Source organism: Lynx rufus, unplaced genomic scaffold, assembly GCF_022079265.1.
Source record: "Lynx rufus isolate CCGP_SWC_20201006 ecotype Redwood Valley unplaced genomic scaffold, mLynRuf1.p SCAF_16, whole genome shotgun sequence".
Taxonomy (NCBI): Eukaryota; Metazoa; Chordata; class Mammalia; order Carnivora; family Felidae; genus Lynx; species Lynx rufus.
Genome location: NW_025814830.1, coordinates 29,876,145 through 29,996,803, shown reverse-complemented (window position 1 = coordinate 29,996,803; position 120,659 = coordinate 29,876,145). Strand labels below are relative to the sequence as shown.

General features: G+C 44.0%; 1 protein-coding gene across 2 annotated transcripts; it reads right to left on the bottom strand.

Moving 5' to 3' along the window:
* Positions 1–12,266: 12,266 nt before the first annotated feature.
* NUP93 (nucleoporin 93) lies at positions 12,267–116,270 on the bottom strand. Of its 2 annotated transcripts, XM_047078431.1 has the most exons (22): positions 116,194–116,270; positions 96,826–97,018; positions 86,996–87,113; positions 47,983–48,045; positions 42,844–42,972; positions 34,257–34,331; positions 32,140–32,229; positions 30,224–30,363; positions 26,211–26,343; positions 24,613–24,770; positions 23,287–23,452; positions 22,924–23,017; positions 21,962–22,153; positions 21,239–21,365; positions 21,053–21,125; positions 20,699–20,743; positions 18,907–19,023; positions 18,017–18,135; positions 17,020–17,137; positions 16,495–16,578; positions 14,931–15,059; positions 12,267–12,478 (listed from the first exon to the last, which is right to left on the bottom strand). In XM_047078431.1, the coding sequence occupies exons 2-22, from the start codon at positions 97,002–97,004 to the stop codon at positions 12,368–12,370; spliced, it is 2,460 nt and encodes an 819-aa protein (XP_046934387.1). In that variant the 5' UTR covers positions 97,005–97,018; positions 116,194–116,270; the 3' UTR covers positions 12,267–12,367. The 2 variants fall into 2 exon arrangements, with proteins under 2 accessions (XP_046934387.1, XP_046934388.1); XM_047078432.1 differs by lacking the exons at positions 86,996–87,113; positions 96,826–97,018; positions 116,194–116,270 and adding an exon at positions 58,019–58,064.
* Between the last annotated feature and the right edge of the window lie 4,389 nt (positions 116,271–120,659).

The following is a 120,659-nucleotide window of genomic DNA, read 5'->3' as shown; positions in this document are numbered from 1 at the left end:
AACAATCATTATGATACATTTAGTGGTAGGTGCTATTAAGAAAACAAAGCTTTAAAAAAAATTTTTTTAGGAGGGGCATTTAGGCCTGAGAATGAGAAATTCAAGGTAGGCTCCAGCAATGAGAAGAAGCCGCCCATATGCCAGCAGGAATGAGTTCAGGGCTTCCAGAAGGAGGAGAGAGCATGTGCAAAGGCCCTAGGATAGGAGTGTAGACAGCAAGAAGGCTGGTGTGGTTGAGCAGAGGGACTGAGGAGCTGGGGTCTGAGACACGCAGGGATCACTGGGCCTCGTAAGCCAGGGTCAGAAGGTTTATATTCCATCATGTGACGGTCAGATTTCCATTTACCAGAAATCACTCTGGCTGTTGGATGGACGATGGACTGAGGGAGGCAAGGTGCGGCAAGGCTAGTCAGGGACTACCGCAGGTGCGCCGTGGTGGCGGCCAGGCCAGGGCAGCGGCTGTGGGTGGCAGGGGGGGAGGACTGTTGGGACCTGAGGTGTGTTGTGAAGGCAGAGCTGACAGGCCCAGCGCATGGATTCACGTAGAGCAGCGGTTGGAGGGAAGGGCCCAGGAAGGACCCTATGGGGCCAACGGCAGCATCGCTGCTGAGCAGGGAAGCCTGCCAGCGCCAGGGTAAGGGGCCTGGACTGCGAGATGCCACCTGTCTCTGGGAAGCCGCTGGCGAGCAGGGGAAGGCAGAAAGAACAGGGCCGGGGAGGGTCGGGAGGGGTTACCGCAACAGCCAGGCAGGAACAGACGGCAGCCTGGCTTAGGAGCCCCCGGGCCGTCCCCTGACTGCACGCGGTCTCGGGCATCACACCGGAACCCCTAACAGACGCTGACTCTGTGACCCCAGCCTGGAGAGTCTATGGGCTTGGGGGCCGGCATCTCCCCGGGGGATCCCGAGGAGTGTGCTGAGATCCGGGGAGCTAAAGACCATAATCTTCCACACACAGACTCCCCGCTCCCACCTCACCCCATCCCCACGTCCGTGGCCGCCCGGTCCCACGAGGCTCGCCTGGAGAGGATGGGTATGATGCAACCCTGGTGTCGTGAAATAGCCGGGTAAGAGGATGCGCTGCTCGTCGGCCTGATTCACAACACCAGCTGCAGCAACGATACCAGAACTCCGCCGGCTTCCTCCTCTGCACGTGGTTCCGCGGCTCTGGGATGGCAACGAGCCCCATGCGAGCATCCTCCCCGACCGACGGCCGCCCGGGGCCAGTGCGGTGCCGGGGCGGTGACGGATGGACGCAGGGTCCCTGCCCGCGGGGGGCTCACAGACTGGATGGCAGCAGGGAAGAGGAGGGCACGCTCAAAGCCCCGTACAGTGCAGCGGACAGAACAGCTACGGGGGAACCAGGCACTGGCAACCTGCAACCTCTCCAGCAACCAGGCCCAAGAAACTGAGATTTCTCACGGGCCTTACGGACCACGTAAGCGTGTCTGTTGCAGTCCTGGTCCTTTTACCAGTGTTATAGCAGCTGGACACTGAAGTGTCACGAAGCTGCTGGCAGCTAAAGCAGAAAGGGAAACATGCTTGGTAAGATATTTTCGTTGTTAAAGGAAGGGCTCCTGTTCGTTTTCTTCATGGTCAGGCTTGCTTTTTTTTTTTTTAGTTATTGAGCCCACATTCATTCTACAAGTAATTGTAGATATTAATAATGTATTAGACACAGTCTGATGAGTTTGGGGGATGCACAGGACAAGGCATGATCACTGTCTTTAAGAGACATATAGTTCATCAGAAGAGGCAAAGCCAACAGTAACCATAACCTAAGGCATAACGGCATAAATCCCTGGATAAAATGCTACCTGGGTTCAGAGAAGGGATGGCTGCCTCTGGCTGGGGCCATGGGATACACAAAATAGCACAATTAGAACAAAGGTAAAAAGAAATAAGCAGTTGTTTAAGGAGGGAGAGTGTCATATGTTAGCTTGGAGCTTCCTGGCAGGCAAGGCAAAAAGCACAATTATGATCACTAGTCACTATCTGATGAAAGAGTGAGATTTCGGTTTTCCCCCATCTTCCTTTTCTCATAAGGAAAAGGAATCTCCATCAACTCTTTACCACTCCATCCAGGCTTAGCCGAGAGGATCGCCAATGCAAGGGTGGCCCAAGCTCAGTCCAGCCACACCAACACAAACTGAAGCTAGAATTCTAACACAAATTCAGTCCTGTAGTAACAGATATGACCACATGTCCTTCTGTTTTGCAGGTTCTGTCAACGTGCTCTCCAAGAGACCAAGAAACCCATCATCTCTCCTGCCTCCAGCCTCTCACGTTATAAGATCAGCGTTCTAACCCCTGAACTATAGAGACCAGCCTTTCATTTTAAATACACCTTTAGCTTTTCCAACTTGACTGTAACCCTTTTTGCCTTTCCTGAAAGCAATAGGAAACATGGGTATTCTGCTCGATTTTGAATTCCACGTGTATTTCTAATCAGAATACTCTTTAATGGAGCCCGGGAGCTCCCAGAGCGGGGATCAAGGGGTCTAGAATCACAGAGCTGCCTTCAGAAGCTCAGATCCTCCACCCGGTCCCCCAAGCCCACACAGGGAGGTAGTGGGAAGGATGTGAGCCAAGACAGGCCTGGGCCTGGCTCTGTAGCCCCTACCTCAGGACCTCAGGCCTGTCCCTGCGTGCCTTAGCTTCATCATCAAATGGAGAATACCTCTCAGTCAGTGGGGTTTTTTGATGATCAAGAGAGGGAGTAAAAGAAGCATTTCAGAGGGTATTAATACCACTCTGCAATGTAAATGATATGTATATAATTTTATCTCAGCTCCTTAGCTACCAGGAAAGAAAGGGAGGAGAAAACCAACCCATCTCGACTGTTTAAGGCAGTATTTTCCGGTAAGGGCAGCTGCTAAAGTTTATGAAACAACAAAAAAAAGTTGGGGCATGGGAGAAGTGATGGGAGGAGTCACTCAGCATTAGGAAGCAGAAACCCAGAGAGTTGGTTTTGGTCTTTTGCAGTCATCAGAGCTCAGGATTTGTTTGACAGAAGTTGCGTGTAAAAAGGCAGGACATGTTCAGAGGATCCTAGAAGCTCAGAGTGAGGCAGGCTTCTCCCTCAATGGTTGCCTCTTCCCCGGATACTTGAAATAAGCTGCTGGCCACCTTAATACCCCAAGGCAGAATCCCAAAGGATCTTCTGCCAAAGTCACCCAGCACCCCGGGGGTCAGGTTGCAAGATGGCACTTGCCACTCAGGCTGCATTTGTGCTAAAGTGGGGCAGGGGTTGGATCCTAGGGGAATCTCCCCTCCAGATTGGGTCACTATGGCAGAGTGGGGGTCCCACAGGGTATGGAGCCCCCCAGCAGGAAGTTTGAGGGGCTGCATGTGGAAGGGAAGTTGAGTCTCTACCCCTAGAGAGCTCAGTTAGCAGCACCACTGAGCACATGCACTAGAGAGGCTCGGGCAAGCCCCAGTCAAGGCAAGTGCCTGCTGATGGTGAGCACAGGAAGGCGGGGGCAGGTGGGCACTAGCAGAGATTCAATCAGAGTCGTCAGATGGTCATTCACTTGTGATTTCCTGCGAAATGTGCACCACCCCCACCGCACACACCCAGTGATGCTCTTTAATGGAGGCCATTTTTCTTGGTTAACCACCTGGCATCGAAGACCAGGCTGGACAACTGCCGTTGACCTTGGTGGGTACACAATGGGCAAGCTAACCTAGTGAGCTTAGGTACGATGCATAGTTTCCCTAACCAGTTATAATTTTTATCTTCCTATTTAGTGCATCTCAGACATTCTAGGATTTATCGAAAACCTGTGTTGAAAAGTGGGGGAGGGGCTTCCACACTTAGACCTGGAGGCCTACTTCTCTACTCCCTGCGTTCAGTCAGAACAAGGGTTCTTGACCCAGGGAAAATAATCTGGGGAGCTTTTTAAAAAAAAACCTGAATTACTGCCCAGGCCCCTCCCCAGTCCAATTAAGGCAGAAGCTCAGGGGGCAGGAGTGTGGACAGCAGTTTTAAGAGCTCCCAGGGTGATCTGCATATGTAGCCAGGGCTGAGGCCGGCACAGCCCGAGCTGTGAGCTACAGAAAAGATGTGTTGACTGAGTCTGTGTGCAGCCCAGAGTCTGGGTCTTCTTCAGTAAAGGTAATGCTGATTTAGAGTTTCTTAAAAACTATCTTCCATGTTGTAAAATGTCTCTAGAAAGCTTTTTCTCCTGGATAGACTTGTGGATACATAAGCAGGCCACCAGCCCTTTATGTTGAATTCATTGCCCAAGGTCAGCAAGTAGCCTTTAAATTATTGATTTGTAAGACAAGTGTGTGCTCCCAAATCAGACCACCCCCCCATCTCTCTGCCTTAGGGACCATACCTCCCCCACAGCCCCCTTCTCCCCACCTACCCCACCCCGGTCCCACATACTCACCTCTTGAACAAGGTGCTTGGCCAGGATGGGCTGAACATGAGGCCTACGGCCCCTGACAGGTCTCCACCTGGCTCCAGGGCCCCTCAACTCACCTGAGTCCTGCGTTGCTCCTGCTTCAAGGTCGTAGGAGAGATTAACAGTTGCGTGACACCACTGGTATGCGGCTAAGAGACGAGCTGCTGTTCTCTGTGTCCTGGGCAAGCACGTCAGCCACACCCACACCACACCCCCCATGTCTGCGGGTCTGAATCCTGGTCACTTGCAGATGGCTCCCACATCCCCCAGCCACAGGAAATCCTGCCTTGGATCTTCTTGATCTGGCTTTTTCTTGAGGCATTTCTTAGGGCTTCCTATTTTATTATGGTGGGTCTGTGGGCACAAGTACACACACCTGCTTATCTCTTTTCCCCAACCACACTGTGGGCTTAAGAAAGCAGGGACCATGCCTCGGTCCAGAAATTGCCCCACAGCTCTGTTGGGTGCTGAGTGGTTGCGAGAGGTTGTAGGAAGAGGACATTTGCTGTGGGTCTCACTCCAGTAAAACGTAAATTCCTTGAGGGAAGGGACCTGGGTTCATTTCATCACTGTGTGCCCAGGGCACGGGATAGATGCTCCCACATTCTCCATTTAGCAGCCACTGAATCAACAGGAATCACAAGTTGAACTTGATATGACAATGTCTGTCACCTAAGAGCAAAGTTTTAGCCTACCAATTTGGACCTAATGTTGTTTCTTGGGGAAAAAAAAAAAAGCCATCCCTGGCGTGGGGGTAGTTGATCTACCCCGCACCCATATGAAAAACCTGTTGTGAAGGACAGAAGCCAAATGGTAGAGGACATGCCTAGAACCCTAGAGACCCGTCTAAACGAGACTGGGAGCAGGGTGGCCAACATTAACTTTTATTGAGGGCCCACGCTGTGATAAGCAATAGGTAGGTGACTTCTATAAACTGCCTAAATCTTCCTAATAGGTCTGGCAGAATAGGAACTGATGTCCCTGCCTTCTACCTGAGCAAACTGGCTCAGAGCGGTCAGATGACTTTCCCTCCGTCATTCGATCACCGAAAGATGAAGAAGGGGCTTTAGCCCAACTTTCAGTCTTGCTCCAAAGTTTGTGGTTGTCTCTGGAACATTCCGGGACCTGAGGCCTGGTGGAGCTGCTGCCGGCTCGTTCCGTTCAGGTCTCTGTGCACTGAAAGCCTTCAGTTTTGGGGCTGTTTTCCCGATCTTCCTCACCCTGCCCTCTCCCCACCCCCACTGTTGCTGAGCTCTTTCCTTGCAGGACTGAGTTGTCAGGGAAGTCTGGAAATCTTTGGCAGTTTGTGCTAATGACAGCCGCTGGCCACCAGAGGGCCACGGGCAAACATCTGTATTTGAGGAACCCAGGTGCCCTTTATGGTTTGGTTTAACTTTCCTGAAAATACATGCCAGTTTACCTGTCAGGCTGATTGGCATGAAAGCTCACTCACAGACCCACAATGGGTCTTCATGTGGGGTGACCAGTGGCCCTGTCATCTTTCCTTGCCACTCGGGTGGCATTTCACAAGGTTTAAACAGAGGGCTCTGCTGTAGAACCTCTAACTCCGAGACCTAGAAAACGGGGCCACACTCTGCTACAGGGGCCACCTCTCCATCTGCCTCCAACCCCCTCCACAGTTTCCCTCGCCAACCACAGGCTCACGTGAGCCATTCCAGGAGGTGCTACAGGGTCCTGGGACAGACCATTAAACCCAACAATGGGGTGTGGGGCACCTGTATGAGGCCCAAATTCCCAGGTGATTCATCAGGAAATGATTTCCCATAAGCCCCGGGGGCCAGAACAAGCTGAGGGACCCCATGCAAAGTGAATGGGCTGAAACTCTCCCATGAAGCCCCTCTGGGACAGGACCCCTAAGCCTCCATGCAGCTGGAGCAGAATCCCTTCAGAGCCTCTCTCCAGGACAAGGTCCCCGTGGTGGACAGAGATGGACACCTCCTACCTCCTCAGCCATTTGCATATTCCCAAGCCAAATCCCACACCCAGACCCTGAAAGCGCCCCTCCTGGTCAGAAATACAGGCCGATACTGTCCAAGAGAGCAAGAGACATCTGTCCTGTGACCAGGCCCAAGTCTCTCCCACCATCTGATCAAAACATAGCGCCCCACCCCCCAAGTCCTTCCCCAAGGCCCTTCCCCAAGGTCCCCTTCCCCAAGGCCAATAACTGGCTCTCAACTCCCATTTAAAATGCTTTCCACTGAGAGTGCGAAAAAAAAAGTCACAGACTTTTAGTAGTTCCAAGTTCCAGAACGCATGCCACATGCTGGGTTGATCACCAGATGCTCTTATCATCACCCCACCACACCTCCAGCCAGACTCTGACCCCTGGCCAGGGGTCTGAGCTCTGAGGCCAGTAGGGGAGAGCAAGACTTCAGAGCTGGTATGGGAGTCCTGTACTTACACAGACCTGCGGGGACTTCGCAGACCCAGGGACCGGGTAGGCCGTAGCCTTCCTTGCAAGGAGTGGAGAAGGGGCCCGGCTCAGTCATCCCCAAAGGCTGGGAAGAGGCACTTCTGCTGCCTTGTGAGGAGCCCCAGGCTGTGCCTCAGCTAAGAACATTCCCAGGAAAGAAGGCCCAAGAGCGGTTTCAGCTCCACTGAAGGACGGAACAAAGGGAGCACATGGCATTTGGGGAGAACATTCCAGAAATTTACTGGCTATAGACAGGGGCAGTGGTGAAAGAACCATCCTAAACAAAGTAAATGCAGAAGTTACTGTACGAGAAAGGAACATGCAGAACACATACACTGACTCTCCCACCTGCCCTTCTCCCCACAAACACCACACAGCGACAATATCAGAAAAGCAAAGACAAAAGGAAATAACTGAATAAAGCAAAGAATTCTCCCTACTGTGATTCTAATAAAAGTTACCGACCAAGTGAGAAAAGGCTGTACTTTGCCTCCCTCTTTTCTTTATAAAATACACACTTGAAATTCCCGATGGAAATTTACCCAGTAGATGATAGCAGCTGGGGTCAACCGGTGCCCACAATCTCCCACGCAGCCAGCCTGCCTGGCTCATTGAAACTGAATTCCAGTCACTGCCCTCTCTCAAGTGACTTCATATCTCACTGTCATTTCCGCTGCCCACAGAAGCACAAACAGTGCAACAAATCAGGGTAATCCAATTTAGCTGGAGAGCTCCTGGAGCCCCGGCCAAACCTGGAAGCCTGTAGGCAGCAAAAGCCAGCAGAGGCAAGTGCCTGGATAGGGCAGCCAAAGAAAATTGGAACATACTTATAACCAAGAACTTATTGTTTATCGGAAATTTAAATTTAACTCTATGTCCTGTATTTTTATTTGCTACATCTGGCCCAGATGAAGGGACCTCAGCTGTAGGTCATGCAGCCTTGGATGCCACCTGAGAGCCTGTGTAGTAGGCCAGCTAGGCTGAGGCCATCAAAGGGGCTATGGGTGTGCCTATTTCCCTGCTAGAAGTCCTCTCTGGGATCACTGGCTCCCCACTTTCTGCTCAAATAGAAGTCACGGTCTGAGACACTCTTTTACCCTCTCATGCCCCCAAAACAGATTCTCAAAAATCCCAAGGGTAAAGGCAACAAGGAGGAGAATATGCCAATGCAATGCTGTGTTTCGGCCGGCCCTCCCTATCCCCTTTTCTCTATCTGGCCTTTACTGTTAACAGGAAATCACATTTCCACCTCCTTCCTCTCAAACTTTCCCTGCATACCGCGCAGCTCTGTACCCTTCCGTCTTGCAAAGATCAGCTGTGTTTCATCTGACCCCAAGAGACACTCCTCTCCACCTTCTTTCAGATTGAATGCCTTTAGTAGGAAACAGGGAGTCTGAATCCAGGCATATGGAGCTGGTGAGAGGATGTGGGGAGGGGGCTGGCACAGGAAGCCAAAGCAAAGAATCTGTTCAAACATTTGCTGAGCAATCCATCGTGGGCTGTACACCCAGAAGGCACACAGAAGCTATTTCAACAATCAAGGTTAGGACAAAAATTTTCCTCCTTTCCCTGGGTTAGCAACTTCAAATCACCGATATTTCCACTTAGGTGATCGTGGCAAAAAGAGGACTAGAAAGAAAAAAGCCCACATTCTTAGACTTGTTGCACACTCTGGGAGGGCGACTTGAGCACTCTGGCTTATCCCCAGTGACCGAGCCCGGCCCAGTAAATGCAGGGGCTTTGTAACTGCTGAGCTGAACTTGGGCTGGCAGATACCTTGGGCTTGTTCAACCAGGCCCTGGATTCTAGCCAGCCACATCAGTTACCTAACAAGGTGAGGAAAGGCACAAATAAATCATTTGTGTTTAATTTTCAAAACATTTTAGTTAGTGGCTTTAAGTTTTTTTCCACCAACCTTTGCAGTTAGAAACAACTGGCAGGAGGACAGATTTACTTCCCTCCTCTCCCTGCCCTGTGAGGGGTACTAATTTACTATGAAACTGTCCGAAGATGGGCTGGATGCAGGTGACTTCTGAATTCAGCCTGGAAGAATGAAGAAATGGGGGACCACCCCTCCCAAAAGCTTCATTTTTCTTGAGGGCCACACAATTCCTGTTTTAATAAGTTGCTGACTTCTTCCTGACATATCCAAAACACAGGTGCAAGAACCTAATTTTACGGATATAAAGTGAGCACTTTGGGGGCGCCTGGGTGGCGCAGTCGGTTAAGCGTCCGACTTCAGCCAGGTCACGATCTCGCGGTCCGTGAGTTCGAGCCCCGCGTCAGGCTCTGGGCTGATGGCTCAGAGCCTGGAGCCTGTTTCCGATTCTGTGTCTCCCTCTCTCTCTGCCCCTCCCCCGTTCATGCTCTGTCTCTCTCTGTCCCAAAAATAAATAAACGTTGAAAAAAAAAATTAAAAAAAAAATAAATAAAGTGAGCACTTTGAATAATGCCATAAAACGCATATTTTCTCCCAATTTGCTGGACGCAGGGCCCGATCTCTGTGGCTGACTGATGCTAAGTGAGAGTCTAGTCAGTGTGGGGCTCGCCAGCACCTTGGCAGGCCTGGAGCAACCCACCAGCCTAGGGTTTTATTCAGGGGTCTGGCACGCTGGAGTCGCCCCCTGAGTGGTGCAAGCTTGTCAGTGATACGAGTTCCCTAATGAGCTGGACAAAATTCTGATGCCTAACGGAGAAACGAGGATTGCGGAGACCCAATCTATGGTGGTAGGACACGGGCACATCCGCATGTAACTGCTAAATTTAGTATTAAGAGTTTGGCCCGGGGAGGTTACTCAGAGCAGGCAGGGGTGATAATCCAGAGTGAATAGTCCTCCATTTTTTTTTTGTTTGTTTGTTTGTTTGTTTTTTTGTAAATCATCAGTGCTGGATACTGTGGGGGGAAAGTCTATAATACTATGTGTAGGTGCATCAAAAGAATAACAACAATGGCTGCTCTACTGCCATTAAAAGTCTCTCATTAAACCATAAGTTCTAGAGAGGCAGGAGCAGGGCTTGCATCCTGGCCCCAGTGTGAACGGGCACTGCCTGCTCTTTGAGGAGCCCGTCCAGCACACCAGCGCCAAAACCGAAGGATCCGTTCTCAGCTCACCAGCTCCTCTCGTTTCCCCCTTTGAAGTTAGGCAGCCGGGGCTGTTTTACTTTAAAACAAATAAATGAATAAAAGGAACAGAATCCTTGAAATCAAATCTCAAGGTCTCTGAAAAGGACCCTGATTAAGTCTGTACTTCCCTCTGAGTGTCTGAGTAAGACGGTGAGCCACTCTAAGGCAAGCACTAACTCTGTCAGTCTCCAAGTGCCCTTGATTTTGTTAGAAAGATTGGAATCGCATCCCTAGAAGATGCAAGGTTCCCAGTTCCACTTTCTTTGCTTCTCTGCACAAGTGGTAAAATCACAGACCACCACCGAGGGAGAGGATTTAGTTCCCTGAATGGGTGATCTGAGGATGACTTTTACTAACAACCTGTTACAGGATAGGATTTTTGGGCACAAGCTGTAACCATGGGTACACGGGAACCTGTTCTATGCCTCGCAGACTCAGGCTCCCATCTCTCACGTCTCTACACGGAGCAGGCCGTGCATCACCACAGAACCGGCCGACAGGACAGGCCCTGGGATTTGCTCCGGGAGTCTGATACTTCTGGCGTGATTCCAGTTATCTTATCTCTCCTACAGAAGGCTCTCTGGGCAAGTCCTCAGTGCCAAACAGGGACTGCTTTCCTCTGAAGGGTGGAGCCCCCCCCCCCCCCCCATGCAGGGCTCACAGGCAGTTCTGTTTGGAGCTAGCAGGGCTGCACGATGCAAGGAACAGCAAATTCACAGGTAATTCCCGTGGTGGGAAGGACGAACAAGCGGTGAACCAGGGAACAAACACGCATTTAACCTTAGGCTCCTCACATCTGTGGCCCTGCCACATGTCTGCGAGGAAGATCCAATATTTACAAGCAGAACACTAAGTCACACTTGATGCAAAGTCCACTGAGTACTCTTTTTGTAAAAAGCAGTTAAAGCACTGGGCGACTTGTTTTAAAAAATATAAATCAGCACCTATCAACAGGGTACAACTTACTAAAGCAAGTCCCCTGCAGGCTCATCTTTTAACACTTTCCTAGTGACGCTCAACTGAAGACGAGTGCTCCAGGGTGAACAGGTGGGACAGGAGGAAGGCAGCCGCAGCCCCTGCCAACCCTCGCGCTATGTCCTTGATGGATAGTGGAATCCAACTGACGAACAGCAGATGGCCCCATTATTATTCTGGGAAAGATTAGTGCTTTCCCAAAGGAAAGTTAACAACTATTTTAACCACCACAGGATAGCAGGGATAACCATGCCGTGTGATGAGAGAGACTTCTGTTCAGGAGGAAAAGCACCTGTGGAGACTCTGGGATCCGCTAATCTCCCTCTGGGAGAGCTGGCCCTAGGAGCCGTTGGTAAAACCAGCAGGCCTGACTGCTGCCTGGCGTCCTGCAGCCCGCCTGGACTTCTCATGTCCTCTCTGGTTTTGTACAGAGCTTTGGGACTGGCGGTGGGAGAAACAGAGTCAACGATGGGGGTCAACCTCTGCTCAGGGACCGCACACCCTCAGTGCTGATGCCCAATGGTGTCTGCATTCCATACCTCAGCAGTCAGAACGCAACCCGTGAGCTTGCCCGGCCAGTGGGCTCCGTGAGTGGGGGAGAGGGAAAGGTGGGCTGTCCAAGTAGAGGAACCGACCACCAGAGAAGGGAAAAGAGAGCCTAGAAGTCCTCTGGAAGAGGGGAGTGCACAGGCCCACACGGGCGCCTCGGCGGGGCAGCTACAGAGGGAGAAGCTGTTGAGGTCTGCCCTTCCTCAAGCTCCAGCCGAGAAACCTACAACGTTCCCTTTTAAAGCTATGTTTTTCTAGGGCTGTTTTCATTTCCAGTGGGATTCCAACTGAACAGCAAACTAATTAATCTTGGAATCAGAGCAGATGATTTGGGGGATGGTCTTGGATCACCCGGACCCCAGGGCACATCTGGGAGAAGAGGGGCCACGGAGCACTCGCTAGTTCACACACAGATCCTAAGTCGCCCACGGCTGATGGTGGCTTTCACAAATGAAAATGTAAAACACGGACAGTGACCCTGCCATAGGGATACTGTATCTAACAAAAGCAACTCCCAAAGGCTTCATTTCCTTGCTCATTTTGGGTGTTTTTTTAATCATTTAAGTCAACTTTAACCAAATCAGAGATGCCTATATAAGCCTAGCATTCTCTGGCCCAAGCACTAGTGAAGACATTTCCTCCCACACAAATAAAAATTGAAACAAAATTTCAAAGGAAAAAAAAATGAAAATAAAAGAATGTGAAAAGAAATACAAATCAAAGAAATTTATTGGGTGCTGACAAAAATACATAATACAAAAAACAAAACAAAACACAACACAACAGAAACAAAACCAGAAACCCCACCCCAGCGGGCCCACGCGCCTGAGGTACTGACAGCGCGCAGTCCCAGAAGCCCCGCAAAGCATTGCACTTAATTCATGAGGACCTCCATCTGCACCAGCCTTGCATTGGTGTCCCCAGACGTCCGGTAGGGGATCATCCCAGCAAAGGTAATCAGGGCTCGGGCTTGGCTTCGGAGTTGCTGAGAAAAAGGGAAAGAAGAGAAGAAAACCAGTGAGCTTTTGCGTCTGGGTACAATACTGGGAACCACCACCGTGTTCTTCCATTTTCTACCCCCTGGTGTCAGGGGGCAGCTTTCTGGTGAGTGGATGAGAGTCTCACCCTCAACTGTCATGTTACCCGTAAGGTGCAGACTTAAGCAAAGCTGGTCCACTGAGGCCCCACTTCCAAAACCCTTCTACTAAGCAAAAGACAGACGGGGTTGCCAGACAAGCTGCCTCGTCTGACACACGGGACCAGCTTCTGACACAGCCCCATTCTGCAGGGGCTTTGCAGCTGAAGCCCAGCTTCAGACGGCCTGCTCTCCTTCTCCGAGCCTCCCGCTCTCTCCTGGCTGGTTTCTGCCCACCTGCCTCTGTGGGGGTCTGAGCTTCTCAGACCTCCCCACAAAGTGGGTCCAGTCACATTCTGGCTCTTTTCCTCTCCTGCTTCTTCCCTTTTCTTTCCTCCCATGCCTCCCATTTCTTCTTTCCTGACATAAGCGCTGGGCCCTCCATTCCTCGGTAATAATATTTATGAGATTCCTAGATTGTTCCAGGAGGGAAGAAGATTTAAATTCAGGTAATTCCAGTAACAGGAAAAAAAAAAAAAAAAAAAAGACAATCTTCACCCTGATTTCCAGGGTATAAATTACTAAATACAGAATAAAGAAACTTAGAAGAACAGCTTCGGGTTGCCCCGTGTTGAGATGTGTTGGATGCTTATAGCAGCAAGAAAGGAAACTAGATCTGGAGTAGAAAGGGAGAGTCTACAAACTTCTTTTAGATCAGTAACAAGACTTTTAAGGATAACTCAGGGGTCACTTACTAGGCTTCCTAAGGACCATTCAAGAAGAAATCTGAAAGCCATGGGCTTTTTACCTGATAGATGAAATAAACTGGCAAGCATATATCCTAATTAATGTCCAAACCGAAAGAAATTTTTACTTTATGATGAGAGTACCCATTAGATTTTCTTCAAAAGTGCACGGGCTCTCATGCGTCATCTGAAGCTACTGTAAGTAAACTTCAGGAGTGTTCAGGCAGAGGGACTCACCCCCTTAACGGGCAGCTCTGCACTTTATAGCACGAAGCCACTTCTCGGGCAGGGAGCTTTTACACAGAAGTCTCTCTGTGACCCTGCTCATCCCTAGCTTTCAGAGAAAAGGTGTAGTGGGTGACAGGCAGACAGGAGAATGGCTTTATTCATGGTAATGTGAAAACCAAGGGTCTAAAAAAGAAAGCTTGAGACACACAGAACGTGAGTTCAGCTGGTCTTGAAACTATTCCCTTCACATGTGGGAAAAGGCCTGCAAGGCCACAGCGGCACTCTCTGTGGGGGCAGCCACCCGCCCCCCCGCCCTGCCGCCCTATGAGGAGCCCACAGAGCACCGGAAATGTCCACCACCTCAACACTTGTCTGCCAAGGCCCAGGCACAATGAGCCACTGCTGGCACGTCTCCTGACGTGTATCTTTTATGCGGTCCAGGTTCTAGCCTGCCCAAAGGGTGGATGGCAGACCAGCAGCTGCCTCTGGGGCACCCGGGGATGGGCCTACCACTCAGTGGACCATTCCCAGCACTGCCACCTACGCTGCTGACGGTGAAAACTTCCACCATCACTCACTAGACAGCAATTCTGCCACGACAGTGCCTGTAGGGTCACAGCTGAGAGAGCCCCCCCACACGCCCTTGGAGGCAGAAGACAGGATTTCAAACATTAAGTGGGGAAGTTAAGGGAAAGGTAGTTTTCATGGGGTCAAGCACCTACACCCTTCTGTCAAATCAACCGGACAACATATGCCGTGCAAGCCCCAGGCTCCCATCCACCTGGACCTGGCTTGAGCCACACGATGCTGGAGGCCCCAAAGGCAGCGGAAGGAGCCCTGGCCGCATGTCAGACGGCTCAGCTTCCAGACACGGCTCCTTCACCATCACCTGAGGGGCCTGCAAAAGCAAACGGCTTCCTGACCCGGGGCCTCAGTGCCCTCAGCTGTAAAATGGGGATAACAATCACTGCCTCAAGGTACCTCTCTGGGGTCACTGAGAGGTTCAGATGAGGGCAGAAACAAGGTTTGAATCAAATTCATTGTTGACCAGAAGTACTTATGATTCTGATGAAAATGCTGAGCTAAGACTCACAAAATAACCTTCCAATTTCAAAATGTGTATGAAATTCCTATGGAATCACCACAAATTAGTATTCTATTTTTTAAAAGGTAGTATCTGCAGACTTCACTTTTTTTTAAAACTTGAGAGCAGCGGCGATCCCGTTAATGTTCGATTTCTTCTGAGAGCCTGACACAAGGTTTACTCAGCAGCTAGGCAGTAAGGAAAGAGCATTTGGGGTCATGAGCAGGGGTCTCATGAGGTGCCGAGGACAGCAGACCAGAAAGGTGGTTCTCAGCGATGGTTCTGGCCAACGCTGGGATCTTACAGAGTCACGGTCCTCGACGACTCGCTGGGGCCTGGATGCCGAGGATGGACTTGTCCCTTTGAGCCTCTTAAACTGTGTGAACAAGATGTTCATGGTGGCGAGAAGCACTTCTGAGAGGTTGTGCCTGATCTGCCCAGAGAAAAACACATGAAGTAAGGAAAAAGCACCGAGCCCTGGGGCCGACAACCAGTGTATGTCCAGGCACGTCACGTCCCACAGCTGCCAGGGAGAGAACTACAGGGTCACCAAAAAGCAGCCAATGGCACCGCCATGTCAAGCATGAGAGCAAAGCGCAGGCAATGCTGATCAGGTGAGACAGATTATTCTTCTCCTTTCTGTATGCCATTCCTCCTAGGCATAAAGAGGGGCAGCGAGCCAAAAGCATGCTGACCGTATCTGGCCACTATGTAGGCTTGGACTGGCCAGCAGAGTGATTACCGTAAGAAGTCTGGATTTCAATGTCAGTAGGTAGGGATGTGCACCCTGGTTCTCCAGGCCCCGCCACTCCCCACTATCTTAGACCTGCCAGACTGTCTCCACGGAAACTGCCCGGCCCTAGCAGAGTCGTTGGGAGCGTCTTCAAGGGCAGACCCTGGTGCACCACTTCATTCCCTAATGCAGTGAACAGTATATCCCGGGGAAGGCAAGAAACAACAACAGGGGAAGTGGCTGGGGTAGAAATGACAGCAGGTAAGAAAGGCAGGTCGGCAAGGGGCAAGACCTTCTAAACTGAGTACCATAGCAGGCAACAGCCCCCCACGTGCAGAAGCTGGCCTTCCCTCTTCCTCTAAAACAGAAACATGTCTTCATAAGAGGTATTTGCTTACTGTGTAACGATTTTAAATGGAAACAGCTAGTGACATCCCAGGGCCAGGCAGCTGGCCCTGTGTCTGTGGTTCCAGAGAAGAGTTTTTTACGTGTGGGAACAACCAGAGAAGTCCTGGGCCAGTCCAGATCACAGAAGCCAGAATTTCTGGGGTAGGCCTTGGGTATGAAGATTTTTTACAGCTCTCTTAGAAATTCCAGTGGGCAGCTCAACTGCGCACCCTTGGGCTAGACGGTGGCAATGTGCTAGAAACTCTGCAGAGAGACAGTGGCTCTGGGGCTCATGGGCTGGCAACTGAGTCCATGGTCACTGTTCTGCTTCTCAAGACAAACAGTTCAGAGAAGCGAAAGGAGGAGGTGTATCATGGTGCATGTGTCACACTCAATGGAACTACTTAAGGAAGATCAGAGTTAAGCACTAAGATTCCCTCTAGAACAAGTGGATAATACAGATTTAAACCAGACCACACAGGATCAACCAGGAATCTGTGCCCCCGAGAACATGTCTAATCACTAAAGAGACTGTGTTTTCTGAGTCAGGAATTTGGACAATGACCTGATAGTGATATGTGTACTCACAGAAAACCAACCTAGGAATATCTGAAATTGGACTCGCCTTAGAAAACTCAGTCTACATGGTTAGTGTACTGGGACTCTTAACGTTATCAGCCACACTAAAACAAAAGCTTTCAGAAGAACTGGGGGAAAAATTCCATAATGCAGGAAGAAAAGGACTCACTTCATCACTGAAATTTCTGAAGGCAGCCACTCTCTCTTCCACACTTTCCTGATTCAGGGGCACCAGCTTCAAACGATCAATGATCTGTTTAAAACAAAACCCCACCGGCTGCGTATGAAATAACCATCAGTCATCTTGTCTCCTTAGACAGACAGCAAGCATCTCACATGTTACAAAGGGCTCTTTAATACAAAATACTACCTTCCCTCAAACACACAAAGGCTTTGGTCTAATTTTCTGACTAAATTCCCAACCACATTTTCTGAGGCAATTCTAAAATTCAGAGATTGCAAGTTACTCCAAGAAATCTCTCCATTTTCAGATTAATGAGGAAAGGAATGGGGGACCGGAGAGAAAAAAGAGCAACACAGAAATCCCCTTTCAAGTCCCAGGGTGATACTTGTCTTATTTGCTTAACAGGCACGTTGGTAACATTTCCTTTGTTTTAGATGAATCCCATATAGTGTTTTGGATTTCCAAGGGCATACATCAACCTGCACTTCAAATAGCCCTCTTAAAACTTACATCAAAGGCTCTGTCAATATGACCACTGTGATACTCGTCAAAAAAGGTGATCAAGTCCAACAGAAGATAGAACGTGGAGTCCACAAATTTATTGGCACTGATTCCCTGAGCCCTATACCTGAAAGACAAAAAAGAGGGAAGAGGGGACAGGGATAATTATGAATTTCTATGCAATCTGTAACTTTAGAATAGCATTTGAAAAATGTCAAAACTTCTTGAAATCTCTAGGTGAGGTGAATTAAGGAGTGGAAAATAGCGTTTCTTTTCCAATGGCCAAGAAGTTGATGGTGGATTTGATACGAATCCATCTGTAAATATTCTGCACGAAGCATGGCTCTCTAGCCTCGGCCACCATTAAGCATCCAAATCTCCAGGAAGGATAAAAAGGTTCTGATGGGTCAAAAGTCCAGTGGCTACCACCGTAGAGTGTTTGCTAAATGGATTATTTGATCAGGAGTCTTCTTCTGTGCTACCCCAGGAAAGCATCTCGAACCCAGTTTTCTCTAAGTCACTTTACTAGGAGTATCTGTAGAGAGCACAAAAGGTAATGACTGTGGCCTCAGCCTGGGAGCTCCACCAAATAAAGTCTGATAACTCCGTTATCTCACCAAAGAAGGAAGAAGGTGGCTCTTAAACACTGGCCACTACCATCTCTAAGAACTCCCCCGTCCACCTATCACTAGCTTCGTTCCAGAATGTCTTTAAGATGGCTTATAACTGTGTACAGATGAGTACAATGCCCAGAGTTAAACTTAATGAGCCAGATTAGAATGCTGACATATGCTTTCATACCCTTCTTTCTAGCAAAACTTTGAAGTCTGATAGTGACAAGTACTGGTTATGATGTGAGGCAAAAAGAACTCTCAAGCAGTGCTGGGGGGATGGGGAGACTCTGGAAGGCCACCTGATGTGACTAGTAAAGCTGAAGACGCACGTGGTGGGCACGGGCGGCCTGGCACTGGCGCCATGCCCCCTCGGAGCCAGCTCTCGGTCTTACCGTTCCGCGATGGAGAGCGCCATGTTCTTCAGCCTCTCTTTGTTGGACTGTGGTGCGCTGATCTGGGGGACAACAGGGCTGAGCAGTTTGTTCATCAGCTCTAGCACCTTGTCAGCATTCTGTTCCATTTTTTAAAATTAAGGAAGGAATCGATTATAAATAATCAGTAAAAGAGAAAAGGAAAAACAAAATAACCAAAAGAGGGAACGTTCTGGGGTGATGGATTAAAACATTCTGTACCTTGATCTGGATGATGGTTACAGATACACACCTGTGGAAAGCTCATCAAGCCGGACCCTTAATGTCCGCGCATTTTTCCACATCTTAATTAGAACTCAATCAAAACATCTTTGAATGAACGAAAAATGAATTATAAACCTTCTTTTGGCCCACTTTTCTCAGTTTATAAGAGAAAGAGCATAATCTTCTTTAGGCCACGTAATGATCAGCAGTCACCATATGTCCTCATGTCCAAGTACTTATTCCAGTTCTCTCGAAGCACCTCAGCTGTCACCGCCTTCCCTAACACACAGGCCTCACGAGCGTGTCTGTGGCGACCAGAAGGGTAAGCACGAAGGCATTTTGTCCCAAAGCTTCACCATCGAAATGTGATGGATGCCTATTCTGCTGCCAAGTGAGATGAGAGCTCAAGGCCTACAGGATGTCCGGGCAATATGTTGTTCTTATTTGGCCAGAAATACTTTATGGGCAGAGGTAACTCTGTAAAATGGGAATTTCACCCTGACCGGACCATTAACTGCCAAGCACTAGGAGAAAATGCCTCATCAGGACAGTGGTGCAACAGTGGCATTGTCAAACTGTTTGCGCATTTAATGCCAAAAGGCCGACGGATCTATTAAGTACAGAAGAAGGAAAAGGGCATGTCTTACCTTGGCAAGGTCATAGAGCTTTGCTGCTTCTTCAAACAGTCCTTTATTTTCTGCCACGGAAGCAACTTTGTTGATAATAGGCTTTGTGTCACTAGTAAACTTATCTATGACTCCAGGCTGACAAGACAAATTACAGAGGGGAGGAGGAGAGAGATGGGTACACAGAACTGTTAATTTAAACACACAGAAGCAGTTGGGATCTGAAAACGACTTTAACTGAAAATGCCTGCCCTGGGCAATGCATATATTTCATCTGCTAGACTCTGGCATTCTGGAAGATGTAAGGTCCTATTAAACATATGAAAGGGACCAAGGAAACTACAGATGAAGAAGCAGACTCACAGGCAGCACAGAGGAGTCAGCAATAAGACGTCTGTGCTGCCTGATTGTCCAAAATGATCCAGAGGGTAGGTGAAAGAGTCAATGATTTTAAATTTGCTGATGCGTAGGCACTAGGAGGAAAAACCAGGAGGCTCAGAGAAAATACCTGAAAGATTCTGGATTTGTTTTCTAAGACAGATGGTAAAAGAAATTCGGTGCTGAAAAAATATATGGCAAATGGCATCAGGATATTTTTTTTAAAAATCACCATTAACATTCAACAGTAACCAAATGGTCAGGAGAGCACGAGAGGCCTTAGGAACCACAGAAGAGCTAGTGTGGACAGAGTGACATCTGACAGGCTATTCTGATTTTCCATCAGCGCTAGACCAAGTCGGGGTGACCTGCTCCTGCCACCCTGGAGGCAGCACAGGAGGCAAGTGAAGAGCATGGGCTCTGGAGTCATGAAGGACTGGGTTCAAATTCCAGCTCCCCTTCTTACTAGCTGTGTGATCCTGCGTGAAATAATGAACTGCTCTTGTTTTCTTTTCCTCCTTTGAAAACCACCTTGTTGGATCATTATTGTGGTGATTAGTTAAAAAATACCTATAAAGCATTCAGCACAGTGCTTGGCAAATGTCACTGCTCAATAAGCATGGCCACTGTCACCAGTACTGTCACTGTCCGTTCTTCTGAGCTGGAAGGTGTGCACATTGTGAGCTCATCTTGAGATTGCTGGGTCCAAACCACCCATTTTTACAAGTGAGGAAAGGGAGTCCCTGAGAGAGGCAGGTGACTTTCCCAAAGCCTCCGGGAGAATGCCTGTGTGGGGTCAGGACTGGTTTTTGGCACCAGGGCCTCTGCCCCTTTTGCTATGGCTCCCACTGCGCACGACAGGTCTCAGGGAATCACTAAGGTCACAGGCACAGCTGTATCTCCAGGGTCAGAGTGAAGTTCTCAGCCCTCAGAAACTACCTTCTGAGAGAGGTCAAGCATATTTCTAACTTTTTTATCTGGGAAGAGTAGGTGCAGTAAATAATTCCTTTTCTTGCCTATTTTCTGAGCCAAGAATGACAGAAATGCAGCCTTCTTAGCTCAAAAATCAGCAGGCATGAACAGATGAGTCCTCTGCACATAATAAAAAAGCTATCTCATCAGGGCGCCTGGCTGGCTCAGTCAGTAGAGCCTGTTGACTCTTGATCTCAGGGTTGTGGGTTCAAGCCCCCTACTGGATGTAGAGATTACTAAGAACAAAGAAGCTATCTCGCTATACATTTACATAGTTTAGAGAAATAGAAATGTGTGTTAAGATCAAGGGCATCATTTGTGGCCATTCTTTGTTGCTTAAACTACAATTTCATTAAGATCTGCATCTTTATTACTTTGAATCCTAAGATTTAACTACATTCTTTTGACAACTGTACATCCCCAACTGCAAACTAACACATCTCTAGAGGCACATTTAACCCACCTTTCTACTTCCATCATTCTCTAGTTTCCCAAGAATCATATCGAACTGTGGAGACAAAAAAAAGTGTACTCAATTTACTGGACAACGATATACACACAATCTACAATTCTCTGGACACAAAAGAGAGGAAGAAAACAGGGGAGGCAGGAGAAGTTTTACACGAATCAGAAAACAGTGAGACTGAATCGGTATTTTCGCGATGAGAAACCAAGAAAGCAGAGACAACCGAACCCCCCGCTAACCCCGCCCCGGGCCTTATCCGCCACAGCCATGCTAGCGTGACCACACAGCATCACGTCAGCACGGGTGTGTGCACTGCAAAGTGTGGGTGGGAGAAAGGAGGGACCGACGTACCTCTCGACTTTCTATCACAAGCTCACTCACGCAGCGCAAAAACATGTTTTCTCCTTGACTATCTTTCTCATCCCTGGAAGGGGACAAAAGCAACACGGTTTCTGGCGTGGACCTGAGGTCTCTAATCGTTCTCAGGATGACAGAGGTGAAAGCCAGCCGAAGTCAACGGTCAAAAGTGGGTGTTACCTGAGGAAGTAGAAGTACTGGAGTGCCTCCCTCGGGTCTGTGGACTCAAACTTGCGGGTGTAGAGCATGAGTAGCCGCACAAAGTTCAGCCGCCGCATGCAGGGAGGGTCGCCAGGCTCGTGGCTGACTGCACCGTGGGGACAGAACCGGTCACAACCACCCTGCCCCTCTGACCCAGGCAACCAGGAATTATGGGAGCTGAATCCAAAGACCCTGCAGCCTGGCCAACGTTTGCCAATGTAAGCTGCACTACCCTGTCCTCAGCTGCTTTCCAAGCAGAGTGGGGGAAATGGCATTCTGGAGTCCGTCACTAGCGTGCTGCTCTCACACTGGAAGGTGGAGACAGCTGACCGTTACGGCACGCGCTCTGAGGAGACCTGGCTGCACTGCTAAGGAGTCCGCAGGCATTCATCCACATTCGTCTTCTGCCCCTCTTCAGACTCTCCCGCCCCGGGCAGGTGGGCACAGAAAGTGGCGGCTGGGGTTTCCGATTAGGGCCCTAACGGAATGTGACTCAGGACTCCAGGGACTGCTTCCCGCTCCATTCTCCGGGCGGTCCGACCGACTGGCCACAGAGCTAGCCCTCCACACGGTGCTACCTCCACTGCCCTGACACGATTTGTACCGTGTGCCCAAAGCCTTGGTGGGGGCAGGTGCGTGTGTGCTGCCGCCCGATGGGGGAGGGGGTGAGCGATGGGGACGCCAGTGTCAACAAATACTCACGGAGCTGAGCACTCTGTCCCGAGGATTTTAAAAGCAGCTTCAGCTCAAAGAGGACCAGCGCCACGTGGACTGCATGGCAGCGCAGCCGCTCCATGCGGAAGAGAAAAGCGATGGCAGCCTCGAACTGTGCCGTCAGGAAGAGTACTTGGAAGTACAGGAAGGGCTGCTGGTTCACCGTGAAGTGGGACTCGCCTGGGGGAGGAGGAGGCGAAGCTGACTCAGGAGCCAGGCTCTCAGCAGCTCCGACCCCAGGCAGAAGCCCCGTGTGCTCAGAGGACCTGCTGACGGGATGAAGGGGGCCCCGGGCACGGTGGACTGCCACAGGAACCATGACCTGGTTCCACAACCTTCTCCAGACCTCACAACACAACTGGCGAGTGGGGTCGTGCTGTAAAACCCAAACCGCTTGCATAAGTGGGAGAGAAACAGAGTTCAGGACCTTAGGACGATACATAAAAGAGGCTGCTTATCTCCTTTGCCCTGCGAAGAGTCACTTGATAAGGAGAGGAATGAAGATTTCAAAGAATCTTCAGTTCACTCAGATTCACAGGTATGTGAATTCAATAAATGCTGGCCACTAGTTGGGACCTTCTTTTGCTCCCAGAATTCTTAAACAGAAACAGTGAGGAGGGAGAGCTATGTCCCGCTCATTTATGCTCAGATACAGTCATTGCGAGATCCACAAGGAAGCAATAGCCAAGTCCTGCCTCTGTCTCTCCCTGAGCAAACGTCTACCAGAGCAGTTCAAAGAACTGGAGTAAAATAGCTTACTGTATATGACCATATAAGTCACACACACTGCTTGAGCTCACATGGCCTCTACTTGAATCTGAAATCATTGATGTATTGTGTTGTGTTCTGAAGATCCGGAGTTCAGAGACGAAGGACGTTCCTAGAGGAAAGCTAAGTTGTGACCTTAGGTGGACAAGACAGAGAAAGTAGTTCTGTTCAGGATATCTTACCATAGTCTTCCAACAACTGTTTCTGGAACTGTGAAAGAGTGAGCCTGTCTTGTGGGGAGCTGGTGCCGTCGTCATCAAAACACACTTGGTTCAACTAAACCCCCAAGAGAAACACATGCATTGGTACAAACTACTTCCTGAGCCAGGCATGCAGACCTGTCGCTGCTCAGCAGCTCGAGGCTGTGCTAATGGCTGTGGTTACTGGTTGAGAACTATACAACAAAAAACGGGGTCAAGAGGCAGGAAATCCACTAGCCCTATCACCCTACTGGCATCACACATTAAGCAGGTAAAATGTGTGTGCGGAACACAAGCAGAGGGAAGGGGCTAACGCCCTGCTCAGGCAAGGGAAGCGGTGCCTGCCTTCAGCCACAGGTAGTCCTCGGTTTTGTCAGCTACTTCACTCTGGTTGTCGGTGATGTCGCATCTGCCAATGATACAGTACACGGCCCGCTTGTAGGGGTCCGTGTTGTTCCTGAGGGCCCTGCGGTAATGTAGTCGGAGCTTGTTCTCTGTGGCTGGTGACAACCTAAAGACACAAGGGAACAGCAGCATAGATACACATGCTGAAGACCCTCAGGGGTACCTGAAAGCACCCCGGGTCCCAACCACATAGCAGAGTTGCGCAGCCTTCCTTCACAGACACCACCCCAGCCACATCCCCCGCTACCACCATTTTCATCCAACGTGCGGCCACCAACACCTTCGTCTCCCCCGCCTGCCGGCTTCCTCTGGCAGAGGCCTTCAGGGGCACGTCAGAAATGCTGGGGAATTAATACTCCACTGCACTCCCCAGCAACCCTCAAGCCGTGATGGACAAAAGTGAGTCCTTCCCTTAAGTGTCTTGGCCCCCACTCTGACCTCCTTGCTCCCTTATACATGTAAGATTACCTCCAAAATAAACTACTCGCACTCAGATCCTTGCTTCGGGGTCTCTACACCATTAACCCTACTTTGAACTCACTAATGCGAGCAAAGAGAGAGGCTTATGGTTTATGACAATCTCTGGACATGGCATCATTAACACTGTCTAAAAACCTGCCTTGAAAAGTATCGCTAGTATTCCACAGGAGAAAATAGGGTAACCACCGTTATTCGTCTCAAATACAAATACATATATTTAAACTGGGTTTCAGTGAATATGAACTTAGCCCAAGTACATTAAAACCCAGAGAAAAATTAATCCTTAGCAGTTCCTTAATGGAAAAGAACTGAAAACAAAACAAACAAACAAAAAACCCAGTTTCAATGATTGCATTTCAAAATGACTAACTTCTCGTTGTAGCCTTTGAGCTACAAAGTGTGTGACAACACATTTTCATATTGGGCCAACCACAAAAGCACTGAGTGTTAAATGAAGTGTAATGCAGCAGAGTTTTTAAATAAAGCATCCTGGATATGCCCGGGATTTACAGGATATGTAAAATCGTGCTCCTAACCACAGTGCCTCCCTCCCACACAGGAACAGAAAAATCCCCAAACACAAACGCTTCAGTATCAGAATGGGGCTCTTTTAATGTTCTCAACTGATACTCTCAAGCAAGTTCTACTTGCTTTCTAGACTTCATTTTTTTCCCAAGCAGAAACTTATTCTGAGCCATGCACGGGGCAAAAAGAGCAAATGCCGGTGGAGGCCACCCTGTTGATTGCACGTGGCGTCTTCTGGATGCACCATCTCGTTCGCCATACCTTCTGTCCTTGCTGTTCATGTACTCCTGGAACCAGGTTTTAAATTCTCCCAGCTGGTGCTGGGCTCGGTTAACCACCTGTGAAGCGGCAAGCAGGTCCCCACAGCGCATGCAGTAATAAATTAATGCCCACACAGGATGGCCTTCCACTTCTCCATCCTAAAAGAGGAAAGATGCTCAAATAAGCAGGCAAACAAAGCTAACTGATGGCTTTCTGCTACACTCACCTCTTCTCATACTAAGTCACTTCCGCTTCACAACCACCCCGTTAGGTAGGGACCTCCCTGTTTTATAAACAAGGAAACTGAGGCACAGGGACATTAAGTACCTTGTCCAAGCTGGTGAATGCAGCCTGGCTCTAGAGCTTTTCCTTGAGAACACCATGTGCTCCACCTGACTGAAAGCCAGCCTGTGGATTCACCTTGGAATCCCAGTAGCCAGTAACTGGGTAACATGCTCTGTGATAATTCACAGACGTGCGCTCTTGCAACCCCCGCAAAGCAAGGGCTAAAGTTTACCGACCAGTAAGAGACTACCATTACTATACTTGAGTTTACAAAGTGTTAACTACAAATGATTAGTCAAATGGACACTGGCACTTTCATTCATTTGTTGGCTGTTCATTCACTGACTATCTTTGTTTTCAACACTGGGGATCTGAGAAGGCAGCTCCACTCCCACTGTCCCAGTACCGGAGCTGGTCTATCCTCCAAATGCTTCTGTCATCATCTGTACGGAAGCCTGGGATTGCTTTTCTCCGCTTCTCCCCAGCTCCTCCAGAGGGGTGGGCCTCAGACTTCCTTTCTTGGTCCCTCAATCCTTCCCCCCACAGGGCTCTTTCTAAAACCAGATCTGATCATTATCACTTCTCCACTTGAACCCCTTTGAGGTATTTACATCCAAAGTGCTTAGTCTGGCACTCAAGGCTTTCACCTGCCAGTCCCACGTTTGCCAAGCCCTACCTCACACCCGATATGCTATGCTAGATACTCTTTCCTGCCTCCACGCATCTGTTCATGTTGTTCCCTCCACCTTAAACACCCTTTCCTAAGACCTGTGGCAGGTGAGCCCCTATTTTTCAAGCGCAGTGTGAACCTCACCTCCTTTATGAAGACAGCTTCCTCTGTATCCCACCACCTTGGCACAAAGCTCCAGCTTAGTGCTGCTTTGCACAAGGTATTAAATCTATAAAATAATTCCCCAAACTGGACTATGTATGAGCTGAAAAGTGTCACATTCTAGGAACTGTATCTAACTCCATTCTTCTAGATGTTTGAACCAACAATCCCAAGAGTCATCCCTGACTCTGCCTGTCACTCCCACATCCAAGTCTTCAACAAGTCCTACTGGGCCTACTTTCAGAACACGTCAAGAATCCAATCACATCCTCTCCCTGCGCCCTCCTCCACTGAGCTGAGCAGCCACCATCTGTTCATCACCTGGATTCCTGCAAGGTCCCCCCAGCCTTTCTCCTAGCCCCACTCTAGTCTCTTTTCCATACAGCGGTTTCCACACATAGCTTCATCTTCGCTGCCAATGCCTATCTCAGAGAGACAACTCCAGGCGTGTAACTCATCACACAGAGAAAGATGCCAGTACCTGAAGTCCAGGCAAGGGAGCTGGAAGTTTAATGTTCAAGAAACTTCGAACCAACTGGTAAGTCCCAGGCACCCCGCCTAGCTGGGCCTGATGCAAGTTTCCAAAGACAGTCACAAGGGTGTAATTCTTATAACTGGAAAAATTGAAAAGGAAAACAAAAAAAAGGTTGAGAACACATACAGGTATCTGTATCCACATCCCTGACATTAGACTGTGAACTCTACAGGACAGGGCCTGGACTTCAAACCTAATGCAGAGGAGGAAACAGTGCATGCTTCATGAAGCAAACTATGTTACTTATTCAGTGAGGAGTAGACAACGTACAGATCTTTCATCACTGTGGATGCTCAAAAGCACCCCTCGAGGAACATAACAGCAGACTTCCAATGCATTAAGGCCTAATGTACAGGTTGCTTCAGCTCACAACCGAATGCTTTGGTGCATTCTTTTTAAACTTTTTATTTTGGAAAATTTCAAACCTATGAAAAATTAAAAAAAAATAGCCCAATGAATACTCATATAACCTTTACCGAGATTCATCAATTGTTATTAGCCTTTGTGCACATGTTTCTATGTAGATACATACATATATATATATATATATACACGTACATACACGTGTACATATACACACCCACTTGTTTTTTGAACCATTTGAAAATGTATACAAATACAGAAAGCAGGGGCTACTTCATCTGTAAATACTTCACTATGTACCTTGGAAGAACTAGGGCATTCTCCTACCCAACCTCAATACCATTATGACAGCAAGAAACTGAACATCAACACACTGCTATTATCTAAAATACAAGCCACGTTCAAATTTCCTAATAATACCCTTTATGGTTTGTGTTTCTCCCCCCAAGTCTAGGATCCAGTCAAGGGAATGCATGGCACTTGGTTCTCATGCCATTTCTATTTCCTGTACTCTAGGGTAATTCTACCACCATTTTCCATGACACTGACCTTTTAAAAAGAATCCAGGCCAGCTGTTGGGTAGAATGTCCCACAACCTAGACCGTTTCCTCATGATTTAATTAAGATTCAACTTTGTTGCCAAGAATCCCACACAGCTGATGCTGGTACTGCCCACTGAGCCCCAGGTAATATTTGGTTTGATCACCTGCTTAAAAGTGTCACTCACCAGATTTCACCACCTTTTGTAAAAGTACCTTTCCCTCTGAAATTGGTAAGTACCCTGTGGGGTAATACTTGGAAGCCATGTGAATATTCTGTTCACCAACAACAATCTTCTACTGAATGGTTTCAGTTTCCACTGATGTCCTTGCTGAACCAATTACCACACCGATGGTTGCAAAGGATTTTGTATCATTTCTTTTTCACTTATTTGCTAGTATTCTTAAAACCGTGCAATTCCTTAAAACCTGTAGTGTTTTTAAGGTGCTTCCATACTAAGATTAACTGGTTCTAGTTACAGATACTCAGATATGGGGTTAACAGAATAAAGAACTTTCTAAATATGTTTCTTGTCCAAAACAAAACAGACCAACTCAAAAAGTCAGGTGCTCCATATGCACAGATATTCAACACCAGATTAAGTAAAATAACAGAATGAGAGTGTGAGAGAGACAGAGAGAAACATCTAAATGTCAATTACAAAAAAAAAAAAACAAAAAAAAAACCAAAAACCTCAATGGAATTCGATGCAGTTATGCAAAATGATACTGATAAAGATTTTAAAAAGCAAACTACATAAAACCACATACTGTACACATTTGGATCATAACTACAAAAAACAAAATCAAACAAAATATTCCCATATCAAAAAGTGGTGGTGGTGGGGGGGAGGAAATGTGAAAAGGTACAAGAGCCTCTGGCATTTTTCTGTACCAGTCCTACATTTTCTCAACATTTTCAGCCTTATCTGCAAAAAACCATTTGGGGCTGGGTCTACTTTGCCACGCCATCAGGATTCGCACCAGCAAAACTACTTTAAAAAGTGAGTATACGTTGAAAAAAAAAAAAAAAAAAATTTTGAAGGGGCGCCTGGGTGGCGCAGTCGGTTAAGCGTCCGACTTCGGCTCAGGTCATGATCTCGCGGTCCGTGAGTTCGAGCCCCGCGTCGGGCTCTGGGCTGATGGCTCAGAGCCTGGAGCCTGTTTCCGATTCTGTGTCTCCCTCTCTCTCTGCCCCTCCCCCGTTCATGCTCTGTCTCTCTCTCTGTCCCAAAAATAAAAAAAAAAATAAAACGTTGAAAAAAAAAAAAAAAGTGAGTATAATTATCATGAAATAGTCCCTTTATCAAGAAATGACAACAAATCCTTGAAAAGGATACTGGTGGGGAGTGACGCCCCTAGAAAAGAAGGGCAATAGGGTGACAGTAATTGTGGACAGCAAACTTCCAAGTAGCTCCCAAGTGCTGCCAAAGGAATTAAGGGGAAAAAAAAAAGAATTTTTAAGACAAATAAATATGTAAAATTAAATAAGCAAAATGAAGAGAATAAATTAAATGGGATGGCTTACCAGATATAAAATCAACAAAAGCCTTGTACCATTGGTGAAGTCAAGCACCAATGTTGAAGAGTGGGTTTACTAAAGAAAAAGCAGTCACGAGCAGTCATATACCCGTTAAAAAAACAAAATCCTAGGGGCGCCTGGGTGGCTCGGTCAGTTAAGCATCCCACTTTAGCTTAGGTCATGATCTCACGGTTTGAGGGTTTGAGACCCACATCAGGCTCTGTGCTCACAGCTTGGAGTCTGGAGACGGCTTCAGATTCTGTATCTCCCTCTCTCTCTGCCCCTCCCCCGTTTGCACTCGGTCTCTTTCTCTCTCTCTCTCTCTCAAAATCAAACATTATACAAAACTCAATCCTAAAGGTTTTTATATACTGTCAGAAATTTTGACTCTTACTCTGCTGCTTGTAGCAATATTACCATATACATTAGGATCTTTATGGCTCCATATACCCAAAACTTACATTAAAAATTTTAGCAAAAGCCTATTATAAATAATACTCTATAAGCTCTTTTGTGCCTATGTAAAAAAGAATAAAAAACATTTGGAGTTCCAAATTTTTCTTAATAAGGGAAGTTTATGTCTGATGGCATTCATCTCATGTGACTATTGTATAATTATTAAAGTATTTGATAAAAACCTATTCTCTGCTATACCAAGTCTGAATCACCTCAGTTAATGCACAAGGAAATCTTAGGACTTCCTAATGAAGTATTATTTTGTTGATAAAGGGCAACCACACTATAAGGGGACCGGCAGCTGCACAGCTCACTGGCAAAGAACTGCAATTTAGCAAGTGTATTCAACTTGGCTTTCTCTTCTCGAACTAGCAGAGGCCCAGCACCGTGTCTCTGAAATAAAGAGGGTGCGTTGCACACTCATGACAACCCCTGCTGGCAAATTCAGAGCTGGAAGGAGGGTCCACAGGGAGGGATGAATGGCATAGGTCCCACCAATGAAGGGGACGACAGGGCACAAGGGCATAGCCACAACCCCCTCAGTGACCAACTCCACTTAGTGAGGAGGTGGCAAAGAAACCCAGGCACAAATCACAGGCATTAGCAGCTGGGAAGGATCCAGATGCATAGGGATTAACAGAATAGAGCCAGAAAGAAAATAAAGGTTCAAGGACTCTTCCTAAGGCTCGAAGGTGATAATATTGCCAGCTGTAAAAATTAAAATGCTCAGAGAACAAAAGAGCCTAAGAAGTAACGGCTGAACAACATTAGGGAACAGGATCCTGACCTAAGGCATCATGGCCTAATAATCATGATGTCTCCATACCGAGGGACACAGAGTGGAGAAAGAGAAAATGAAAAGTCTAACAGCACTCCCATTCACCATGACTTTATACTGCTGCAGAAACAGGCCCGGTAAAGAAGTGTTTCTGAAAGCAGGATTGTATCTCTCAGCCTCGCTCAACCTTGTTTAAATTATACCAGAGAGAGGGCACTCAGCCCAAGGACTACTAGACACGAGACAAGGCTGGCTTCTGGGGGGTTCTGAAGCCAGCCCCGCTAGGCCAGGGCTGCCTTACCTCTGCTCGAGGTAAGCCAAGGCCTGCCGGACAAAATCCATGCGCACTTCCACGCTGTTGCGGCTCTTCAGAGCATCGGTCGCCGGCACCAACAACACATCTGTCATTTGTTTCACCATGTTCCACATGTCAGAGATGTTCTGCGCATAAATGAAACTGCACGTGACAACGCTGCAGGGCTGGAGAAACGGTCTGGCTCTTCGAGGCTCTGACCGCAAAGGCAGAGAAGGTAAGGAGGGGGAAGAGGTTAATGTCCTCCGTCTGAGGCCCTCAGGCTTTAAGCTCAGTACAGAAGATGCGCCTGTGCCCTGCCAGCTGCTAGACTCCATCTTCCAAGGAGCACCTTCCTGTCCCGAGCTGGTTTTCAGATCAGTTTCTATTCCAGGTCTGACATAACCACCCACATAATTGAGACCACACAACAGTAAAAGGAACACTGAATCTCAGTGGGTTATTCCTTACAAGAGAGTGAATACATTTATAATTGTCCAAAGCTCCAGGAGTTTAAACTCAAGTAGCTGCATTTCAGTCCTTACAAGGTCATCTGAGTTTCTTAAGGCTTAAAATAAAGAGTTTAACCTAAATAATATATAGGTTTTGTCCTCCCAGAGACTCTCCAGGGGCCACTGCTCTTACCCCATTTTGTGAGTGTCACAGCCTCCCATTTTCCTTCCCACTCACTCCCTTCAAAAGATGCCTCCATAAGAGCCTCCCAGGAAAGGAATGGGCATTCTCTCCTTTGTGTTACCACCACACATATGGGACTTCCTCTCCCAAGAATCCTCCTGTCTGTAAATCTCTCCTTAAAAATGGATTCCCTGGGGCGCCTGGGTGGCTCAGTCGGTTAAGCGTCCGACTTCGGCTCAGGTCATGATCTCGCGGTCCGTGAGTTCGAGCCCCACGTCGGGCTCTGTGCTGACAGCTCAGAGCCTGGAGCCTGTTTCGGATTCCATGTCTCCCTCTCTCTCTGCCCCTCCCCTGTTCACGCTCTGTCTCTCTCTGTCTCAAAATTTTTTTTAAAAATGGATTCCCTGAATGCTCTGCAATATTCTAAAGTTAAGAATCCTTAGAAGAGAGCACTGATGAGAAAAGCAGGTTTACACTTCTCTCACAAAAAGAGACAAAATCCTGTTTTCATGTTCTCAGAAACTAAAACTGTAGAAAATCCACCCAAATGTGACTCTTGGTGGTGAGATGGTAGGTGGATTCTTAACTTTCTTCCTTAGATTTGCTTGCGTTGCCTTGTTGTTTTATTATTAAGAAAAAAAAAAAAAGCTGGATGCATTTTTAAGGACCAAAATAATAATAATACTTATAATCTGTGTAAGATTGTGTTTGCTTCCATTATATTCTTCCCTCCTTCTCCCATTCCTCCTGGCCACCTAACAATCCACCTATCTGCTTTTTTTCCTCCCAGGGTGAGAAAACTGGCCAGGGATAAGAATTGAGGGACAGGAATAAAGATGGGGAGTCAGAGAGGGTGGGAGCCAGCGGCATACAAAGAATGCACCTAAAGATCACATCTGAGTCAAGTTTAATGGGCTCCCGGGTGTAAAAACCACATCACCTTTACAATTCAGCTCTTATAAAAGAGTCCGTTAGTCTAAGGAAGGAAACTGGTGAGGGAAGAATTGAAGCCTGACAGGACTTCAAAGCAATACATCTTATGGAGACCTCTTGTGCCCATTAACTGATCCCGGCTGGGTCTTCTGAAGATGCATTAAAAATACACGTACATAGCATCATCATCAAAAAACCACCCCAAAGCTATTTAAAATGAAACTCTGAAGGACAGTTAACATTTTATTCCACAGAGCAGGGTGTCTCTTGAGCACATTTCTGCCCAGTCAGCAAGCTGCTAATCCCATCTGAACACCGGACACCGTGTCTCCCCTTGGGTTAGCTCCGGGCGCTACCTTATCGTCCAGCTCTGCAACAGAAGCACAGAGGTCCACGAGGTTAGGCTGCAGGTGCCCATTTACAATCTTCTCGTTATAGATATAAATCTGAAATGAAAAGCAAAGGAAATGGCACAATTTCTATTTTCTCCTCTTCTTTTTAAAACCTCTTAAGGCACTTCTGAAGCCAGCTTTCTGCCCAACAGTCAGCACCAGAAGCTTCAGCCAACCTTTCCTTCCTCAGTGTGGCTGAGCTATCCATACTGCCTGAAGGTCAAGGCCTCTGGCCAGCTTCCCAGATGTGCCTTTAACTTTGGAAGGCAGTATCAACACATCCAAACTAACTGCTACCCCAGCCCTCCTAAGAGCTGAAGAATGGAAGGAGGGTGGTCCCGGTGGAGGAGACCACAGGCACTTTTGCACCTCTCCACCCAGCAGATCCCCAGTTCCAGCAAGCAAGGACCAAAGGGGAAGACAGGACGATGGGAAGACTTTGGCTGCTGCTTTCCTAAGAACCTGGGGCAAAGTTTGGTAATCTTTGCTGGCAAAAGGACTGAATGGCTCTAGGCCAAGGCTGGTAGACTGAGTAAAGAGTGTCAGGCTGCAATCCTCCACATGGGTTAGAACAGCAGTCGCCGTGTGTCTGGAGTACCCACTTCTCCAGGAAAGAATCCTTGCTCCTTAGGAAAATTTTCTCAAGAAAAGGGAACTATTGTGGTGTTTAAGGTGTGGGAAAACCAGTATTACTTTGAATTTTATTTTAAAAGAACTAAAGTAATGACATTAAGAACTCATAGGTTCTCCTCTTTGCCTGTGAAGTCCTTGCCCTACCAAGGATGGAACACAGTAGTGAGGTCAGATGACAGATCAGAACTCTCACTGAACCTCACTGCCCCCTACTCTGTATGAGGGACGGTATCGTGTAGCTTCCAGGGGCATTATAAGGATGAAATAAAATGGTTTTTACACGATAAGGTGGAGTTTATTCACTCACTGTGCATTTATTAAGGGCCTCCCCTCTGCAAGGTTTTTTGTTCAACATAGGATGTAAAGATTCACTCTCCTCTGGTGGGATAGCCACATAAACAGGACACAGTGCTCCGAGTCTGGAAAATGTTAGTTTCATGGAGTCTTACTTTCACAGACAAAGAGGCACAGCTTCTCTGCTCACAAGCTTATAACTTCATGAGGCCTGAACTCTGGTGGTGGCCGCGGCAGTGGGAGGAGTCAGCCACAGAGGGAGGTGAAATTTAAAGGATGGAGGTGTGGCAGGGAGAAAGAGAGCAATCTAAAATACGGAGCAGAAAATAAATGAAGGCCTACTAATAAAACACAAGGGAGTTGGACGGAGAGGGATTGGCAATGGTACGCCCAAGGAGAGAGACTTAGAAAACTGTTCGTAACAAAGGGGTGCAAGCTCACCACCCTCAATTCAAAAAACAAGATGGTTTCTCCTTCTTGATATTATTTTGTGTAGGAAAGCAGCAAATCAGAATAAAACACACAGGCAGCCAGCGCTGTTTTATTCAAAAAGTTAATTCCAGGTCTGTACTGTCTCCTTAGGGCAGCTTCAGTCCAACAGTCCCTGTGCTCGCCACAAAGCATCCCAATCCAACTGCATGCCACTGTGTGACCATCACATATAGCCAGAGCCACAGCCCCTAAAATATCATGAGCTTCTCCAGGACAATATTAGAGAGTGGTAAATACACTATGCCTACCAAGGCAGAAAAGCATTTAGAAAACTTCTATCAACCACAAGGGGTGAAGAAAGATTTCTGATTATACCATCAGCCTACTAGGTAATTCAGGTTAATAAAGAACTCCATTTGCTAAGCAGTGCAATTACTCAAGGCTGTACTGTACATGGGCTACTGCCAAATACAAAATGAGACACCTTGGGTCAGGGGAGAGGGCAGACTTCCATTTCCCTAAGTCAAATGTGAGTCATTCTATTCCCCAATTTGATGGAATTCTCCAGGGACTGAGGTGGTAAAATATTAACCAGTCCTCTGAACAAAACCCCAACTTGCTTTCAGGGTCTGACTTTCACATGAAGTCATGGTTCTCTTTTACTCCCCTGAGCACTCACATAGAATTTTCCTGGTTTTGATCTTCTCTGAGAGAATGCTCACCTGCCGGGCATAGGCCATCTCAATGCTATCCAGAGAGCTTCGACCAGGGGGTCCCCCATCGCTGATGTAACTTGGCTGTAGGTAAATACACAGGCAGCATTAAGAACAGCATTTAGTCATGTAAAGAAAAAAATCTTATAAACATACATTTATCTTTAAGCTGTGAGAAGTCTCTTGCCTAGTCAGACTTCCTCAAAATGATTTTAGGGGTTTCAATAAGACAATACTCCCTTCCTATGAATACACAAGAAGGGAGCAGGCATGAAACCCAACTCAAAAGTAGCAGGAGGCTAAATAAACTGTCAGGAGACATCAATGACTGTTCCTGGAAATGCATATCTTTCCAACAATCGGTTCAATCCCAAGCCCCATCTCCACCCCATCCTCTCCCTCTAGGTGTTCACACCAGCGAAGCTGTTGATATTTGTGGGCCTCCTGTTTCCTTCCATCAGTCACATCAGACAGTTAAGGGGCTGGGGCTTAAAGGGTTACAATATGGAGATTCAGGCATTTCCAATCCAGAATCCACACTAAGAGAACAGCTGCTGATTAACTTTCTACATCTCAAGATATGAAGCTAGTCTACATTGGACACTCATTCATTCATTGCTTCAGTAAATGTTTGCGAAGTGTCTGCCTCCCGTATAGCTGAGTGCAAGTGCCACGGCCACAGGGATGACAATAGGCCATGGGTATGGAGCCTGTCCCCAGAGAGTCCACCATCTATGGGGACAATTAGACACAAACATAGGGAAAAGTTGATTACATTTTTTTTTTTTTTTTTTTTAAGAAAGACTAAAATCAATCTTCAGCTAAGCTCCATTCCCTACTGTAAACAAGTATGGGTCAAAATCAGGTATCTCCCATTAGGTATATTCTGAAATTTCCACTACATTATAGTTTATACTGTGATATAGCAAATTCTTTAAGTTTCTCTCATTAAAAAAAAATTCAGTGCTGGGGCGCCTGGGTGGCTCAGTCGGTTAAGCAGCTGATTATTGCTTTCAGCTCAGGTCATGATTTCATGATTCTAAGACAAAGCCCCCTGTTGGGCTCTGTACTGACAGCATGGGGCCTGTTTGGGGGATTCTCTCTCTTCTTCTCTCTGCACCACCCCCCCCCACACACACGATAAATAAACATTAAAAAAAATTCAATGCTGTATTCTCTAAAATCTTAAAAAAAAAAAAAAAGGTGGGAGAGTTTAAAATAGGTTTTCTGGAAAACTGACAAGACAGCAGTAAAACATCCTGGCACTACCAAAGCTGGTAAAAGGAATATTTGTATGGGTAAGGACTGAGAGTAGCATAGAGAGGAGAGAGAGCAGGAGGCAGAAAGGTGAGATGTAAGCCCTCAAGTTCTCAAGAATGAACTGGGACACCTGGGTTCCAGGAGGGCCATTTGACTCCCTGGCTCTGCGGTATGGGGCAGAGCACATTCTCTTGGAGCCTCAGGTTCCCATCAGTTGAATGAAGGGGATGCCCTAGACAACCTCAGAAGGTCCTCCTCAACTCTGATTTTCTGCAGTCACTGCTATTAAAAACATTGAACAGTCTACTGACTTTGGCAGATGCTGCTGGCTTGATGACCCAACGACCATTTCAAATCCTTACTTCTCACCTCCACTCCCTGTCTGGCATATGGAGTTAAAGATACCTAACAGTGTGCTGGTAAATATTTAACAACCAGCTTGGGGAAGGGGCCTGATCTATATAGCGTTGGCTGCTTTCCATGATATAAGTACTCCCGCCATGACCGATTTCAAGCTATCCCAAGGAGTATCAGATAGACAGCAAAATTTCTGAAAATTTAACAACAGGCCCCCATGAGCTGACCTCTACAAGCTACCGAATATGCCCTTCCCCAGCCTCCACTGCAGCTAGGAGTGGCCGAGAACCCTAGTTCTAGTCCATGAGATGAAGCACAAGTCTGGAGTACATTTCGGGGACAGCTTCTGCTCCTTCTGGTAAAGGGAGCATGAAGAGCCTCGCATGGCCGCTCAACGCCCCCGCCTTCTCCCAATGTAAATGGGGTGTGTAGAGCTGCAGCAACCATCCTGTGAGCCTCAAGGGAGTGATGTGCCGAGGATGGTGCTGAACAAAGAGAGGCGCTGCGTGTCTGACGGCACTGCAGAACAACTGAATGGAGGCCCACACTCTCCACACCCACGGACTTCTTGTTAGGTGAGAAAAAGAAATCCTTAGGCAAGCCGCCAAAACGGATTTTCTGTTACTCACAGTTGAAAGCATTCCTATCTGAAACACAGAACTGGTGAAAACCACCAGGTTATAATAATAACAGCTACACTTACTGAGCACTACTATATGCTAAGACTGTCTTAAGTCTCACGACCCTGTAAGATGATATACTGTCATTCTATCAATTTTATAGATGAAGACGCCAAAGCACACAGAAAGCAGCCTGTCCAAGGTCACTCCAATAGGAGGCAGTGGAGCCATGGTTTGAGTGCACATTCTGGCCCCGCAATGTCTGCCAGGGCAGCCCAGGGCAACTTTCCAAGGGCAGCCATCAAAGAACCAGAGAGCAGTGGTTAGAAGTCCTGGCTCCACTACTCACTAGCCATGTGATCTTGATTGCATATACTGCTTCTTTTGAGCCTCGGTTTCTTTAGCTATAAAACGGGGGAGGTCACGGTATCCACCTTGGGTTTGTGGTAAAGATTAAACAAGGAGAAAAATAGTATTTACCGCACAGCATTGTTGTGAGAAATAAGTAGAAAGAACTCAGCACAGGGCCAAATACTTGGCCAATAAACACTAGCTATTACCACTTTTTAAACACAAAATAAACAACCATAATGAACGTAGGAATAAATCCTATAGTGAACACCAATGGATAGATATGGACACTACAGAAACATAACCTAAAATATTTCAGTCTGTGCTGGTTGGAAATTCTCATGTCATTTTTCTAAAATAAACACAATCCTTGCATGAACAGAACCCCCAGCAGCTCATTTTCTCTGCTAACTCTGAGGGTTCCCAGTAACACATAGCTGAGGACTGTTCTATTCGACAGCCAGCCACCCTTCCAGAACAGAACTAACCGCGTGAATGTTGATGATCCCAAAGTCTTTTTAAAAACACAGGGCACTAAACTTGTTAATTCCAGTAGCCTAATCAAGGGGAATGACTAAGAGGATAAAAACGGGAACACAACACTAAAACATTTCTGCAAGGACACAGTTGTTTCAGCTACATATACATAAACAGCCTTGAGAAATATTTTCCAGTACTAAAACCTAATTTTTAAAATTATCCATTTAAAAAGTAGTTGGGTTTTCAGCCTTCAAATTTCCATTTAAATTAATTTTGCCTAATGCTCTTGTTTTCAAGGGTAGCCTTCCTTCATTTGCCCTTGGCCAAGTCTCCATCTCACCGCACATAAAGTCAATTATCCCAGAAACAGGATGTGTACACGCACATTCCTGAGCTGAGGAACCAGCAAACATTCACTGGAATTTCAAACCCAGGAGCTGCTTGAGGGCTGGGCAAGCAGCCACCAGTATGCTGTGTGGGAGTAACATTCTGAACCCCTTGGACATTTGGGTTTCTCTGCACTGGGGCCTGATGGCACCAAGTGAGGACGACAGGAGCAGGGAATCAGAGACCAGAAAGGCAGAGAAGATGAGAGGGCAGGGCCAGAGAGGGACTCATCCAGGCGTCTAGAGATACGATATGTGAAGAAACAGCAGCCTCTGGGAGCACAGACATGAGAAGAGTCTTCTCAGAGTAAACGATATTCCCAAAACAGTAAGAGAGCATTCCAGATCAGGTAGGAAGTGGCTGGAGGGTGGCAGGAGGGAATCACAAGCTTTTATTAAACAACTACTTTTGTATAAAGACTCTCCAGATATAAATAAACTCTTTTCCCAAGAAGGGCACATTCTAGTTAGGGAGGAAGGAATGTAACTAGCATTCCTAGCAAAAGAAGTATGGAGTTAAAACACACACACACACACACACACACACACACACACACACACACACAAAATTGCCAAGTGAAATGTCTGGTTTTACATAAGCAAAATGGAACTAAAGTGATTAATTCACAATAGCTGGCTATAAAATCTGTACACAGAAGCCTAGTACTACTAGGAAGAAAAATACCAACTGGGGACCAGAGGACCCAGGTTCTAAATGCAATCTAACTGCGTGACCTTTGGTAATGACATCTAACTTCTTTGGAGCCTCATTCTTCACGGACAAAGTGGGAAGAATACTTGGGCCATTTAAATAATGAAACCTGTAGAGCCACTAAAAAATGGCAGACACCTACATGTACTAACCTAGAAAAGCCTCCAAAATAAGTTCAAAAAAATCAAAACATAATGATAAGTTGTAGACTCTAATATATAAACTGGTGTCATTTATGGAATAAACTGATACTGATCAGATGAACATACATGGACCAATGTGCACATGGATACGTGAGAGGGAACTGGCAGGGACAGCACATACACCGCTGTCAGAGGTTACATTTGCGCGGGAGGGAGGGGGTGGCAGAGTTCTCAAAAGTGTATCCATACACCTCTACCATTAGCATACTGTGCAAGGAGGTGCTCGGGTATGATACAGCATGATGTTAAAATGAAAGGTCTCTTTGAATTTTTTTAATGTTTATTTATTTTTGAGAGAGAGCAAGCACAAGTGGGGGAGGGGCAGAGAGAGACAGAGGGAGACACAGAATCCAAAGAAGGCTCCAGGCTCTGAGCTGTCAGTGCACAGCCTGACACACGGCTGGAACCCATGAACTGCGAGATCATGACCCGAGCTGAAGTCAGACACTTAGCCAACAGAACCACCCAGGTGCCCCAGGGCCCGTTTGGATTTTTTAAACTTCTTTTTGAAAGAACTGCAGAGCTCTTTCTATACTTGAAATCCGATTCAAATTCTGATATGTGAAACAAATCCCTCCCCCACCTCCCGGCCCCAGGAAACTACCAGGGAGTCATAAAACACAGTTTGAAATCATGCAGTCTGGAGTTTTCCAATTAAACTCTGTTGGTCTCTACTTTACTGTACTGCATTGAATCTTAATACATCATCTATTATTAAGACATGTTATTTATGCACCACCAGGAAAGAAAAAATGTTGTCAACTAAATTATGACACTGGATTTAAGACACACCCTGATTTCAGAGATGTTAAAATGTAGAAGAGTTCTGTGACTGGGAATTGAACAAATTAAGTCCGTTATCAAAACGAGACATTATATTCAACACACAGTGTTCGCACATCACGGTGTGAAATGTTACCTTCACTATCTGCAGTTAAGCTACAACTTAGCTTCTCAATGGAGCCTGTTGCTTGCTAGGCTCAGTCATTTCCCAGACAATACATTACAGACCCATCTACTGACTATGTCTAAAACCAACACAGGCACTAGACTGTACAGAAGTTAGATAAAAGTTGACTTTTAAATACTGTTTTAAAAGTTGGCTAAGATACACCAAGGATTCCCAACACTGCTCAAACCCCATGTGCTGTCATGCAAGCAGTGTAGCACTGGGGGTGTTCTTCCTCCCACTAACCACATGCAAGTATAGCACAGGGATTCCAAAAGCCTCTTCCTTGCTTCAAAGCACATGTGTTCTCTCTCTCTTTTTTTTTTTTTAATGTTTATTTATTTTGAGAGACAAGAGAGAGAAAGGAAGAGAGAGAATCCCAAGCAGGCTCTGTGCTGCCAGCACAGAACCCCACGCCAGGCTCGATCTCACAAACCATGAGATCATGACCTGAGCTGAAATCAAGAGTCAGACGCTTAGCCAACTGAGCCACCCAGGCACCCCACATTCCTGGAGATACTTTATAAACCAAGGGAAATCCCTAAAAAGGGACAAATCCATATTGAAATGATTAAAATAAACTTAATGTGTAGCTTACCAAACACGAACACCCACTATAAAGACTGCTGGGATGTGCTGCGTGCACATTCTCTGCCATTCCGGGCGAGCACTATACTGTGCACATGCTCTACATTCCTTAGGACACTTCTTCCTGAGAGGCCATTTATAATAAGGACACTCAGGCCCGGGAATTCCAAAGCCTATCTCTGGCCTTCATACCATGAAGACTCTATAAATAGGGTAGAGGAAAATGTCTGCCCAAATGGAGACGTACATCACCTTTCTATCATCTTGAAGAAAATTACAAGGGAGAAGCCTGTAGAAATGGTTAAATTTAAAAAACACCCCCCCCCCCAAAAAAAAGTGTGGCAAGGGTATGGAACAAATGGAATTCTCACATACTGCTGGTGGGAGGGTACATCAATACAACCATTATGGAAAACCGTCTGGCAGGACCTACCAAAGCTGAATATCCTCTGACCCAGCAATTCCCCTCTTAGCTGTACCCAACAGAGATGCAAACATACGTTCACCAAAAGAAACCTACAAGATTGTTCACAACAGCACTATTCATAAAGGCAAAGAACCAGAAACTATCCAAATGTCCATCAACCCAAGAACAGATAAATAGATTGTAGTTATACTACTCAGCGATGAGAATGAATGGCCCACAACTACATGCAACAATATATAGAATGTCAAGCAAAAGAAGCCAGGAACAAGAGCATATGCTGTATGACTTCATTTATATAAAGTTCAAAAAAACAAGCAAAATTAAACTATGATGTTAGAAGTCAGGACAGTGGTTCCATTGGTGGTGGCGAGAGGCAGTGACTGGAAAGGCACACAAGGAGGGTTGTTGGGGTGCTGGTAGTCATCTGTTTCTTCATCTGGGTCTATGCCATTTGTGATAATTCACCAAACTGCATACTTACAATGTGCACACTTTTCTGTATATATATTATACTTCAGGAAAGAAGTTCAAAAGAACAACAAATAAAACCTAGAAGGTTCCAGAAAATGGCATTCCCTAGTAATCTGAAGAGAGAACCATCTGCATCCCTTGCCAGCTTTTACAGCAAAGCTATCCATTCTGCTAGGTGTCACAATAGAGAACAGCAAAACTATCGATAACTTTCTTCCAAGGGGACTGGAGGTCAAGGAAGAGAATTCTACTAAATAGACTAACCTATTTTTAAGAAAAGAGCAATCAAAAAAGAACATCTCATTAGCAGCTTATAATTACTTCCAAATCCCAATACAGACCACAACCTATTAACACCATTTTAAAAAATGAAGTTTATAAAACCATGAGCTGTTCTACTTATCTATTCAGACTCACAAGAAATAGAGAATGAAACATTAGGCTGACCAAGGGTTTTATACATTAATTCTTTCCCAAAGACTCTGATCTTAGTCTTTGAAGTCTTTGAGTGGAAGAAATGTGGAACAGGATCCTTAATAAGTAATTTCCTAACACAAAGGTCTTTAGCATTTATTTGGGGGCTAACTTAATGGAAAAAACTGGTTTTTAAGGCAGGAACAGATGTGTAGATATGGGATGTATACAGTTATTACCCCGTAGGCATGATAAACTGCCAAGCCACTCACCTTAAACTCAGACTTCAACAGAATGATGGTGTAGAGCCAATACTCCTGAGTCTAACCAGTATATTACATGTCTCTCTGACCCTCAGGTGTCCTATCTCTTGTGAGAAATGAAACAAATTGTAGGAAAAAGATTTACCAGGAAGCATTGGTAATATTACTTGAAATGTCTTACATGGTAATTTTCACATTATACTTTTGAATCTGCACCTCTAAGTCATCTGAAACTACTTTTTTTATAACAATAGTAAGGAATGGCCATTATGGGTCAGTTGCTCACATTATTACACAACTGAATCTGAAGTTTTTGATCTGAGCGAGTGAAAAAATGGAATTGCCATTTATGTAGAGAGGATAAACTCTGTGGGGAGAGAAGGCTGGCATGGAAAGGGAGGTGGCGGGCAGTTGCTATCATGACTCAGGTACAGACGCGTTTAGCTTGAGATGGCCATGAAACATGCTAGCAGAACCAAGAGGCCACCAGATAAATGAGTCCGGGGTTTGCGGCTGCAAGGTAAATCTGAGTCTTCGGCATAGAAATGGTATTTAAAGCTACATGCCCAGATGAGATCAACAGGGCAGTGACTGAGGGAGAAAGAGCAGGTCAGGGATTGAGTCCCAGACACTCCAAACATCTACAGGTCAAGGGGTCAGAAAAATTCAGCAAAGGACACTGAGCAGAAACAGCCAGACATGCTGAAGGAAATACCAGCAAATGTGGGCATCCTGGAGGCCAAGTGAAGACAGTGTCTCTAGGGGGAAGATAGTGATCACCTGCGCCAAGACTGCCAGTAGTCTAGCAGATAAGCACTCCTTGACATCACATTTTTATTAGTGGTGGTTTATCTTTTTTTTTTTTTAATTTTTTAAGCATTTATTCATGTTTTGAGAGGAGAGAGAAAGAAAGAGAGAATGAGAACGGAAGGGGAAGAGAGAGAGGGAGACACAGAATCCCAAGCAGGCTCCAGGCTCTGAGCTGTCAGCACAGAGCCCAACGTGCGGCTCGAACCCACGAACTGCAAGATCATGACCTGAGCCGAAGTGGGACACTCAACCGACTGAGCCACCCAGGCGCCCCAGCAGTGGCTTATCCTTTGGACTCAACCTACCTCGCTTTCTTGAGTAAAGTCCAGCGCATCTTCTCCTGATGCCAGCAGTGTGTGGAGGATTCGCTGTTTCACTTGCTCCCACTCAACCAGCATGGACTCTCGATGGTACTCCTCGGCCATGCCAAAGGTCTGTCAGAGAGGAACAGAGGGAGATGACCCCAACAGGAAAACAACACCGTTTCCTTTAAAGTTCAACAGAAACTCGAAAGTCCCTCGGTTTCTCATCTTTCCATAAGTAGAGCAGAAGCAATCTACTTTAAAAAAATTATCCTTAGCGTCTAACACGTTAAAGAGATTGTTTTAATCGTGGTAAAATACACGCACAAATTTACCTCTTAACCATTTTTGAGTGTACAGTTCAGGATATTAGTATGTTCAGACTGTCGTGTAGTCACTACCACCGTAAAACTCCACAACTCCTTTCATCTCGCAAAACTGAAATCCTGTCCCCAATTCAACACTAACGCTCCATTTCCTCTTTCCCCCAGCCCCTGGGAACCACCACTTTCCATCTCTAGGACTTCAACTACTTCTCGGTACCTCATATAAGTGGAATCATACAATGTTTGCCTTTCTGTGATTGGCTTATTCCCTTCAGTATAATGTCCTCGAGGGTCATCCGTGCTATACAGCGTATGCAGAATTTCCTTCCTTTTTAAGGCTGAGTAATATTCCATTGTATGTGCATGCCATATTTTGTTCATCCAGCTGTCCGTGCACACTTGAGCTGCTTCCACCTTTTGGTTATTGTGAGTAATGTTGCTATAAACATGGATGTACAGATCTCTCTTCAAGCTCCTGCTTTCAGTTCTTTGGGGTATATACCCAGAGGTGGAATTGCTGGATCACATGGTAATTCTATGTTTACTTTTTTGATGGACCTCCATGTTTCCATAGAGGATGCATCATTTTATATTCCCACCAACAATGCACAAAGGCTCCAGTTTCTCTACACCCTTGCCTCTTTGCGAATGCTTACTATTTTCTGGATTTTTTTTTTTTTTTTGACCGTAGCCATCCTAATGGGTGTGAGTTGTTATCTCATGGTTTTGATTTACATTTCCCTAATGACTAGCAATGTTGAACATCTTTTCATTCGCTCATTAAGATAAATATATATTTTAAACCTTTGAAATAAGGCTACATATTACAATTGTCACAGTTTAAACTGAAGTATTTTTAATTGGATTATATAAATCCATGGTTTTTAATAAGCATCTAAGAAAAGACAAAAACAAAAGATTCTCCCAGTGTCTTTATTTTTTTTTAGAGACAGTAATATTTTCATAGAAGGAGGCAAATCAGTAAAACAAAAACAGAGCCTTCTACAATCAGGTTTCCTACCACTGTGCTCAAAGTCACTACTGAAATGTCTGGCAAACCTCACTCCTGTCTAGTAGTGATACAGCAGGTTGTTGCCAAAATAAAGGTGCTCAGAAAGAAAAGGAGAAAGAAAGAAAGAAAGAAAGAAAGAAAGAAAGAAAGAAAGAAAGAAAGAAAGAAAGAAAGAAAGACAAAAAAGAAGGGAGGGAGGGAAGGAAGAAGACAAAACAAAACCTTCTGAAGAGATCAGTGAAAGCAACTTCTAGACACACTAAATCATGACCTAAGTTCTTAGTCTATTATTCTTTAATTGGCAGACCACGTCTCCCATCAGCTTAAGCCCACTTTTCAAAAAGCCATTTCATTTGCTATCAGATTGGCATCTAATTAGGCAGCACCAAGGGAATGAGTATTAGCGATGCCTATTTTATTTTTGGCAACACATAATTTATACTGATAATACCCATATACATGAGCTCTGGGAAACTGCTAGAAAAATCACATACACTCTTCCTACCAATGGGATGTTTGAGTATGGACCGATATTTATTAAAATGTGAAAGAGGTAGATACCACACACACACACACAAATGATTAGGAAGAAGGCTGGCATATCCTGCAAGTCTGATTTTGGTCCATTTATCAATGAAACTCTTCTCTAATATGTATTCTAAAGACACAGGAGAAATTATAATCATAAACTTTACAGTCTTCCACCTGGCTTGCTTCTTGCTGCAGTCAAGCAGAATGAACCATTCCAGTCAGTTAGCCTAGAGTGAAAAAATATCCAAGGAAAAAATCACTTTCTCTCGTTACATTAGTGAACTGAAATATGAGAGCTCCACATTTTGAAGAGAGAGAAGTACGCTGGAACAGAAAGGCGGTGGCAGGGTAAGAGAAGGGGTGATTTCCCTAGAAGATAACCAGAAATCATGCACAAGTGAACTGCAATTTCTTCTCAACTCTTCCCACTTAGTGGTCAAACCAACAACTCCCTCAGCGGTGAGCCTCTCCCAGCAACGGAAAATGAAGGGTGATGTGGCACGAGGACCAGGGCAGGCAGAAATAAGGAGGTGGGGGAAGGCTGACAGACCGTACAGCTTTCTGAGCTTGCAACAGGTGAGGCACTAAGCTGTGGTATTGACCCAGGACACCGGACTGATGCAAGAGTTTTTCTTAAGGATAAGCCCTCTGGCTGATAAAGAAAGGCAGAATAGTAAAAGCAGCTGAAGAAAACAGACAATATACTACCCAGAGACCCTGCTGATAAGGACGGTGGGGACACACTTCCAGCACCATTTAAGGGTCAGAGTGACCCTTAATGGGAATTAAGAGTGGGAATTAAGCAATACCTATTCATCAGGCTGCCCACCTATGTGCCAAGAACTCCTGTTTCAAGAACACAGGGAAGTCCTTTGAAAACTGGCAGTTTTCTGGGCTCAAATCCTCAGATACATCTGAGCAGTATGCCAGGCTACTCATTCAGAAACAGCACCACAACTTGAATGAACAGCACTGTGGTTCCATTCATCATTAGTATGATAAGGAGCTTCCAATAAAAATAAATGGCCCAACATTAAAATTCTCTTCCTTTGACCATGCAACCTCCAGCTTATCTTAATTACATTAGAGCTAATGAACATTGAATTTGTGGGCTAATCAGGAATGATCAGCCACCCATCTGCCCTATTCCAGCCTATTCCCTTTAGACCCACATCTGAACCACTGGATTAGGTACAAAGAAGAGTGTCAACCAGAAGAGCTAGTGAGAGAGGATCGACAGAGCTACTAACTAACAACTAAGAGAAGGACAGTGAGGGTCTGAGACAAAGTGAAAGGTAGGGAACAGTAGGGACAAGAAGGAAAGAAATCCAAGGGAAGAGAAAAGGAATAACCTCAAAGGCTGTGCGGATGTGTACAAATTAAAAGGAAGGAAAGACAAACCACAGAAAATGACAGAGCAGTGGAGAAATTGTAAATTAAATTGGAATCTTTCACATTACGTGTGTAAATCTCTTTGAACACAGTTAAGAAAGGAAGGCAGGAAGGCAGGAAGAGAACTGGGCAACTGAATTAAAAACAGGTGGGGAGCACTCGAACCCCAATTTCATAAAGGGAAGAGGGCAATATGCTTTGACTTCACACCCGTTTATTATTGAGCTGTTGCTGGCTTTTAGAAACTCTACATATGTTCTGATAATGTTGTTCTGTTTTTGCTGGGATGCACCAAATGGAAAAAGATAGGACACATTTGTGGATTTGTAGCTTGTTTTCTTGGCATTTCAGCAGGACATTGGCAAGTTATTCAAACATGAAATTACCACCAAAATGCCAGGAAGCTGCTCACCTTTTGTTTGAAAATAATTCTTGCTCAGTGGTTAGCCTCTTGGTGTCCAGAGAGGTGAAAGGTCTCCCCCCATGCCGGCCCCCAACACCGGAACATCTCCCTCACAAATACATATGCACACATTTTGCACTGTGGTATGTCACTTAAATGTTTTGGCTGGCTGCACATTTAGTCTCAGTATGGCACAACGTTCAGAGGCTGCCAATTCCAGAAACACATTCCGCAGGGTAAATGGATTAATAAGGCTCAGTGGCATTTGACAATCCTAATTTAATTTCATTGGTTCTCTACAGCAGGAGAATCAATGTTGGTGAGTAACTCACTGAAGTGTGAACAAGAAAAAGCATTAAAAAAAATTTTTTTTTTCAAATCTGAATCAAGTGAATTCCTCTATTTCCAGGGATAAATACTATTGCCAAGAATATACTTAATAAAATTTTAGGGATTTTTTACTCTGATAATTAAAATTTTCGGTCATTTAAAGAAATGCCTTCGGAACATCTTCTTGTAAATTAGAGCTGGCAAGCTCCCCTGCTGCCCTATCTCACTCACGTCAGCCCTCCTGAGACATTTCCACCTGCAAAGAACATTTTAATGAAGCACACTGAGAAGCGTATGTTTTCTTTATTATTTTTTTAAACGACATAAAGAATACATAAACATATTTTACTTGATATAAGAGTTATAAAGTAAACAGCAAAACGGAGGTTTTCCCTTCACCCCTATTCACTTTTGCCAAGACAGCCACCGTTGGCAGACTGGCATGAACCCTTCCAGCCTCCTTCCGGGGAAGAGCTGCATTTTTAGAACCAAGTTCACATGACTGCTAACCTTCCTCCTCCCTCCGTAAAGGACTCCAGTGGCCTAAAAAATCTCTCACTCCATAATGGGATGTTTTGGAGAGGTTTTGTTCTTTTAATTCTTGTCAGAAAAAAATGGAGATAACACATGTTAGTAAACAATCTTGGAGTATCTTGAGGGAATGCCTGATGCAAAGTATTGCCGCTCTCACCGACTTAGTTATCATCCTTTGGAGCACCAAGCTCCAAGCCTTTTTTTTTTTAAGAGCTTGGGGAAATTGTTAATATAAAAGGTAACACAGAAAGTCAAACTGTATGATAAAAAAAAGGAAAAGAAACAAAGGAAAATTATTGATGGTCATACCTGCTTTTCTGAACTGCTGATTCAGTAGAAATCAAAATACCACTTATACTGCAATAATGAATTGTCTGACCCTTCCACTTCAGGATTAATTTAATAATTAACTGGCGAATCTATGTTTCAGATGCATTTCAGTTACTAAATACACACACAGATACAAGCATCGTATCTTCCTCCAACTCCCTAGAACTCCCTCTGGTGAATTAACTAAGTAGGAGAGCTGGGTCTAGGACACAGGCTCCAGCTTCCAGAACCTGTACTGCGGGTATACACTATGCCCTCACAGTTCAGCTAGGGCCGTTTCTTACCCTCTTCCGAGACTCTTCAATGGCGGACAGCAGGGCATTGTCTTTCTCGTTCTTCAGGAAACCCTAGGAAAGGGGGAAAAATGACACAACTGAGGTTAAAATTAACCTTCAAGTAATCAAAAAAGTATACTGTAGGGGAAAAAAATAACTATAAGGATATGTACTATCCTGTCCACCTTCACCCTGACAGAAATTTCTTAACTCAAAACCATCAGAACAGATGGTTTTTCCAGATGTTTCCTAGTTCCTTTCATTCTGGGAAGCACATGATGGCCGTTAGAAAGTAAAGTCCCCGTGGAACAGCAGCATGAGTCCACGTCCTGTAAACATATCAAATGTGAATGAGCAGTCAAGACTGCTCTTCAGTATTTCCGAACGGCCCACATTACAGATATAGCTTTACCTATGCGGCCACTCACAGTGCTTCTTGGTCTAGATTTCTCTATTGCTTTCAATGCATTCTCCAGTTTCTTCCTACCGCAGTAGAAGCATCACCATTCATCCAGGTGTTTTCCACTTATTCGTCAATGGCTGGGATACCCTCCCCCCAAAATCTACACATTTCTTCTGGGGTTTTCCCATGTGTACTCCCTATCTCAGGTCCGATGATATCAGCTGCTTGTTTAATATGAGTGGGAGGAACAGAAGACAGTCCACAAGTCTGGTTAAATATGCACGGGGCTAAATGCCTACAAAACACAACCACACAGTAACACAATGCAGACCTAGTTTCAAATCATGGTGCCTCCATTTACTGATGGCATGAATTGTGCAAAGTCACCCAAACTCTCTATTAGTTTACTCATATGTAAAATGAATATTAAATGAGATAATGCAATCAAGTGCTTGACTCAAGGTTTAATACATGTAGCTCTATTATTGGAATCAATTAGATTTAGATTTGTTGGTGACATCAAAGAGAGAAATGCCCAAAAATATGAACTCTCTGAGGGAACATAATACAGAGTAGAATTAAGCTAAAGATTTTAAGATATGCTACATTTAAAAAACCATTATTTGAGTTTTAAAAAATTTACTGTATGGTTAATTTTTTTTAAGTTTATTTATTTATTTTGAGAGAGAGAAAGCGGACACAAGCTTGGGAGGGGCAGAGAGAGAAGGAGAGAGAATCCCAAGCAGGCCCTGCACTGTCAGCATGGAGCCCAATGCGGAGCTCGAACTCACGAACCACGAAATCATGTGCCAAAATCAAGAGTCAGACGCTTAACCTACTGAGCCACCCAGGCTCCCCATGGTTAATTTTTGGTCACCTATTATATTTTAACAACTATAACATTTTAATATATGTTATTCAAGCAGTCCCAGATATGAAGTTGCTGATTCTTATGGGGGGGAAAAAACAGGGCAGGCAGGGGGGTGGGGAGAGAGGTACTATAGTTGGGCATATAAATTTAAAAAATATATTACTAATGTTCTAGGTTTCCCTGATCTCTTACGTAGTCGCCCATGATTCTCCCACACCTGTCACACCCCAATCTGGCAATACATTGGAATGAACAAGGGTAATGGCCAGGAGCCCAGGAAATGCTCCCCTCACAGGCTGCTCTGGGCAGTCCCTGTGGCAGCTGAGGGCACAACATGAAGGCTGCTCCAAATACCTACACTGCTATTTGGTGGTGGGGTGGGGTGGGGTGGGGTGGGGTGGGGTGGGGTGGGGTGGGGTGGGGAAAGGCATCGTCACTCGTTTGCTAACGCAGTGGCCTCACTAAACCACAGCACATAAAGTTAGGACCTTGTGTGGTGCATTCAGAAAGAGGCAGCTTATCACCACATCCCTGCCTCTGGCCAGATGTGAGATGATGGGAAACCAGACACGAGATGATGGGGAGGATTTTAACAGATCCTTATACCCTTCCCAGCAAATGAATCAACTCAACAAACCTTTACTGTAATTGCCCTTTCACAAGCAGTCTTTACTGGCTAAAGCTAAAGGTTTTAGTATCACAGTTTATAAACAAAGCTATGGAATTGTCACTGAATGCTGCTCGCAAACAAAGAGTAGGCATAGACTGTGCTTTGCTGCACCTCTTCCCGGCTGCTGCTCTGGGAGGTGGACTGTCTACACAAGCCACCTCTGGGGTAGGGGGGTGACAACCACTGCCTAACCAGGCCTGGTGTCATTTTTTTTTTCTTTTTAGTTGGGGTGGGAGGGGCTGTGCCCAGCACCCCGTGCTCCCTCTGGACTTCCTCGGCTCTTTCCAGTGACCAGCCCATCCATCCAATTCCTTTAATGTAGCCACGTCTACATTTAACCCAGGTACGTGTACACACACACACTCTTAAAACACAGATGCAAAGCAATAATCAGATACATTTGTTTAAAAGCAACATAATTTTCTGTAAGAAACACAATTCCAAATTTTCTAAGAGATGAAATGTCAAGTAGTAATGAAAGAAAGAAAAACAGATGTTGCTTTAGGGGCAGATTATACTCCTCTTGAAAATATTCATTATAAACCTACATTCCAAAAGTCTCACTAATAAGTAAATCAACCACTTGTGCATGAGCATCACATTTTAGACATCATCTTCCTATGAACAAAGACCATGAGCCATTACATACCTCAACAACTGAGCTTTCTTCCATAGCGCAAACTAGACCCCCAAGATACATAGCTTTTGAATTTCAATTTTTAACCCTTTATTCCTCTCTAAAATGAAACACTAAAAAAAGGCTACATATCATATTTTATTTTCAAAAACAACACACTGGTGACCTATCTTTTGAAAAGAATCTTTAAAAGAATAATAATTTATGCAGTGGGAATAGTGCCGGGATCCGTGTGCCATCTAGTGGCAGTTACTTTCCTTTAAAGAACACACACCTCAAGGGAAAATAACAAATTAAAGAACTAGTCGGGCAGAAAAATACCTGCCTCAGCCCAAGTTTCGCACAGATCTCTCCCCTGACTTCCCTTTTCCACATGTTTCCTTTCCTTCCAATTCCTTCTGTGAGGCACCTCTAACACCTAGCATCCCAGAGACATGCCTTTAGAGCTCATCAGAGAATGGGCTTTCTGTAGGACTGAGGGCGTGAAGGGTGAACTGAAGGTGCCTTTTCTCATCGGGTGGGGCTCCCTGTTACAAAGAAGACCCTGGTCACCTCCCACTAAGATGCCAGTCATTTAGCTGTGACCCTCAGAGCACCACATCCCTAACGTCCCCTCTTCTTGCCAACAAGCACTTTTTAATTGCTCAGTCTCCCATCTAACCGGTCTATTGCCGGCCCACTCAGTGAAAGAACACTCCACAAACATCTACTGGCCTGCTAAGTAAGATAACTACTCCTGACTTCCCCATCTGTATACTGCTTCTCACTGCCAGAGTCCTGGAAACTGACCCTCTTCTAACTGGCTCCTTGAATGCGTTTTGGTTTCAAGCTTTCTGTAACATATAATAGCTCCCATTCAGCAAGCAACTAAGGGCCAGACGCTGCTCTAAGCAATTCAAAGACATTATAGCTAATCTTTTAACAATATGAAAAAACAGGCATGATCACTCCCCCCGCCCCCATCCACCCCTTCCCCATTTTACAGGTAAGAAACAGAATCTGAGCATTTAACTAACTGGACCACGGGACCCCAACAAGGATAAGGAAGAGGCAAAATTTAAACACAGTTCTTAAGAGACCAAATGTTACCGAGATACTTAGGGAATAGTACTTCTATTTATTCTATATTTTATTTTCTTCTAAATCGAGAAAATAAAGAAAAACTTCCTTTCTTTCTAAACAGGTGGGAGTCCAAGAGGGAAGCAAAGTATCTTTAGTTTGTTTTCTTTGTCCCCTATTAGTTCCCCTTTACAAATGATGAGTTGAAGGCTCAGAGAATTCTGTTATACCAGTACAAGTAAGGGTGAACCCTTTCATGGCTATGGGGATGACGCCATGCTAGGTGTGCGTTACACATATCTGGGTCTAGTCCTTGCTTTTAACCCAATACTAAGCTATCTCTCAGGGCTGCCTAACTGGATCATACTTTAATGCATGTCCTTAATTAATATAGGTTTAAATGTTGAAAGGGCCAAACGAGATGGTTTCTAGAGCTTCTATCAACCCTACAATGTTGTGGTTCCATATTATTTAGATCACCTAGTTCGTTAGTAGCAAAGCCTAGACTTAGAAACCAAATTTTCTGACCCCTTTTCTACCTTTTTCCATCCTACCATACTGTCTCTATCACAGCAAATCAAGGTAGAATAAACATATTTTATGACTCAATATTTATTCATTTCTTCCCCTTATGTCACACAGTGAGGGGAAGAATGAGACAACAAATAAATACCAAGTTTGTGGCATTCCTTGAGAATGGTGTTTTTCAAAATGTGGGTCAGAACTGGTAAATGGGTCATGAAATCGATTAGCATTTTTTTTTAATGAAATAAAATGCAACAGAGATATGTGGTATATGTAAACACTGTTTTGTGAAAGTTTTCTTTCAATTATATAGTTGCAAGCATTTATATGTATGAAGTGGGTCATGGTGCAAAATATAATGCTTCTAAGGATCACAGACAAAAAGCTGGAAATCATTGCTCTAGATGTCAACTCTATGGCGTCTCAAAATATCATTACTGTTTATTGCTGTGGAACAACACACACTGTACAGCTGTCCAAGATCTCCAGCCACGTGTTCCATCTTTAACAGAGGAAGTGGGCTGCCCTGTAACGTATAAAGGTTTCTCCTGCTATTTGAAAGTAGAACATACCTTTGAACCCTTTCGTAAGTTAAAAAGAAAGAAAGCGAAGAAGCAATTACCATTAACACCTGTGCAAAAAATTCCGAGTTTTCCCAGACCCCAAAAATAAACTCTCTTAGGCTTTTCTGATACCTTGAGGCACATCTTGTTAATGGATGCACAAAATAAATCAAAAGAAAGCACAGATGCCCACAGACACAGTTCAAAGAGCTCTGGCGGCTGAGGCCGAGGCCGCGATGCCGGTGTGGCTCCCAGGGAAGGAGTCTGGTGATGCTGCTTTCGCCGCCACTGCCCGGTGCACGCTGCCTCTCTAACTGCTTGCTACAAAACAGATGCTGAAGGCTATTTTTGCTTTTCACCTTTTTCATAAAAACAAAAGTCCTCTTTGAATTCCTTTTGGTTAGCACACAGGTACTAATGTAGGTCTTTTATAAAAGCAAAGTGGCATAACACAAACTTTTGACAAGCAAAGGACACCTGTACTAACCAAGAACCACCCAGAACATAACCGCAAGCTAAGCCAACTCTCCTAAAAAACGTGTGGTTACATCTCAGGTACCTGACAGCCAAACGAGCTTTGAAATGGCGCACGTTGGGAAAGACAGGCATGAAACGGCCTTATTTTTAGTCACCAGGCAGACTGGGTCTCAGAATACAAGTGGCAGCTAACTCCTACTGCAGAAGACGGGAGTGGGCACAGGGATGTTTTTGTCAAATGGCCAAATTCTCTTAGCTTATTTGCTTCCCAAAAGTGAGAACTGTGAGAAATAAGGGTCTCTGGGAGAAGAATTCCGGTGTCCATTTTAGCTAGGAAAGTAAGATGGTGAAAAGTGCTTCCCGTCTACAAGGAAGAAGTGCTCTGCCGGACAGTTACGTAAACAGTTTGAAATGAAGACTCTGAACACAGATTTCCTGGCCGTTAAAAAATTAAACAAAAAAGATACAATGATATGGCAAAAGCCGTATTTTACGTGGTCCAAAACACAAAAGACCATTCCGTGTCTCTTCCCCTTCAAAAGATCAACTGTCAACTGCAATCTACTCTGTCAAAAATTCAAAGTGAAGCCCCCACAGCAGGCCAGACTGCCTACGAGAAGGTATCTGACAAAAACACATAGTGAGTGCTGTAAAAGCCTTGTATCTTCTCTCATTTAATACATACAATGTACAAATTAATAGATCTGTAACCAATATTCCAAATAAAAATAATAACACAAGCAAGCAGTGACAGTTGACAATGGTCACTGTGGATTAAAAAAACATTGCCAAGATATAAGCAACAGCTAAGAAGGTAATGAAACAAGGAAAAGAAAACTAAGCAGATCAAAAAATAAGCTTAACAGACGGAATCCTCAAGAGGGTCTGTTCCAAGATGGAAACCAGAATTCCAATAAGCACGGCAAGTAGCCATTACCTTTAGATAGTGAAACGGAGAAGTGTCTGATTTCTAAAAAGACAGGAGTGTGAGTTATACCCATTATCCTGCTTCTGCTCATTCTGAGTAAAATACCTATTCCCTTAACCTCTCCTAAATTTCCCATCTTCCCAGTTTCTGAACAAATGACCTCTTCTGAAACCTTCTCTTGGGTGAATTTTCTACAAAAGTAAAACTGCTACTTGAGGAGAAAGTGAGGAAGGACAAAGCAAGATGCTGTTTTCAGATGGGCACAACGGAAACCCTGCCAGTGCTCAGAGCCGCTGGGCCTATCAGATGGCGTGGACACGCTTTTCATTAGCTCCCTTGTGGTGCCCACGGAGAACGCCTCGAGGAATTTGCAGGTGCAAAGAGATGTTCATTACTGATAAAGCCTAAAAGATGAACAGAGAAATTTTTAAATTTAAACATTTTTAAAATTTGGGGGGATTTCATATGGTCTTATAGCATGTTTGGTTATTTCATCAGAGAAATATTTAACGCAATAGAGTAAGAATACATAAAATGTCAGCCTAAAACACCTAAGAGACAGTGAAATCTTCTTTTGCAAGGAATACGATATGAATAGCAAATCCAGGCTTTATCCTGCAACTCGGGTATTTAGAGTCAATCCCATAGCTTGTTTTCTACAAAAGTTTAATACTTTAAACTGTTCTTCACAGACCGCATCATATTTTAAAAAGCAGATGCATAGATAGAGGACTTTAAAAAATCCCCCTGCAGGGCACCTGGGTGGCTCAGTGGGTTGGGTGTCCGACTTTGGTTCAGGTCATGATCTCGCAGTCTGTGAGTTCGAGCCCCGCGTCGGGCTCTGTGCTGACAGCTCGGAGCCCGGAGCCTGCTTCGGATTCTGTGTCCGCCCCCACCCCCTCTGCCCCTTCCCCACTCACGCTCTGTCTTGCTCAAAAATAAGTGTTAAAAAAAAAAAAAAAATCCCCCTGCAAAAAGCAGTGCAAAGCTGGCAGCTGACATCACCAACTGTACCATGTTTTTAATGCTGTTGTAGGATCTTTCACTGTGCTTTTATGCAAAAGTCTAGCCACTCTCATTCAGCAGGTGGCAGCAGACCCTGCAAGAGTGGCTGTGAGTCCCACCATTTGCCAGCTCAGCAGATCCATAGGCCTGCAGGCAGCTCTGGAGCCACAGGTGGCAAACCCTGTCGCTGTAACATGGCGCCGCATGGGCACCAGGCCATCTGTCACTGTCAGGCTTCAGGGTCCCATTTTGTACCTGGTTTCTACTACTGGGCTAAACAAAGGACCATGCAATTAGGTGACAGATTTGGGCCCATTAAGGCAAAACAAATCAGTCGCTCCCATAATTCAAATTGGTTTAAAGAATGGTCTACAAATTCTCACAGGTTAAATCTAACTCAATGTGTCCAAGGAGATTCTAAACCTAAGAACACACAGCTCTGAGTAGTGCCTCCTTCTGGATCTGCCTAGGGCCTTCCGGGCAGCACTGACTTAAGGGGGCTGGCATGCCTGGTCTCTTCAAGGGCATGCCAATCCAGGCGTGATGAAATTCCATCTCACCTGTCTGTGCCGTCTGGAAAAGCCACAGGCCTTTGAGAGAGCCATTCACACGAGTCCACCTACTGCCTTTTGTGGACCCCTTCCTATTATCTTCTCTAGCCCACAGAAGAATGAAGAAGAGAAAGAGAAGGGAAAGTAATTACCATACAACAAAAGCCCAACTTCCAAGATTTTCAGTACTGAGTAAAGAAAGACAATGTAAGAGGCGGGACTCACCATGACCCAGAAGGGAAGGTTTTTGAGAACAGGGACATGCCATTCCTGTGTGCGGTAGTGAGGGGTGCAGGAGGGCACAGCACACCTCCCTTGTCAACACAATGTAGGCACATAACTACTAGATGCCTCTTCCTATTTCTACACCAAGTCATGAAGCAAGGGCTGCTTATCGGCACTTTGAGTTACTGTCCTTGCAAAGTAAGGCTGAGGTTAAATAAGGGCTGTCCCCCCTGTGAGGGCCATTTAAATCGCTTGTGCCACTGCTGCAAACCCAGCTGTGCCCTTGCAGGGAGCCCAGGGCAGTCCTGTTACATTACCTACCTCTGGCCATCCAGGAAAGGAAAGCAATCTGTTCAGCTCAGTCATTGGGGGCCACGTGCAGAGGGGGATCAAGTAGTAAGGGCACAATATAAATAAGTAGGATCGTAAACGAGGGCGATTTAGGCACTAGGGAAGAAAAAATGTTTTCGGCAGAACACCCCTCCCCGCCTCCCAAATCCAGCAAAGCCCTGCAGTAACCTTTCAGGGTTGCATAAATGAGTTTCCCCTGCTGGTCACAAGAGGTCTGGGGAGATGATGTGGCTTGCTCAGTGCTAAAAACCTTACCACTTCATGAAAAACAAGCCAGAGCCTGTGTCCTAGTGAAAGAGGCCATGATGCGGCAGGATGTGCCACGCTGCAGTGGCTGGGCCTCTGCTGGCCATCCTCTTCTCTCTCCACTACTAGAAGTGGGGCAGGGAAGAACAGGAACACTAGAAGCCAAGACAGAGATGGAGGGAGGGCAGCCGGCCAACTGTTCTCAGACCGTTGAGGTGGCCCCATGGGAGAAAGCAAGGTCAGCAACTCTGAACATTTTATCTCCCTGCGCACCCCCCTCCCTGCCATCACCAAAAAAAACTAGTGCACTTGCTAGGGCTAACCTTTGGGGACATAAGAACAGGGGGGATTCTGAAAAGAAAACTTCAATGTAGTTTTGCAAATGGTATGTAACAGTGTGGCAAAGTATGTCTGGCTTTAAAAACCAGCACCAGAACCCTCTCCTCACTCAAGGGTATGAACAGATCGAAAAAATATTAATCCCATAGCCACCTGACGTGACAGGAAGGTAAGAAAAAGAGGATACGCATTAAGGGATGATAAAAATGTTTTAATATGTCTTTGAGGAACTGATTTCCATCTTGGAGATGGATCGGTCCACATTCAAAGAACCTTGGGTACTCAAAACGCACTGCGGTATAAAATGGGAATGCTCCAATAATGGCCTTTATCGTGGCCACCGCTGCCCCCACCATCCCCCAAACCCACTCTAAAAGAACTCACTAAAACAACCTCATATTGTATTAAAAAAACAAGCCACAGATCCCCTGCTTTGCTACCTAGTGTCTTTTCCCTTTGGAAACAGGAAACAAAAGCAAGATTTGGGGGGTTGTGAGAGTTGACAGCGGAGGGTGTGTCTCCAAGCCAGTGAGGTGGGAACCTAGTGGGTTTGGCCAGGCCATGCCAGGCCGTTTCCACAGCGCTCAAGATCCAGTTCTACTTAGCAAGCAAAAGGCGCGCCGCTGGGGAAGGCCATGTTTGAGAACCACGTGTCATATTAACTCCCTACTGGCACAGGGTGTCAGTCACTCACACTGCAGTCGGAAATCACAGCCCCTCCCACTATGCAGCACTGCCTATGCCTATGGGATGGATCATCATGGCCGTCACGGAAAACGGAGCTTTGGTTTTGCTGCAGTCTCTTCTTATTCAGAAATTCTTTTTCAAACATTTGTCTGGAGTCCACTAAAACGAGCCAGAGACTTTTCTAACTTCCGTTGTCTTGCATGGAATTTGCCACGGTACGCTTCTGTCCTGCTAACAGTCGTTGGGATTGCACTCTCTAAAACCTCAAGCTTGGAAACGTTTTGACTTCACCCTGTCAGTGTTGAGGGAATACCACAGGATACACCATTCACCATTAATCACCATGGGTACAGGAAACAGAAAACACTGCTTAGCTGGAGTGGCAAATACAAACAACAGGAGAGAGAGCAAGACCACTTTACGAATACAAACAGCCTGAAACTGACCTTTCGCCCAGCCCATCCTTACTAGGAAAAGGGACAAGCCTGCACTATGGGATCCCTCATACCTTACAGCTGGAGGAATGATCTGCTGGGAGGGGACGTCAGAATGCCCGGCTCCATCGAAGCTCGGGGCAGACGGACGTGACGCTCATGACTATCCCAGGAGATGAGCACTTCCTCCTCTGAGCTGAGACAACATAATGGACCTAAAAGCTCAACTTGCAGAATGTCTTATTTTTCAATGTTTGTTTATAAATGATAAATTTATAAATGCCTATCAACACAGGCCCGGGAAGACTCCAGGCACAGTTCAATTAAGTCATTTCTGGCAAGACGAGTAGGGACATCTCCACGAGTTAAGCGGGTGAAGTAAATATAGGTTTTGCCAAAAGCTCAATCCATTAGGGCCACCAGTCACCAGTGAGCCCACAAAGAGAAAGACAGGCAATCAGATGTAGACAGTAGCATACACAGCACAGCAAAGATAAGGAGTCAGGTGGCCTGAAGTTAGGGCTAATCAACTGCTTTCCAGATGGATGACCTTGAGAAAGTTATTTAACTACTGTAAACCGTACTTTATCTAACTGCAAGATGAGCTGATAATACTTCATAAACTCTGAGGCCGGCTCCCGAAATTCCAACTCCATGAGACATGGGAACAGGTAAGAAATTAGCATTGTCCTACTACCATGACTACAGTTCACTTCCAAAATAATCCATACCTTGAACCACAAAGAAATGAACTTGGGTTTTGAAGGTGGCAACATATATTTTATATATAAAATAACCAAAGCCCACACAGAGCTAGAATGAAAACAGACTCAAAAACAAATAACATCTTTTCATAGGAATGCTGGCTTCATCTTGTCATAAAGGAGACTCATACTGTCCTGTTTTCTAAAATCCATCCTCTACTGGAAGAAGTTATGTTTCTACGTTTTTTTTAAAGAAAGAAGAAAACACAAAGCAAAGAGTTTCAAAAGCACTAATATAAAATAACTATTTAAAAATGTATTTTATCCATATATGTCACCAATTTCTTAAAAGGAACAATTGGAAGCTATTTAGATATAAATGCTAATTAAGTCTTTTACTTCAGGAAAATCTCAAAATTTCCATCTTCTAACAGAATAAAAAAATAACTGTAAACTGGCAAAGCAGTGCTACTAGAGGTGTCCTCAAACTTGATTAAAGAAAAATAACTCATGCGCTCCACCTCTTATCACAGTGTTCGTGGTGACGCCATTTTACTCCTTCCTCACTGCCATCTTAGTGCCACGGAATGTTTCTAGCGGGCTGGCCGACATGCTTGCTTATCTACATTATGGCACTGCCAGAGCAGTCAAAGGTTTGATATGAATATTTTTTTTTTGTAGCAAAAAGAGCGAGCCCCTGACTCTTTATTAGCAGCTAGGCTAAAACTGCATGAGAAAACCGAAGAGCTTCTAGATTGAAGAGACTTGGGAACCCCCTATAAGTATGAGAAAGGAGAGCCTCTTCCCAGGAGCCAAACTTGAGTAGACCATGGTAGAGGCAAAGACCCGGAAAGCAACTGGGTCTCTGCTATCTCCCCAGAGTACCTTGTATGTGATTTACATAAAGCCAGAGAAAGAAAATAAGATCAGAATCTTCAACCAAGTTTCACTTTAAAAATTTCAATGGAAGGCTTTGTGACACCCCTCAAGCCATCCAACCAACCATTTTATGCAAGCGAAGCTGCAGTTAAAATGGGAGTTCTAGTTTGCTGCCCCAGAACTCTTTTATTTCTGAGTGCAAGCCTTGTAAAAATCAAGGGGAAGGAATCCCTTTGCATTCTACCACACATCTAAACAATTAATATATTAAATGTCCTTCCCAGGGTTACAAAAATTATACGGAGATCTAGGCTCTTATGCTGCAACCCTGAGATTTATGTAAGATTTATGGAATCTTTGTAGGATTCTGAACAGGGCTTAGGAAAGTGAGCCTTCCTATTTCAATGAAAAGACTGATGTGAAAATCCTCCTCTCCCTTAGTTTCAAAAACATCTATCAATTAGAGAAAACCAGCATTCAGTGAGTAGGATGAATAACAGCTAGAGCAGTAGGACTTGCAGGAACAGCTGGCTTTATAAATTTGGTATCAAGTTAAAAGGATTCTCGGATACTCAGTTCTGTGAAGATTCAACTCCTGAAACAGCTACTAAAGCATTTTGAGCAAATTCTTCACGGTACAGTTTACTGTAAAATACACTTACTATACATTCTTCAGGATTAAGTGCCTTTAAAAAAATAAACACAGAAGTCGAAGTTAAAATCCACTTACTTCTCTTAGGAACAGCATAAAGGAACAAAGGAATAAGCCAGTCAAATCCAATTAATTTTAAGAATCAAGATCTCTAAGCTTACAATCACAAACAAGAGTTTTCCACAAGTAGCTTTGAAGTCACAACTATTAATTAAACAGAAGACACTAAGAATTATCCCCATTAAAGAGAGTGAAAGTCTCAATCTATTGATCTTTTAGGACAAAATCTTGTTTTGTTAAAACACTTTTTCTTATATATTTCAATCAGCTACCTCAGATCATTAACATGGAAGGGTTTTCTTCTAAAAACAAAACAAAACAAAAACTAAATTAAAATCCAGCAATTTTCTTCAGGATTGAAAAACGAACTCTTTGTAAAAGACCGTGAAAAGATGCCTGAACTCTTAAATATAGCATATTTGGATTTTTTTTATCCAAGTGTCATTTTCACCTTTTGACTAGTGATAGATTCATACCTCTCATTAACTTAAATTACCAAATAATGAATTGAAAACATGTGTTAAAATCATTCATAGAACCTATATTCCAAACATATATATATACACATGTATATATATCTTACACTTGGTTTCTGACACACACATAAAAAAAATACACCCAAGAACCTCTGTTACACCTTTAATATTTGCAGCATTCATTTAAAAGTCTATTTTGCCCTTTCAACCAAAGACAAATTTTCAATCTCTCCCCGCTATATGAGTATATGAGAAATACTTACTGTAGACAAAAGGATTCCATTTTCTTTCTGAGAATATTCTCCACCCTCTTAGAGAACTCTTCTATGCGGTATGCAAATTCATTTTCTGAGTTTTACAGTCACAAAGCTCTTGTGCCACAGAGCCGAATGTAAATGAAATGGCCCTGCAGCTGCCTTCAGAATGCAGCTCACCTCAACCATGATACAGCTAATTGTTAAAAATGGTGGCTGAGACATTTTCCATACATTAAATTAAGGAGCTCTGATGAAGGCGCTGGCATCCACCCACTTCAGACAAAGGAAAATAATTTGCAATTGTACCAAGGCACGGATAATTGAGTCATCTCCCATACAGGGTCAGTGTTAGAGGTTTCCTCCATCTTTACAAAATGCAAACCACAGCTCATTGTCTCATCTCACAAATCAATTCTTTGCAATGCTGCACTGGGTCAGAGTTTTAAAGGAATCTTAGTCGTGGGCAAATCCAGATCTCCAATGCTGAGATGAGCAAAATTCTCAGTTCCTCTCCCTTCCCTGAGCAGCTCTCCTCCATTCCCCACTTGACAGCTCCTCAAATCTTCCTATTGTTAAGAGTACAGAAAGTCCCCCACCTCTGAAGAGAGCTTAATCTCTCAACTAGGTGAGCAATTTCCAAGTCCCTGCTGCAGAAAGAAGTCTAGACCCTACAGGTCCCATGATACAAATACATTCCTTGGGATAAAAAGCTATACATCACTGTCTTTTTCTGTTGTTTGTAAGGGAAGGCAACAAGCAAGCTGCTTTTTAATGCTGATTAAAAGCATTTTCAACTCTGATATTAATCAAGGTATTAAAAGTGTTATAGGCAACATTTATAATTTTATTACCCTCCAGATAATGCTTACATGACTTAGGAAGTTTTCATCTCATGTACTGAAATCACATTCTCTACACCAAAAATGTGAAATATACTTCAAGGACTCATACTCTTTTGAGGATGAATTTAAGAAAGAAAAAGTAACTACCTTAATTTAAATCGCCTACCTGATAATACTTAAAAACCCGTATCTTTGATGTTATTATTTAATTCTTATTTAAAGCTTTATGCTAAAGCATTTCCTGTGAGATAATCCCAAATACTTCCAATATTACTTCCTCCCTATAACAAAATATAAATGATTAAGGCATAATACACACACACACACACACACACACACACACACACACACACAGAGTCACCTACAATCCCAAAGGATCTGGTTTTATCAAAAGGAAATTCTATTTTAATATTTTACCTCATATAAGAATTCTACACTTCACATGCATCTTTTTAAAAAAACCTTACAAAGTCCATACTACTTATTACTTAAAGATGAAGTCTGAAAAATCCAAAATAACCAACTATTTAAATCTTTAAGCAAATACCTCTCTGCCCCACCCAATGGATTTAAGAAAAATATTAGAATGACAAGGCACAAATCTGAACAATTCTCAGGAGAATCAAGTACTTTTTCTATCAAATGAGTTAAATCTTCTGAATTTACCTTGAAATTTTAAACAAGCCAAGATCTCGTCTTTCAAAGGTACTGCAACAACATGCTGTCACTCTATTTACTAGGGTGCATTTATCTTAATTTCTTTACAAAACATAGGTAATCCTACCTGCAGCTCTCAAATTTTAGGAGTTACAGACCAGTCGATGCTGTTGGTCACTGCAGCTCTTCCATACCTTCTATGTGGGATGAGCTCCGTTGGAACCAGTGCTCAAGTTTTTCCCACTCCAGACAGCCAGAATTCAGGGGGTGGGGGGGGGGGAAGGAAGAGGAAGGGAGAGAGGAGAGAGATGGAGAGAGGAGAGAAAGAAGAAAAAGGAAAAGAGAACACCCTGCAAATGTGATATGACTGAAGCATTAAAGAGTCCAATTAGACAATGAGACTGCAGGGTCCCCTTAAAAAGGGTGTCCTGCAGCCCCAGGGGCACAGCGTCATCTTTCGTGCTGCTCCACACAAATTCAGAGAAGTCAGCTATCAGTTTGAAAGCACAAACTGATGGGAGTAACAGTTTATAGGTTACAGAAGGGTATTTTATTGTTAACGGACTGTACCAAGTTAAGATTTAAGAGGGGGAGAGACAACATGTAGGCAAGGAATGCTATGATACTTTTTCTTTTTCGACCCAAGCCACTGCAATTACTCTGATGTGAATTTTTGATGACTTCCGACATCTTGCATGGTTAATAATCGCTTCAGCTGTCATGTTCGGTTAATGTGGAAAATGCATTTGCTGCATTGTGATGCAATGCTGTGGCCACAGATTGTAACACCAGTTGTGAAGCTGGTCCCTTAACTGAGCAGCAGGAATTTGCACATGCCATGATGCTAAAATAAATGGTAGTTAAAAGATTTTATACAGCAGCAGACAGATTCTGCCATTTTAGCCTACAGGATGTGTAGATCCAACATACACAAGCATCTTAGATCGCCGTGCCCTCATCAACTGCACCATCCTTCAAACAGAACAGTACATTCACCATCTTAAATGTTTGGCCTCTCAGTAGTTAAAAGATTTCAATACTGTTTAAATAACTATTCAGATTAATTATAGCTTTGAACAGAACTGAGGCTATTTTGCGTTTCAGGAATATACAGCCAATGAAACTGTCAGTGACACAGGAAAATGCAGACCTTTTATTAACATATGCTCGGCTCAACTGTCACTTCTTCGTACAACATTTAGGGAAAAATATATGATGTGTAAGTAATGAATATTCCCATTCTACCGTAATGGTTTTTAAAAGAGCTCCTCAGACAGGATTTTTTTTTTCTTCTGTGTTTTAATGTATAACCTGAAAATCAAAGACTACATTAAAATACTAACATATGCTTTTCATTGTCACTAAAAGAAACTCAATGCAGCAAAGAACTGTGCAATTTCAAGAAAGCTTGTGAACAAGCAAAGATCAAACTGCACGAAGAACCATGCATCAGATAATTAAAGTCAGGCTAGTCAGGTAGTAGACCATCATTATCATGGTGCAGATTGCAGGAAAAAAAAAAAATCGAGAGAAATACCCTTCCATCTTCAAAACCAAAACCCACAAACCCTACAATTGCAATCTGTTGATTGCAAAACCAACACCTATACTGCAGAACCAGAATGACACATGGTATTTGCCAATTTTGTAATATATTTTTATACAAATATTAACTTGGCTATTAGCATCTAGAATTTGGCTACCTGGGCTTCTTATTCATCTACAGTCATCATTTTGGTATTTAAAGAAGCAGAACCAAGTTAGACTTTGTTGCTTTAAAAGAAAAACAATTAATATAATTAACTTATATTTCTTACATCAGAACTTTAGCCAATTAAATGCTCCGAGTTGAGATGTTGCAGACATTTCTGCCTTTATAAAAAACATGACCGAAAAAGAATGAACATAGGAACACACTGGGGTCTGAACAGTGCATAACGATGAAAGAACTTCTGCTACTAACATAAAAATCAACCCGTGATTTCCTTTGTTTTATTCACTGTGATAGCACCAAGTGCATAATTTGGAGGTGCATGCGTTAACAAGCACTGTAAAGCGGAAGAGCATTCTAGTTTTGTTTCTTCCCCTAACTTAAAATTAACTGCACCAACAGTGCTATTAGGTGCCATAGCAGGTATCACAGCAGTTGTAGCTAACATTCAACAATTCAAGCTTTTGTTGTTGTTGTTCCAGACCCAATACAAGGTACCACTAGCAGCTCAGAAACCACACAAGGAAGGGAGGAGGGGGGAAGGGAACGTGTGTTGGGGGTAGCTTTGAAATTAACCAGGCTCAGCTTATGCTCCAATTACCGAACAAAAGACAATCCTGGGGGACCTCTCTCTGAACCGGTGCAAGAAGCAAACTCTTTTGTTTCTGATCAAATAAATACTGCATTGGAGCCCAGTTGGTATGCAATAGGAGTCTCTGCCTGGGGACAGAAGGGGCAAGAAAAAAAAAAAAAGAACCCCCAAACCCCGTGTGGTTAAGTCAAACCATTTTACTGATGGTTAAAACCTATTCCCAAGGGAGACATCTGAAGTTCACTACAGGAGAGTGAGAAAACCCACTTTCATTACTAAAAAAACCCTCCTCACTGAGTCACTATTAAGACATTTTTCTCCGACAGTACGGCCAACAAATAAATTAACAGGATATTTCTTTACGCTAGAATAAATTGTAAACAAGCTCGGATTCTGTCTTCCTCCAATCTAGGAAACCAGATGAGTTGCGAAATATTCTGATTGCAAAGGACCCTGGAGCAGAGGGTACAGAGAAGCATTAACTAACCTGCTTCAGACCCCAGGGGCCTGAATACGTACGTGGAGATCATAAAAACACTGAAAAGCAGCCACCTTACAAAGGAGGCACTTCTCTACTTGTTTTATCACTAGCCGAACATAAAGTGATCAATTCCTAAATGTTTATTCGGTAGTCTATTATTTATTTTTGTTTTGGTTTATATTGACTCAAGCACCAAAAACTAGAATAAAAAGGGTAGACAACTAATGAACACAGCATTTATTAACACAAGGGATAAAAATGGGCTTGTTTATACAAATGGAGATCATGTCTGATCCTTCCGACCAAAGGGATCGACACATTTCAAAACCCTCTGTGCACCACACCATCCCCAACTACAACAGCTAGTTGTACACCAGATACACACTACATAAAAAATCTAGACGCCCAAAAGTGTAAAGACAGATGGAGCTTACTGCCACAAAGTGGATTTAGGTCTCTGTGTATTTGAAAGATCTCCGAATTTCAGGTGAGGGCTTGGATTCTCAAACAGTATTCTATGCAAAATCCAACAAAGCACGCCTTTACACAGTTCCTTAGAATTCATTATAATGAGACTCTTTGATAGAAAAGCTTCAAGTTTGTTATTTCTATATCCATCTTTCTACAGATCCTACCAATCAGTCCATGAAAGAACTTCTCAGCAAACTACAGGTATAGGACAAAGATTTTTCCGAAAAAAAATAGGAACACTTTATCCAACTTACGGCATCCAGATGCTGAAGACTCTCTGACCTTCATATAGTTAAATGGTTTAAAAGATTTCTGAGTAGGAAGAAAAGGGGGCCAATTTCCTTAGGCCTACACTTGAAATCCAGCAAGGATGAGACATTGTTGAAGGTGTGGCATTAGTATTCCTTCTTTTTTTTCTACCTGTTATCATTAATAAATAAGATTATAGAACAGAAAAGGCAAGCCATTGAAATTCTGTGGTTCAGGTAGAATTATAATAATAATCGCCAGGTGAAATTACCACGTTCAAGTGAACCACTGTAAAGCTCTAAAGTACCATGACAATATGCAGGGCTTTATGCAGAAATCAGACTTTGACAGATCCCTGGTGAGCTCTGTTCTACCTTCTGCCAGGTTCACTGGGCTGCTGGGAAGATAATGTAATATCACTGGTGGGTAAGTGCTTTTAAGAGTCAGGAATGAGAGGCCATGTGAGGTTGGGCAATTACTGTGCCCTACCCCCTAGCCTTCTAAGGCATAGCTGGATCCCGCTTCCCTTCCCCTCCATCACCAACCTCCTCCTGGCTCCTCTCTCCTCACTGAGACCTTGTTCCCTTGCCCCATGCTAAATATTCCCCCTCCCATACATTCATTTTTACTGCCACAATTCTTACCTCTAGACCAGAGGCTCTGGAAAATTCTGTCTGGAGCTATTTTCTGAACAGTGCTTCTTATCCTATCTCTAAATGTTTCAGGGGCATTTCTATGGGATGTCTTGCCAGAACATCAAAAGCTGAAATGAAATCTCAACACTCAACCAGTTAATCTTCCTAACTTCTCTGCCTCGACCGACAGCACCAATCCTTCTCCTCATTACAAACTTCAAGTTATTTCTGAACATCCTTCTTAAGCCCATCAGGCACCAAGTGTGGCAGATGTTTTATTCCAAGCATCTCTCACACATCTTTTCCTCTGCGTTTTCTCACCAACCCACCTGGTCCTGGTGTCATCACCATGCCTGGATTATTACAATTGTCTCTGAACACCACCTCAGCAGGTATCCTTTCCACTGGCCAATCCAACTTCCATGGGTCTCCACACCCCCCTCCCCTTCTTCTTGACATTTACCTGCTCCAAAACTTTCAACAGCATGTGCTGCCTACACTCCACTGCTTGGCAGTCACTCCTTCCACATTTGATACCCCCTCCCTGACAGATTTCATTTCTTAGCACATAACTTCTGTTCTCACCTCCCTGACTTTGGTCAGGCTATTATTCTCATATCCTCTTTCACTTCCTGCAAGCTATGCCCATGTAATCTTTCAAAGGCCCATTCAAATCCTGTCTGTTCGGGGGGGGGGGGGGGTCTTCCCCAATACCCAGAATTCATTCATCATTACCCACTCTTCTCCTCTGAAGTCCCAAGCCATGGCGAACCTCTTATCATTCCCATTCAATTCTGTCCGTCATTTTACACTGCCTTGGACAGCTTGGTCCTATTATAGAAATGTTGGTCAGTCTTGAATTTCCAGGTAGAAGATGATGGATGAACTTCCAGAGGACAGTATCCAGAATTTATGTTTATTCTAATTACATCGGTGCCTACCATAGTGCTGTCCGTAGTGGACACTCAACAAAACCACTTCACTGATTTGTATTAGTGTTCACTAGACCCCACCCAGGCAGATACAGGCAACTACTTGAAGAGGACCTAAATATTACTTTTGCTTGTTGTTTGTTCTTTCAAATCTCTTTAGCTCCCTGAGATCACTGCAGCCTTAGGTAGTAAGATGGATGCTGAGGTGGTTCTTGGCCAAAGTGCAGAGGCACCGAACTCTACTCTGTGACTAAGCATCATGACCAACAGTATTCAATTCCCAAAGTCGGCTTCCTTCTCCGTTGCATCTATCTAGTGCCAAGGAGGTTCAGGGAAGATGAGATGGTCCTGGCCCAAAGTCAGTGGCGTGGCATTCACAGCTGATCTGTCCTGACAAATCAGCTGAGAATGAAAAAGCAATCTGCTAATTTTATCAATGACATTTCACCTTGAGTATTGTTTTAAGTGAGGGCCTAGATTTAGGCAGTCAATAGAAATCAGCTGACTTCCGCAAGACATTATTTAGCAGTAAAACAAATTAAGGTTCTGATGGTCATATGCAAACTCATCTGCCCAGGGGTCAAGAAAAAACAGGGAAAAGAAAGCTCCCTCTGCACGGAGAAGCTAAGGAGTTTCTGTTGCCCCAGAATACAGTTCTGCCTCTGGTATGCCTATAAACCAAAAAGGGTGGGAGGAGGGTGTAGAAGCAGGCCCAAACTTAACACACCAGGGTGAACGTAATTTCAGAAGTAAGATTTCCACTTCAAACACGTTTTCAGGAAGTAGTTCCCCAGTAAATGCAGTCATTAATGGGAATAGGCTAAAGTGGAAGGAGGAAAGATCTCTCCTTAAATATTCCTCCAGGGCAATTCACTGCAGTCCCAGATTTCAGAAACTCAGAATGAGGAGAGCTTTCTATCAGTCTGTGACTGTCTGTCTGTCCCATACATACACGCACACGCACACACACACTCTCTCTCTCTCTCTCTCTCTCTCTCTCTCTCACACACACACACACACACACACACACACACACACACACACAGCATCTATCAGCCTCAGTATTTAGATAGAGGAAGCAAGTGATTTTGACAAGAACGAGTAGACTATATGAAGAAGTTCTACCTCAATCAAAAAATTATATAAATATATAAACATTATATATATATATATACATATATATATACCCAAAGTATATGAAGACTCATTAGAATCATAGCCATGAATTTTCAGGGGCAATTCATTTATTTCCTGTGGCACACATTAAGAAAATAAGGGACAGAGAAACTCAGATTCTGGCCAAGGTCACACAGCGACCCGGTCTAGGTCCTGGGTTCAGGATGTGGGTTTCTTGTTTACAGAACTCTTTGCACAGCACTATGAGACACCGTACCAAGAAAAACTGCTCGAGTATGTGCTTGCGTCCCAGATTCCACGGCATCTTAAGTTATTACATGGGGATAATGGTGGATACAAAAGAAGGGCTTCTAGCTTACTAGTTCTTGTTACCAATGTACTTTACACAACAGATGTTATTTCTTACCAGGTTGATTGTAAATAGAATTCTTTTAAACAAATTCTATTTTTAATTCAGTAGGGAAGCTGTTATTTGAAGGAATTCTAAAGCTAAATATCACCCCAAGATTTCCTTTATAAATGCAGATATTCAGAGTTTGGATTTGCTTACTAAAGCAAGGTTCATCATATTGTTACTATTTTTTTTTTTTATAAAATTTTTTTTTTCAACGTTTATTTTATTTTTGGGACAGAGAGAGACAGAGTATGAACGGGGGAGGGGCAGAGAGAGAGGGAGACACAGAATCGGAAACAGGCTCCAGGCTCTGAGCCGTCAGCCCAGAGCCTGACGCGGGGCTCGAACTCACGGACCGCGAGATCGTGACCTGGCTGAAGTCGGACGCTTAACCGACTGTGCCACCCAGGCGCCCCTGTTACTATTATTTTAAATAAGAGATACTAAAACTTTAACTTTCATGTAATTTTTTTTTCTGCACATATTTTCTATTTCTACTATTAGCTGGAAAACACTGATAAGATCAGAAAGTGATTTAAAAAAAAAAAAGCTCCTCAATAGAAAGAAAAGGATTACTAAAATTATTCAATCCTCAATGACTTAAACAGGAAAAACCTGCATTCCATGATCTGGTCAGGGTTTCAAATTCACTGCCATACAAAATACAGTTCCTGAAATTTTTCTATGAAGGAAAATTGTAGGCAGGATTCTATTTTTTCATTAACCCTATTAAAAAGTTGACTATGGCATTCCTCAACGCAATAAACAAAATGTGGCATTAAGATGTAATAGAATTACACTCAAGGATGCAACCCTTAAGAAAATTATAAACAAAAAATAACCAGGGGAAAACTTATGAGAATAGCAGCAGAATGAATGTGAAGCAGATGCCCCACAGAATGCTGGCGAGGCAACAGGGGCGGCCGAGGGGAGAGGAGGCCCCCACCACTCCAGGTCAGGTCAGACAACAAAGGCAAGCGAGACAGGTGGCCCTGTCTCGGCCCCAGGAACTTATGATGCCTTATAAAACACCCAGTCAGGTTTTCATCTCTGTGCTGCACGCCTCTCACCTCTACAACAGGAACACAAAGGACCTGCAATTCTGAAATTTTTTATGAAAATTAGCCTGATTTTAAAATCCGCTTTTCCCATACCATTCTTCTCTCCACCAGCCTTCCAGCAGTGACATGGGTGGAAGTCATTTTAAAGACAATGGTCCAGTTTTATTAACATGCTTCCTACCACTAAGTCCTCCAGCAAACTACCGTGGTGGCTTCAACATTTCCAGTTCTACTACTTTGCCATCTTGCACGCTTAAGTTGATAGTGGGGCATTGCGGGTAAGCAAATCCCCTCAGGCAAACCTAAAACACTGAAAATCCACTAAAGATAGGGACTGTCTCATATCCACTTAGGGTGCTTAACAAAGCTTCATGCACAGGGTTGAGTGCTTATCATATATTTATTGATTAACCTATAAATTGCTGAGGGTTGTTAATCAGAAGCTCCAGAAATGTTTACACAAGTGCAGACTGTCATCAACCTTCTCTGACTGTGGTGCTTCTTGGCAAATGTACATTTAGAGTTTAATCGGAAGCGTTCCTTATGAAGCTGGCTACCCATGTATTATTCGAACTTAATCTAATTAATTTCTGTTTAAGCCTTACTAACGAAATGAATATGGTGAAATATTGATAAAATGTCTCTCAAGGCTATCTACATATGATTTCTAAAAGGAAGAGGTAATTAAGTCTAGTGGAAAGCATACTGGTCTTGGAGTTAAGAACTGGCTTCTAGGTAGCCCTACACAAGTCATTCACTTCGTGTCTCGGTCTCCTCATCTATAACATGGGGAAATGACACCAGACCTACGTGGAGTAAGAATGTTATGTGTATCTTCAACTGCCTATATAATAGAATTAGTCTTCAAAACAAAGAGAAGCCATTTCAAATGATTTCTAAGACACAGGCTGCACATTTTAATACATTTTTCAAATATGCAGACTGATTTAGACATTTCCAAGGAAATACTTATTCTGCCTCTCTGCTTTCTCTCACGGCATCTGTTGTTACTAGCAGGGAAGGAAAAGTAAAATCTAATGTCATTAACAATAGACCCAACCAAGATCCCCAGGACTCACTTAATGCAGGAGGAGGGCACATAGAGAAGCAAATGAAAAGGTAAACAAAATGAGGATGAGAGGAGCTGAAGAGAAAGGCAGAGAAAATCAGGTTAATGAATAAAAACAACAAGTCCATCTTTCATCTCTCCTGGCTCCTACTGATGGCAGACGGTGTATTTAAACTGCTGAGAGACCAGATTTAAGGCCTCCCTTTGGCATAGTCCATCCATGAATTATTAACATCTGCAGAAGCAACAGCACATCCGCTCACAGCGATCAGAGAGGATAATGATGATTAACAAAGATGGGATTATTAATCCCTCCACTTCCCTTTCCTGTCTCCCTCTCTTCATTCCCCTCTGGGCTCTGACTGCTTTTTAGGCAGTGTATTTTGAGCTACAGCCTCAGTCTCAGAGTCGATACCTCCATAGTGAAAAAGTAATCAATGACCAATTAGAAGTCATAAGTTTTTAATATATATATGTTTTTCAGATATATTTTATTGATCATTGTGTCCTTCATGAAACAAAGATACAAACAGGGGTGGTTACAAATTCTTGATGGACTCAAACACTGAAAAGATAAACACACTGCTTTGCAGGCTCCAAGTTCAGGGTTGGTCCACAGGTGGATGAAGTTTAAAAGTTGGCAGAGATGGCCAGGGAAGCAGGATATACCTACACTAGACTTCTGTCATCATTTAATTTGGTCCATCTCAAACTGGAGGGCTTATTGAACAGATTCTGGGCCTCACCTCCAGAAATCTGGATTTAGTAGGTCTGGGGTGGGGCTTGAGAATCTGCATTTCTAATTAATTTGTGGTGATGCTGATGCTGCTACTCTGGGCACCACCCTTTAGAATAACCAACAAAGGCTTTCTGTTTGCCAAAGGCATTCAGGGCATGAGAGGAATGGAGTAGGAAATTAAAACCAACCTGAGGCAGAAAGCTAATACAAAAACAGAGATGAGATTTGCAGCTCCTTTCCCTTCCTAACCCCCAGTGAAAAACTTAGATGCCTTGAAGGGCTCTGCAATATGTCTGCTGCTCCAAAATAAACCCCATTCCCTAACACTCCTCCTCCCCCACCAAGAAACGAGCTAGTTGGATGAATAGTTAACAAATGGTGAAGAACACATATGAAACTGGGAGCTAGATTAATTTATAACTTAATTCCCGAAACATGAGAAAGAATTTCAAATATTCTCCTTCCTTTGGTCATTTTCTTCCCCATAACTCCCTCTTCTTAGGACCTAGCTTTAATGTAAAACCAATCCTCAAAAAGAATGAAAGGTTGTAACACCCTCACCCAAAACCTTAGTTCGCTACGTAGAGAAAATTCTTACATATCCTCAATGTCAAACCGAGTCAGGCACGAAAAATAAAACAAACAAAAGCAGAGTATCAGCAGAGGCTATAGGAAAGGGCCAAATATAAGGAAATGCACTTGAACATCAGCTCTGTTAAAAGAGCAAAATATAAGCAAGTTAAGTAGACGGATAAAACTAAATTCCGTTTCTTTGGGGGTTTGCAAATGCAATTGAGAACAGAAGTAATGAGAGATGTGAGGTAGAGGCAGCCAGCAAGGCCAGGCTCACACAGCACCCAGCTCTCACCCGGCCCAGGCTCGCTCCCTACTGCAAGACAGCTGTGGCCGTACAGGCTCCAAGGCTGCAGGAACCATCCTAACAGCCACGACTTCACAGCTAATAGATGCTTGGGGAAAAGGAGGTACACTGCCCCATTAGTAATAGCTGCTGCTGATGGGACAGCCAGTCTGAAACGTTCGGGGGGAGAGGAGCAGAGAAAGTGGGACGCAGAGGACAGAAACAAAGTGAGAATGAAAGGAAGACAGGAGAAAAGATAAAAAGAACAGACAACAACAATGGAAGGGAGGATAGCCTAAAGAAGAAAGAAACCAGGAGGGAGGGAGAATAGAAAGCAAAAGCTGGCAAAAACAAAAACAGAAAACCTCACCCCTAATGGGCTCTCAATTCTGAGAGTCCAATCCACCCGAAGTTTCAAATATGACATGCGTTCCAGTTGGCCACTTTGCAGTTGCTTGGCACCAAAAACCTACTCAGACAGTAAAAACAAGGCTGATAGGCTCTAGCTAGTATGACAAGTCTCAAGAGACTGAGCCCCTTCCCAGAAAGGGCATTTGGAAACTATGCAGCAGCAGCAACAAACATCAGTATCGTTTTTGTTCCAAAGTGTACCGCAGACGGGAAAAGTGAGGTCTGCCACCGTTCAGTTTATGGTATTACTCTTCTAACATTTTCGTCTCTACAACTGATTTAGTCAACTCGCAAATCTTCCACACAGAAAGGAATAAACAGAAATGCAACTTCAAAGAAATAGCTAAAGAAAGGTCTGAAAGGAAAGACCAAAACATCAAGAAATGACCAGTGACAAAAGACCTAGCTTAGTGTCTTTGCAAAAACAACAAACAAACAAAAAAACAAACCTGCAATTTACCCTCATCCCATGCCTTCCTGAACAAGGCATGATAATAAGGACACAGGACAAGGGACACCTGGATGACTCAGTTGGCTGAGTGTTCAACTTCGGCTCAGGTCATGATCTCACGGCTTGTTGAGTTCAAGCCCCGTGTCGGGCTCTATGCCGACAGCTCAGAGCCCAGAGCCTGCCTCGGATTCTGTGTCCCTCTCTCACTCTGCCCCTCCCTCACTCATGCTGTGTCTATCTCTCAAGGATAAGTACAACATTTAAAGAAGAAAAAAAAAAAAAGGACACAGGGCAATGCATTAAGAAGTGTCTGGGTTCAGGGGTGCCTGGGTGGCTCAGTCAGTTAAGCGTCTGACTTCAGCTCAAGTCATGATCTCACGGTTCGTGGGTTTGAGCCCCACATCGGGCTCTGTGCTGACAGCTCAGAGCCTGGAGCCTGCTTCGGAATCTGTGTCTCCCTCTGTCTCTCCTCCTCTCCCGCCTGTGCTCTCTAAATAAATAAATAAATAAATAAATAAATAAATAAATAAATATTAAAAAAAAAAAGTGTCTGGGTTCAAGTTCTACCTTTAGATAGTAAGTAAACTCTCCATATTGGTTTCAGTATCTTCTCCTTCTAAATAAACAACGTCAACACCCATCCAACCCATTCCACCACAAGAAAGAAGACGGTGATGGGCAAAGCCCACTGCAAAGTATCACACAAATGGAAGAGTTATTATGGTGTACCACTCAAAGTTCACATAATAGTCCTGGCCTGTTCCTTTCCCCTACATCTTCCAAATTAGGACAAAGTCACAGATTCTTTCAAATGGTTTGAGGGGAGTAGTAAAATGACATAATAGTTATTCATAAAACCAGCCATGTCTCAGATCCCCCTTCACACGTTAGGAAGCTTTACTTTTACAGAATAAAGGAAAAGACCGTATGTTGTTTTGTAAGAATTGACCAATTCTGAACTATGAGGGTCACTTTTATAGCCGATCTCTAACACATACTTCATGGACCAATCCATCATCTCCCCATTAAATCCATTTTCCTTGTCACTTCAAACTGATGTTCTATAATCTCAACTACCTGGTCAAAACAATCCAACACTTCCAAATGCCGGCTGTTCGGACAACTTGGAGGGGCAATACAGCCAGTCAAGAAAGTGTAATTGGGGGCCATTTTCCAAGTTCTCTGAATTAAGCATGTCTTACTTTTGTAATTAGGGGGAGAACCGGATTTTCTCTAAAGCCATTCAGTTCCTATTCACACTCTCAAAATCCCAAATTTAATGTTTTCTTGTCAGTAACTCCCTCGGGCTTCACCCTCTCTTCCAATCAAGAGGTGTCTAGGTCATGAAAGAGGAGGGTAAAAGTCTTTTGCAGACAATGATTACTTCTCCTCCAACCTCTCTAAGCCTAGCTCCCTCCGTAAGAACACTTTACCAGCCCCTCGGCTAGACTCTAATTCCGACTTCATACAAGGAGAGTGGCACCAGGCACATGCTGAGGGCTACCTACACGGGAGTGCCTAACTGTGCCCTACTATGGATCACCACCATGTCTTTTCAGCTCCCTGCTTGGCCTTCTCCTCGAGATTCTGCTATGTTAGTCTGTATTTATTTTCAAGAGCCAGGTAGTCCAAAGAGCACCAATCTACACGACTCCAGGTCACCTCACTGTTGTGTTGTCTCCTAGACAGGAGTAATTTCGCTATAGAGAAATTATTTCCTGTATTCTGGAGCACACACAGAGTTAAGGGCCTTGTGTGTGTCCATAAAAACCAAACACACATAATACCCTTAGACAGCCAAATCATATTATAAGATGCAAGATTTCAACATTCCGGCACACTGCCAGAGCTTAATGGCCAGTCAGACGCTAAGTAAGGAAATGGGTCTGCATTAAACCTACAAATAAGTCAACAATCAATAGTTCAGGATTACAGTAAAAAACTGGATGTGCCCTTTAAATTGCTTCTAGCATCATTCTTCTAACTTGAGCTCCGCTTCAGAAGCAAAGCAAAACAAAACAAAGATGATCAAGCAAGAAGCTGAACACAACCTATTTTCACAAGCACAAAGCCTTGGCATTTCGAAACTAAAAGCTACTCTAGGATTTCACAGAAACCTTTTACAGTATACCTGTAGGGCAGCAAACTCGAGGAATAATAGGCTGAGCTTTAGACAGTAAATTAAACTGACAGCTCAGCAAGCACAAAACTATGGCAAAAAAGCAAGCACCTGGAGATAAACGGATGAAGCAGGTTTGGCCTTCCTGCAAAACTTCTCCCCCCCCCCACCACCCTCAACACCCCCAAACCAGCAGGGATTTGTGTAAAGCTTTAGAAAGCATGTTCCAGCTTTGTCCCTCAGTCAACATGATTTGACTACTAAGCGTATATAAATAAGCGCGATACCCACCACATCCATTCACTGTGGGCTTTCTGGCCTTTATTTTGCTCTAAATGAGCAATCACTGAGCAGTACTTCTACTAAAATACTTCAACTACTTTACTCTTTCAAATATATCTTGAAAATCCACTTCTTTACCAAACAGCTTTGACCTACAAATGAAATTTAAAACCTAGGGGACTAAGGGCATAGTACTGAACTCAAACCAACAGAAGGGAGTTCAAGTCTGGCATATCTAGCCTTTGCAGGCCTTAGGTTTCCCCATCAGTGAAATGCAGCTGACAATAGTATACGCCTGAAATAGTTACCAGAAACCCAGGAAGTGTTTAGTTCAGTGTCTTTTTTTTTTTTTTTTTGAAGTTTGCTTATTTTGAGAGAGAGAGAGAGAGAGAGAAAGAGAGAGCACAAGCAGAGGGCGGGCAGAGAGAGAGGGAGAAAGAGAATCCCGACCAGGCTCTGCACTGTCAGCACAGAGCCTGATGTGGGGCTTGAACTCATGAACCTTGAGATCATGACCTGAAGCAGAACCAAGTCGCCCGTTCAACTGACTGAACCACCCAGGAGCCCCCTAGTATAGTGTCTTGACAAAATAAATGTTCAGTAAACCTTAGCTCTGCCTCCTCAATATTAGCTGGGCTAAAACAGAAGACAGGAATTAAAAACTTGTCTTTAGTGCCATGATTCACTACGCCAGCAGGAAACACTTAAACTAAAGAAAGGAAGAAAAGTAAGGAAGGAAAAGGAGAAAGAGGATAAGTTGGGGGGGGGGGTGTGGAAATACAACTATTTAAACTAGCGCTACTCAAAGTGTGGTTGAAGGAGCACCAGTCCCCAAATAGGTGGTGCCTGGTCTGCAGCAGGTAAGTACAAAAACAGAGAATAAGCATTTAGAACTTTTATAGCAAGCTGATGGAGTAATTTTATGTCTACTGAATTTAATTAGAAAAACTAAGGCTTATCCTTTGCATGTCTTTTATTTCTTTTTCTCCTAGTAATTCATTTGTACTGTATTTTTCTAAGAGCATCTCTCAGCCTAAGACAAACTCATTTGGGAGGCACCGATTCAGTAAACACCTTCCAAAAGAAAAACACCAACCACTATACTTCTTCGCCGTGAAGACCTCTGGGACAGTTTGGGACCCTGTCACAGAACTAAGTGCTACTGTGAATGCCCATGAACCAAGGATTCCCAGGTCCTGCGCTGGTCCTATCTAATACAATATGGGAGACCGATATGCACCGTGGATAAGAGAAAACCTGGCAGAAGACAAAGTGCTCCCAGATAATACCACACCAGATTATTTTGGTACCTTGAACAAATCAAGCACATTATAACCTTCATGGCCATTTCAGCCTGTCCCTAAGATAGTGACAGCATTTTAAAATACACAAACTTTTTTTTTTTTTTAAGAAAAGGGAGGAGTAGAGGAAACTCTCCCTCATATCCTGCTCATGTCACTCAAAGAAAGAGACCAAATCAGGTAGTAATAATACAAATCAGTCAGTAAATCCACCCTCCTACTTGCATTCTGCTGACCTAATCCTCCCCTTTGTTTTATAAATTAAATGAATTGCCTGGTGCTGGTTGTAAATATGTTCCATATGACCAGGCTTATTTCTGTGCAAGTTCTTGGAAGCCGTGTCACGCCCAGCCCCGCGCAGCAGCCTCTGGGCAGTGCTTCCAGGGCTGCGGTTCTCTCAAAAGCACAGGCAGGATTTGGCTGATGGCATCTCAGCCTCACAGCCACTCCACGGTGAGAGGCAAGGCCTCGCCCTTCCGTCCTCCAAGATAATTAAAGTGGCGTCGTTAGCGTTGCAGACCCGGGGCTGTCAGAACTGAGGGCCTTAGTCTCGGCTCGGCTGCCAGCAACCTGAGCTTGAGGGGCTCACTGAACCTCTCCATATCTGAAGTACAAGATGGAAGCCAAGCATCTGTGAAACGGGGGAAAAGCTTAAAAAGAAAGCAATACATACTAGTTCTGAGAGCTCTGCAGCAAAAGAAATTCTAATACAGGTCTTGTCCGTGAAGGATGTTGCCCAGACTTTCTCCCAGCTTCTTCTGTTCCTGGTCCCCGACAAACAAACAAAAAGAAGCAAAACCAGGGGTCTCCCCTGTCTGAGCTCCCTCTCACTTCCTTCACAGAATGTGGATTTTTAGTGGATACAGTAGGAACCTGGACCCCAGAGTTTTGTAACCGAAGAACCACACTTTGCAACTGATAACAATGGAAGGAGCCACATCAGGCTACCGGCCTGGAAAGCTTCAGGTCGAACAATCCAAAACGGAAGTAAGCGATCACAGGGTGCCGCAGCAAGCGGATCAAAGTGATACACAGGGTCAAGGGCTGCCATTTGAGAATGACGGACTGGTCTACAGTAATGTGTTCGATAATCAGTGAGGTTTTAACTCCCATTTAAATTACACTCACTCCAGTATCAAATAGGTCAGCAGATGAAAAGACATGCCCATTTCTGGTTCCTGAAACCAAGCAACTTTTAAAGACACCAGACTGAAGATGACAATATATGCTCCCCGTCTCCACAGTGCTGGGGCATCAATAGATATCGGCAGGTTAAGAGACAGCTCATGAAGGAGGGAGGGGATGACTCAACTCTGGTTCAAAGGCACCAGGGCCTGGCCAATATTTGAAGTGCTCTATTAAATTCTTAGATAAATATTTTAGCCATGGGCTTCTTCTAAAAACACTTCTACAGAACCATTCCAACTTCTTTCTTCTTTAGTTGGTAATTGATATTCCCTTGCTCACTACAGGATATAAGAAACCTCTGAGAAGACAAAGAAGCCTGTCATTTCCTGCTTGCTCAGAACGCATTCAGCATCCATTTACTTGCTTGTTCTGAAAGCCCTGCATTCAGGAGTAAGTGTGAATGGATAAGTAAAAAGGCTGAAATCTTATATCCTTGGCTCACATAAAAGCAGTTTTTCACATTTTCCACAGACGACGCCTTTAACACCCATTTTTATTCCAAAGTTACCATTTTTAATTCCATTCACAGATACTTTAATGTAATTGCATACTTTCCACCAGACCACAATGCCTACCTTTTCCCTTATCACAGACAGGCAGAAAAATTAAATCATTTCAGTACTTACCCCAGTAATCAGGATCAGAATACCTAATTACAAACACAAAACAGGATGGCATATTAACCAGCTTCTGGGAAGACACTATTTTTTTCTTTTTTACATGTTTACTGGTTTTTACCAGCTCTGAGATTTACCCTGGGTCAGGATCTAGCGACAAGGAATAGCAAATATGTTTGTTAAGTGGGAGTGACGTGGACACTGCAGTGTTCACACAAGAGACAAAGCCTGGCACCATGACCGCCCTGAACAAGAAGCTGAGGCACAGTGAAATGGAGGTCTTTTCCATATGCAGTCTGGCCACTGCAACTGAATGCTGGCCTAAAACGTACCTGGTGTTTGTTCCAGGAAAAGGTTTCTCTCCAGCTAGCAGGGCTTTGGATCCCATGAGAATTGGATTCGTTAGCTAGTGTGAACCCAAGACATTAACTATATAGGTTGTTTGATTTAAGTCCAGGAAAAGCAGCTGTTACAAAGCTGCAAAAGGGCAAGATTCAAATATCCATTAAAGTCCTCTAAAAACTCAAAAGAAAGGTTACCATCAACTTCCCACTGACTCTTTTAGGGGCAAGAGGAACATAAGCAAGGAGGTCAGTAAAGACAAATGCTTAACTAAAAACCTTCACGCTCTTAGATTCTCTTATATTTTTATATTACGTGAGAACAATTAAAGAGCAAGATCTCATTCCTTCAGGGTGCCATCAATTCAAAAATTCTAATCATCCAATGTGGGCTAGATCACCATCACAGAAAAGCCTGCTCAGGCATACTAACAGCTGAAACAACAGGGGAGCTAGGTATATTTTGCCCACTTAAAACATTTCTCAGGACTGTTACACAAATTATCAGCATGCAAACAGATGCAACTCTTAATGAACAAACCCCATCTCTTCCTTAAATTTACGAAAGCAGCTCTGGTCAGACCTGTCCTCGGTATACACGCTCAGTAGTTTCAATTTCTAGAAACAAATGAAAAGGGCTACTTAAAAATAATCCCAGAGTTCAGATATCGTTCATCCCTTCAGACTGCACCTTCCCGCAGTTGGCTTAAGCGAGGGAAAGCTTACCACACTTCTTCCTCAATATTAATATTTTGCCAGTAATATTCCTGAAGAGCTGCTATTAGCACACTAATCACTCAAGGCAAGTCTGACCCTCTTTCCAACAAAACAAACTGCCACAGGATTTCTGGAACCAATTCCCCACTAACAACTTGCCAGTACTACAAACACACAATTAGTAAGCAACACAACCACTTTTCTGCTTAGCTGTTATATATAGCTCCATTTAAGCAGCAGTCTCTTAATTCCGAAGATATAAAATTAAAAGATAAACCGGGAAAATAACAATTTAGGTGATAATGGGTTACACAAGCAGTGATTCATTTTTATACTTACTAAAGCTATTTAGTTTCTTCTGATTATTTAAAAAACATAAGCTAAGAGTGGTCTGAGCATACTCTACATTGCCAAGGCCAAGGGCAGAAAAAGGAAGGAAACAATGAATATTTTATTATGGATGCAATGTGGTAGGCAAGACAAGTGTCTGACAAGTGAATTATTATTGCATCATTAGCCTTGTAATTGATAAATCAGTTTCTCTGGCTCCAATTTTGATACAGTTATTTTATCCACTATTTAAGACTTCATTTTCTCTTTACTCATACAGGGCAGGACAGATTTCCATCTGGAAATTTACACAGATTATGAAGAACTTCCGTACAGGATCCTTCTTTCTGCTTTTGTTTTTTTGGGTTTTTGTGTTTTGGGGTTTTTTTTGTTTTTTTTTTGTTTTTTGGTAGAAGGATCTGAATAGATAAGAATCACTTATGTAAGATCCAAATGGACTGCTAAATTAATTCGAACATAAGCTCAATTTCTGTTTACTTTGTGGGGAAACATTTGGAAAGTTTTGGTTTTTTCCTAGGCAATAAAACGGACACACTGCATTTGTAGGCTGTGGGGAGAGATCTGAGAAGGCCGCGAAAGAGGCGCACATGAGGAGAGCCTCACAAGTGAGGCCTCGGACATTTCAGAGGCACTACTCTAGGCTAAAGACAGGTGGCTGAAGTCCAAATATACACATGCACACACATACCCACACATGCATGCATGCACACACACAAGACAGCTCCTTCTACTGCAGTGTGCTACCACTGGCTACCACTGCAGACTCTGGGTCTGGAGTTCTCTCTTGTCCAGCAAGAAAGCGGGATGCAGGATTAAAAATGCGAGAGAGGCTAACGTCCAAGAGGAGACAAGAGCCCCGAGTTAAGGGTCCTTGCTCTGTTTCTGTTAGGATCAGAAGACACAAACGTGGTGATGGGCGTGCACAAAGGGACAATGAAATCATGAACATTAACTCATGGGTGTGAGGGAAAAGGGGGTTTTGAAGATAGGTGGTGTTAAGGGTTTGGGTTAATACAAAAGAAAATCCTGGCGCTAGGCGGGAGGTTACTTACAGCAGAAGTGAGGCACCACCTCTGTTTACCTAAACTGGTCTAGGGGACAAGAAAGACAGAGCATGCTACCTCAGGGTCAACAAGGCACCTTTCTTTTGCTAACTAGCTCTGCTCCGGGCAACTTCGCCCTGCAACAGTCTATAGCCCTATTTACCCATTTACCTAATTTGGTCCTTCCTTCCAGTGAAAGCAGCTTTCTGCTATTGTACTAAGTTGGGGGGTGTTTCCACCCTGAATACCTAATCTTGTGTACCTCATCTTGGATGTTTTCATCCTGAGATTCCCTATTCCTATACCTTTGTCCTATACTGGAGGCCTTTGCCCCACTTGTCCTATACTGGGGGCCTTTGCCCCGTTTATCTAATCTTGTTTACCCAAACTTGGGTGTGTACATCCTATGGTTGTCTAATTCTTTATGCCTTGTTAACCCATTGGTGTAAGCTCAGGGAATTCTTAAGTTTATTCCCCACACTGCAGTAAAGTATCACAAGTTAATCCGACTGATACATACTCCAAACACTAGTATGTAATGCTTTAGAAAAGTAAACTGTTTCTATTTGAAAAACGTCTCTATAGATATCTCTTGGGGTGCCTGGGTGGCTCAGTCAGTTATGCATCTGACTCTGGATTTTGGCTCAGGTCATGATCTCACAGTTCATGAAATCAAGCCCCATGCAGCATGGAGCCTGCCTGGGATTCTCTCTCTCCCTCTCTGACCTTCTCCACTCACGCACACTCATTCACTCTCTCTCTCTCTCAAAATAAATAAATAAACTTAAAAGAAAAAGAAAGAAAACGGAAGATGTTAAAACACACTGGAGCGTTAGTCTGTTTGGAAAGAGTAACTACTATTAAACTCTGAAGTCAGATAGGGGTCCTCCCAAAGGCCCCAAAGAGAATGATGAGGGCGAGATCAGATATCTGGTTGAGGTCTGCAATCACTGGAACAACTAGCAATAGATGTCTTAGCCCAATATTCCATACAGCTATGAAAGAATTAGATTTGATGATGTTTCATTAATTACGGTTAATTTAGTCTTAAAATTTCTGGCACTGTATGTGTAGTGGGTTGACCTGTGTCCCCCCACCAAAAAGACATGTGTAAATCCTAACTCCTAGTCCCTGTGCATATGACCTTATTTGGAAATATGATCTTTGCATATGTGATTAAGATAAGGATCCCAAGATGAGATCATCCTGGATATAGGATGGGCCCTACACCCAATGACTGGTGTCTTTATGAGAGAAAGGAGAGGGAGACTGGACACAGAGGAGGAAAATCTCGTGGAGATGGAGGAAGACACCGGAGTTAAGAAACAGCTTGGTGCCACCAAAAGTTACAAAAGGAAAGATTCTCCCCTACAGCCTTCAGAGGGAGCATGGTGTTGCCAACACCTTGATTTCAAAGTTCTAGAGTCCAGAACTGTGAGAGGACAAATTGCTAACGTTTTAGGCCACTAAGTTTGTGGAAACTTGTTGTGACCGCCCTAGGAATCTAATACAATAAAGTTTAGCAATAACATTATTATATTTTGGTCCCATGCCATTTGGAAGTAATGGAGCCTAATGCAGAGAAACTGCAGCTCCCATTTTTATGGCCAACTCAGGCAATTTCCACACAGCCTTCTTGAAATATACATGTAATTTAGTGAAAAGCCCACAATATAACCAAACTGTGTAAATTCGCACCTTATTACTATATAATACACATCATCCGTGGTACATTAGGTCCATTCAGATCATAGTAAAGATGTGCAACCTGCCCTTGATATTTTTCTTCCAAAGACAGAAGTGAGCACGTGGATCTCTGTGAGAAGGCCTGTGCTTGCAAGCACCACAAAGTAACTTAGGACAGAGCAGTACGCTCATCGCGGTGCCCTGCTCTGTTAACAGCCATTGCTCTTCACCTCTATTACACAAATATGCAGGCTTCTTTATAACCATTTCCAAAAAAGAAAAACCAATACATATTTTAAAAAATTCTCCTAGCGTTAGCCATACATATAGATTTAAGTAAATTTTTTTAATAGGTTACTTTTGCTGGCCACTACAGTCTTTTAAAATTGCATTTTCAGTGCATGCCAACATCATCAGTCGTGACAAACCACCAAACAGCAACAGTGAAAATCCTCTATTAATTTCACGCTTTCCGTGAGAAACAGAAGGAAACAGAATCAATGTTCATCAAACAGAAAAGGACTACACACGTATCTATATGTATACCTACACATGGGGAAATGCCTTTTCAGGCTTCTAAGTAATATAAACAATGGGTGGTACAAAGTCTCGGACAGCATCCATCAAAGGATCCTTCAGCATTTCCCTCTACGAATTTATAAACTGACATAATAAATTCACTCTGACTGATACTCGGCATGTGGGATTAAGATGCATTCGCATCGCAAAAACGGCACTGGTTGGAAAAATTTATACACAAAAGTCCATTAGGTTTATGGTATGTGGACTGCATCTCAGTATGTTAAGGGGAGCCGGGGTGGCTTAGCCGGTTAAGTGTCCAACCTCAGCCTAGGTCATGAGCTCATTTCATGAGTTTGAGCCCCAAGGTGGGCTCTGCACTGACAGCTCAGAGCCCAGCTTTGGATTCTCCCTCTCCCTCTCTCCTTCTGCCCCTCCCTCATGCCCGTGCACACTCTCTCTCTCTAGAATATAAATCAACATTTAAAAAGATAAAATAAATAAAGCTGTTAAAATAAATGAGAAAAAAAGTCTGTCAAAAAGTACATCTGGCTTTTGTAAAAGCAAAAAACTGAAAATGACCAAGTTGACTCTTCTTGGAACACCAACAATGCAATGAGAAGGATTAAAAGAAAGAATGCTCCATGTTCAGGGTGAAAGCTGACTTGGCACTTACATCTAACTACTAAACAAGAAGTGTACTTCTTGTACTAAACAAGAAGATACTGTATGCACAGGAGGCTTAAGTACAGGTGGGGTGAGCCCCACAATACAAAACTTCTAACCTCTATCAATACTAGAACCATCTCAGATTAAGCCAAGGCCTCAGCCCTTTAAAACTTAAATTGAGTTCTCCTTTGCCTTTGTTGGCAAGAAGATGAAATCAACAGAATATTTTGAAAATAGTAAGTCTTAAATCTTTAGGTCTAGATCATCAATTCCCAATTCATCAAAAGTTCTCTTGGATTGGGGCGCCTGGGTGGCGCAGTCGGTTAAGCGTCCGACTTCAGCCAGGTCACGATCTCGCGGTCCGGGAGTTCGAGCCCCGCGTCAGGCTCTGGGCTGATGGCTCAGAGCCTGGAGACTGTTTCCGATTCTGTGTCTCCCTCTCTCTCTGCTCCTCCCCCCGTTCATGCTCTGTCTCTCTCTGTCCCAAAAATAAATAAACGTTGAAAAAAAAAAAAAAATTAAAAAAAAAAAAAAGTTCTCTTGGATTGACCATTTTGCATTTTTGGAGCTATTCTAGAAAAGGCTTGAGGTAAAATTCTGAAATGGAAGCACGCTTCCTCTCAAAGTTCAAAGATTTCCCAGTGGTGCAGGACCAAAACTCTTAGCCATGCTCATTCCAAATTAAGAAACTCTCTTTGATGTGACCGAGCATCCACTGCTGGGAAACCATCTAATGGGGGTGTTGAAGCAGAGTGTTCATGCATTAAACAGAAGGTTAGAAGATCATCATGACTCGATACATTTATAAACCTGTCATTAATATCTCAAATCAAAAAAATGGAGTACCACATCAGAGGGAATTCATGAAGTGCATTACTAAATGTGCTGAGTACTCCAAATATGTATTACAGATATGTTAAAGAACATTTAAAAGCTGGTGGTTTAAAAAAAAAAAAAAAACTTCTTTGGAATTTTAAACATTAAAAACACACACACAACCTTATAGCGAGTGCCACTTCTTCCACACTATTAGGGATTCTCTTCAAAATATATGATTATTCAAATTAATTTGAGCTCTATCCCTTTTGCCCACCTCATCCCTGTTATAAGTATCGGTTTATAGAGCATCAAGCAGTAAAAGAGAAGGGACAAAAAGGTACAGCTAAAAATAAAACAGAAACAACAGTTACACACACATGCCATTTTAAGATTACATGGAGGGGCGCCTGGGTGGCTCAGTTGGTTAAATATCCAACTTCAGCTCAGTCATGATCTCCCAGTTCGTGAGTTTGAGCCCCACGTAGGGCTCTGTGCTGACAGCTCGGAGCCTGGAGCCTGTTTCAGATTGTGTCTCCCTCTCTCTCTGCCGCCCCCGCCCCCTCCACTCTCAAGCGCACACACTTTCTCTCCCTCTCTCTCTCAAAAATAAATAAAACATTAAAAAATTTAAAAAGATTACATGGAAATGAGCAGGCATCTATAAGGTGACAAGCAAATATGATTTAGTACACAAGATTTAAAAAAACTGAAGACTATGGAAACATATCAATAACAGGAAAAATAACATCTATAGTTATTTAACTCAACACAAACACAGGGTTTTCAGTTACTGAGATGGAATAAATGCAGTAGAACGGTGGCCATTAGATGGATAAAAATAGTTCTTGGGAAGGATAGTGGGTAGAGAGTATTAATTCAAACTGAGCCCAAATAATAACACAATTAGTACCCATCTGTACAATGGTTTGCCTTTGTAGAACCTGCATCCTTTCATTTCAAATGTGAATCAATGATTAAAATGGCAGTTCACTGTCCCTTCACTCTAACATGAATGCAGCCTCCCAATTCCTCAAAACTAAATGAATCACAAGGTTTTCCTTAACAATCTGTGTGTGTGCGTGCACACACACGCACATACCAGTTTCTGATTAGATTAAAACAGCAATCAATTATGCCAGTGGCATGTTAGGTTAAATGAGACTGGAGTGCTCTATTAGACCATTTCCTGGTGCCTCTAATGCAGCCAAATACTTCCTAGAAATCGATGAGTACATTTCAGTAAACAGTACTCTAAGTTTTCCCCAGCTCTTTGCCAACCAATGCAAGTAAGATGTAGAAAAGAAATGTGGAAGACAAAGAGTAAAATTATTTGAGATCCAGCACAGAAAACAAGAGAAACTTATAACTAATGTCTCTGTGCCTTGGATTAAGCCGAAGGAAGGAAGGAAGGAAAATCTGTTCTCATAATTACAATAATCTAAAAAGCACAGGTCAGAATTGCTTTCCTAAATTCAGCCTCTCAGAGCACTCTGAAAGTAACCGATGTTCCCCACCACATCTCCAAAGCAGAGTCTCCCATTCTCTTAATCTCTAGGGAAGAGAATTAACAAAGAAATCTAAAATTCCTACATCCTCTGGACAACAAAGGTCCAGGGCCTTCAGCCTGGTTTGCATGCTAGGGTTCCACCCGCACCAGACCTGGCACCTGGCAGCGCTTACCTGAATGTCTGTATCCTTCACAGGCTCAAGAGGCTCAAAGGTGGTGGCTGCACTGAGACTCTCCAAACGCTGGGAGATGTGGGATATGTCAAGTCCCCGAGACCCGAGGAGAACTGACCTACATGAGCATACAGGGCAGGGAGAAAAAAGCAGGATTAGGACATCTAATATGCTTTATAAAATATTAGAGAGTAATTTTTTTATTCAAAACCTCCTATGTACAGCCCAGACACTTTTATATGGTTTTTTTATGCCTTTCCATAAAGATCTATCACATGGAATAACAGACACGGTATTGTATCTGGTAATAAGCGATAGTTCTGATCATGCCTGAATTACACTAAAGAACTTGCCAAAATAAAATGATAGAATATCAATAAAATGATAGGCTAGACTACAAACATTTTACAGCAAAGTAAATCATGAGGTAAATGCTATTCTCAATCCCCATTTTACATACAGATGGGGGAACTAAAGTGCGAAGAGGTTGACTTATCCAAAGTCACAGAGCCAGGAAACGGCAGAGCCAGGTCATCAGGCTCCAGAGCACAAACTCTTACCGCCATCCTGTATTCACAGTGTCTGTAAAGACAGATTATAGTGAACCACAAATTTTAGAAGCTTCAGGAGTAACCCAGTAGAAACTTTATTCATCAGCCGAGAAAACGAAGTCTGGGGCCATCAATGATTTGCAAAGTGCAGTCAAACCCAAATCCAAGGCTGGTTCCCCATGGCTTCTCTTTAAAAGCCAAACACTAGGGACACCTGGGAGGCTCAGTCGGTTGAACAATCGACTCTTGATTTTGGCTCAGGTCGTGATCTCATGCTTCGTGGGACAGAGCCCCACATCAGGCTCTGTGCTGACGGCACGGAGCCTGCTTGGGATTCCCTCTTTGCTCCTTTCCTATTCCTGTGCAGGTGCGAGCACACACTCTCTCTCAAAATAAGTATTAAATAAATAAATGCCAAACGTCATATCTATCACATCTTCAAGCTCCCTCTCTGTTGCCCAGTCCAATAATACAGGAGCCTGTCACCTAATAAATGCTTTTGAAGAGAGATGGGAAAAATATGGCTGGTTTCACTTCTACTCACCTGGGGCAATGTAACAATGGAAGAGTTGTTTGTTGTTTGTTTTTTTTTATAAATCACAGTCTTTCTAATATCTAGAACACTCTCTGGAAGAAAGAAACTTAGAATTGGATGCTTAGACCATTTCTCCTGGATGATGATTTAGTACCCAAAATCCCACCGACAAAGTTCATGTCCCTTCTAACTGAGAAGAAGCTAGACCCCTTGGCGGCACAAATAACCCTAACACTTATAGGGGTGACACCTAAGATTTCCAGTCCTGAACTAACAGACTTACTGGAGAAGAGAAAGGACTCCGTGTTTATTTCTATTCTTCTAAGTACTACAGAAATAGATGGTGTGCACCCAGAGGGCTCCCCACTGTAGATTTTTGTCTCTTCCATGTTAGAGGGGTTAACTAGAATGCCATCTCTGAGGTTTCTCCTCCAGGCTACCATGTCAGATAGGCAATCTTAGCTCTCTTCTAATAATCCGTAATAGCTAACTTTCTAATACAGCAGTTCCCAGCCCTGGCTACACATTAGAATCACCCAGGCAACTTTCCTCCCAATGATTCTGAGTAGTGCTGGGTGAAGCCTGGAGCATGGCTATCAGGGTAACACCCTCCTTCCTTTTATAATAGCTTTACTCAGATATAATTCACATACCATACAATTCAATTGGTTTTAGTGTATTCATAGAGTTGTACAACCATCACCACAATTTTAGAACATTTTCATCACCCTCCAAAACCCTAGCCACCAGCAGTCATTCCTCATGTCCCTTCCCAAACTCCCCACAACACTTGGCAACCGTTCATCTATTTTCTGTCTCTACAGATCTGCCCTATTCTGGACATTTCATCTAAATGAAATCATACAATACATCCCTTTTGCGACTAGCTTCTTTCATTTAGCATAACACTTTTTCAAGATTCATCCATGTTGTAACTTGTATCAGCACTTTATTTCTTCTTATAATTGAACAGTATTCCATTATATGGATACATCACATTTTACATTTATGTATGTATCCATTCATCAGTTGATAAGACATTTGGGCTGTTTTCACTTTGAGGCTATCATGAAAAATGCTGCCATGAACATTCAAGTACAAGTTTCTGTGTGAATATATGTTTTCATTTTTCTTGGATATATATACCTTGAAGTAGAATTGCTAGATCATACAATAATTCTCTGTTTAACCTTCTGAAGAACTGCCAGATGGTTTTCCAAAGCAGTTATACCATTTCATATTCCCATCAGCGATGTACAAGGGTTCCAATTTTTTGTACAACCTCACCAATATTTATTACCTTTTTGAATATAGTCATCTTAGTGGGCCCTCCTTTTTAAACCCTTATAGAAAAACACGGGGCACCTGGGTGGCTTAGTTGGTTAAGTGTCCAACTTCGGCTCAGGTCATGATCTCACAGTTCGTGGGTTCGAGCCCTGCATCAGGTTCTGCTAACAGCTCAGAGCCTGGAGCCTGCTTCAGATTCTGAGTCTCCCTCTCTCTCTTCCCCTCCACTACTCGCACTTTCTGTCTCTCAAAAATAAATAAATGTTAAAAAAATTTTTTAACTTATAGAAAAATAATTTTAAATACAAAATTAAAATAGTAAACTTCCTTGTACCTATTATCCAGCTTCAACAATTAACATGTCATAGCCTACTCCGTTTCATGTGAATCCCTACCTACCTTCCTCTTTCCACCACCCAGATTATTCTGAAGTAGATCTAAAATACTCCCCAATTATTTCATAATTTAAAAATGTGTGGCTTTTTTGGAATGGGATACAAATAAGGGTCTCTGCTTGTGAATGACGATATGCTTCCTAAATCCTTTTTAATCTACAGGTTGCTCCCCCATCTCATTTTTTTTCTTACAATTTCTTTATTGGAGACTCTGGATTATTTGTCCTGTAGAGCAGTACAACTCAGACTTGAACTGTACATGTGAATCACCTGCAAAGCATATTAAAATGTAGACTCTGATTCGGTAGGTCCGGGATGGGGCGTGAGATTCTCCATTTCTAAAAAGCTCGCAATCCTGTTTACCTATGGGACTACACTAAAAGTAGCTAGGGCGTAGTTTCTCCCGTAACAGGTTTTACTGACTGCAACCCCACATGCCATTTAACATGTTCCTCCAGCCTCTGTGTTTCCTTTAAATTGAAAATAAGCTCTAAAGGTCTGATTGGATTTGGGTGGCATTATTTTTTGCTTAGATTACTTGAGATTTTGATCAAGAAGTCTGCAATGTCTGGTTATTTCTTTTGGAATGTAGGCAGATACTGGTGATCACTGCTGAGAGTCATTAATTCCCAAGGGGTTGCAAAATGGTGGTATTCTATTTTTATCAGCTAGAATATTTCCTTTCAGAGAAACTCTCTTCATCCACTATGGTTACTCTGAATTAGGAGATCGTTCTCCAGCACCCTCAAAGTGACTGATGAGTTTCATTTTAATGTCATTATGAACTCATAGATATTCATAGATATATGAACTGGAATATATTAAACACTTATTGATGTGTTTCAATCCATTGTAGTTCTACCCTTATGATGCTCAAATTGTCTCTTCAGCCAGTAGAGACCTTCTGAAGATGGTTTCTGAGTTCTTCTGACACGACTCAAGTAGACCTTCATAACTTCCCTCTGTTTGATATGACGAGGTGTCTCATGTTCATCTTACACAGACCTGCCCCAGACCTGGAGTCAGCTAACTCTCCAAAGAGCCCCAGCTGCTTTTATTAAAAAATGGATTTTAGGGGCACCTGAGTGGCTCAGTCAGTTAAGCATCTGTCCGACTCTTGATTTCAGCTCATATCATAATCTCACAGTTTCATGGGTTTGAGCACCAAGTGGGGCTCTGCACACTGACCGTGTGGAGCCTGCTTGGCATTCTCCCTCTCCTGTCTCTCTGGCCCTCCCCTGCTCACGCTTGGTTTATCTCAAAATAAATAAACAAACAAAAAAAATAGATTTCAGAGGCACTAGGCCTGCTCACTGCTACACTCTTTCTAGGCCTTTTCCATAAGCAGAGCTAGACATGAAGTTTTTACTTCTGTTTCAATTTTCTTAAGATAGATTACATCATGAGTTTATACTGATGCTTCCAATTTAAAATTTAAAACACAAAGTTTGGGGTTAACTTCACAGATTTTCTATCTGCATCTCCCACACTAAAAGTTCCAGTTCTCAACATCACCACCCTAACTACTTATTTGCTTTATCCTATACTATACACACAACAGTCCCAAAACAGCAGTAACAACACCTCCGACATGATGACTGAAGACAGATTATGATATCACTTGGAACTGTTCCTTTATGTGTGGTTATGTCACCAACTGGGTTAAGCATTTACTTTCCTTTTTTAGGAACTCCTTTTTTGAAATTTAATTTTGTCTTATAATAATGTAAAATATTTACACAATTCCCAAGTCAAATTTATTTAAAAAAAAAAAAAAAGTCCCTGTTTTCTCTACTTTATTCCCTCCCTTTCCAGTAAGCAACCTTTTGTTTGTTTACTTTGTGTATTAATCATGCCTTTTTATTTTCTGTATCTGATGCTCTCACAACTGGGGCCTTGCTGACATTGGAAGGACGGCCCCTCCCAAGGTTAGCAAATTCCAAGAGACCATGAGCGCAAATTTCAAACGTGAACTAATGAGTCCAGAGTCAATACCTCACCACCTCTACTGGGCCACTAATCATCCCACCAACAGTATAGGGCAGTTTCAACTTTTTCCACATGCTCAACAGGTACTATGGTCTGTCTTTGAATGATAGCCATCCTAATGTGTGTGTGAAGTGGTATGTTGTGGTTTTTTTTTTTAATGTTTATTTATTTTTCAAGGAGAGAGAGCATGAGTGGGGGAAGAGCAGAGAGAGAGGGAGACACAGAATTCAAAGCAGGCTCCAGGCTCCAAGCTGTCAGCACAGAGCCCAACATGGGGCTTGAACTCACAAACCGCAAGAACATGACCTGAGCTGAAGTCAGACGCTTAACCAACGGAGCCACCCAGGCGCCCCAGTATGTTGTGGTTTTGATTCGCGTTTCCCTGATGGCTGGTGATGTTGAACATATCTTCATTTGCTTGTTGACTGTACATCGTCTCTGGAGATACAGCTATTCAGATCTTCTGTTCATTTTTAAATTGGGTTGTGTTTTTATTGTGTTGTAAGTTTTTAACAATATTCTGGATACAAGTCCCTTGTCAGATAAATAATTTGCAAATATTTTCTCCCATTCTGTGGGTTTTCTTTCTTGTGTCCTTTGAAGTACAAAATTTTTTAATTTTGATGAAGTTCAATTTACCTATTTTTTAATCGGTCGCTTGTGCTTTTGGTTTCCTATCTAACAAGGCTCTGCCTAACCTAGGGTCAGAAAGATTTAGACCTATGTTTCCCTCTAAGAGTTTTAAAGCTTTAGCTCTTTACATTTAGGTCTGTATTCCATTTAGAGTTAAGGTGTCCAACTTCATTCTTTTATATATAGATACTCAGTTGTCCCAGCATTATTTGTTGAAAAAAACACTAGATGCTCTTGGCACTCTTGTTGAAAATCAGCTGATCATAGACACATGGGTTTATTTCTGGATTCATAATTCTATTCAACTGTCTGTCCTTAATGCCAGTACCACATGGTGTCGATTACGGTAGTTTTGTCTGAAGTTACAAAATTGAAACTATAAGCCTTCCAACTTTCTTCTGCCTTTTAAAAATCTGGCCACTCTAGGTCTCTTGTATTTCCACATGGATTATAGGATCAACTTGTCAATTTCTGCAAAAAAAGCCAGCTGGGATTCTGATAAGGACTGCACTGAATCTGCAGATCAATTTTGAAAGTATTAACATCTTAATAATATTAAGTCTTCCAATTCATGAACACTGAGTGTCTTTACCTGCTTTCTTAAATAAGTAAGAGTACTGTACATATTTCTCCACCTTATTTTCTATTTTACTTGGCAATATCTCCTGGACTCATTCCATAGTAGTGTACATTCTCATCCTTCTGTACTACTGAAAAGTACTCCATTACGAAGACATACCACATCTATCCAACCAGTTCCCTATGGACGGATGCTTCAGTCATTTCCAATTTTTGCTATCACAAATAATGCCACAATGAATATTGCTGGGCACACGTCTTTCATAGTTTTGCCAGTGTATCTTTGGGATGGACCCTGGAAGGGGGACTGCTGGAAGAGGGACTGCCAAATTCTGTCCCACAAGTGCCATATCTCCACCCGCGGTATGTGGGAATGTGCCCAATGCCTAGGCAATTTTAAGGTGTACAAGGGTTGACAGCCTTGACATGGAAAACCTAGCTATTAGAATAGTCCAAAGAGAAAGGTCCCATCTGAGGGGGTAGCACCCACAGGAACTGTCCAGTCACAGGCAGAAGCCTTGTGGGGAAAGGGAGATGACTGAAAACTGAGGAAAGGAGCAGGGCATCTAGGGTAACAAGCGGCTTTACAAATAAAGGCTGTACCAGAAACTTCTAGCTTGTAAGGCTAGAAAATCCAAAGGCTCCCTGCCTTATACCTGCCCCAATTTCCGCAAACCAGGCAGCTTCTCCTGAGCAAAGAACCACAGAGGCTGGAGTCAAACACTCTAGTCCCAGAAGAGGAGGACAAAAGGTGTTCTAGGAGCACACGGGGAATAGAAACAAAGTCAGGAGGCCTGGGTTCAAGTTTTACCTGTCACTACTGCCTGAAAATCTTAGACACATCAGTTTTCCAAGCTTCATTTTCTTCCTGTCAAATGTCAAGACAAATCTCTGCCTCTCTCACCTCTCAGGCTCGTGACCATCAGCCAGGAGAACGCCTATGACAATTCTTTGGGAACTGAAAAGTGCCACAGGAATGGGAGAGATTCGTACTGACCAAGCTGCATTTGAATTCTGGCTTGGCCCTTGCTATCTGACGTTTCTCAATTATAAAACAGAGATAATAAACACTTATTTCACAGGGCTATTTTAAGAAGAAATTATATAACGCATGTAAAGTGGTTGGCACAATGCCTGACAAAGAGCAAGTGCTCAAAAAGGTTGCTTAGTGGTATTACCTCAAGTAAATTTATAATTTACTGAGAAACTGTGGGCACATAAATGTGCATCTATGCTTTGCATGAACATGGAGAGAAGTGTGAAAGAATAAGCAAATTAATAACCCTGGTTACTCTGGGGATAAAGTTAAGGACAGAGAGTGATTGCTGGCTTTCTCTTTGTACAACTCTAAGTTGTTTGGCTTCTGAATCTGACTGGAAAAATCCAGTGAGGCATCTCTGATGGGAAAGGAGGGGGGATGAGATTGAAAATGGGTACCCAGGGAGGGCTTCACAGATACTGACGATATCTATGTCTTCACCGTGCAACGTGCAATTCATTTTATTATTATTTACACGAGGAGTCAGCAAACTTATCCTGTAAAAGGCAGACAGTAAATATTTCAGGCTCTGCAGGCCATACGGTCTCTGTCATAACCACTCAACTCTGCTACTGTAGCACAAAAGCAGCACAGACAATACATAAATAAGTGTGGCCATGTTCCAGTAAGACTTTAACAGGCAGCGCGCTGGATCTGGCTCATGGATCACAGGCTGACAACCCCTGATTTACACCTTTATGCGTGTTATGCATATTCTTTGTGCGTGAAGAAATTTAACAATTTAAAAATATCAAACACACATGCAAAAAAGCTTTCAAATCTGTTCCCTGAAATGAAAAATCCAACAAAGTATATTTAAACAAATGAATTCAGCACAGAACAATTCAATCTTAAATCTACAATTTAATCTGAACTAAAATCTTAAAGACACATTTTCTTTCAAAATTTATTTCATGTAAGAAAATGTTTCCTACTCAGTTCTCTTCTCTGCCTTCACCCTGTACTAAAATATTCACATCACACTTTATGTCTGCCTATCAAGGTGGAAAAATACAGTCATCAGCCCTTTGGTTTCTTTTTAAGCACCTGCCCCACCCTATACCCATTCTTTCAATGTTCCAACTTCCTCCTCCCTAAAATAATGAATTTAAGGTAGAAAGAGATGAGGAAGAATGGAAATTTACAAGAAAGAGAGCATGACTGATAATTGTTACCAAGAAAACATTTTCCCTTTTTGCTCTTAATAGGCTGTGAAGCTGATGCAATTAAATTATAACTATAGCAACTCAGCTGGCATCACGGTCTTTTCGCTCCCGCAGCATCCCTGCACACAAGCACAGAGCCTGCGTGCTCAAGACTGAGGGTAACGGCAGGCGATCAGCAGCAACAGTAAGGAGCCTGCAAGGAGGGCAAGTAAGCAGATCTGTCTAAAGGCTGGCGGGGGTGTTGGCAAACAGTGCAGAAGAGCACCTGGCTGGATGGTAAAATATTCCTGCCAGAGTTCTTCTGACTTGCCTTTACCAAAACCAATGGAATCAAAACTAACCAGCATTTTAAATAAAAATTCTGGGAGACCTACAGAATCTCCACAAAGTCCTTACTAACTCAGCGGAGCAGCCGAAGCACTCAGCTTTCAAGATTAGTTGGGAGAAGAATGTAGCACTTATACTCACTCCTGTGACATTTGTTACAAACCCAAAATAACATCCTCATGGAAACATCAGTCCTTGGGTCTTTCTCAAGTTCAAACAATGAAGACCGAACAGACGATTAACGATTTCCCACATCGCCCACACAGAATCTCAGTGATTTTCCAGACCCACCAAGGTCACAAGTAATAGCACCCCTCCATCCCCCCATGGCCCTTCCATCAAGGCTCTGGAGTCAGCCTTACTGGATTTGAATCCTGGCTCAACACTCACCAGGTCTGTGAACTGACAGTTACCTGCCCTCTCTGAGCCCTAGCTGCTCAACTGTAATGAGGGGACAAGAGCCCTAATATTCGTTGAGAGGATTAAGTAAAATTTCTGACACAAGTAATCAGGAAACCACAGTTCTTATGGAAAGCAGCAAAGTTTTGTTTTGTTTTGTTCTTCCTGTCTCCCCAAATTACAAGCTCCTTGAGGGCAAGAACCACATGTAATTCATGGCCGTAGCGCCTGAAGTGGCCCAGGACTGGCTGGTGGTGCCCCAACCCCCGACTGTGCAATCAACAGCCTGGCGGATGCCGTGTGGCAGCAGGAGCCACTGGCTGGACAGCCAGTCAGCACTTTTCTTCAGCTGCACTCTCTTGGGCCCGCCTACTTTCCTGTTCTATGGGCAACTGGCAGGCACTGCACGTGCAAGGCCTTGCAGAAGCAGCTGTTGGGGTTGCCAACAATGACCAGAAAGAATCACCCCTCACTCGAATGGCTTTTTGTCACTGACAGCCCATCAATTTCTTCTGAGTGCTCTCAAAAAGTCTGCTCATCTCGGAGTGCTCCCTGGCTTTGAAGGGAACACTTATCTGTGTAACGGCATTTACTAACTACGGGAGCCGGTCATAAATACGACCCCGTGGTCAGCAAACCCAATCAGGAACTACTGAAACGGGCTTCTGTGTGATAAAACTCTTCACCTTTTCCCATCCTAATCATCTCTGCCTGTGATACGGGACCATGGCTTGGTCAGGCAGACAGGCTGGAAAACCTGGGGCAGGGAGACAGAGCAAGGCTGCTGACTTGTTTACAAAACCTCTTGAATTCCCGAGAATCTGGCTTGTGTCTGTCATTTACAGACTGCATCCTAATTCAAGGAAGGAAAGAATCGGATCCTGCCCCTGAGCCACCCAGGAGCTGTGCTGCCTCCCCACCAGTACTCACGCCTTGACATCTGCTGTCTCCTGGGACGTGCGTGTGAGGGTGCGGGAACGCAGGCGCTCGCCCGCCTGCTGGATCTCCTGGAGGTTCCGTTCCACATGGGGAAGCTCTGAGATGCCCTCAGTCTCCGCAGCAAGCTGTTCAGCTTGCTGAAGGAGCTCACCAAACCCCTCAGTATCCATTGGAGATGCAGATCCTAGATGGGGGAGGAAAGAGACCTAAATCAAGGGAAAGACAGGCTTCGAATGCTGCCTGAGTCTGTTACAAGCTAAACGGAACACGAGGACTTTTTGTAAACAGACAAGGAGACAGCTCATCAACAAGCAGGATTTGTTCCTGAACAGAGCCCAAGAACAGGCCTGACAGAGAAAATGAGTCAGACTGTGAAGAAATAGATCATTTCTGTGCATATTGACAGCCCCAAGATTGATTTCTGCCACGAGAACAAATGCAAAGATACCGAGCTACAGAACAGAATTCCTGCCTCCTTCCACAGACTCAAAGCCAACAAGGAAATGGAACCACGGTGGCCCCCGCTGGGAAGGCTAAAGAACAATCACGCTGGCACCTCCTATTCCTCCACCTGTCTTAGAAAAACCCCACCATCCACAGACGGCAGGGCAATTTATGAGGCCCTTATATCATATGATTCTCAACAACTCTACGAGGCTCCTGAGTAGACAGGAGAAGCAAGGCCAGTCCACACAGAGCTCAGTTCGGTGCCCTGAGCACTCTCAGCTGCAGTGTGGCTGGACGAACACAGGAACACAGGTCTCCTGACTAATCCCGTGTCGTTCTCACACACCTGTTCCTCCACTAACCTAAAAGACAGTCTTAAAATTCATGTTCAAGAGTCCATTCACACATTCTTTCACTTACGAGGTTACTGAGAGCAGAGATCCATGTCTGCTGGTGATAGATGATATTCAGGATATTAGACTCCATTGTTACAGTACCTACTACTTTTAGAAATGCCACTGTTACTAATAATTGTGTTAATATAAATAGCAGCTGGCTTCTAGATCACAAATATTATTAACAAGACCACCTGTTTGTCCAGCAGTTGACAGAGAAAAAGTCCTATGAACAGTGTTACTATTTAATGGATATTACACCTTTATAAATCTTATACATACTGTACATCCCTTGCGTAAGATTCTTGAACAAGAGCATGTTTTTAACTCCTACTGCTATTTGTATCAACAGAACGTAAACAGTATCACTATCATTAAAAAAAAAACTTACACTGCTAAAAGACTGACAAAATTATTTATTAGAAAATATCTTTAGGGGCGCCTGGGGGCTCAGTCGGTTGGACATCCAACTTCAGCTCAGGTCATGGTCTCGCAGTCCGTGAGTTTGAGCCCCACATGGGCTCTGCGCTGACAGCTCGGAGCCTACAGCCTGCTTCGGATTCTGTGTCTCCCTCTCTCTCTGCTCCTCCCCCACTCATGCTCTGTCTCTCTCTGTCTCTCAAAAATGAATAAACGTTAAATTTTTTTTTTCAATCTTTAAACAGTAGCCTTTGTTGATCATACTTTTCTTCTTTGTTTTAAACCCATGGCTTTCACCGAACCTTTGAAATGCCACTAGTCTAGAATGGTAGTTACAACGGTAACGTAATATATAATTATATCTAAGCTATGAAGCACAGGTTAATGTTAAAAAGGCATGGTTATCACCATAAATCCACAGGAGGAAAATGAGCATTTCTTTCTTAAATGGACATTAAAGGATATTAAATTTATAGGCAAAGGCACAAGGTTAAAACAAATATGGCTCAGTTGGGGTAAACATAAAAACACTTCGGTATTCTTTAATCTTTAGGCAAAAAGTCATATACATGCTAACTCTTTTTCCTAAAGTTTCTAGATAACCATTGTTTTGTTTTGAACCAATGAAGTGAGGCTGTAATTGGCCATCTCTACCTGTGGGAAAATGGGGATGGCAGAACAAGGGGATGGCAGAACTTTCTTCTGTTCTCGGGGACAGAAGAAAGAAACAAGAGTATTTTTTTTTTAATTTTTTTTTTCAACGTTTATTTATTTTTGGGACAGAGAGAGACAGAGCATGAACGGGGGAGGGGCAGAGAGAGAGGGAGACACAGAATCGGAAACAGGCTCCAGGCTCTGAGCCATCAGCCCAGAGCCCGACGCGGGGCTCGAACTCACGGACCGCGAGATCGTGACCTGGCTGAAGTCGGACGCTTAACCGACTGCGCCACCCAGGCGCCCCAAGAGTATTTTTTTTTAAATATATATTTATTTATTTTGAAAGAGAGAGAGAGGGGCAGACAGAGGGAGAGAGAATCCCAAGCAGGCTCCGCACTGTCAGCACAGAGCCTATGCTGGGGCTCAATTTCACGAATCGTTGAGATCATGACCTGAGCTGAAATCAAGAGTCAGACACTTAATCGACTGAGCCACCCAGGTGCCCCTGAAATGAGTACTTTTAAACAACGGCTCCTGTCTGATAGAGAAACGTTTTTCCTCAGAAACCAACAGGGCCAATGACATTCTACTAACTAGCAGAAACATGGTCGCTCACCAGAAAGGGAAAAGAAAAGTAATATGCCGCCAATTCCCCCCACCCCTTTTTACTCTAAGATAAAAATAATTCGTCTAACAGAGCCAAGGAGTAGGAAATACTTTTTTTCTTTCATAAGGAAAATCTTGTAGCTCCTTTAATAAAGAACTGAATGAAACAAACTTTTCTAAGTTTAAGACAGAAGGAAAAGGGGTACCTGGGTGGCTCAGCTGGTTAAGTGTCCTATTTCAGCTCGGGTCATGATCTTGCAGTCAGGCTCTATACTGACAGCCCAGAGCCTGGAGCCTGCTTCAGATTCTGTGTCTGCCTCTCTTTCTCTCTCTCCCTCCTCTGCTTGTGTTCGCTCTCTCTCTCTCAGAAAATGAATAAATATTTCAAAAGAAACGAATAAAAAAGGAAAAAAACAGGAAAAATACATCTAACATTTTGCATCCACGTCGGACAAATTCAGACAAAGGAAACGCTCAACTTCTCAAATGACGTGCCCCTACAAAGACGTAGAATGATGGATATGAGTGTAAATAATAAATGCAAAATAAATTCACATTTTACTTTAATATGGCCCCAAAAATAAGACTTTTAAAAGTTAATAGAATTATTTGACCATGATAAACTAAAAGCTGAATCTCTAAAAGCACCATCTTAAACTTAATATGTCTAAAGCTGAGCTCTAATCTCTTGTCAACAAAACGCGCTCCTTGGCCTTCTCTGGGTGGAGCCACCACTACTCAGCTGCTTGGGCCAAAATCTTTGAAGGCCTCCATGACTCATCCAGGCCAACAAAGCCTTTCAAGTCTACCCACAAAATGCACCCAGAATCTACCTCATCCCACCACCTGCACCCATTCAAGTCACTATCACCTCTTCCCTGGCCTCCCTGCTTCAGCCCTTGCCTCCTACAGTCTAGTTGATCCTTTCAAAGTCAGGCCACATCCTTCCTTTGCTTAAACCTTTTGTACAAAGTGAAGCCCTACAGAAGCAGCCTCCCTTCCTCTTACCTTCCAGACTTATCTCCAGCCCTGTCCCCCTTTCCTTTCCTGGGCTCCAGTCCCCCTGGGGCCCCTGTGCTACTCCCCCAACGGGTCAAGCACATTCCTGCCCTAGAGCCTTTCTACCCCTTGTTTCCTCTATCTAGAATGCTCCTCTCCCAGATTCACTCCTGACTGACTCCCTGTCTCTCTGTTTCAGCTCAACTGTCACCTGGCCTTTGATGCCAACCTGGAACAAAATATTTAGGAGCGCAAGCTGCAACTGTCCCTAGCACTCCCCCATCTGACTGTCACCCCTGCTAGAACATAAGCTGCACAAGGACAGGGATTCTGTGTGTTTTGTTCTCTAATGAATCCCAAGCTTCTAGAACAGCACCTGGCACATAGTAGGTGCTCATTTGTGGAATGAATAGTTTTATTCTTCCATTTGTGGAGAGTCTGTTCTTCTTGAAGGCTTCCTGCACTCTCCTGCCAAATCAGCACCCACTGGCAAGCAAAGACCAGAGCAAAAACATTCCCTTCCGACTACCAACTGATACTTAACATTTCTGAGGCTGCACAGCATAAGGCAGTGACAGTATAAATGCCAGGAATTCAGATCACACTTGGTCCAGACTGGTACTTTCCCTCTAAATACCCAGACAAAAACCAGTGGAATTTTAGAAGAAACAGCTCAGTTTTCAGGTGAACAGAATTCCAAACCAGAAGAATAAATATATAGAAAAAATATCATTATTCAACTTCAGAGCTGAAAATAAGCTTGTTCCACGTCTGTCTGAGAGAAAAGACCTATATATTTAATGCCATATTTGGGAAAAACTGGATCTATCCTGCATTATAACTCAACCAGTGGATATTAATTTATAAAAACGTTATGAGGGCTTCCAAATCTATACTGCGATGTAGTCATCATCCCATCCCATTTCATTAAAAATTTTTAATTCACAATTAATATCATAAATATAAGAAAAACTTTATCTCTTCCACAAAACAAATATCAAGTTAGCCATAAAATAAGTGCGTTAAACCAACCAAATATCCATTTTGACTCAAGATACTGAACGATGATCAAGCAAATAACCTTACTAACCTTGTCCAAGAGAGAACTGGGGGTAGGAAGGGACAAAGTCCAAGCTTTATGTTGGGAAATCTGGCCAAGACACATGCAGAGACTGGATGCCAGCTGTATCCTTGGTGAGGTATGGAAGAGGGAGACAGGAAAATGCCACACAGAGGACCCACGGAAGTGGAACGTCGAACAGTCAAGGCAGCAAAATTGGGGCTGGATGGGAAACGGCCAGCAAGGACAAAGCCGCAACACCAGGGCGCCTCTGTCAGCAATGACTGAGCCTGATCAGGAGAGGAATTTGGAAACACTGACAGGTGCTTCAGAAAGCATCGCAGGATACCAGGGCCCTGAGCATCAAACCTCTCCCATGCTTCGTAGCAGAAGTCTTCCTGAGTCTCCACAGACCTCCTCAGACACCGGCAACCAAAAGTTTTAAAATGAAAGGCTACCTTATCACTGCTATTAGAAAGCAAGACTGGTTACTCTTGGGGAGGGGGGGAGGGGGAGACAGAAGGGAGGCTTCTGAGAGGCTAATTTTCTGGTTTTTTTAAGCTGAGTGCTGCTTAACAGTGTGTTCACTTTGAGAAAATTCACTGAGCTGGACTCATGATTCGTGTACTTTTCAGACTGTGTATCATACTTCAATAAAAAAGTTACTCCCAAAATGAAAGACAATAACCCAAGGCTTTTCAGAGGCCACAGTAGGGCACCCCACTATACTAGAAGAATGCTCTTAGTGCAAAGTCCCTGTAATCCAGATCTCTTCACCACACCTAGAGGATGCTGAAAAAATTAAGCAGAGGAAAAAATTAGAGCCCACAGCTTTATAGACAGCTCTTCCCTACAGGTGAAATCAAGGGCTGAGCGGACTTCCATCTCAAATTAGTCAGCACTCACCTGTCACTCGCTGCCCAAAAACTGTCCCCTTCTGGACACATACACATCCTTTAGCGAGAGGGAAAAAAAAATCCCCAAATTGCTTACAGGATGAGATGAACTAAATAAAAAGGCAGAGCAAAAATGCATCAAATAATTTCAGTTTATTTGCTACTAAGATGTGTCTTAATTATGAAAAATATGGTGATTTTTACAATCGCAATATAACCATGTTAAATATTTAATCAAGCCAGAAAAGAGTAGTGTAGTATAATAAAAAATTTATTTGGTCTTTGTCTCAGTTCCTGGCACAAAGCTCCTAAAACCCTTGGAATATCCTGAGATTGGGAGTCTTTGCAACTCACAAGGAGCTCCACCTGAACACACTTGAGCTTATGTTAATGAGGTGACTTGGGGATGGGGCATCCTGGACAGCCTTGGGATGGGGCTAGTCACCAGAAAGACCAAACGATTAGAGGGCTGGAACTCTCAGCCCCGGCCACTCTACAAAAACTCTTGAACGATGAGATCTGCTGAGCTTCTGGGTTGGTGACCACATGCTTGGAGGGTGGTGCCTGGCTGGCAGTTCCATAGGGACAGAAGCTCCTGTACTCAGGGGCCCTTCCAGACCCCACCCTAAGTATCTATCAGGGTGTCCATCCGTATCCTTTATAATAAACTTGTAAACACGTAAGTAAATGTTTCTCTGAGCTCTGTGAGCCCCTCTGGCAAATTAGTCGAACCTGAGGAGAGGGTCGCGGGAACCCCAGATCTAGAGCCGGCAGGTCAGAAGCACATGTAGCAACCTGGCTTCGCGACTGGCTTCCGAAAGAGGGGGATGGGAGGTGGGCACGGTTCTGTGGGACTGGACCCTTAACTGGTGGGATCTGCCGCTATCTCCAGGTACACGGTGCCAGAAGTGAGTTAAACTGTAACAGCCAGCTGGTGCGCAGGCAATCTGAAAATTGCCTGATGTGTGGAAAACCCACACACTGGGTGTCAAAAGTGAAGCGCTGTGGTGGTGAAGTAGAGTAGTGTGACAGCGAAGGAAACACACGAAGGGTATTTTTCCCTTCCAAATGGATAATTAAATATTCAAACTGCTCAACACTTCTAGACCATTTTAAATCAGTATTCTCAGAGTGGCCCCTTCAGGATTCTGCAGATGGTCTGATTCTCAGTTTCTTACAGTATTCATGCTTATTGTATTAAAATGTCTACACATCTGTTTTCTGATATTAATTATTAGTTCATTAGTGTCTTTTCTTCTAAAGCATCAGCCACAAGTAGAATGTGCCTTCCCACTTTCCCAGGGCTTTGTGGACCCCCAAGCTGGGGAACCACGGTTTAAAAACCACTGGGTCATCTCAGAGGTGGCTGTGAACCCATGATACTTATAGGACATATTTCCATAAACGAGCACCTCCAGTACCTCAAAGCTGACCGAAAACAAGGGAAAGAGTGAAAGAGCCTCATAGCCATCCATCCTGTCTACCAAACTCTTTTCCAGTTTCTAGTCTTTGAGACTGGTATGCTAGGGCAAGGGTCAGCAAGCTTCTTCTGTAACGGGCCAGACAGCAAATTATTTTAGGCTTTGTGGGCCATTCTCTGTTGCACCTGCACGGCTGGGCTTGAAACTGGATGATAGGTAAACAAATGAGCATGGCCGTGCTCCGATAAAATTTTAATCATGACCACTCAAATATGAATTTCATATAATTTTCACTTGTCATAAAATATTCTTCTTTGGATTTTTTTCCCAACAATTTAAAGATGTAAAAACCCTTTTTAGCTTCTCAGGCCTACACGTTATAGTTTGCCAACCCCTATTTCGCCTAGGTAAATCTGAGCTAGACTTGGTAAGTAAATCCAGGTTCAACGCTTACTGGCTATATGCCCCTGGCACAGCTCCCTCACTAGCAGTGAAAACACTACCGTGTAAAGATTAACACAACAGGCCTGTTGTCATCCCCCTTCCCTCTGTAAGGTGTTTATTTAGACAGCAGATTTGGGGGGAAGAAATCCGTTTTGTAAATGATGAAATCTATCCAGAAAGTGTTCTTCTGACTTAACGCACAGAATGCTAGAGGGAACTCCCTGCCCTTTTCAAGGACAGGGCAACATATCAAACCCATGTGCATTTTCCCTTTTCCTTATCACCCACAATCCAAACAGAACAGTTATCCAAGGAATATGAAGGGGTAACAAAGAGATGAAAAGATAAAGCAAGGGCCTCTGTCTTTGCTTCAGTCTTAAAGGAATCTCTCTCAGTTCGGTGACTGCACAGGGAAATGACACCAACTATTTTCCCTGCAGAATGTCAATACACTCAAGCAGTACTTCTAAGTACTCACTGTGAAATTCTAATCTTACCACACACCCAAATATTATCTCTTTCAACTACAAAGATCTTGGAATCTAAAAAATGCACTTTTAGCCTGCTCTATTTTGCAGATGCTTTGGCGGGGGGGGGGGGGGGGGGGTGTATACTTCAGAGGAAATAACTGGTGCTACTTACACCTCTTTTCTTCTCTTCAAAATATACAATTAACAATGTTACTCCTTTTTGAAAATTATTTTTAAAAGTTTTAATGTGACAGTAAAATAAGTAAAAACACACATATACATATTTAAAACAGAATGGGTAGACAGGAGAAGAGTGGACTCTGAAGCACCTCGTTTGAATCTACAATGTTCGCTTACTGGCTTAAAGTAGGTCGATTTACCCCTGGGATAAAATCCAAATCTTTCCTCTCAATTTCCTCATCTATAAAAAGAGGATGATAATCCCTAACTACTTCAAGGGGTTGATGATACACAGAAAGGATTTTATAAACTCTACTGATTTACATCATTGTAAAATGTTATTTTAGCTTTTATTCCAAAGTTGCCAATTTGGCAACATTTTGTCATTTAATTATAAACATCTCTGCTTCAAAAAAATCTTCTAGTAAATATTTGATACTAAATTATAACTTACTTAAGCACAACTTCATTATCATTCAGTAAGAACTTCTGATAGACAGTTATAATTTTTAAATGTATATTACCCACTATCAAATGTGGTTTTTATTAGAACTTCAAGTTTCCACAATGAAGGTGTGATTCAAAAGAAATCTAGCATTTCATTTCAAGAAGAAATCTTGCCCTCAAACCTTCTTATTAATTGGGCTTAATAGGATTAAAACGAAAGAGAAGTGTGTTCAATATTCAGCACCAAAGATTAATGAGTAAAGCCTCACCCGAGGTATCAAAAGTTTAAGACTGGTGTTGCTTTCCTCTCTTCTTTTGAAAATGTAAACCTTGGTTATCATTCCACTTTTTGCTGTATCGGTCAGCTGTCAATTACAACAACAACCAAAGAGAAAAACTGCATCTTAACAGATACTATTTATTGTTTCAGATGCCTTTAGGAAAAGGATGAAAAAAATCTGTTGTTGGATAATTCTTTCTAGTCCCATGAGACTAAGTAAAAGAGACTTGGATCTCATCATTACTCAGAAGGTAGACTTCTGGAGAAAACAAAGAGCTAAAACAAATTACCCTAGACAGAGTGAAATGAAAGAGCTGGGTGATTCGGGACTAGCACTGGCCTGGCTGACTCAGTGTTTGCAGTAAAGAAGGCACAGTATCAGCTTTCCTGATACATAAAATGCCCCTTGTATTGTTTCATATCCAGTGAGCAAAGAGGAGCAACCTGGCATCATATAAAAACATCAAGTATCCCCCAGGGAAGTTTCTGATAAACTCTCAGCAGTCCAGTGGGCTGTCCAGTGCAATAGCAGAGTAGAAGCTGGGCCTGGAATGGAAGAACTGTGCACTGGCTCTGCCCCACATCAGCCTCTGGCCCTGGGGCTAGCCCTTCCCCCTCTCTGGATTGCAGTCTCATCACCACTGAGGTGATGGGGTTGGCTCAGGTAATTCCTATGAGACTGCTCCTACAAATGTAGAGATTTTAAGTCAGTCTTTTTTTTTTTTTAATGTTTATTTTTGAGAGAGAGAAAAAGCACACAAGCAGGGGAGAGGCAGTGAGAGAGAGGGAGATGAAAGATCCCAAGCAGGCTCCACTCTGTCACCACAGAGTCTGATGCAGGGCTCAAACTCAGGAACCGTGAGATCATGACCTTAGTCGAAGTCAGATGCTTAACCGACTGAGCCACCCAGGCGCCCCTTTAGTCAGTCTCTAAACTCACTTAATGTGTCCTTAGAAGGAGCAGCCTCATTTGAGTGGTGATGGAAATTAATGACACCGGCCACATCTTACAACTGGCATAAGCAGGGAAGATCACCAAATCAGCCTCTAAAAGGTCTTTGGCTCTGGCTTTTTTCTCTAAACCAATGTTTCCCAACTGAGGGCAATTTTGCCTCCCCAGAGGTCACTGGCAATATCTAGAGACATTTCTGGTTGTCACAATTCAGGGAGAAAGGCCACATACCACTGACATCTAGAGGGTACAGGTCGAGGGTGGAGCTAAACATACCACAATACCTAGCACAGCCTCCACAACAAAGAATTATATGGCTCAAATATAATGCCGAGGCTGAGAAACCCTGCTGTAAACCAAGGAAAGCTTATTGTCCTGAAGGCCATGACACCGACATCAAAGTCACTAGGAAACCCTGGAAATACATGTATTCTGTTTTTCTTAATATAAGAAAAGCACTACAGCTTTTATCAGATTCTAATAAAAGTCTGAGCCCTCCACCACCACCAAATAATCTTAAAACATAGAGGAGGGCACCTGTTGGGATGAGCCCTGGGTGTTGTACGGAAACCAATTTGACAATAAATTATATATAAAAAAATAAATAAATAAAATAAAGTTGAATAAATGCTATGTCACTTTAAAAAAACAAAACACACACAAAACAAACGAACAACAAAAAACACCATTGTACAGACAGAAGTATCGCATTTGAGATTTTTATGGCAGCATATTCATACCCTGGTATACCACACAGCAACAGGAAAGACTGAACTACAGCTATGTGGAATACGGATAAATTTTGCCGACACAGTGGTTAACTAAAGCAGCCAGATTTATTTTAAAGAAAAAACACATACTGCACGATTGCATTTACATGGATTTTAAGAACAGAAAAAACTAAATCTACGGTGGTAGAAATCAGAACACTGGCTCTTCTAGGGTGGGGGCACGGGAGTAACCGATTGGAAAGGAGAACACAACTTTCCGGGTGCTATCGACTATAAAGTGCCCCTCCAAAATTCCTATGTTGAAGCCTTAAGACCCAATGTGATGGTATTTGGAGAAGGGACCTTTGGAAGGGAATTAGGTTCAGATGAGGTCATGAAGATGGGGCCCTTATGAAGGGATTAGTGTCTTACTAAAGGACACCAGGGAGCTTGCTTCCTACCCACCCCACCACCACATTCAACCAGGAAAGAACATGTGAGCACACAGTGAGATAGCAGCCATCTAACAACCAGGAAGCAGGTCTTCGCCAGGACCCGACAACGCTGGCACTCTGATCTCAGACTCCCAGCCTCCAGAACTGTGACAAAATAAACTTCTGCTATTTAAGCCACCCAGTTTATGGTATTTTATTATGGCAGCTCACGCTGTAAATGTTCCATATCTCAATATGGTTAGTGGTCACATGATTGGATAAATACGTAAAAATTCACTGAGCTATACACTTAAGATAATTCACAGAAAATTCACAGAAAAGAAACATTACATAGCGAGAAATGTACCTTAGCATTACCTCCAGAAAGCAAAGGGAAGAGTTGGGATTTTCCATTTATACCTCTGTCAGTCTGAATTCTTTTCCATGGCTATATGTGACCTTGTCTAACTTCAAACAACTTGTTAATTTTTTTTTTTAATTTTTAATGTTTATTTCTTTTTGAGAGAGAGAGAGAGACAGAGTGTAAGTGGGGGAGGGGCAGAGAGAGAGGGAGACAAGAATCCAAAGCTGGCTCCAGGCTCTGAGCTGTCGGCACAGAGCCTGCCCGACACAGGGCTCGAACCCACGAGCCTTGAGATCAAGTAAGACACTTAACCGCTTAACTCACTGAGCCACCCAGGTGCCCCAACAACTTGTTCATTTCTAAATTGCTGTACATCCCCTACTTCGGAGCGTCTGTCTCACCAGTGGCCCTGAATCCTCGATGGCAATGACTATCAAATCCACACTCCCACTCTGCGCCCTGCACTCACACTGCAACCCAGAGTTTCCAGGCACTGCCTATGCATTTCCACTCAAGCACGTAACTGTCACATCTGGCACATCTCAAAATGCAGTAAACCCCCCCCCAGCTCCCCCCGCCCAAGACCTGCCCTCCTCATCTCCTTCACTCTGTCCCCTGGCTTCTCTCTCGCTCTCACTCCCTCTCTCTCTGGTTTTAACTCGCCCTTCTCCTTTACATCTGCACATGACTTCAGATGGTTTATATACAGGTACTCTCTGACTTCCAGACTCAGAAACCAAAGAGATGCAGATATATTTTTTGAGAGAAAGCAGACAGGTATTTCTCACTATCCAAACCACTGTTCCTCCCTAACAAAAACTCAGGAAACCAAATACTTTAGATTCAGATGACAAGATAGCCTTCACTCTCCAAATCTGCTATCCCAACTCTCATTACTTAACAAATTTAGATAGCAAAAGGTACTTGCCTTCCTCCCCCAGCTTTATTCAGATATAATTGATACAGAACAACGGGTAAGTTTAAGATCTACAATGTAACATGCGTATCTCTGCCCATATTGGGAGATGACGACCACGATGAAGTTAGTCTAACTGCTGCTTCTATCTTATTCACCATTACAGGAGGCCAGACTTCCACCCTTTTAAATCCAAGTTCTTGAGAGACACCAGGATGTCTTCGAGCCCCTCCCACTCCACTCCCACGTCACTCTGCTTGCTGTGGTTGCCTCAATCTTTCCACCATCACTTTCCCTATGTTGCTCCTGCTCAAAAGCCTCAATGCCTTCCACTCACAGGGATGCAGACGAGGCACTGCTTTTGATTAAACCCTATGTACCAGTTACCCGATTTACTCTGCTCCTAACCATCCTTACATACGCCCTGCTCATGCCATTTTCCCCACCTTCCACTGTACCCCTGAGCTCCAGCCAGCCCCTCCACTCTCCGGTGAGGCGCCTTTGGGCAAGTTAATTACTCTTGCTAGGCCCCATCTGTGAAATGGAAAAAGAGCTATATCTTCTTCACAGGCCACATAATAACCACGCAATAATCCTCAGCTATTATTTTTACCACCAATTCAAGTCCTACCTACCAAATGGTTTTCCTAAATATCCATCCCACAAAAATCTCCTCTCACCTAAATTCTGTTCATTTATCTGCCTTACAGATTTCCATGTAGCCAATCCTCAGTTTTGGTGCTCCACAGGGTGTCTGCAGCTGCCTTGTGTCACTGTGGAGCTCTCACAGACCTATTTTTGTCAATATGTGGTTTTTGTTAGTTGTTCTGTTGTTTTTATGCAGAGACAGGCATCAGGACCTCTTAGCTTGCCATTGTGCTGATATCACTCTCCTTCATTTGTTTTATGTTATTGTCTATTTATATCAAGACTCTCCATCTCTTCCAAAAAGCCTAAAGTTTAAAGCATTCTGTAGCTTTACTTTTCTTAACTCCGACAATGTCCTTGAACAGCAGCTAGATTCCCCAACACAGTCACTGACTGACAGAATAAACTTCCACAAACTTTGCCAAGAATATCTAACTGAGATTAGGGAAACAGAAGGGACCCCATGAAAGACTGCTTTTTTGCTGCCTTCATTCTTGCTAAGGCCTGAGCCCCCGCCTTACACGCGTCTTATAGTCCAGACAGTGCATGTCCTCCTTGTGAATGATTTCTTGATTTAATGATTCTTGAGTTAATGATTTCTTCGGAGTCTTCCAGCGCAAGAGACAACATCTAAGGAGTGACCAGCGAGGCTGTTATGTATGTTTTCCAGACCACTGATTTACCAAGACCCTTGGCCCCAGGGCATAAGCGGCTTATAGAGGACACCTAAACACTTGTCCATTTTAACCAGTTCCCAGATGCCTAAAGAAGCACTTACAACGAACGGATCACAATCCTCAGTAAGAACCCCAGCCCCCCAGCATAGATGACACTCCCTCGTCTTTCCTTTCTGAGTCTCCCAGATGCTCCATTTGTATCTGCACTCTGCGTCTTCAGGAAACTCTGCTCTCACTTCCTCTCGGCTCATGTTTGATTTCTATCTGATGGAAAGACAAGAATCCTCTTGGCTGGTCCTGTGGGACCTCCTCTGGGTCCCTGGACCCAGCCAGCCTGACTCCTATTGTTCAAATTCCTATGCTGACCTTGTTGGGTCCACCAAAGTCACAGCCCCATCTTCCTTCATTTAACAAATATTTATTAAGCATCTCCCATGTGCTAGGTACTATCTGTTCAAGGCACTGGGGATGGAGCTGTGGAAAAACCAGACAAGGTTCTGGGACTCAAAACACTTGTGTCTGTTAGGAGACAGACAATTAAAATAAACAAATAGACAAATGATGCCAGGTATTGGTAAGTGCTCACAAGGAGATAAAACAGGGAAATGTGGCAGAATGAGCAGTGGCACTGCTTTAGCTGGGGTGTTCTGCAAAGCTTCTTTAAAAAGGAAACCTTCGGGGGGCGCCTGGGTGGCGCAGTCGGTTAAGCGTCGGACTTCAGCCAGGTCACGATCTCGCGGTCCGTGAGTTCGAGCCCCACGTCAGGCTCTGGGCTGATGGCTCGGAGCCTGGAGCCTGTTTCCGATTCTGTGTCTCCCTCTCTCTCTGCCCCTCCCCCGTTCATGCTCTGTCTCTCTCTGTCCCAAAATAAATAAAAAACGTTGAAAAAAAAAAAAAAAAAAAGGAAACCTTCGGGGGGGCCTAGGTCAATCAGTCGGTTAAGCGTCCGACTCTTGGTTTTGGCTCAGGTCATGATCTCACGGTTCGTGAGTTCAAGCCTCGTGTTGGGCTCTGCGCAGACAGCTGCTGAGCCTGCTTGGGAATCTCTCTCATCCTCTCTGCCCCTCCCTCCCTCACCTGCACTCTCCTCTCTCTCTCAAAGTAAATAAATAAACATTTTTAAAAAAAGGAAACCTGAACAAAGACCTAAATGAAATAAAGGAGTGAGCTATACTGATATCTGGAAGAATGTTCTTGCAAAGGAAACGGCGATTGCAAAAGCTTCAAGGCAAAAGCAAATTTAGCGTATGTGAAGAAGAACAGGAGGCCACATGACTGAAGCACAACATGACAGGGAAAAGTGGTGGGAGAGGGGTTACGGCAGGGGCTCCATGGTGTAGGTTTCACAGCACATGGTAATAAGAACGTCTGATTTTCGTCTGTGTGTGATGGGAACTACCAAAGGGTTAAGCCTTTTCAAAGGCTCATTCCCACTTCTGCACGGAGAACAGACTGCAGGGAGGAAGGGCACAAAGTAAAAACAGGGAGACCAGTCAGGAGGCTGCTCTTACTACCCAGATGTGATACAGGAGAGTGGTATGGACCAGGATGGTAGTGGCGGAAGAGACTGACTCACGTATACATTTTAAGAATAGATTTCGCGTAAATATGAATCACTTATGTAGAGCGTGAGAGAAAAGAAGTCGAACACGATGCCGAGGTTTTAGGCCTAAGTAGGTAACTCAGGAGCATGAATGTGCCACTTACTGAAATGAGAAAGACCAGGAAGGGAACAGATTTAGACATCAGAGAGCCGTTGTGAGGATGACGTTAGATTATGCAGGCAAAGCCCGTGGCGGGGACTTGCACACAGCCAGAGCTCAGGAAATGATGGCTGTCTTTGGCGGCTTCTCCTAGAGTTCAGGTGTCTCCTCTCCTAAGATAATTCCTCATCAGTAGGGGAAACTGGGTGAGGAGTACAGAGAACTCTGTACTAATCTTACATATTTTCTGTAAATCTAAAATTATTCTAAAATTAAAAGATTAAAAACAATTCCTTGGGGTGCCTGCGTGACTCAGTCAGTTAAGCATCCGACTTCAGCTCAGGTCATGATCTTGTGGTCCATGTGTTTGAGCCCCGCATTGGGCTCTGTGCTGACAGCTCAGGGCCTAGAGCCTGCTACGGATTCTGTGTCTCCCTCTTTCTCTCTCTGCCCCTCCCCTACTCATGCGTGTGCACATGCGCTCTTGCTCTCTCTCTCAAAAAATAAACAAACACAAAAACAAACAAATCCTCAATCCCACACGTTCCTCCAGCTCTCACTCTCTCTTCAAAAAAGATGGCCATCCTTTGTCATGCCTCATCCACACATCACCCGCTGCAACCTAACTTCTGCTTGCCTCACTATCTTCCCCATTTCTCTGCAGCCACCACTGACCTAACTGCTAAGTCCAATGGACTTTCAACCCTTCCTCTCAGCCTCTGACACCCTGACCATTCCTTTCTTCCTGAAACACTCTCCTCCCTTGACTTGAAGATGCCACCTTTCCCTGGTTCGCCTCCTGCTCTCCCAGCTTTTCCCTCCCTCAGCCTCCTCTGCTGTGGCTTCTACATCTATCCATCCCTTAAATGCCAAGCTTCTATCCTTGGACCTCCTCTTCCCACACTGTGTATTTCTCTGGATAAGATCCACCTTTGGCCATGGCTTCAACTAGAACCCCTACCAGTGATTATTAATATTTCGAATGGGCACAGACATCTGTGAGTCTAATGTTCGTGTACACATGTGCACATTACAGAACCACACACACACTCTTGAAGATACAATGGCAGGAGGCTCATAGGACCCCTCCTCCAAAAGGCCACCCAAAGACCCCTGAGGACTATCTGGGCCCAGATAAGAACCCTAATTTATCAAAACAAGGGTTTGGTAGAAATTATTCTATGTCCAGGCCAGCTCTCTCCCCTGAACTAGTACCTCCAACTGTCCACCTGACATCTGCACCTGGATGACCCATGGGTGCCTCAAACTACACATGTCCCAAACCAAACTCATCACTTCTCTCTCCTCTTAGCTACCAACACCACCAATTTCTCCTCCTGGGCTCCCAGTCTCTCGGTAAAACTATTAGCATCCAGCAAGTCAGCCAGAAACCACCCGGGAATCACATGAGGGTCGCCTTCCTCTGCTCCTAACATCCAGCCAATATCCAGGTCTACCTCTCAAACCTTTTGCGAAAGGCAATCCTCATCTCTCTCGCCCCCGGTCTGACCCTCAAGCTTTTCTCCTGACTACCTCTTGTTCCTCTAACTCACCCTCCCCTTAGCAAGAAGTCTTTCTGAAATGCTCCCCTGCCTTAATCTCACCAGGGACACCTTCCATCCTCTCCAGGAGGAAATGCATGCATTCTGACACTGTCACTTTTACCATCCACATCTCTCACTCCCCTTCCCCCAAAGATACCCTAGTAAGTCTCTACTCTTGGGGGTGATTCTCACTGTTTCCTCCCTTCGTACTCCTGCATATGCAGCTGCATATTCTGCTATAACACATCCCAAGCCTACACTGTCACATGGGGAACTCCTATGTATCCTGCAAAGTCAGCTAGGGCAGTCCTCCCCATCCCACACCCCTCCCACACTATTCTGAACCTTCTGTTACTGTTCTTCTCTGGTGAAATAGTTGTAATTATTTCTTCCCATGTTTGTCTCCTCTACATGGCAAATTCCTGTAAGGCAGACTGCTCAACTCTGAACCCTCAGCAGCCAAGTTTAGCATTAAATAGGTACCAAATACATGTTTGATGAATTAAAGTGGCTTGTTCCCTGAATACCCCTTGGACCCTCACCTCTGGGTCTCTGATGACCTCTCCCCCTCTTTGGAACATCTGTATTTCTACCTTATTTTCTACTTCAGTCCATCAAGAAACAGATTCAGACACTCAAGCTCACCACTTCTGCAACTGTTCCCACCTCAGGGTCTTGGCACTTGGTATTCCCCTTCCAGGAATGCTCTCGCCCCAGATATCCCCATCACTTCCTCTCTCATTTCAATCTGTTCAGAAATCCTTGTCCTCCTTTTAAAAATAGTCTGATACTACACTCTATATTTGTTTGTTTATTGCTGGCGGTGTCCTCCATAGGAACATCAGTCCAACGAGGGCAGGACTGTTTAATTCATCACTGTATTCCAAGTCTCTAAAGGTGCCAGGAACATTCGTTTATTTAGCATTTATTGAGCACCTACTGCGTGCCAGATCTAGGTGCTGAAGATTATCAGGGAACAAAACAGATAAAAACACTCTGCCCTTCACATTCTGGAAGGGAAAGACAATACACAAGGTGAATAACTAAAATATAATTGCTAAGAAGAACAAGTGAAGCAGAAATGAAGACAGAAACTGGGGAAAGCCTCACTACATGATCCCTGAATAAAAACCTGAAAAAAGTGAGGGAGCAAACCACATGGATATTGAACCCCTAGCAGAAAGGCCCTGAGGTCAAAGCATGTCTGACATCTGGAAAGGGAGAACAGCAGAAAGTGAGAGTGGGAAAGTAACAGTGGGTCAGATTATGTAAAGCCTTATGGCTCACTAGGAGGCATTTGTCTTTAAATAAGACGGAAACTCACTGGAGGGTTTTTGTGTAAAGGAGTGATATGATCTGACCTGCGTTTCAAAAGGATCCTTCTAGCTGCTGTGCTGAAAAATAGGGCATGAATGCAAGGGCAGAAGCAGGGAGACCAGCTGGGAGACTATTTCAATAATCCAGGTGAGAGGTGGTGGTGACTTGGCCCAGGGTGGTAAGCACTGGATGTGGAATGAGAAAGAAAAAGAGCAGTCAAGGGTGACTCAAAGGTTATTGTCTAGATCTTTTATATTACCGAGATAGAAAACAAAAACAAAAACAAAAAGAAGAGCAGTTTGGGAGGGGAGATGATGGGAAGCTTGCTAGGCCTCTCTTGACAGGTGCAGTCTGAGTTCACTAACATCCATCTCGGTAGGGATAGAAAATAGGTAGCTGGGTAGATGTCGAGGGAGAAGCCCCCATTGGAGATACAAATGGAGGATCTGTTAGCCTAATACATAGGTATTTAAAACTATGAGCCTTGAAGAGAAATTCATCATGAATGGAAACTCAAATGTCCCAAATACAAATGCACAAAGAACAGCTGAAAGAAAGAAAAGCTATGATGCCCAAGGACACCCTCTGAGGTTCCGCAGACAGAATACAAAAGGTGATCCTTGCTCATGCTGAAAAGCAATTCGGCCAAAACAAACAACAAAAAAAAAACCCAAATCTCCTTCTCACTTGACAAGGGCAAACCATCGGATCTGTGAAAGGGTGGTCCAAACTCTGACCGAAGGAAGATCCCTGGGGTCCGTCCCGCAATTTTTTAAAGAAACCCAGTAAACTCAGGCATTGCAGCGAGGGCCAAGAAAGTGCAAGCCATCTCCAGGTTCTAATCTCTTGCGTGTCCCTACGTGCGGAGCAGCATTCCCCTGAATGCGGGTACAGCAGACAGGCCAAGGGTGGGGAAAGGCTAACAGGGTCGACACCCCCGCCCTTGGAGGAAGGACAGGGTACATCCCCAGGGGCGAGCACGCAGGCGGAGTGCTGTGGCGGAGAGGGGCGCCGCCCCAACCCAGAGTGGGTTCGCTGTGCACAGGGTGGGGGTGGGGGTGCGGGTGTGGGCGTGACGCGCCGCGGCAGAGCGCCGCAGTAAGGGAGGAGGGGAGTCAGGAGGCCAAAGCTCCGTGTTCAAAAAGAGAGCGGATAGAAGGCACTCCCAGGGCGCTGCCAGACACTATAATGGGGACGGTTCGACAGGGAGATGAGTCGCCGGCGTCAAGCGTGCTCGGCTGCCAGACGGCGAACGGGAAGTGAGAGCAACGTGGCTCCGAGCGTGCGGACCGGACTCCGCCCAGCCTCGGGGCCCCGGGTTGGTTCAAGGACAAGCCCCGAGTGGGAAGGACATAGACACCGACACCCTTACCTGACACTGCAGCAGTCTCAGCAGCTCGGGTCCCGGCTGGAGAACGCGGCCGCCGCTTCTCGCGCCGCTCGCCCGCGCTACCTGATTGGCCGAAGTCGGCCCTCCCAGAAGCCCTCGCGCGGCGCGCCGCCAAATAAACTTTATGGAGACCCGCGGAGGAGAACAAGGACACGGGCGGGGCTGTGGCCGGGGCCTCCGGCTGAGCTGCCACGCCCCCCTAGCCCGTGGCCTTGGCCCTCAGCCTTCCCTCCTGGTTAGAGTTGGCTGAGAGCGAATGCACAATCCCTAGCGCGGGTTTCTAACCGTTTATTGAGCACCATCCTGGTGCCAGGTACTGGGGGCACAGTGGCGCTGGGAGCACAGTGGTGACCACGACAGACAAGATCCTTGCTCTAATGGAGTTGTCGAGCTGGTGGGAGAAACAAAATTACAATAAATACCTGCCAGTTTGTAAGGAGGGCTATGACAAAAAAAAAAAAAAAAAAAAAAAAAAAGCAGGGTAATGAGAATGAGAATGCCTGTTCCGTCCCAAGGCCTCTCTGAAGAGATGCTGTCCGAGCTGAAACACAATGATGAGGAAGGGCTAGTCTTGCAAAGTCTTGGCGGCAGAGCACTCCAAGCAGACGAACAAGAGTGAAAGCTCCATGGGTAAACAAGCTTGATGTGTGCAGAATAGGAATGTAAAATGGTACAGCCCCTTTGGAAAAGAGTATGGAAGTTCCTAAAAAATTAAAAATAGAATTTCCATAGAATCCAGCAGGTCCACCTCTGGGTACATTCCCAAAAGAACTGAAGGTCTCAAAGAGGTGTATGTACACCCATATTCATAGCAGCCAGCATAATTTACAACAAACAAAACATGGAAGCAACTCGAGTGTCCAGCGACAGATGAATAATCAAATGAGGTATATACATACAATGAAATATTATTCAGCCTTAAAAAGGATGAAAATTCTGACATATTCTACAACATAGATAAAATTTGAGGACACACTAATTGATACAAGCCAATTGCAAAAAAAGTAATGCTATGATTCTATTTATACTTATAGTACTTAGAGTAGCCAAAACTATAGAGAGAAAGAAGGATAGGGTGGTTGCCAGGCACTGGATGGAAGGGGAGGAAAATAGTGGGTTCTTGTTTCATGAGTACAGTTTCAGTTTTACGAAGTGAAGAGTTATAGAGATGGATGGTAGTGACGGTTGCACATTATGAAAATATTTAATATCCCTCAACTGTACACTTGAAAATGGTTAAGACAGTATATTTTTTATGTTACGCGTCTTTAACACGAGAATAAAATTTTTGAAAGGCTGCGGAGCACCTGGGACCATCATATATTACTGAAGGGTTGGAAACAGGGACAACCACTTCGGAAAACTCACAAAATATATGAAAGCTAAATACACACGTCCTCCAGGACCCAACAATTTTACATGTGTATATATGTATGTTCATGGGATCCATCTTTCTATTTCCAGCATAAATGTGTAATATTTTTACCAAACGCCATACACAACAAAGTTGATAGCACCCTAACCCAAAAGTGGAAACAGCCAAAATGTCCATTAACAGAAGAATGGATAAATAAATTATGGTACAGATACATAACAAAATACTGCAGTAACTAAGAGAGTGAACATGAATGAATCTCACAGGCATAATGGTAAAAAAGAACCAGACCCAAAAGTAGGACTCCATTTCTTTAAATTTCAAATCAGGCAAAACTAACCTATGGTGACAGATATCAGAATAGTGGTGATTTTGAAGGGCGGAAGGGCTGTTGACTGGGAAGGGAAATGAGAGAATCTTCTGAGGTCTGTTAATGTTCTGTTTCTTAATCTGGGTGCTGAGTGCATGGATGTATTCACTTTTAAAAAATTCATCGAGCTGCACATTTAAGATTTGTGCACTTTACCGCACATATATTATTCATTACACTACAATAAAAAAGTAAAAAATAAGTGAAATATTCTCTATGCTGTGGAATGTTACATGTTTTGCTATCCAGAATTCATAGCACTTCCCCTCCCCCGACTGTTTGCAGTTTGGAACCTTGTTTTATTTCTTGAGATTTGCCCACAATCCCAAGCATGTGGTACTGTGAAGGAAAGCAAGAAATATTTCTTAAATGACAGACAAAATCCAGTGCCAGGATTGCCCCCTATCCTGAACTGCACTGCCAGAGATGGCTTCCTAGTGGGTGGTGGCGAATTACATAAAGCTTCTCAAACCGTGGCTGAATGATCAGTAATATTCTTTACAAGTCATTAAAAGCTTAAAAGAGAAGCTTCTCCCTGTGCACTTCAGATGAGTTTTCAAGATTTGTGCGCTTTACTAGATGAAATTATTTCTCAATAAAAAAAAATCAATACACTCCAAATTAAAGAAAAAGTGATTCTCATCTAATATTGTGCTTGAACTTTGCAACAACCCAGGGTTAAGCAGGGCAGGGCTGATCATCATCACGTATTCTGTGGGGAACCTAAACTCCAGGAGGATTAAATGACTCACCCAAGGTTACATAGGGACAGTGGCAGAGCAGGGACTATACTCTCTAGTCTCAGGATGTCAAGGCCAATATTTCCTAGTCCAAGAAACTCTCAGAGGTGAGCTTAGAAGCTCCTACGATAGGGGCACCTGGGTGACTCGGTTGGTTAAGCTTCGGGCTCTTGATTTTGGTTCAGGTCATGATCTCACGGTTCATGGGTTTGAGCCCTGCATCGGGCTCTGTGCTGACGATACAGAGTCTGCCCGGGATTCTCTCTCTCTTTCTCAAATAAATAAACATTTTTTTAAAAACTGAAAAAAGAAGCTCCTATAACAATAAGAGCTATCCAGTGAAGTCCTTAAATGGACTTTACTACCAACTCCCTGAATTGGGATTGGAACAAATACCACATTCTTTTTTTTTTAAGTTTATTTATTTATTTTGAGAGAGACAGAGAGCACGTGAGCAAGGGAGGGACAGGGAGAGGGAAAGAGAGAGAATCCCAAGCAGGCTCCACACTGCCAGTACAGAGCCCGACGCAGGGCTTGAACTCACAAAACTGTGAGATCATGACTGAGCCAAAACCGAGATTTGAATCCTTAACCGACTGAGCCACCCAGGGGCCCCAATACCATAGTCTCATTAACCAACAGCAGCTACTATCAGATGACATTGTGAAGGTGGTAGGATTTATTAAACATCTGGTTGTTTTATTTGTTATTAAACATACCGACTGTTGAGTGAAAAAACCCCATCCTACACATCTCTGCATTGCTGCTGTTTTAAAACAGCTTTGCCGACATCTATCAACTTTGTTTATGTCAAATTGTGCAATTTGTCACTGGATGCTACATTTGCCAAAAGAAAAGTGAAATTGATTGACAAGGCCCTAGGGGTTCTCTCTCTTCCTTTTCAACATTCCAGATGTTTTTTTTTTTTTTTAAGTTGGATCCACCCCCTGGAAGGCTCATCTGCAGTGGGGGGCAGGGGTGATGTGGAAATATACCAAAGGAGCTGTAGGGGTACGGTTTCAGTTTCTGTAGAAACTTTGCCTCCAAGAGACCCCATCTTCTTGATTGGTTCAAATTACGTTCCATTTTCAATTGCTGCCTTTCAATGGAGCCATCTGTTTCAAGGCCCATCTGTCAGGGGCTCTGTTGTGCTTGATTATTAAATGTGTTTGCAGCTGGAGGGGCGGGGGCGGGGGAGACTTAAATCACAAAAGAAAAGTGTGTCTCCAAGAATGAAAGTAGGAAACCGAAGCAGACTCCTGGCTATTACCCCTCTTAGAAAGCAGAAGACCTAATCCTTTGCTGCAAACTCCGGAAAAATCAAGTATCAGCAAACAAGTATGGGGAACAATAGTGGACGTGGGTGGCTTTGGGGCTTTCCACCATTCATTCTCCCTTCTTTAGTAACTATACCCAAGAATACCGAAGTTTACTTTGGGAGGAGATTACCTGTTTCACGTCGTGGGTATTCTTGCAGGGAGAAGAATAATCTACCATGAAGTGTTGTTTTAAGGATTAATTAAAGTAGTTAATAAGTGTTTAAGGCTTAGAGCAAAGTCTTGCATATAGTAGGTGCTCAGTAAGTGTTAACTGTTTATTTCTGGCGAGGCCTGTTGCCACAATACTCTAGAATTGAATACAGGCTTCCCTGACCCATCAGGGGAAAGCTGCATACCTACCCATCCCAGCATAGCATGACATTGCAATTATCCAAAATTTTTCACCCGGATTTGAAGCCCTGGAAGGCAGTGGCAGGGCATTTGTGGCTTTGTGTCCACCAGGGGGCGCTCAGTGAATAATGTTAATTGAGAAAAATCCCACTTGACCTTACCTGCCAGGGGACCTCAGAATGGAGACTCCAGCCCCCCAAATTATCGACTATGCTCCAAAGCAGAACCTGAATTTCTCAAATAGAATTGGCACCCCCGGCATTTGACCCAAATGTGCGCTGACCGTGGCGTGT

Excerpts from the sequence above, each read along its gene's own strand:
- NUP93 (XM_047078431.1), bottom strand. The coding sequence starts at position 97,004 with ATGGATACTGAGGGGTTTGGTGAGCTCCTTCAGCAAGCTGAACAGCTT. Across the intron at positions 24,771-26,210 it reads CTCCCTTGCCTGGACTTCAG|GATGGAGAAGTGGAAGGCCA; the intron begins GTACTGGCATCT and ends TTCCTCTTTTAG. Across the intron at positions 12,479-14,930 it reads TCGTCGAGGACCGTGACTCT|CAACTCCGAAGCCAAGCCCG; the intron begins GTAAGATCCCAG and ends CCTTTTTCTCAG.